The sequence below is a fragment of the Scomber japonicus genome, chromosome 13 (genome assembly GCF_027409825.1).
Source record: "Scomber japonicus isolate fScoJap1 chromosome 13, fScoJap1.pri, whole genome shotgun sequence".
Classification (NCBI taxonomy): Eukaryota; Metazoa; Chordata; class Actinopteri; order Scombriformes; family Scombridae; genus Scomber; species Scomber japonicus.
Window position 1 is genome coordinate 14,713,796 of NC_070590.1, and position 105,416 is coordinate 14,819,211.

At 40.9% G+C, this 105,416-nt stretch overlaps 4 protein-coding genes across 5 annotated transcripts; 2 read left to right on the plus strand and 2 right to left on the minus strand.

The window, feature by feature from the left end:
- Window positions 1-480: 480 nt before the first annotated feature.
- On the plus strand, window positions 481-17,243 carry LOC128371089 (lissencephaly-1 homolog B). 2 transcript variants are annotated; one of them, XM_053331287.1, is made up of 11 exons: window positions 481-657; window positions 9,456-9,768; window positions 11,005-11,089; window positions 11,178-11,252; window positions 11,449-11,655; window positions 13,045-13,213; window positions 13,535-13,637; window positions 14,518-14,746; window positions 15,336-15,437; window positions 15,528-15,684; window positions 15,886-17,243. In XM_053331287.1, exons 2-11 carry the CDS (start codon window positions 9,737-9,739, stop codon window positions 15,957-15,959), a joined length of 1,233 nt encoding a protein of 410 aa, XP_053187262.1. In that variant the 5' UTR covers window positions 481-657; window positions 9,456-9,736; the 3' UTR covers window positions 15,960-17,243. The 2 variants fall into 2 exon arrangements, with proteins under 2 accessions (XP_053187262.1, XP_053187263.1); XM_053331288.1 differs by lacking the exon at window positions 481-657 and adding an exon at window positions 8,088-8,188.
- A 5,765-nt stretch (window positions 17,244-23,008) lies between these two features.
- Window positions 23,009-34,971, plus strand: mntb (MAX network transcriptional repressor b). Its single transcript, XM_053331309.1, has 6 exons — window positions 23,009-23,405; window positions 26,763-27,390; window positions 27,484-27,525; window positions 27,868-27,979; window positions 33,253-33,445; window positions 33,655-34,971. Exons 1-6 carry the CDS (start codon window positions 23,333-23,335, stop codon window positions 34,470-34,472), a joined length of 1,866 nt encoding a protein of 621 aa, XP_053187284.1. The 5' UTR covers window positions 23,009-23,332; the 3' UTR covers window positions 34,473-34,971.
- Window positions 34,972-38,120: 3,149 nt separating this feature from the next.
- On the minus strand, window positions 38,121-44,320 carry septin4a (septin 4a). The gene is made up of 12 exons (XM_053331310.1): window positions 44,214-44,320; window positions 42,731-43,099; window positions 42,281-42,377; window positions 41,372-41,458; window positions 41,120-41,243; window positions 40,888-41,022; window positions 40,668-40,785; window positions 40,384-40,485; window positions 40,189-40,285; window positions 39,705-39,867; window positions 38,640-38,742; window positions 38,121-38,556 (listed from the first exon to the last, which is right to left on the minus strand). Exons 2-12 carry the CDS (start codon window positions 43,067-43,069, stop codon window positions 38,485-38,487), a joined length of 1,437 nt encoding a protein of 478 aa, XP_053187285.1. The 5' UTR covers window positions 43,070-43,099; window positions 44,214-44,320; the 3' UTR covers window positions 38,121-38,484.
- A 7,397-nt stretch (window positions 44,321-51,717) lies between these two features.
- LOC128371103 (LIM domain kinase 1-like) lies at window positions 51,718-61,954 on the minus strand. Its single transcript, XM_053331308.1, has 15 exons — window positions 61,753-61,954; window positions 58,726-58,864; window positions 57,817-57,926; window positions 57,449-57,622; window positions 57,205-57,310; window positions 56,853-57,124; window positions 56,582-56,771; window positions 55,637-55,723; window positions 55,252-55,383; window positions 55,111-55,170; window positions 54,944-55,009; window positions 54,179-54,365; window positions 53,945-54,000; window positions 53,588-53,745; window positions 51,718-53,115 (listed from the first exon to the last, which is right to left on the minus strand). The coding sequence occupies exons 1-15, from the start codon at window positions 61,794-61,796 to the stop codon at window positions 52,518-52,520; spliced, it is 2,379 nt and encodes a 792-aa protein (XP_053187283.1). The 5' UTR covers window positions 61,797-61,954; the 3' UTR covers window positions 51,718-52,517.
- Window positions 61,955-105,416: the final 43,462 nt, after the last annotated feature.

Genomic DNA, 105,416 nt, shown 5'->3' on the forward strand with positions numbered 1-105,416 from the left:
AAATATGTGAATATTTTATTTTAACATTGCTATTTTATTTTAAAAAAACACAAAGGAGGTCTGAGTATTGACAGCTATGCATTATAGAGTCATATTTGGTGTTGTTCGAAAGACTGAGGGCGGAACTTAAGTTAGTTGTTGCCATGGTTTATTTTTCCTTGCTATGAAGCCGGCTAATTTATTTTTCCTATTTTTCCATAACGGTTATAACAGTTTTCCGTTATTAGTATATTGTGTCTAGTAAGCGTTAATGTGACCGCAGATGCGTTTAACCGTAAAAATTACTTTGAAAGAGTATCATGTTGTGTCTGGTAAGCGTTAACTTGACTGCAGATCGATGTGGGTGACGTCAAATGTAAAGGTTTGATTCCGCCCACATTGAGGTCTGCGCTCTGCAGTCAGAAGTACTTCTCCCTTTAATTTCAAAGAACGTGAGATGTGCCCAATGCGCGCCGCCGCTCACCTCAACGTGCGCGCTGCCGATATCCAGTAGCGACCGTTAGCTGCGGCCGGGTGAACGCGCTCGGTGGTACCAAAGAGGAGAAATCTGACCGCCTGCCGGTGATGTGAAAAGTCACAACACCACACCAAACTAAGAGTTTCCCATCGCATGCTTCGACCAGCCGAAGGGATATGAGAATTGGCATTTGTCAGAGGGTGAGTTAACGGTATTTAAACGCGTCTGTATGTTTGTTTTGTCACTTAGAAAGACTTGTTATTTCTGACGACGATTCGCCTGCAGTGTCTACGCTCTCCCGTCCCGATCTCAAAATGGCGGAGAGGCCGAGAGCTAAGCTACGCTAAGGTGGCAAAGTTGGCTTTCATAAAAGCACCGATGTAGAGACTGAACGTCAAAATACACACACTATTACATTATTCCAACTATATTGAGTGCGCTTGTCATCTTAAAAACCATTTTGTAGCTACTCGGCCAACGTGTGACTCGTATCCAGACACTTGTTGTGAAGCCTTGCTGAACATTTTGCTAACGTTAGCTTAGCATTACGTTTATTTATGGAAGTGCTGTATAGGGACGAGCTAGCCGGCTAAGCTAACCTAGGTGCTGTCAGCAGGCTGCCATATTTTCCCTTCAGCCGGTGCACATTATTTTGACGTTGCTAGAAAGACGCATTAATCAAACGCACATAAATTCGACTTGGTGACCCCTTTTATATGTTGTGGAAACTACTTAATTCGTGCAGCTAAATTAAATAATGCTGTGTTTTTCTTACAGTGGGGAATAACAGCTAATGGCCCTATAATCAAATTTAACATGCATATACCAACTTGAATTTTATGTGCATTTAAAGGGGGGTTTTTCATAATAAGAACCCATGTCGTTTAGCTGTTATGTGGCTTAGACCAACGCCCTGTGTGTGTGTGTGTTATGGTGTTATAAATCCGGTCTGCTCACACTGACAGCTCCGGTTAACGTCTCCGGTAGCTAGGCTAACAGTAGCTGGAAAGGGCGTTGCTGAGCCATTGCTGCAACTTTGCCCTTGTGGCCATCGCTGCTCGGAAAGACGTCACTCGGGACTGATTTTGAACTCATACCTGCTCTCCATGACATAAAAAAAAATATTAAAACCCTACCCTGCTACTCAGCAGGGTGTTTTTTTTTCCATTCTTAGTTTAAGCTCTCCCCCTCTGAGGAATCTCAATCAGGGTGGAGACTTATAAAAGGGATGACTACGAAATACCGATAATATTTCATTTGAGGGGTACAGATCTGTCCGTTTAAGCCTATTTTTACTAGTTTATTGTTTACGTAGGTACTGTCCATTTGCTGCTATTGCAAAGCGTTTAATGCAAAGGCCTGTGTATATAAGATGTGAACCTTTCAGGCTATGAAAGATGCACAAAAATAGTTTTTTCTATTATATGTTGTCAAATACAATGAGGTGCTATTGTTGATGGTGCAGTCCAGCTTTAAATCTGCTACTTTTCTACCTGCATCCACTAACACCCCCCACACTTCTTTTTTATACTGTATGAGAGGAACTGCACATATTAAAGTACAATTCTTGAAAGAAAATATATATATATTATATAGGTAGTGTATTGGTGTTGTGTAATTTCAAAGCAACAACTTTCATATTTAGTCACCGTCTTGTCATGTTTGAATCTTGACAGTTTGGCTAATAACACCTGCAGTATGTTTCAGATAAAGTGAGTATAACTTTTGAACTGAGTGTGTTTATTGTGGGGCAATAAACTGATTCATTGCAGTAAATCCTGTCATGGAGAGATATCTTTGATTAAGTAAAGCTGGTTAAGAGCTGAAGGCTGCTGAGTTAAATGAGATAAATTATGTTTTATTTGTAATCAACCATTGCCTTTGTGGTTTGTGCCAGCATGGACTTGTTTGGCCTGAAGGTCATCCATAAGGAGGGGCAATGCTTGGCAGCTTGAAACGAGCACGGTGTGATGACTGACAGCTTGATGTGAAGTTTTAATTAGTGCCTGTGGCTTGTTTGATTTCCGTTTTGCTTTTGGGTAGATTTCAGTTGGTTGAAATCTACCCAAAAACCGGTTGGTTGGGAAAAAAATAAACCTTGCAAATTGCAAACAAACAGTTAAGCACACTAGAAATGTAATTTGACATTTGGTTTTCACTCAATGAGGCCGTTTTTTTACTCGGGACATGATCCATTCATAAAAGTCAGGGCACGTCTACCTTCTGGCTCATGCTGGCAATTCAGTTATTGAACGACAATGATGACTGTCTTCTGTTTCAGCTCCTCAGATGTGAGTGCTGGCTGCCTCTTTCTGTTTTGGATGATATCACACATTAAATAGCTTTAATCTTTATGCTGTTTAATTGTATTCGGACAAAACGAACCACTTGAAGAGATGTGAAGCTGTCACCTTGAGCTTTTGGGAAACAGATGGAGCTTTTAGGAAACTAATGGAGACTTAAAAAAAAATATTTTCTGACATTTTATTGATTTATTGATTTAATTTAAACATGAATTGATGCATAAATTGAGAATTATATTTTAAGTACTTGCAGACTTAGTGTCTTACCCCAAATCATATTACACTAAATGTTTATTTTATTTTACCGATCGTCAACAACATGAAGGTGTTCAGTTTAAAACTTTTTTGTATTGTGTGTGTTCTTTTCATGGACCCTGTGTCTGGAATAAAGTATAATAGTGTTCAAAAATCCTGAGGAGAGCCCTGTAGGTTTAATAAAACTGTCTTCAGGTCCAGTTTTGGGTTCAAAGTTTCTTTTTAGTACAAAAAACAACATCATTACATTCATAAGTGCTTTTTAAAAAATAGTTTTAGCTGCATTCACACCAGGATTTATTTATTTATGTTCATTTTGGGGAAGAAAGGCAGAGGAGTCTCCGTCACCTCACAGCTGTTCATGCTGTTTGTCTCCAGAAGAAATTGCATCTCTCCGAGAAAGAAAGACGTCACAGTCTGATATTGAGGCTCAGTCCAGTCATCTGTTCACCTTTTTACATTTCACGGTTAAAACCCAGAGGAGCCGGCCGCTGTGCTAAATATTTTATTGTTCTTGAGAAGAGGGAGAGGAGGAGGAGGCACTTGTTACTTAGTCTGTAAGTAGTTGTTGTTTTTTCCTTTTTTTTTAATGATACGAAAGTTTATTAAACCCTGAATAATAAATGAAGTGTCTTCTCTTAAGAGTGCTGTAATAATGATAATAATAAAAATAATAAAGTTGTTACTGATAAAAACCATTGGGCTCGTAGTTCAGATCGTAAATCTGTGGCAGTCTTCAAACAATAATAATTTGTTCTCATTTGGTCACGTTGGTGCAGGTAAGGTAACTGTCGGGAAGATCTCAAGTAGCTAATCCTTTCTGTCACTGTGGTGATCTGAGATGAATCTGTGGCTCCCTTGAAGCAGAAAGTAACTCTTTAGTCTTTAACCCGTACATACCGTTTGGGTCAAATATAACAACTGTAAAAACACTCCAAATGTTATTTTCGCCTGAAATTAGTGGCTCAAAATGCACAAAAATGAAACTATTTTAGGATGTTAAACTTTTATAAAGGTGCTACCAATGTTTGTCCATTGAGGAAAATTTGACCTGTATCTACTAACATGGCTTTTTGTTAAATTACATTTTAGCAATTATGCATTTTATTTTGTCTCATTAGGAAAAGTCCAGGTAAAAGAAATGTGTATAGGGTGTTTTTGTACGGGTCAAATAATTATTGCTTGTTATATTTTCACGTCTCAGGTAAAATAAGACATGGAAAAAATCCCAAAACAGTTGGTGTAAAACCAAAAAAATACATTCTCTCTGCTCTCTGAAACATTAATCAAGGTTTAATCCCACTTTCAATGATTAACCAGAAACAAATCTGTGGTTCTGTGGTTTGGGATGGACCTTTTTTATGAGGGGGTTCTTAGACTGGGTCAAAACTGACCCAGAATAGTACTGTGGGGGTGCAGAATATGACCCGTATGTGAGGGTTAAGGTGGATGTTTGAGTGGTCATTTAGTCCTGGTCTTATTACGATGTTTCAGGTGGTTTTATCATTATTGATGACGTCAAACATCTGAGTCTGGTTTTAATCAGTCGTTTCGTTTTTATGACCCATTTTTGTTTATCTACAGTGTTTTTTTTTCCTTCTTTGTTTCTTTGTTTCTTTCACTGCGTTTTCACCAAGCTGCATCTCATTGACGTCCTGCCCACTTCTCACGAGGACCAGCTCTCAGTCTTTATCTGTTGACGCAGGTTAAGGAGGAAAATGAGGTGCATTTGTTTTGATGCAATGGACCTCCATGCGATAATACAAACACGGCAGAACGGCTGGTACATGAAAATGAGATCGCACAAATACTTTAATCCACACATCGATTGTTTTTTGATTAACATGCAGCTCATAATTTGGCCTGAGATCATTCATTTGAAAAACAATATTTTTTAAAGATGTTGAATCGCTTTTAGTCGGCTGAGACACCGAAACTCACTTTTTTTTTTAGTTCATAAATGTTCACAACCTGAAAATTAGACAAGCAGCGTAAGATATGAAGTGTTAAGTAAACGTATCAGACTCATTCAGTCAACAGATGAGAGCTTCAAGAGTGACTTGAAGGTCCCGATCCAGATTAAAAAGTTGTTCTGGATCAGTTTAAGTCCTGGTTTCTGTCGGTCCCTGTCGAACTACAAAAACCTGCACTACCAGAGAGCAGCTGAACTTTTCACGTAATCGAAACTCATCTGTAGTAACGCAGTACAACAGTCCTACCAACTGATCAACCTGCAGGAGTCATAGGTTATGACGCTTTTCCACTATACAGTTCTAGCACTACTCGGCTCGACTTGACTCGTTTTTTTTGCGTTTCCACTAGGGATAGTACCTGGTACCTGGTACTTTTTTAGTACCTGTTCTGCTGAGGTTCCAAGCGAGCCGAGCTGATACTAAATGTGACGTCAACAGACTGCCGGCCACTGATTGGTCAGAGAGTCGTCACTGGATGAGTCCTGAGTGGCCCCACATAAGAATCAAACCCGGCCTTTTTAAATACCGGCAACAGCGTAACAGGCATACGGCTCAATTTTGTTGCTTTGTGTGTGACAGAAAGCCTCATACAGCAGCAGGTACACCATCGCCTCCATGTCCTCCATTGTTTATGTGTTTGTGTCACGTATAAAACAAAGTCACAGCAGTTTCGCGCAGCCGTGCTATTAGCCTTGGTTTAGTTTAGTTTGATTTGGTTTGGTTTGGTTTAGCCTTGGTTTAGTTTAGTTTGATTTATTTTGGTTTGGTTTAGCCTTGGTTTAGTTTAGTTTGGGTTTATTTTGGTTTGGTTTGGTTTAGCCTTGGTTTAGTTTAGTTTGATTTGGTTTGGTTTAGCCTTGGTTTAGTTTAGTTTGGGTTTATTTTGGTTTGGTTTGGTTTAGCTTGGTTTAGTTTAGTTTGATTTGGTTTATTTTGGTTTGGTTTGGTTTAGCTTTGGTTTAGTTTAGTTTCATTTATTTTGGTTTGGTTTGGTTTAGCCTTGGTTTAGTTTAGTTTGATTTATTTTGGTTTGGTTTGATTTGGTTTGGTTTGATTTAGCCTTGGTTTAGTTTAGGTTGATTTATTTTGGTTTGGGTTGGTTTAGCCTTGGTTTAGTTTAGTTTGATTTATTTTGGTTTGGTTTAGCCTTGGTTTAGCCTTGGTTTAGTTTAGTTTGATTTATTTTGGTTTGGTTTAGCCTTGGTTTAGCCTTGGTTTAGCCTTGGTTTAGTTTAGTTTGATTTATTTTGGTTTGGTTTAGCCTTGGTTTAGTTTAGTTTGATTTATTTTGGTTTGGTTTGGTTTGGTTTGGTTTGGTTTAGCCTTGGTTTAGATTAGGTTGATTTATTTTGGTTTGGTTTGGTTTAGCCTTGGTTTAGTTTAGTTTGATTTGGTTTGGTTTGGTTTAGCCTTGGTTTAGTTTAGTTTGGTTTGCTTTAGTTTAGTTTAGTTTGGTTTGCTTTAGTTTGGTTTGGTTTGGTTTGGTTTAGTTTTGTTTAGTTTATTTTGGTTTATTTTTGTTTGGTTGGTTTAGTTTAATTTGGTTTGGTTGGTTTAGCTTGGTTTAATTTAGTTTAATTTGGTTTAGCCTTGGTTTAGTTTAGTTTGCACAAACCAAACATTAAACAGTTAATTAAAAAGAACAGACATACGTTACAGTGAGAGGCAGAAAACCTGAATGGATTTTTTCGAAAACTCCACTCCGTGGACGTTCGGTCTAAGCGTGTCCTGGACTGGGTGCTGAATAGATACGAGAGCGATGACTTCGTTTCAACAGGTTGTGCCTCACAGTCCCATAAATTTAACTCCGTCACACTTCACACAGATGTTCATATAGATGTTCTTTAGTTACACAGTCACCCTTAAGAGCCGGACGGGGTCGGATTATTATCTCGCTCACTGACACTTCATCTTATCTCATGAACGCAGTAGAGATCAGCGTCAGGCCGTTTTCAGCTCTGGTTTCACTCTCACTGCCACCGAGTCTCAATCTTACGGCCCGATCAGGTCTTTGTGATCAGGTCTTTACCCCATAGCAGGTTTTTAGAAAGCCATGGTTTCAATAAAGTGAGGGAAGAGTCTCACTAAAGTTGACTCAGCGTGTTTTAAACTGAATTTATTTGTTGCTTGGTGTGATCGAACTGCAGAGCTTCTTAAACTTTGAAAATACTTTATCATGTTTTGTTCTATGTGTGTGTGTATATATCTCACTGTGAACGGACCGCAGCTGGTTTACACACATGAACGGTAGTAATGATAGTAAGAAAGAATGAGCAACAAGATAAAGAAAATGAATAAAAAACGACGAGGGATCAAAAATAAGGATGATGATGATGATGATGATGATGATGATGATGAAACATGTTTAGAAAATTTAAACAAAGTAAAATAAATAGGAGAAAACTAAAAACAAGAGAAAAGGTTTATTTAAGATTTAAAAAACTAGGTTAAAATGAATTAAAGACAACAGAAGTAAAAATGAAATAAAAGAGATGAAGTTTAATGAAAGTTAGATATAATTGATATATGCCATAACACTGCAGACTGATGCGTGCAAAAATAAAAATGATACAAATGTTAAGAAAAAGAAGTAAAGTAAATAAGAGAAAATAAAGATAAATACATAATATATATAAAAAATCAGAGGAAAAGTTTATTAAAAGTTAAAGTAAAACTAGGTTAAAATATTTTTAAAAAGACAAAACAAAAGTAAAAGTGATATAAAAGCTGTTTACAATAAATCATATATTTTGTCATAACACTGCAGACTGACTTTCACCAATTTCCTGTGGATGTTAACAAATTAAAATAAAATATAAATACATAAATCATTATGTAACCGTTACATCTTTGGACAAATGGATTGAGGGGTCAGACGGTCGCAGGTTTGTGCATCGTTTTCCTTTGATAAGAGCAACATGGAGACGAGACTTTGTACCCTTCACCTGGATTTATGATTCACAGTCACTCACAGCCTTGATAAGTATTTATGTGCAGTAAATGGAGGATTCACGCAGCACTCTTAAATACTTTTTAACTCACTGAAATCGGGCTTCAGACAGTCACTTGTTCATTTTGTGTGATTTGTGACGTTTCCTGTTTTTCTCATTTCTGTCAGACACAGTCAGCGGGTGAAGCTCGGGACTCTCAGGCAGGTACAGACGCTGCAGAGACCGTCTCGGTTACGTAACTGTTTGGAGGTTGATCTGTTTGGTCAAACAGCTATTTTTGAACAATGCTGAGAGTGAAGTTAAAATCAGGGCCTCTGTGCTCTCAGCTCGAAGCACTTATCATGTTTGCAAGGCAGGAAAGATTGTGAAGTTCCTTCCAGGACACTTTCAGGACGGCCCAGCTGAAAGGAAAGGCTCATCTGTTAAAAATAAACATTTGTAGATGAGAAAATTTAAGACACTTTTGACCCGAACATCATTTCAAATCTTAATTTTTCCTGAAGCCAGTTTGTTTAGAAGCAGCAGTGGCAGACGGTGAAACAGACACAGAGCGACAGCAGCAGACAATGAGGTAGACGAGAGTGGCACGCTGTTAAGGTTCTTGCTCCATGTCAGCGGTTAATCCTGTTAGCGACCATCCAGTCCCTTCTTAACATTGCACTGTGTCAGCTGTATGGAGAACCTGTGGTCTCTATCACTTGGAAACACACACACGCACACACAGAGAGACTCGAGGTTGTCTGGTCCGACCGTTAAGCAGCTTAGTGCTATTGTGGCCCCAGGTGCCGGCAGTGTTGAAGCTCAGAAAGTGAATAAACTCCTATTAGCCTCACAATCACTGAACGCTGGGTTTGATTTTTCCAGTGTCGTCTGCTGATCTGCGCTCTTCTGTCAGGACGGTCACGTTGTCCCGAAATCCAGATCAAAACAATAAACCCCAGAATCCAAGTTAGCTCAGTTAATGAAGTTCAAAAAATGATGCGGCCTGATGAGATAGTTGAGGACAAAGTTGTGTGTAAAATCAGCAGAATTTGCAGTTAACCTGAAAATGAACTTTCGCTTATGCAGCATCCAAAAAAATGCAGATCAAACGGGCAGAAGGTCGAGAGCTGCTTGTTCAGTCCGAGTTGCACAGTTAATATTTGTTTGTAATAAGTAAATTAAATCAAATCTGTGGCTGCAGATGCATGAATGAAGAGGACGATAAAATTGAGACCTTAGGAGGGCTTTTCTTTCACCTACTTACCTGCAAACTGTGTTGCACTTTCTTTTCCGTCAGCTTCATTCACTCAAACCGTATTTAATGGTACTTTAAGGATGATTTTTGTATCAATTAAGCATGCAGACTTAGAAGAGAAGATGTGAAAACTCTAGAGTAGCGGTAGATAACTTGAACATAGTTTTGTTAATACAGGTGTTGGTCAACTGATTGCACAAATGTTTTTTTCACTCCTTCATTTATTTTGTCTATTTATTTTGTTCCTGTTTCTCACCCACTGTTCTCTCTCTTCAGCAGGTGATGGACACGACTGATCAGTGAGAGAGATTTGGGCCATTGTGATTTACTGCGGAGCTTTTGTCCTGCCAGTTGATTGACAGCAGTATCTCCATCCCACCTCGCTCTGCGTGGCACTCTTCTCGCCACCACCCCCCCTTCCCCCGACCTCGAGTATCTCTGAAGGAAAACTGCCGCCGAGGGATCGTACAGCTCCCTGCCACACACGTCCCAGCCAGACTCCCCCCTTCAGATCATCACCTCACCCTCAACTCCCCGAGAGGGAGACAACAGCAGCCACCATGGTGCTGTCACAGAGACAAAGAGATGAACTGTGAGTGCCTGGATGTAAATATGTGGGTGTGAAGGCTCGTTACACATGCAAAACAAGCACTGACATGTTGAGGAATACGCATGCTCTGCTCATGCAAATGGTTTACTTGCATTAAAGTGCATGGCTTTTTAGCAATGCCTAGAAGTTCGTCTACGAGCGCAGACATACGTCATACGTTTGATAAAAAGCTGTTGGGGCTCAGTCATCCGGACAACGTTAATGCAGATCTTGTGAGGAAGTGCATTCCTTAACATGTGCTTGTAATCATCATAAATGTGAAAAGATACGAGCTTTAAGGTGCATCACTCGATCGCTGGTCAGTGAATATTTCATAACCCACATGACGGGCAAAGAAGTGAGGGGGATGGGGAAGGAGGAACTTGACAAAATGATTACTGGTTAATGTGAGTGGCTCAGTACAGGGGTATCTGCCTGGCCGATCACACGGTATGCACGCCCACTTCAATACATACCAGACCAGGCGGCGTAAAACAGCAAGCATTTTCTCTCATTATTGTGATGTGAATCTTTCCAGTCAAGAAAATTGAGTTTAAAAAAAAATATATAATATTTGATTGGGATATTACGTGGAAATCCCTCTTCCAGCGGTGGTTAAATGATCAAAGTCCACAACAGACTGTGGTATCAGGGTTACAATTATCAGCCGTTGAAAAGGGGCCTGAAGCCGCATCCTAATTTTAGCACCGTTACTCATGAAATATTCACCCTTCATCTCGTAAAGGAGCTGTTCCACTCATTTATATAACCCGTGTCTGCGTACATCTGTGTTTGTGCGCAAAGTCTATAATGTGTGTTTAAGACTGTTTCCATGTGCTTGTGGTTAGCCCGTCCCCGCTCAGTGTTTCTTCTGTGGCGAGTCTCCGGTTTCCATAGCAGCACAAAAACACAGTTTCCCAGTGATTTGGTCCTCGTGTTTTGTTTTCTTCACTGAAGCATGATAATTTCTTTTGGTACTTATTCAGATTTGCTTACATTTAAAGTGGAAAGGAGAAACTTGAGTCCTAGTGCTCCCATCTGCACCCAGGGTGTGGTCTCCTCTCATTTTTTTTAAGGAGGAACCAGCTTTTCTGTTAAGGTGGAGCTAATATTTAATAAATTGCAGTCTCACTTGGACATACTCAAATGAAAATGCACTGTTGCGTCTGTGTGGTGAATTGGTTACTATTTGACACCCAAAACCTTTCAAAACTCTATTTTATTCTACTTTTTCCTCAGAAACCGGGCTATAGCCGATTATCTCCGTTCCAATGGATACGAGGAGGCCTATTCCACCTTCAAGAAAGAGGCAGAGTTAGATATGGTAAGGAGACAAAAAACTGTACATTTAACTTTTAACTAGAGAAATGTGGATTATTTTTCTGAAGTTCTCCTTTTTTCTCCTTCCTTAGAATGAAGAGGTAGATAAAAAGTATGCTGGGCTTTTGGAAAAGAAATGGACCTCAGTCATCAGATTACAGAAGAAGGTGAGGGGTGTCTGATGTATTGTATTATTGCCTGAAATGTTAGATATATGCATTAGTGCATTGTATGTGAGTAAGGCATTGTTTTCACATATACACATATAAACAGCATTATAATATAAAATAGTTACTCAACTTTCTTGTTGGGATAAACATTTGCTGATCAGCTGGTCTTTAAACTGTACTCGCCTCTCTGCAGGTGATGGAGTTGGAGTCAAAGTTGAATGAAGCAAAGGAGGAGATGACACATGGAGGACCTGTGGGTCAGAAGAGAGACCCCAAAGAATGGATCCCCCGCCCTCCAGAGAGATATGCCCTGAGCGGGCACCGTGCTCCAGTCACACGCGTCATATTCCACCCCGTCTTCTCTGTCATGGTCACAGCCTCCGAGGATGCTACCATTAAGGTGTGTGTTAATGAATAGGTTTATACACCCAATTCCCAGTTTTAAAAATACATCTGATGTAGATACTGCAACACAGTAGTCATGTGCATAAATCCTAATTTCATGAATCTTATCATGAAGTTTTTATTGAGACTGTTGAACCTCCTTATGTCCGTGGGAGTTGACTTAATATAAGAGACACAATTCAAAATAATGCAATACAACTGACATCATACTACTGCAGAATATCTGCAGAGATAAATCAGTTCTTTTCTGACAGTTTCAACAAACATTGGACTTTATTGGCGGGCTGTTGCATTAGATTGTTATATTTAGTGCATCTACTGGTTTACCTACAGAATAACTGGCATCTCTATACAAATGTACCACAGTACACTGGGAGAAATTGTATTGATATCATGTATATGCAATCACAAAATTGGATTAAGTGGATAATATTGGTGAAAAAATGTTTTCCAAAGTTAAAGAAAATCTAATTGAGCTACTGTAATACTGGATTAAAATCCTATTTTTTAAATTATTGACCTTATGAATGTCTTTTTTAAAGTGAGCCCTCCTTTGAAAATGTGTGTCTAGCAGGAATATTAAAGCACAGCATTGGCTGCATGCAGCAGCATTTAGAAGTGAAATCAGTGAGTGTTGCTGTACACCACAACATAGCCTCTGCAGCTCTGACCCTCCAGATCAAAGCTGTACTGCAGATCTGAGGCTGTTCTCTCTTTTTATTCTCCGTTCTTCTGCTTCAACACACTTTCCCCCCTCTGCCTCCTCCCTTAATCATCCTCCTCCCTCCCTCCCTCGCTCTCTGCTTCCCTTCCTTCCCCACTCAGTCTCTTTTTTTCTGCTTTGTCACTGCTCATCTACGTGGAGATCAGCTGATGCTCTTGTTGTCAGAGGCAACACTCCCAGAACACTGCACCTCCGGAAATATGCAGATCTGTTTCTCTTCTAACCATCCCTCTTATACTTCTTAGCCTTTTTATTCATTAACAAGTAAACAATGTCAGCAGATTGTTTATTTGTTTTACTTTGAACAACAAATGAAACAGCTTTGTTTGTTTAAACAGGTTAACCTGCATGTCTGTGTGCACAGTTTCTGAAAATTAATGTTAGAATAATGTGAAAACACTTAATGTAACCTGAAGCTCGTTCTGCTTTCTGAATGTTACACATATTTGTGTTGATATTAGAGCGACTAAAACTCGACCCATCCCTGGCCTCACGTACCTTGACATCATGTCATATAACATTTTTTCCTCTCAGACCAAGACACATAATTTGACTAATTTTGTTATTGTTATTTGAGTTATATGTAAGGATAGAGCTGTGTTGGATTAGTAGTTACAGATTGAGGTGACTCGTTGACAGCAGCTGTCTGTCTGATTTTAGGTGTGGGACTATGAGGCAGGGGACTTTGAGCGAACCCTAAAGGGCCACACAGACTCTGTGCAGGACATCTCCTTTGACCAGACGGGGAAGCTTCTGGCTTCATGTTCAGCTGACATGAGCATCAAACTTTGGGACTTTCAGGGGTTTGAGTGCATCCGAACAATGCATGGTAAGAGATTAACACAGGAGCAACAGTGTGTTGTAGTTAATACAGTAACACAGGACACTTATCATATACAATCTGATTTAGAAATAGGATTTCTTAACTGCTTCACTAAAATGTTTGATTTGGTGTTGTGTTTGATATAAAAGTATGTATGAAGGTTTATATTCCGTTTATTCAAGAAACTGAATATAAAACTTTTTTGTAATGAAGGGTTCGAGTTATTTTATGAGCCCTAACGTTTTTGGAAACATCTGTCTTTGTGGTTTAAGTATTAAGATGAATTCACACCAATAACACAACTAAACTCTCAACTGTATCGTCCAGGCCACGATCACAATGTGTCATCTGTAGCCATCATGCCAAATGGTGACCACATAGTGTCTGCCTCCAGAGACAAGACCATCAAGATGTGGGAGGTGGCCACTGGGTAAGTGAAGGGGAACCTTGTTTTGACTCTCAGTATGATGATCTCTCATAGGTACAGCACCCCTGACAGGTGATGGTGGGAATTTGTTTTTTATTAACTACTTTTGCGTTATCTTGCAGTTTTGCATTCTCTCTGGTTCATGCATTGGGCCAGTTCTTGAGTTATAGCACAGTGAGACATTACAGGAAGGATGATGTCACTCCTAAAACTGGGCCTTTATGGCTCTTTGATCTTCATGAAAAGGCTGACGTCTGACAGTAGGCTCTGCAGCCGCTGGTAACCACAGCTGCTCTGTCTGGCTGAACTATGGTTGAAGCCATAGATCTTTTTAATGCTGGGGCTGCAGCTGCACTTGTGGTTATTTCTATGGTGTCATAGATGTGGCTGCAGCTACTCTTTACTGCTTCTGTTAACAGTAGCTTTGAAAGCATCATGAAGCTCAGGATTTGAATCGGATGCTTCTGTTGAATATGACAGATGACAGCCTCGGTTATCATAACAATTACAGCCACAATTTCAGCAACAGTCAAAGCATGGCTGCCGCAGCAGTTGGTCTAAACACACTGTAGAGAAAAAGGTTAACTATCCTCCACTAGTTATCTCTCATAAGTCAGTGATACAGATTTAAAGCTGAGGAGTCGCCCAATACACAAAAGTAATGCAAGGGAATGTAGTGCTGAGAAAGGGGGAAAAAATAAATCCTAACATGACCTTTCGGGGGCTCTGTACAGGGATTTAGATGTAAGACGTTAGATGTAATTCTTCCTTCACATGGCTTTAATTTTATCTGCAGTAACATTGTATCACTTTACATTACAGTGAATTTATGTTAAAAGCTTCACATCAATAGTTTAACTTTGTACAATATTTCCATGTGTAGGTACTGTGTGAAAACCTTTGCAGGCCACAGGGAGTGGGTAAGGATGGTGCGTCCCAACCAGGATGGCTCGTTGATCGCTAGTTGCTCCAATGACCAGACAGTGCGTGTCTGGGTGGTTTCTTCAAAGGAATGCAAAGCTGAGTTGCGGGAGCATGAACATGTGGTAGAATGTATCGCCTGGGCCCCTGACAGTGCCCATCCCACCATCCTGGAGGCCACAGGCTCAGAGGTACGTACACCTGCTGCAGGATCTGACGTTTACCTATAGAGGATGTTAGTGTGTGTTTGGTTCAGCTGCATGGTTTCCCACAGTTGTTTATAGTAAAGGCAGACTACGTGCACCATATGAGTGAATGTCTAAATATTATAAACACACTAAATAATCTTAGGAGGAAACAAGAAATGTTTCAGGGATCTAAGTGAAGCTTTTGTTCCGACAGGCACTGTGCTTGTACTTCTATTTATCACAAAAGATTAGGTGTGTGTGTGTGTGTGTGTGTGTGTGTGTGTGTGTGTGTGTGTGTAATAACCCACCTCACTTTAATTCAATGTCATTTACATATCTGCATCTTCTTTTATATCCTCCCCAATCCAATCAGAGGGACTTGAATGTTCAGTGTCTGTCAGTCAGTAGTGATTTGAGAGTGCGATGGCACTGAAGTTGCAACATTGAAACAACACATATTTTTTATTATTTATTTTAAACAAATTAAATATGAACTGCTACCTCACACCACTAGGATGCCTTTTGATAGCAAACTGCATTGTTGTCTTCAAAACATTCAGTGTACATGTCTCCTGTATCTCTTGTTCTGCAGAGCAAGAAGAGTGGAAAGCCTGGCCCTTTCCTTCTGTCTGGATCCAGAGATAAAACAATTAAGATGTGGGATGTCAGCATTGGCATCTGCCTTATGACTCTGGTGCGTAGTGGAAAAAATGAAGATTTCTGTGATGGCCTGTATTGCTGCTTACAAGTGAGGGGCCGGTGAATAATCATCTTGTTTCTTCAGGTGGGACACGACAATTGGGTGCGTGGTGTATTGGTGCATCCTGGAGGAAGATTCATAGTGAGCTGTGCTGATGATAAAACCATTAGGATCTGGGACTACAAGAACAAGCGCTGCATGAAGACCCTGTGTGCCCATGAACACTTTGTTACCTCTCTTGGTAAGAATTTTTAACATTAAATTAATTTATCATCTTCTGCTCCTCCAACATTTAACAGTAGCTTCTACTGAACCTAAATTCGGCGCTGAAATGCCCCCCTTCAGATTCAGAGTTCTGTTATTTCACATCATTGTGAATTTTTTTAAATCATCGAGCTTATCATCAATGCAAGACCTAAACAAGTGTTTATCTCTCTTGCAGATTTCCACAAGACTGCTCCCTACGTGGTGACAGGCAGTGTCGATCAGACAGTCAAAGTCTGGGAGTGCCGCTGAGGCCACCTCCCGTCTCTCGCCCTGTCCTGCTTCCCTCCCAACTCCTAAAGCAGCCCTATATCCCCAACTTACCCCAGCCCTCCCCCCTCTGTCCCAACACTAAGCCCAGCCCCTCAACTCTCGCACTCCAAACCATAGTTGACCATGGCGCTTTACCTTCTCCCCTTGTCCTTGCCCCTCCCCTCCGCCTCCCCTCTTTTCTCCCCACCTCCCCTACATCGGTCCAGCCCTATTAAGATGACTATTGTCCTTTTATGTAAATTATTCTGGATGTAGGGTACGCTTAATAAATGTCACGCAATCTCTGACACATAAACACACTCAAAAGATAAGAAGTATTCCTTGCATGGTGAATCAAACAAAAAAAATTGTATACTGTTAAATTTGCCGAATTTGCATACTGTTGTTATGACTTCCTGTTGGGTCAAAGGGTAAATATTCCTGTGTCCTGCCGCAGGTGGATTCCGGTTAACTGACAGTGCACGAAAACCAATGGCGCCCCTTGTTGAAGGGGTTTAGGTTTTGTTTAGTTTTGTTTTACTCCATGCCTTCATTGTTGTGGTCTGTCACTGCGAGGATGGTGATAGCGAGGGTGTGAGAAATGTAAGTGTAAAAGAAAGAGAACAAGTGGAAAGTGTTCAGGAGAAGATGATAACAAGTCTAAGAAGGAAAAAAAGCAAAACAAAAAACAAAGCAGGATGCAGCTCCTGAGTTGAATCACACAAGGTTCTGTGGGTGAGTGCGCGTGTACATGTGTGTGTGTGTGTATACATCGTGTGTGTGTGTGTGTGTGTGTGTGTCTGTATATTACGACAGGAGAATCTCTCTCCACCGTCTCTGCTCTGGTCAGAGGAGAGAGGAGGAGGCAAAGCTTCTCACCCACTGTGTTCATTCATACTACTTCATCTCTTTTAACAAACTTGCTTTCTAGTAGACACTCACAGGACCTTAATGATCCCTAAGCTGCTGAGAGCACAGGCACACGCCCCCCATAGCAAAGGTGTGTTTTACAGAGGAAAAAGTCTGCTCACCTATTAATGAGGTTTGTGTGTGTATGTCACCCCAGAGAATCGCCCAGTGCCCTCTTTGCTCGCTATCTCTGCCTTGTTAACCCATTGAGGGCTCCCTCACACGGGATTTTCATTCTGCTTTCTGTGGTCTCACTGCTCTCTTTACACACACATACACATACACTCACAAATGCACATACACGCACAGTAAAAAGTTGTGTATCAATATATCTGGATGTCATTGTTTGCAACATAATTAAATAAAATTCTGTAAATATAAGTCATCTGTTTCTGTGCTTTCTTTTGAGGACAGGAGATGAGATGAGGGGAAAACTTGTGATAGACAGGATTTACTACTGCAAATTTTGGAGTTAGCGAGGTTTGATCCTGCAGAACACCTTCCAGACTGTCCCACATCTAATAATATATTAATATAATAAATATATGTATGTTGGCAAAGGCAGCTGCAATTACAGTGGCATAACTAATAAATTGTTTTGAGACAGAATTAGTGCAGCATTTTATTGACAAAACAGGAGGAATTTGAGAATGCTGAGCAGCATTACATTAACTGTTGTAATACTGTAAAAAAACAACCTGTGGGACAGTTAATAATACTAAATTTAGGCTTTAGGAAAGTACAATTTGGTTAAAAAAGCTAAAGCAAATAAATATAATTTTGGGACATAGTGACCTTATACCACCGATTTTGTCGGCATGGCTTCTGATCTCATAAGAAGCTCCAACTGCAACCCTCAAAAATAAGTGTTTATTTGCGTCTTATCACTTTAAAACATCAGAGTAATACATTTAGAAAGAAATGGGTCACCAGACAAAATTTGGGAAACTGCTGCTCTAGACAGGAAATATTATTTATGTATAACTGTGATGCTCAGCAGCACAGATGTAGGTTTGGTGCTACACTGAAGCACGCTAGTATCCTTTGGCAACTTCCAACTGAGGAGGGGTCAGAGGCTGAGTCATTGCTGCTGTTGATGCAGGTAGAGGAAAAACAGATCAATCCATGCGTAGTTGCTTTTTTAAATGAAAGATCAGGTGAGAGAGGGTGTGGTAATAAATATAAAATATGTTAAGTGTGATGTGGAGAGGGTAGTTTAATAACTCTTGACATTTATTCCTCAGGTACAGTCCAATTACTTACACTGTGAGCTTAGAGTGGAGAGGCGAACCCATGAGGAGGCAGCAGGGACAGTTCAGGCCCCCTTATCAATTATGTACGGTGCCCCAGCCTTCTTCTGCACTCGCGCACACACCTGCTCGCTCACCCACACAGCAATTACTCTTTTTCTATGTGCACTGCGGTATCCTGGCAACAGTTGCCTGGATGGCAAAGTGTGTGCAAGCGCCACACCTTGCTCTGTCCTGCAGGTCTTTTGAGTAGGGTGGGGAAACCGGGGGTGGGGGTGGGGGGGTGGTAAAGGGCAAGGATGAATGCAGAAGTTAGAAAGGAAAGCGGTTGCAGCACAAGGGTCATGGTAACGCTGGGAACAGTGAATAAGATGAGGGCGGAAGTGAAACTGCTGAACTGGATGTAAGTGAGAAGTGGCTCCATGTGACTTAATGAAAGGATAATAAACCTGTCTCAGTCATACTCCTGTTTCTCAACAGAGGCACTGGAGTAGAAACATTGGCCTACATCTGCCAGCCAGCCACCCCCCCAAAGCATGCTAAAGACATCAAAACAGGGAAGAAGAGCCTCACTTTCTCATTTATATTGCTTCTAGGTCACTCACTTCTCTCTCACCCTGACAAAACTGTTCATACAAATTTATGACCGAGAGAGAGAGAAAGTGAAAGGAGCTGCAGAGAAGCAGGAGCCAGCATTGATTCAGATAAGCTGGCATGAGAAGTGTTGAGAGGTTTCAAGGTCAATGTATGCAGGCTTACCCTTGTCAGATGCAGCAGTATTGATTCTCTCAGACAGGATTGATACATTTCATACAGCAGGCCGGCTTTTCTTTATAAACATGTGCCGACACATACTAGTAGTTTTAAGTGCAGATGAGGCACAGACAGCCGCAGGGTCTGTTTTAATATATAGGTTTGTGTGTCATCCCACTATAGCTTACGTGATTCCCAGTATAGTTTACGTGACCAGCGTTCTAATCCCTGCAAAAACCTGAGGAGGAAGAGGTGGAGGATGCTGGGGATGTGTGGAGCAGCTTTGGAGGAAGGTTTGTCACAGGATGTGGCGCTCTCTAGTGGTAGGATGTGTTGAGAGGTCCATGTCCCTATAAGGAGGCAAACCTTGCACTGTGAACAAGTGTCTTTGAGTGGTCGCATGGATGTAATGAAAAAGATAATAAACCTGAACACCACACTTTTGTCTCAAGAGGAGGAAGCTGAGAGGAAATGTGAATGTGAATTTGTTTTTGTTTTTATCCTTCACAAAGGTCGCAAGATAAAGAAAACAGGAGTAGATGGTAACAGGTTGTAACAGGAATACTGGGCTATTCTGTCTTACTTAATGTTCAGAATTGAAGTTTACTGATGTCTAAGATCTGATAATGTCTAAATATCCAAGGCTGTTTTCATTCTCTGCACACACTTAAAGAAAAAGGCCAGTAGTGATAATTTACTGCATTTAATTCCCAGCATGTTGTCAGTCCTTTAAATGTCTGAATTTTTCTCATATTCAGATTAAATATGGATGTTTAGGAGGTTTTATCCAATCGTTAGGTTTGGGTTGTAATTAAGTTTGGGGTTATGGAAATAGGTTTTAAGTGTAAAATACATGTTTGATCCTCCATATTTCTTGTGAAAGAAATATTAGAATGAACACGTGTTTTATTAGGAGGCAGTCCTTTTTCATCACATACATGAAGCATGTGTTTCTTAATTCAGGCAACAAGTCCTGAAGTTGAATCAAAGCTAAACAATGAAGCCATCTTTGTTTCCTCCTCATGTCTGTGATTGCAAACACTCTGCTCCATACATTTATTCATTTAAACACTTTCTCTGTTTTAAGTCTCCCGTATCCCATCGCTTCCTCTTTGTCACTGCTCTGTAGATCCATGAGTGATGCAGCACTTCTAACTGGGTCAGGCCGTCCCTGCCTTACATCCCTCCCACCCTCTCTGTCTTTCCAAGCCACCCCCTCTTCTTCTTCCTCCTCCTCTCTTTCCTCTGTATATGCATCCTTATAGTTTTTTCATGCTGCTCATGTGCTTAACATGTGCAGCAGCTCTCTCCTCCCAGTTCCCTTCCTCCTCCCCTTCTGCCCGATTCATTTTCTCTCATACATGCTGTCATGTTGCTTCAGCCCAGCCTGTTGCAAAATGACTCTTACCCCGTCACGCACACACACTTACACCCTCACTCGTGTGCATTCCTTATCATCTTGGGTTGTTTTGGACAAACCTGGAAAACCAATTCGAGGCTTTACAGTCTAGATAGTAATGATGTTAGTAGGTTTCTATGTGCTGGCAGGGTGCATGGTGTAGCTAAGGCAGCTCTTATGTACCTCTGAGCTGCTGTTTTGATTGGCTGAGACACTTTGACCCAATGATGGGGTTGAGGATATACGACTGAGAAGTATCCAATCAAAGACTGTTACCATGCTGCCACACGCACACTACATACATGCATCTGTGTGCAGTATATAGGAAAATGCACATCTGTAACATAAACCATGAATCATAACATGAAAGTAAGATTTTTTGCCCCCTGAGGGAGATATAGGCTATTGCATAAAACCCCACTGATGTTACACATCCAGCATAGTCACAGCTTACATCCAACATCTGAAGTAGACCACAGAAAGATGAGGAAAGAGCTGCAGGTAACTGGTCTGGTACAAATGAAAAAGAAAGAAGAGAAATGAATTTAAAATAAAGGGATGGGAATTCAAGCAGTTCAAGTCCAATGAATAGCTTGAAATAGTACAAAGGTAAGTGATGAACTGCCAGAGGTTAATAAAAAGGTAAGGTTACCCAAAACTGAAAATTATACAAAAACACTTAAAAATGTAGGTCTTTGCTACAGAGACATTGCGAAGAAAGTGAGTACAATTGGGGTGTTCTAAAACTTTTTTTTACCATCTTGCAGACATTCAAACAACAATTTCAATACATATCCACTCAGAAATATACAATATCCTTTTATGTCCCAATCATTTTTTTGGAGAAGTCAGACACAGGTCAACAAAAAGTTTAATTTGAGATCTTTTACTTCTTTCATTGCCTCAGGACATCTTTATTTTCTCATCTTTAAATAACCTGTTTTAAATGTTGATTTATGATTTAGGTCATTGTATCCAGTTGTATCCAGTATTTGAGGTGTGTGTTTGTAATGTAATGCTGTTTTGTTTTTTTATAATGATGTATTTCTGTCTATAGGACCCCCAAGCCCCTTGAGAGACTACAGAGGCAAGGGGGTCCTATAGTCCTATACTTTCATCCCAACATCAGATTTTTAAATAAATAAATAAATGAGCCATATTCTTAAAACTTGTTGGCTGTCGCTTAATAGTATAAATATTCTTTGATTAGCAAATAAAATGTGATAAATTAATTTATCTTTTTGCTGGTTTATTTCTATTATACAGAAATCAAGTCAAGCTTTATTAAAAAAACATTTAGGATCTGCACATCTTAAATGACGGAATCCTATATCACATAGTTATTATAGTAGTAGTAATAGTAGATAGTTATCTCAATATGTGCTACCAAAACACTTTTTTTTTCTGCATAATTTAATAAAGAAAATTGTAATGATTCTGTGCCTGCAGTATCGGGGAGTAACTAGTTACATGTAACGGTGTTACATAATTTAGTTAGAAAATAAATGTGGCTGTAATCGGTTACATTTACTGAGAAAAATGTGTAATTAAATTACAGTTACTTATGAATATGTTGATTACAAAGGGGATTACACCTGAAGTCAAACCTTTAAGATTTTGCTCAGGAGGAGGGTTTTTTCATCATTTCAAAAAATATTTAATACATATATTGCTGTTTTTAATTCTTTGAAATCTATATTTTTTATATTTTGTAAATAAAACATGTGGGCTTATTTGGACACACACACATGGGCTTAAATAGTGTCACAGTAGCCCATGCCAAACTTTTGACTTTTCTCATACAATATCTTTATTTTATACTCCAAAATGTACATGAATTAATTAATACATTTGAGAGTTAAATCTAGCTTTATAAATGAAATGATCTCCCTCATAAATCATGTCAGTATCCATGAAAAACACCTGAGGTTTTAGTGAAGTTAATGGGTACACTTACCCCAACAGTTGAAAACATTCGTTAGAAAATTAGAATAGTAATCAAAAAGTAAATAATGTAATAAGTTACATTACTTTGATGAAGTAAGTGAAACAGTTACATTACTTACATTTTAAATAGGGTTATAGGTTATAATCTGTAAACTATTGCATTTCCAGAGTAACTTTCCCAACCCTGAAATAAAATAAAATAATTAAAATGTATAGTTTAGTATGAATGGTTACTGTGCCTTAATCTCAGCCTGCTGAACAACAACAACAACAATAATATTAAATACTAACCCTGATACTAATAATAATGATACTGCACATTTCAGCTGCCTCTTCTCATCCACATGCAGCAGTAAAGCCCGCCCCTCGCCGTGTGATTGACAGTTGTGATCCGGAGACAGCAGGGTGGCCAGTCACGCTCTCGCCATGCTAATGAGGCTGGCTCGGGCCGGGCGGGTGCCCATGTGGACCAGCACCATGCCTTGTTGTTCTGAGCGCTGATTGGCTCACCGGGCGCCAGATCGGTGTTCATGCGCTGCGGGAAGGAAAACACGGAGGACGGCACGCGCGGACGGAACTCCGCCGTGTCGACTCGCACGGAGATAACGCGGGTACTCCGGCAGCTCGTGTTGCTCCAGGAGTTTATAAACTCATGTGATGATGATAACGATATATATAACGTCAAAGAAAGTTAAATGTTGCGCTGCCCGGGGTGACAGCGCGGAGTAGCATGCTGTGATGCGGTCTCCGGTGCTTGTGAGAGGCCGTAGTAACAGGGCGGGGCAGGACTCCGGGGGGGCGGACCTTAATGAGAACACGACTCGCCTTGTTGTGTGTGTATTCCCGTGCTCTCATCGCCATCTTGTTGCAATCCTATTTTTTTTATTTTTTTTAATTTTTTTTACGTATGCGAGGATCTACTTTCCGATCGCTCGGATTAAAAATCACCCCTCTTCTTACAGGAGAAACGCAAGGGGAAGAAAAGCTCTGGCGTGCGGGTGTGAACCTTGCACACGGCGCGCTGCCTACCGGGACTCTACCTACCCCCAGCTCGGTCTTTTTTTCCTCCTTCCGTCCCGGGCCACCGGGTCGCCTGCCGTGAGGGTTTCCACGCAATGAGCATCGATACACTTTTGGAGGCGGCCAGATATCTGGAATGGCAAGCCCAGCAACAACAGATCACACGTGGTGAGTTCAACATCGGACCGCTGCAGCCTGATCCGGACCACGGCTCTTCTTTTATTGAACCGTATCCCGTCACTATCTTACTTGGCTTGGCTTGCGTTTACAACCGACCCGCCTATAGTGGACGGAAGCATGTGTAGTCTTCACGTTTGTCATACTGGAGTGATGCCAAAAAAACAGATTAAACTCTGCAAACCATCCACTGAACCCGAGTGGCTGATTAGTGCTCACATTTGTCTTCTCTTTAATGCGGAAACAGGCAAAGTTGAACTACTTTGCGCGCTCTCGGTGTTTGTGTGTGTGTGACAATTTCAACACTCAAGTGACTCACCGTAGGCGCGCGTGCATGTATGTGTGTGCGTGCGTGTTTCTGAATGTGTGTGTGTGTGTGTGTGTGTGTCAAAGAGATAGCAGAGGCGCTCCTCTCCATTTATGCTCTGTCTTTTGTCATGAGGTCGAGAGTTCACTGTGTGATATTGCAGCAGATGCATCTAAAAGCTCAAATGCATGTTTTTAAAACTCTTACTTTTATAATGTTATTTTACTCAGGGTTATAAAAGGCCTTCCTCCCCCATCCTCCTCCTCCTCCTCCTCCTCCAGGATCGATTTGCCCCAGTTTTTAACCGTCGAGCACCGGCAGGGCGGTGGCGAGCAGCGGCTGCTCTTTACATAATACCCTGACATCGCTCAGCTATCTCATGACACACACCGGGGCGGGACCTCACGCGCTCGCCTCGTTCTCGGTGTGTATACCAGCACGCGCGACATTATAAAATATCCTATTTATTTGGAAACCTATGAGTTGTCAATCAAACGTAATGATCACTAAACAATATGAAAGACAATTGGAGGGGGGGGGGGTGCTTTTTGTGTTTTTCCCCTCTGATGACGTGTCAGACAAATCAACCCCCTCACCCCCCCTCTTCCTCCCCCGCATACTCGCCCTACCGCGTGCCAGGATCCGCCCACAACGACCACGTGCACACCCTGGCTCTCCCTCTCTCTCTCTCACACACACACACATGCACACACACACCCCGCCCCTCCCCTTCAGCCTACTGACAGTGGCGGGTCAGAGAGGGAGAAAGGAGGGAATGGAGGGGGGAAGTAGGGCACCTCGCCTTGCTCGTCCCCACCCCACAAATTCAGACTCAATGCAAAAGTTATGTAATTTACGTTTGCGTGCAGTTGGCAATCTGGAGCATGGTGAGTGTTTGTAGTCCCAAAGCTGGAAAACCAGTCAGGGATGCACCAGAGTGCCAAAAATACTCTCAGCGGATGCCAGTTTTTATCGTCTCTATTTGTCACATATTTATTTTCACTCTTGTTATTAGTCTGAAATCTTCCTTTTAAAAAAGAAAGGGAAACAGAAAAAGAAGAAATTCCTGACTAAAGTGGCTTGTCGTGCAACTAAAAAACATTGTAATGCTTTTTAAAAGGACACTTTTGGACACCCAGATACATTGGTATGATATGTGCCAATATTTTTAAATTTTTGTTTAAAAATATCTATATCTGACCCCCTCCCCCACACCCTAACCCTAACCCCCCATATAAAATTCGTTATCGGTCAGGCCTCAATGGTAATTCATGGACATGGATCCATAGGACATCTTAAGCAACAAGCTGTGTTTCACGAACCTCGTTAACAGGAGAATTAACTGCTTATATTGTAAAAAGGAAATGTTATAGTTTGGTTTTTGATTACAACATAGCACTATGAAAAGATCTTGATCATCCAGGTCAATTTAAAGGTTTAATTCACAATTATTCTGTCTTAAAACAGCGGTCAGGTGTCCATATGAGCACTGAAAGATGATTTCCTCACTGTAATTATTCCTCCTGTTCATACTGGCTGTTCAGATGTGCTTTCAGTGTAAATGATGTTGGCCAAAATCCACAGCGTGTCCACACAGTCATTTATAAGTTTATCTGAAGCTTATTTGAGGCTTTAGCAATTAATTACATTGTAATTGCATTATGAAGGAATTGTCTGATAGCCAGTATGAGTGGGAGGTGCTATTATGTCACAACAAACCTGTTTGGTGTTAATTTGGATACTTGACTCTTGTTTTAAGTCAGACTTGAAAAATGGTGAACCTGTCCTTTAACACCAAGCACAATGCGCTTGTCTGTCTTACACTGCAGAGTGGGACTTAAAAGAGATGTGAGTGCATCAATAATGGAGCAATAACATCGTAACTCCAATGCAGCACAACTAACAGTGTCTTAATTAGTCTGTTGTCAGATCTCAGACACAAACAGTAGTTTCATATGTGTATGTCACCATGATGAAAGTATATAACCATGCTAACCTTCTCAAAGGTGAACTATTGCCCTAGCTGAAAGGAAATTGCGTCACCAGGCCGGTGCTGTCTCATCTGGAGAGGAGACCAAAGTGTTACTTAACACGTAGCCAGTCGTGTTGGCAAGTAGTGTTTCTGTTTTGTTCTATAATGGTCATGATGGCTGGGGTGTGTGTTGGCGCCGTGCAGGTTTGAGGAATCCCTGGGATCTTCTGTTTCTAATGTTGCTGTTTCCATGGTAACGGAGGGCTTTCCGCATTGCTTTAAGTCTGCCTGTGCAGTAACTACTCACTTGTATCATGTGTATGTAAGTGTGTGTATGTGTGTGTGTGTGTGTGTGAGAGCCTCTGCATACTCATCACAAGCACAGCGTGGGAACGCTCCTCTTACAGTGTGAATTTAAAAAAAAAAAAGAAATGTATTTTTACATTTAGTTTTCATTTGCAGTGTAGCAACACTTAATTTATATGTTGTCATGGCGCGAGCTCTGGTTCATCCAGTGTGAGTAGCTCCTTGACAATCGGCAGCTCCTGTTGGTCAGACGGTGCTGACAGCCCAGGGGTAGAAGCATGCTCAGTGCTGGAATGGTCCAATCACAATGCAGACAGAGGGGTGGGGGGTGTCTCTCCAGTCAGGAAGCACATACAGACACAATTTCTGTGGTTATTTCCCCCTCCCTACTGTCCGATTCCCTGATGACATCATTCCTTGTGTGTGTTGTGTGCATGTCATGTTCAGACATATAAACTACACAAAGTGACAAAAGATGAACAAAAGCTGCATAATGTTTTGGATGTTGGATTATAAATTATAAGCAATTAATGTTTTATAAACTGTATGGGCATTCTGAAAGTAAGCCTTCATAGTCATGTATTAGTGTTGCCATATCATGCATTTAAGGACATGAATAGCAAATGTAACCACTGGAAATACTCAATCATGACGTTTTCTTACATGTGAACTGAGGTTCACTGTTTAATCATCACACCTACAGGTTACATCCACCCTTATCTTCTGTACTTCTAACTTCTTTTGTGCATCTTGTTTTCTGCAGAGGAAGAGCAGCGCAAAGAGAAGGAGCTCATCAACAGGGAGGCAGAGTCCAGACGTGTGGAGCTTGTTACCTCTTCGTCCCTGACAGTCAGAGCCAACCATGTCACTTGGTGTGATGATGCTCACCGTCAACAGCCGCACCACCCTCCTGCCCCTCTACTGCCTTCTCTCCCGCCCCCTCAGGTCCCCATTGCTGTCATTCCAATGGTCCCAGTTGTTACTGCCACACCCTCGGTCCCAGCCCTTCCACTCCCAACGCCGATTGCAGCTGCAGCGACAACACTCTGTGGCTCCCCGCCAGTCAAGAATGCCTCCTCCCCTCCGCAGCAACAGAAACAGCAACAGCCTCAGCCTCAGCAGCAGCAGCAGCAGCAGCAACCAGCCTCGTGCCACCTGTTGTGCGCCCCCCAGATGAAGTTAGAGACAACTCCACAGCTGGTTGGTGTAAATCCCAACCAACCACAACCACAGCCTCAGGTTCAGATTCAGTACCCAACCTCCATCAGCACTAATGGCTCTGGCTCTCAACATGCACTGATTTCTCAAGCTCCACCCACATCTCAGCAGCGGCCTAATGGAGTGATGATGGAGGACCTCAGGGGGATGGAGGGGAAGAGAAGACCTGGAGGGTGAGTTTATGTTTATGTGTGTGTGTTAAATTTGATTTTAGAGTTCAGATGTGTTCATTCTTTGTGTTTATCATTAATGTTGTGTGTTTGCAGAGCGGGGACCAGAGAGGTGCATAACAAACTGGAGAAGAACAGGTCAGTCATTATCATATAAACTTCTCAATGTTTGCAGTTGGTGCTAACCGGCAGGAATGAAAGAAAACAGGCTTGTTTTTTCTTTAGCTTGACCAACCATACACACATTTTTGTGTTTTTATGAAAGAATTTTATAAGCCCAAAGGTCATGGCATTTCCTCAGCCTATAGAGAACCATGAAATCCTTCACAAGCGTGCAAAATCATAGTTATGAGGTCTCTTTAAATGACAACAGCATGGTTTACTTCTTCCACTTACTAATAAATGAGGAATGTTTTCCAAGGCGGTTAGCTAATGACAACCATACAACAAAGTGTGACTTTCTCGTTTCTGACTCTTCAGGCGAGCGCACCTCAAAGAGTGTTTTGAGACGCTGAAGAAGAACGTTCCAAATGTTGACGAGAAGAAAACCTCCAACCTCAGCGTTCTCCGCAGCGCCTTGCGTTACATACAGGTAGAGTTGCAATACAGTTCCTCAGCTTTCCCACCACAGTGACACTGCCAGTCTGTAGATATCTGTGAGGTCTAACTCAACATTTTAGGGACGACTGGCTGCTTCTTGTTTTTCATCTTATTGTTGTTTCTCTGGTTTTGAACTGATTGGTTCTGCTCTGGGAACAGTGCAGGCTTTGGCCCGGTGTAATAGAGGCACAATGCTGGTTTTGTTTGGCATTAAACTGTTTTGTGTTGGATGTGTCTTGTGACAATGATACAGTATTCACCAAATCAGCTCATAACAAAGTGGTGAGTGGCAAGAGGCTACTTTTCTTCAATGCTAGTTTATATTTGAAGCATTTCAGATTCTTATCCTGTGGAAGTGATGTTGTGTAACACCGTCCTCTAGTCATGTAATGTCATGCAGTATGAAAAGGAAAAATAACTGGTTGTCCCAAGAACTAAGCAGATTGAACGGATAAAGGCAAATCACTTTAGTTTAGGAAGACTTGTAGCATATTAAAGCAGAGTAGGAAACTGACATTGCATATGGAACCATGGAGCTGATGGTTGTGGGGGAGGGGACAGTATAGCCTGAAGTTTTCAGTCTACAGAAGTAGGCGAGGGAAGATTTCTGCACTGTGGCAGAGATGAAATACAGCCTGGAGTTAGATTCACTAGTTCCTTTTTTTTTTTGCAGAGTAGCCACTCCATGAGTTTAATTCAGTGAAATAAGCAATTGGGAGATAAATTAGGCTGTGAGATAGGAGAACTTGTTCAAAACAAGACTTGCTGCAAGGTCTCAGGCCATTCTTCAGGGAGCGCAGCACAGAGGGATTTGAGGCCTTTGAGGTCTTTGACAGGAGATGGTAGTTGTAATATGAGGCTGAGCCAAGCTGCTTTTGAGGAAATGCAGACCACACAGCCCTACTTTTTATGCTTTAAAAGTAATGTACTGGACTGATAGATCACTTATTAATCAAAAATGTCAAATGTTCGTGTTGTATATGATTTTAAATTGAATATTTTGGGGATTTTGGACTCTCAATTACAGGCATTTTCACTATTTTTCTCATCTTCTAAGACAAAACAAATGCCGCCCCGGTCGTCACACAGCCTGCAGTACACACTTGGTCCTCATTAGGTCTGTTCCCCACTCAGGATTGTCACAGTCAGCACTTCAGATTGATGCATTGACTCGGAAAGGATGGGGGGTGACTTGTATTCTCATATTCTCATCTATATTCCTCTCCATTTATGTAGCTACATATGTAATTCATTCTTATAGGCTTACACACTAAACATTAATTTGTGTTTCTTTCCTTGATAAAGCCTCCTATGAGCAATATAATGGTCTCCCCCCAGTTACTGCAGTTACAGTATAATCAAGCTCTGTCCCACCATAAACAGATACAACAGCTACATGAGTCTCATGTTTTACCTCTAAGACTCATGTTTTAATGCTGTTGTACATCATCTGTGATGTCAAAACATTAATCATTGTTATAAAATCCAAATTCTTCGGTGAGCATCTTTCCTGCTGTCAACTGAAGAGTCGATCACATTGGACAGTAGAGAAAGACATAATGGTACACATCTTTTTAGGCAAGTTCAGCCGACATTGCTACATTTAACACCAGAGCTGAGAGCTCGGAGCAGGAAACACTGTCGCTCTGCTTCACATTGTCCTCTGCTACCATTGCAGTTATTTATTTAGACCATTTAGAAAAAATGATCTGTGTGTTATCCTGTGAGACCCAACAGTCCCCAACAGTCCCCCATCAGCGAGCAGAGCAGCGAGGAAAAACGTTCCTTTTAACGGGAAGACCAGAACTGGGCTCCAAGTGGGTCCATCTGTCTTGACTGATTGGGTTGAGAGAGAAGAGGGAGAGAGAGAGGCACACAGATGCACAGCAACATCAATAATAATAGAAATATGACTTATAATAATTATAGTAGTAACAGTGGGTATCAAGCAGGACGAGGCAGGCAGCAGGTGGTCCACAGTCTCAGCTCCACAGACACCTGTGACACAAGAAAGCACAACACTAAGAGGAAGAAGCCAAGGAACATACCTTTATGGTACAGATGGGAAGGTAGAGGAGGAGAGAGGAGCTCAGTGCATCATGGGAAGTCCTCAGCACTCTCGGCCTAGAGCAGCACAACTAGGAGCTGGTCCAAGGCAAGCCTGGGCCGACTCTAACTAAAAACTTTGTCAAAAAGGAAAGTTTTACCCCTATTCTTAAAAACACAGAGAGGGTGTCTGACCCCCCGGACCCAAACTGTAAGATGGTTCCGCAGGCTGAGTCTCATAGCTGAAAGCTCTACCTCCTGTTCTAGTTTTGGAGACTCTGGGAACCACAAGTAACCCTTTGTTCTGGCAGTGCAGTGTTCTAGAGGGGTAATACTATGAGCAGCTGTATTCTGGTCCGGCTGCAGCAGAGAGAGAGAGAGAGCACATTCTCCTCTAATCTATAATAAAATCGTAGGTTTTATTATAGACGAGAGAGTGTCTCACCCCGCCCCCCCCCCCCTCGCCACCTCTCCTCGTGTAAACCTGCCTCTCTCCCGCTCTCTCTCTCTGAGCCATGTGAGATTTGAGCACATGGCTAGCGCAAGCCTGGTGACGTCACCGCTGCTCGTCCGCTCTGCACATCTAGGTTGCAGAGAGACAGTGACAGGTACAGGGTGCACTAACGGAGCGTGCTCTCTGAGCATGTGCAGCAGCGTTATAACAGACACATATGTGCAGATCTGCAACAGCTGTATCTCAGATTTTCTTTGTCTTATAACCTCTGTCTCCCTCAATCTTTTCTTCTCTTCATCTCTGTCTGTCTCGCCCTGTGTCGCCCCGCTGTCTAAAGTCTTTAGAACACTTGGTAACCATGGCAACAGGCAGCAGGTGGTCAGGGCGCTGTAGCCAGTCCATCGTCCATGTCATTCTTTGTGTGTGTGTGTGTGTGCGCGCATGTGTGTGATGTAAACTAATTAAATTCAGCCTGTATTGGTCTATCTGTCAATGGTTGTGAATGATGGAGCAGTGATGTGACTTCAGGCGCTCCCATTTGCTCCTGTTGAATTTTTTTTTGGCCTTGTCTTTGTATCAACTATCTTAAGACCACACAGACACGTCTGTGATTAAAGTAAAGACACCTGTTCAGCCAAATATCATCACTTGAATCATTTTCACCTTTTTTTTAATTTGGGAGAACGTGTTGAAAGAGGAAGGATAAAACTGAGACAAGGGGGTGTAAACGGGGAGAAGGGTGTTAAGGGAGTGATGGATGGGGGGGGGGGTGCAAGTGTGGAGGAGGGGGCTGTGACTGAGCTAAAGCACCTGACTGGAAAACGTCCAGTCACATCACTCCTTATATGTAATTGCCCCAACACTTCACCCAATTAGAGAGCTCCTTATGCTCTTTTACAAACTGCTGCTCAAGCAGCCAAATCCTGGCGGATGAGGTTGCCTGGGAAACGGCTATGGGTGGCAGCTGTTTCCTTGGTGATTTGCTGCAGGACTAATGGTGTCTGGGTTTGTATGGGAGGACCTTGAAATGATGTTCGTGGATGCACATGTGCACATATAGAAGCTGTCGTTGTCCCTCTGCAAAATGTAAAAGTCTTTAGTGTGTCAGAAGTGTTTTGTCTGTTAACACAAAACCACCATTATACTTTCACTCTGTTGTCAAATGTTCAGACCATTAAGACCTCCTTTTTGGAAAGTCAACTATTCAACAAGTCAGCTGTTTAGTTTATAGTAATTTTATGACATTAACTAGCTGCACAGAGCAAAAGCTGACTGTTTTCTGCTTCTTACCAGTACAATCCCTTTGCTCGCTCCTCCCCCGCCTCTCCAGCCTCTGTTCTTTAACTAACACATTTTCCCCTTTGCTCCCCCTCCGTCCACCTCTCCTATTCCTCCCTTAGTAATCTGTGTTAATGTCCTTAGCCTGTCGTACTGTTTGGTTTTCATGCGTCAGCTGACCCACACAGAAACTGGGTCACAGAGACGGAGTGGTGGGGCCGGGAAAGCTTTGCTCTGTCTTTCTAAATCTTTCATTCAAGTGTTATTTCATTTTGTGTCTCCTGCTGTTTTTTATTTCCTCCATTTCATTTGTAAATCTGCACACAGTGGCATGACAGCGCTGCCATGGGCCTTAATACTTCCATTCAGTCAGACCTGACTGTCATGTTCAGTCTGTGGTAATTCAGTGACGTCAGAGTTGTTTGGATGATGTTGAACTCATGTGATTGGTGGAAACAGGAGACGGCAGGACATTTACTCCCGCTCTGACCTCGTTCTTTTTGAAAAACAAGCGTGATACTAAGGAAAAAGGAGGAGCCTAAGTAGATAATGCAGAGCAAAGCACTTGAACATGCTTTCATTGGCATGCATGCATCCATGCTGGAGTATGAATCTGGGATAGTGTGGAGAATTTCCAAGATTATGCAACCCGGGAGAATTGTGGCCAAAACTGCACAGAGGAAGTAGTTGATCACATTTCCTTTTTCTTTTGCCATGCCAGTTCTTAAAACTGTAGAAAACTATAAAGATAATTCTAGCTGGTCAGTGTGTATTATAAACTCTAATGTGGAGTCTTTATTCACCAGACAGAGCATGGCCTTTACGTCCGTTTCCTCTGTTTTTATAAGTTTCTGTGTTTTTATGATCTGACCCTGTTTGCCATGTTAATTAGCTGTCACTGCTCTTGACACCAACTCACTACACTTCCTCCATCTGTTTTATATCAAAACATTTCCAGGATTTCAGGAGGCGCCACCTCTTCACCTCTCTCAAAGGCTTTTACTGAAAACTGCTGCAGGAAGTGTTGAGCTTATTTAACGGCAGCTTAACAAATCTAATCAGCCAGAATTAATCAAGTGGCTGTTTTTGTGTTCAAAAGAGAAACTCAGAGCAACACAGTGGTTATGTATGACATGGCTGTTGTTGTACTGATGAAAATGATAGTGTTGAAACTCACTTATATTGTATTTGTATGTTAACCTCCAACTGTTCTTAATTGTGTTAGTAAAAATATCAGAAGAAGTGAAAAATGGCCTTCACATTTTCCCAAAACCTAACTTAACATAATGAAGAATGTTTTTTTATTCAACCTCATGTCCAAAAGCTCCAAAATATTCAGTTAATTATCATATATGACACACAAAAGCATCAAATGGTTAAGTTTGAGAAGCTGAAATCAGTGAAAAAGTCATTAGACAATCGACTAATCAATGAATTGTGTCAGCTCTAAATTATACCGTGATTGTTGTGTGTGTGTCACCCTAAAGACTCTAAAGCGTAAGGAGAAGGAGTTTGAGCACGAGATGGAGCGTTTGGCTCGAGAGAAGATTGCCACGCAGCAGCGGCTTGCCGAGCTGAAGAACGAGCTCAGCCAGTGTATGGACGTCATGGAGATCGACAGAGTCCTCCGACAGACCATCCAGCCAGAGGATGACCAGGCCTCCACGTCAACTGCCTCAGGTACACAGCACTTTACCTCTTACTTGCATACTTAACTAATTATAAGAAAACAACAGCAGCTTTTTCTTGCAAGTGGGGCAGAAAATAGTGGTTGTGATAGTCAAGAAGTTAAAATGAATCAAACACACACACACACACAAACACAGTACATACAGATGGTATTGTTTCTTGGATCTTATCATGATGACTGTTTCCTGTTTGACCTACAGAGGGTGAAGAGAACTTTGAGCAGGACATTGATGAGGACGTCCCCGCTCCTCCTGCTCCCACGTCCCTCCCCAAACCAGCAACCACCATCTTACAAACCCAGCAGCTAATCACCTCTCCTCTGTCGATACAACACGCCACCATGCCTCTCGCTGGAGTCCTGGCCACGCCTTCCCCCTCTGCTCCCCCTCTCCCTCAACCCATCGCCCCTGCACTAGCCCCAGGTCCACCCCTGGGGTCGCCAGCTCATGCCATTCAGACCCCGACTGTGCAGGTGCAGCCCACCGTCATTGCTCATGCCACTGTCTCCCACCCTTCAGTCATCCAAGCTGTCAACCACGCCCTGCCAGCAGCCAACCACAAGCACCTAACACACATTGCCCCGTCACCGGGCCCCATCTCCTCCACCCCTCAACCAATCGCGGCGGCTCCAGCTGTCACCGCCACTCACCAGCCGATTGCTGCCCAGCCCATCGGACACATAACCGTCCACCCGGTGGCTCACCTGGCAACACCCCTGCCATCCCACCTCCCCCTCTACCCCCAGGGCGTGTCTGTCTCAGTCTCCCAGCCGGCCATGATGGGCCACATCACCCACACCTTCCCCCACCACCCCCACGTCCAAGCCAATCCTCAAGCTAACACTAATGGAGCCCAGGTGAACGGCGCAGGCATGGTGAGCCAGGGGAGCTCTTCGCTAGGGAAGCCCACAGCAGTCCTGGCCCCCCATCCCCAACTGGTTGGGCAGGCTGCCGTCCTTAACCCCGTCACCATGGTTACAGTCCCAACCTTTCCCGTCAGCACACTCAAACTGGCCTGAAAGAATGAAAAACAGAAACGTAGGTGGGATGGACTGACAAATGGCAGACAGGAGAAGAAGAAAAATATCCAGCGCCCACCCAGGAAAACGTCTGGATCAGTTTTCACACTCCTATCAATAATCAATAGCTCTGAAAGATGCATGTGATCAATATCACCACAGATATCTAGGTCGCAGCTCTGTTCGTTAACCTGTTTCTGAACAATAACATTTTAGCAGAGTCAGAGGATCAGGCCATTGTTTGTGAAAATAAGACTGTGACATTCGTCCCCCGCTGCAAAAACAGGAACTTTGTTTTTCCTTCCTCTCTTCCTTCCTTCCTTCCTTCCTCTCCTGTTTCCTTCTTTCCTTCCTGTACCCATACAACCAGAAGCACTAACATAATAAGCTCAGTTCACACTCAGGCATCAAGGATTTACCTTAACTATTCACTCACTCATTGAGGGAATGCGCACGAGAGAGAGGGAGAGAGTATTGTTTGTCATTAGGCTGTTGCCGTGGTGATAACAGTATGTGCCCGTTTTGTATTCATATAATCGTGATGGAATAATGTCACTGATGCGATTTAGTCTCTCAAATCAGTTACGCTTTGATGAGATGTGAAGTAGATGACATCATAGTCAGAAAAATACCATCATGGTTTACCAACACAGTTCTGTACTTCTTGTTGTCAGGAACATTTTAAGATCCACAAAACTGCTTTTCCCATTTTCCCACGTTGCTCCATTAAAGGACCAGTGTGTACGATTTTGAAGGATCTATTGATAGAAATGGAAAATGATATTCAAGTATGTTTTCATTAGTGTAAAGTAAGCTAAGAATCGTTGTGTTTTCGCCATGTTGCACTGCCATGTTTCTGCAGTAGCCCAGAATGGACTAACCAAACTAGAGAGGGCTTTTCATGTTTTTTGTGGCCACTGTAGGTTCCCCAACACGCTTGTAAGTGAAGTGAAGGGATAGGGGAGGGGTATTCAGTAGATTGTACTGAACTCTACACACTGGTCCTTTTAAGTGACTGTTTAGCCCTCTTTCCATCTTCCTACAAACATTTACTCACCACTGCACTCACCAAGAGCTACCCAGAACACCTTGCAAGTAGATTAAGAAAAAGAATGAACAGTAGATGGCAGCACAAGATTAAAACAGCATCCGATCTACAGTTAAACGAGACCAAATTATAGAAACAGACACGTCTTTATGTGTTGTCAGCTCTTGATGATGTGTGCAAGTCTCAGGTGTCCCGTTCAATACTGGAGTTACTGGAGTTATTTATCCTCTGCCTCTTGTGGTTTTCTGTTTCTGTTTCAAACACAGAGCGACTCTGGAAATGAAGGGGAGGAGGGGTTTAAGGGGAAGAATTGGGACAAAACCTACTTGCAGCCTTAAACATGTAATCACTTTGGTGGTTTAATGATTACTTGGTTTTCTGAACATACTGCAGCATCTGATGTCACATCTACAGACAACTTGGACTTTGCCTGTCGGTCATTTGACACACATTGGATTTCCTCGTATGGAAGCTCAGACTATTGATTTAAGAGAAGAGCAACAAGTTCAAGTACAGCAGTCAGAAAAGCCTGAAAACAGTTCCATAAAAGTTAAGGGTTGGACTCCAGTTTTGAAATTATAATGTGTCCCACAGTGCAAATGTTGGCTCAGCAGTAGTGTCAGCGCTCTCCTGAAGAAGCAGTGATGTTTAATGCTCTTGGACACTTCTTTTACTGTCTACAATTTGATTCTTGCTCTGCACTCACAGCACTGAGTTATGGGCAAGATCTGACAAGCTGGCTTCACTGTGAAAACTCCTAAGTTATTCATACACCTACAGATTTGTCATTTGACTTCAGCGATTCCTCAGATGACCTCGCGGCTAATTGTTGAGTCATTCCAAACTGCTGTTTTCTTGTGCATTTAATTGGCTTTTATAACCATCAGTAAGTTCTCTCAAAACATTCAGTGGCAGGTTTCCTTTATGTGTGATGTTACTTTTAACTCACCGTAGGGACAATACAAGTTTTTATCCTCTTCACTCTAATGCAACAGCTCCCTCTGCTGCCTCATCCCAGACCTCATACTGATGTTACTCACACAACACTTGGGGGCACAACACAAACTTCCTGTGCTTTTAACATTCAGAAATTTATTGTAAAAGTTCATTCTTGACTTGATTTTGAAATAGTAGTTTGACAAAAAAAAGTCCTAAATTAAGAAATATGGAACTTCAGTGATTTGAGAAACTAGCCTCTGAAGAATGTCATGTGTGTTTGAAAACTCTATTTAAAAGCCAGCAAGTTGACCTTGACTTAAGATTTGTATTTGTCAAACTAGTGTTTTCTCACTTAAAGATTTAAAAAAAAGTTTGGATCTAGCACAAAAATGGTTTAAAAGCCTGGTCAGTCATTTGCTTAAACCTATCATCTCTTAGCATTTGATTGTTGATTTTGTGAAGAAGAATTAATGTTCGTTGTGACAATGAAGCAAAAATCCTCTTTTCCAGACCACAAAATGAATTTATATTTAAATTTCAAAATGGAAAATGTGTTGTGACACCCACTTCTCTTTGTGTGTGTGTGTGTGCGTCTTTTTTTCTCTGTATGTGTGTATGTTATTGTGTGTTTATCATGGCTCCACAGCCTTCTTGCCAGCCTATACATGTCACACTATAAAGTCTGTCGACTCCCATCAGTGTATGTACTCAGCGTTGTGTGAATCTGCTCCCCGCCTCCTCTGCTGTTTCTGTATGTCATGTCTGTATATGTGACTGTATTCAATATGTTTTATATTCTGTACTATAGTTAATCCTACTGTACCTGTAGCATGGCTCCGTTTTTTGGTTATGCAGATTGCCCTGTGCATGATCGAGTGTGTGCGCGCGTGTGTGTATGCAAGCTACTTTTTTACACAGAGGTGATTTATGGTATGAGTCTGTTTGGGTGCTATCGTGTGTGCCTACACTCAGTTTTCCTGAACACTGTGACAACTTTGGCAGAACACGTACGCATGGAGCGAATGGAAGAGACAAAAGATTTACTGTCATTGTTTGTTTCTTTTTCTTTTTCTTATGTTAAGTTTTTCCATTTTCCCAGTTGGACTGAGATGCAGTGGAAAAAGTGGGAAAAAAAAACAAGAAAAAAAAGATGTTGCTCTTTTCTCAATAACATAATAATGTCTAATATTCAAATTGAGTTTTGTAATATTTGTATGTATGTATGAAAGTTTTGTAAATCTGTGATCGTATGCACGTTTTGGCATATGAGTGTATGTATCTTCAAATTTTAAATGCTTGTTTCTGTTTGGTTGTTTTGCATGTAGATTGCTGTTTAGGTTCTTTTGTTTCAAGGTTTTTGTTTTTATGTTTCTTTTTGGGACCATGTACAATACTGTATAACGTGGGCAGGCTCTTGGACCTCATGCTACATTGATATTATATATGAATATATAAAACATGTTTTCCCTATGGAGAAAGTTTTAAGTTATATATCGCCTGTACACTTTGGGCTGCCTTTTAGATCTAACTGTCCACTGTTTAAGATAACTGATAATAGATAAAAATATTAATGAAGAATTATGCTGATGAAATAATAAATCTTATTACATTTACAACACATCTTACTCCTCCTGTGTTTAATGGATTGACGTATGTTTGCATGCAGTTTGAAAGCTTTTTTATTGATGTTTTTAGACTTTATCATTCATACAAAACAACAAATTAATGTCAGAACAAAAGATGAAAAATACAAAAAAAAGGACAAAAACACAAAACTTGACTCACAAGTAATGAAAAATGTAGTTTACAGATTTAAAACCCAACGGTCGACGTCACTACTACTGCCTCTAGATGGCAAACACCATTAAACATGGATTCTCACCTAGGATCCCTCCTGCAGCACAATAATCAATCAAACTGTTAAGTGGTTGTGGTTCATTTTTCAGAGACAGTCAGCGATTCTCCATCTCCTCTGAGCATCAGGTGTTCCTGTTTTATCTCCTCTCCCAGGGAATTATGGGAGAATCAGCAGCCTTCTCTCTGGCTGTTCTGCATCTGCTCCTGAATCCTCTCCAGCACCTCCTGCATCCTCTTCAGCTGCAGAGAGGAATAAATAAAGTAAAGCAAATACCTCTGTAACCGATTGAATGAATGGATGACTCGGAGAAGCAGAGACGCACCTGTTCGTCTTTCTCAAAAATGAGTCGTTCCTTCTCAGTGTCGACGACGGCCAGCGGTAAAGGAATATCAGTCTCACTCTCCTCGCGATGCTTCTCACGCAAACTAAAACCCAGAATCATAAATACAAGCACATAAACAAGAAAACAAACTGAACATTTGGCATCAGTATGTACATGCTGCAACTGTGCTAACAAATAAGGAACTAAATGACAAAATAGTACCTTATGTACCTACTAGAACACTGCGCTCCCAGCATGCAGGTCTACTTGTGGTTCCTAGTATCTCTAAAAGTAGAATGGGAGGCAGAGCCTTCAGCTATCAGGCTCCTCTCCTGTGGAACCATCTTCCAGATTCGGTCCGGGGGGCAGACACCCTCTCTACATTTAAGAGTAGGCTTAAAACTTTCCTTTTTGATAAAGCTTATAGTTAGGGCTCTTGGAGCTCTTAGCTTATGCTGCTGTAGGCTTAGACTGCCGGGGGACTCCCATGATACACTGAGCTCCTCTCACCTCCTCTCTCTCTCTCTCTCTCTCTCTCCTTCTCCCTCTCTCTCTCTCTATCCATCCATCTATATCCATTAACATTCATGTACTATTAATGTATTCAATAACCTAAACTTCTTCCCTGGAGTTGTCTGTGCTTTCTCATCTCACAGGTAATCTGGGCCTGTAGACGTCCAGATGACAGATTCCAGTCCCGGACCTTCTAGCTTCATTGTTGATTTTCATTGTGTTTCTCTCCTCTATCCTTCCTTTCTCTCCTCTCTACCCCAACCGGTCGAGGCAGATGTTTTCCCACTTTGAGCCTGGTTCTGCCTGAGGTTTCTTCCTGTTAAAAGGGAGTTTTTTCTTGCCACTGTTGCCAAGTGCTTGCTCATGTGGAAATGGGTCTCTTTAAAATTAAAACCTGGAGAGTTCGGTTTAGAACCTGCTCTATGTGTAAAGTGCCTTGAGATGACTTTGTTTTGATTTGGCGCTACACAAATAAAGATTGATTGATTGACAAAAAGAATGACTTCAACCAAATAATCAATCATTCCTTGTTTGCATCCTGACTCTGCCCACCTGCGTTTCCGCTCCTGCACCACCATGCGTGTCATGTTCTGGATGCACTGGGCTCTGTAGTTTTCATAGTGTGTCTCCCGCGTCACGTCCTTCAGATCCTGCATGTGGGTCCTCACCAGCATGTTCCTCAGCAGCAGGAAGTCGGAGTGAGTGGGGTTCTCCACTGGCCATGTAATGACAACAAGCTACTGGGTCAGGCATGGATCTTTTTGTTTTTGGTTGTTATGGAAAAGAGCAACAGCGATATGTGAAACTGAGACAAAATGTATAGAGTATAGTCGTTAACTGGAACATAAAGAAACACTCAGTGATAAAGTAAAAGTAACATAAATATCCACATGATTTGAAGATGTGATTTGGAGTATTTATAAATAAATGTACCACAAATATCTGCCAAAATTGCTGAATTCAAAGTACAAGCTACCTAAAACTTGAATTAAAATAAAACTGGACATTGGACTGAGAGTGTGTTTGTGTGTAATACCTTCTACCACACCCCAGGGGTAGACACGACCCCTGACCTTGCGACCTTTACTCTCCACCTGAACGTTACTCCCAATTACTGCGAACGGTATGCTGTCCTGCAGAGAAAAGCAACAACAATAAACTGTCAGTCCTAAATTGGATGAGATGACACATTTTAACCATGACAGATGAACTGGGGAGTCAACTGAAGAACCTTTAGTATTTGGTCCTGTTTCTTATAGTCTTCGTCCTCATCGGAATCGCAATCAGGAAACTGGTAGATGTTGATCCCGAACTCCTTGATGTCCTCTCGGATCTGAAGAACATGCATGAAGATATTGACACAATAATATGTTTGAGAGAAAGACACAAAGAGAAATTAAGTGAAAACATGAAACTTTCTTTACAGAAGATCCATAGGTCCTTGAACTATCTCTATAGAATCCATAGCTGGAGAGTCTGAGGTGCTATTAAAACTTCAAAACTATCATCTCATACCTTCATCTTCTTTCTGCAGACCTCTGCATGTGTCAGACTGTCAGCTTTTGCCAAAACAGGAACTATGTTGACTTTTTCATGCAAGGACTTCATACACTCCACATCCAGAGGTCGAAGACTGACGGGAGAAAAACACACATGCATGTACATACATATGATACTTGAAACACTTTTGGTTTGACCATTACCACACTGTTTTATTAGTTTAGCTTCAGCGTACCCGTGGCCGTATGGAGAGATGAAGTACAGGCAGCAGTGGACTCTGTTATCCTGAATGTTTCTTCTGTTCAACCCACTCTCATCTCTGAAGTACTGTTCAAACTGCTGGTCGATGTAGTCTTCTATTGGCTTCCAGCTGATGCATACACATAAAAACACATCAGTATGATCATGATGCTGTGAACATGTGTGTGGAGTAAAACTACACTGCAGTCGCATGTCGATGCCCTCACCTTTCTGTGTTGTTGACAGCGTCTCCGAACCCTGGTGTGTCTATGATGGTGAGCCTCAATTTGACTCCTTTCTCCTCAATGCTAATGCCGTGTTTGATTATGTCTATTGTCTGATTGATCCGTTCTGCAGACACATACAAATGAACAGTGTGAATAGATACGTACATGAACACACATTCACACACATTAAGGTCAGAAAGTAGCAGCGGCATCGAGGATGGTTCAAGCTACATGGAACAGAAGTGATCTCACCTTCTGCATTAGGAACCTTTCGGTCTTTATAGAGGTCTGTGAGAAACAGACTGTTGATCAGTGTGGATTTACCAAGGCCAGACTCTCCTGCACAGAGAAATAGAGATGCTTTAACCCTGATACCTGAAACAGCATGGGTCAAATATCCCATTCAATCCTATTCAGTCATAGAGCAGTAATGGCATTAATCTGCACAGATGACGACATTTCTGTGTCAGTTTATTGACATCCACTCTGATGTTATTGGTTGAAACTTTCTTTTTTTATTTATTTTCATCTGTGTGATTTTCATGCTCACAACCAAAAGTACTTTATTGAAATATTCATCTGGAGCCATGGGTTTGTCCAGGGTTTTGTCCAGGTATAATGTGACAAAAGAGCTATCAACTTCCATTCTAAAATGTTCCTTATTTATTTAGTAATGTGTTGTCAATATGAATGAATTAAAGGGCAAGCCCAAAATATATGAAAATGGTATTCCATTTATTGAACCACACTGCCTCCTACAATAATCCTTATATAAATCCTGCTGTATAAATGAGTCACACAATACTCTTCAGCAGAACTGTCGATAGGATCTTGAGTTGGTTGTTCGAGCCTGGCTGTCCCACATATCGTTCCAGTCATCCTCAGATATATCCAGGCCCAACTCACTCTCCTATTTCTGGTTGACTTGAACAGTGGAGAACACCTTGTGATACAAGGTGTATGTTGTCTTTAGTCTTATAGGCATCGATTAATATATTGACCAAATTAGGTTAGCTGAAACTTTCTCAATGTTTGTATATGACGTGATTGTTGTGTACCATCTTCCTTTTAGGAGAGAAGTTTTTATCTATCCAACCATTATGACAGCTTCATTCAAGCCTGAGAAGAAATTACAGTTAGTACACATAAGGAACAACTCACCTGCCACCATAAGTGTAAATGTGAAACCTTTCTTCACTGTTTTTCTGTGAACCTGATTGGGTAATGTAGCAAAACCCACATACTCCTTGTCCTGATCCTGCAGAAAGAAAGCACAACATTTAAGTATGCTAGCATGTTGTTTATGAGTAAGGGTGCTACTCATAACACAAAGTTGAGAATCAAATTATTTGTTTTAATATCAGTAAATACTGGGAGATTTCAATACAAAGCTATGAAATAATATTATTGTGACTGATCAGTTGATTTACACCGGTCATTCAATTAAGCTCATGGATATCTTATTTAATTGTTTTCCTTCTTGAAATTATATTTTCATTCTCCTTATAGAATATATGCCGTCTTTTCAATCTCAAAACACTCTTAATGAACTACATTACAAAACAGACAATAACACATAGATGTACACACACAGGTGGCAAAAAAACACACCTCTGGGGAGTCGTAGGGATCAAAGCGTCCCCATGGGCTGTGTGAACGGGAGACTGGGCTGAGCGGACAGTCCACAGAGCTCTGAGACATAAGCTGCCTCCTCACAGGCAGTGGCTGAAACACTGAGTCCGATCCCTTGCGAAATGGTCCTGGGGGAGCTGTCATAGAGCCTGTGGGGTTGCAGGGTATGGGACGGGGCAGACTGGGAGTCCCAGGAAGGCTGGGGAGTCTCCCGTTGGTTGCTGACCCAGTCCGCTCTGCCTCACCATAGACCGGCACCTGGTGGCCTGTTGTGTGTTGATGTTCGCCAGGCTGTGAGGTGGGAGGCAGGTCTCTCATGGCATAGGGAAACTGTATGTCCTCGTCATCCTGAATGGACAGAGTGGACAACTGGAACAGGAGGCAGTAGAGATATACATGGCTTTATATGGACTATTAATACACACTGAAGTGCTTGTTGTTTGTATTTTTAACTTTGAAGCTCATGTACACAAAGCTAATACATGAAAATATATACCAGGGTTTTATGAGTCTTTCTTTTGTCCCCTTCTACCTTGGTCACCTCACAGACAGATTTCAAGATTAACTTTTTTGAATGTTCAGATTTTACCAGCCAATAGATTACCATTGTTTTTTGGGCTAGTGAGTGAAGCATATCTACAAGCCACTTGGATATTTTACCAGCATTTGGCTAGTGCTACTTTTGAGTAATTTCCCCCTGAAGTGACACTACTGGCTACAGCCTGAGCAGCTAGGACACACAAGCCTCAACATGTCTCTAACAGTAGATGCACATTTCTCTGGTTTCACACTGTGCTCACATCCTCCTGGTGACCTGGTCAAAAGACAGCAGAAGAAAACACAACCCACACTGTGGCTGGCCTGATCAAGGTTCATCTGGCGTCCCTCTACCTGTCAGCTCTCATTACCCACAGAGCTTTGCAGCGGGCTTAACCCAGCTTCTAATGCTCTGACAGAGTGGGGGTTAGAGATTTAACTCTTACACACACACACACACACACACACACACATTAACACACAAGCTAGAAACACAATCATTTAAGACTATTCTACAAACTTGTCCTACCTCCTTTTCTGACAAAGTTGCAGCTTTTTTGGGCAGAGATGATAGCATATAGTAGAATTAGTTTTTAAAAAATGGATAAAATGCAACACTATAAATTTCTTTGGGAAAAAGGCTACTGTGTACTACCACAGTGTTAAATAAACTTCAACATGTATAGGTCACACACAACCCACACACTAAAATGGGTGTAACAGTAGTGAGGTGATAGAAAATACAGTAAAATATGCCAAAGAGGATATAATTCAAATTCACAAATATTAACATGTGTAGGAATATTATAACCTGTTATGGTAGTTGCTCCAATTCCTGAGCAGTCTATGCTATAGAGACTATCTAAAATATCAATAAATCAGTAAAGTAACAGAGTTGTGCAGGTTTCTCAGTGTGTAAACATACCTTTTCTATTGCCGTGGAACCTGACCGGAGAGGACATGTGCTCCATGAAGCGGCAGCAGGCTTCTTAAACCCCAGATCAGAGGCAGAAAAAGGATTAACTACAATGTTAGTGATGCAGAAACACCAAACTATATGAGAACTAATAAAACGTGATGAGGCATACAGTGTATTTGCGTGCGCATGTATGTATGTGTGTGTATGTGTGTGTGTATGTGTATGTGTACGTATGTGTGTGTGTGTGTGTGTGTGTGGATCAGTGCATTAGACTGAGCTCTGGATGCACTGAACTCAGACTTGCTGCTCTGACGTGGAAGAGAGAGGAGGAGAGTGTTGCCAGTTTATTGGTCCATATTTGTTGATATTTGTTTGGAAAGGGTTTAGTTATTGCTGCATAAGTTTTTTTATTTTGACAAACAAGGTCAAAGAGATATCCTTTAAAATGCTTCAGTTTTTAACTAATTATTATATGTAGAAACTCCAGAAAGATGTAAGTTATACCTTTTGTAGCTTAAAGTAACGCTGGTACATTCATTTTGCTTTTGCACATATACAAACAACAGTGAAATAAATGATCACGATTTATTGCTGATCATATCTAACCTCACTTTAGAAAAATGCATTGTTTATATTCACTAAATATGACATGAATCTCTGCTCATAATTTAAATTAAATTATTTGCTAATAAGTTTGTATTAAATGTACAAAATGTATTTATATTTGCAATTAAAAAAATCCTAAGCAAAAATGAAACATTCAAATTATTTAATGAAAAACTCTATAAATCAGATCTATCTGCCAACAAAAGTATACAAAACAGTTTTCTCGATAGGCTTGAGTTCCCCACTCTTTCTCCTGAGGACCAAGAAATGCTAGACAGGCCAGTGGAGCTTTCAGAGTTACAGGAGGCCCTCGCGTGCATGAAGCTATGACAATCAGATCCCACCCCCTAATTGCTGGAGTAACAATTTGAAACTACGAACACTGTATTGGCCTTCATGCAGATGATATTGTACTTTTCTTTAAAAATCTGGCACAGTCCTTACCAACACTTACTAAATTATTGGAGTCTTTAGGGAGTTTTTCTGGTTACAAAGTAAATAACACAAAGTCTAAGACACTGTTTCTTGGGAAGAATGAAAGAGGCTGCCCTCCAGTGTCGAATACATTTCAAAATTCACTTTGTGGCTTTACCTATCTGGGAATAAAAAGAGAACTATAATTCTATTTTACATCTGTATCGGAATCCTTTAAAAGATGGTCAGATCTTCCCATATCTTTAATTCGACATGTCAACATTGTTAAAATGAATATCTTGCCCAAATTTTTATATCTTTTCCATTAAATCTATTTAATGAACTGAAAGAGTTAACAACTAACTTCATTTGGAATAATAAACGCCCGAGACTCAGACTCACACAACTTTACTTGCCGTATGAAAGAGGAGGACTCCAAATCCCAAACTTTCTCTGGTACTATCGGCCAGCCCAGATTAGAGCAGCCATGTATTGGTTCGTGGACGGTGCTTCTGTGGATTACAACACCCACACACTTCTCTATTTCATCCAGAAGCAAGACTCTACAAAGGCAGCATGTAGGCTAAAGGTATGAAAACTTGCTGCACTTAAAGCATGTTGGATATTGTTCCCCTGATTTAGTACTTCACATACTGTATATTCTCTGTTGATTTAGACTACTGATGAGCACAAAGCTGTTACTGGTTTCTCGCCCCAAAACCACAGAGGGAGCCCCAGGTTCAGCACCCTGGATGACCTCATGGTGGTAAGTGTTCCTCACTTTACTGTGAAATTGAATTAAGAGCAAAGGTAAAGAATCGGATTAATCTGAACGACCATTGACTTTGGCCAAAAATATGAAGGAAAAGACAGCATTAGTTGATCCGCTGAAGCAGATGATGTGTGTGCATTCTGAAAAGACAAAAGAGAACAGCACCAAGTCACCACTTCATAAACATGAGCCAAGGGGCTGACGATGATGACACCAGCTCTGAGTGAGTGACCATGTGGTAGAGTTAATACAGTTTGTAGATTAAATGTGATATCAGATACAAACTTTACTAGATGATTGATTGTTAATTTGGTTGAAGGATCCATTCACTCATTTCTTCGTTGTCATGCTTCTTCCACTGAAACAACTCCACCTGCTCTGATGAGTTGTCAAGAGCCAAGGTCCATTCCCCACATCTGCAGCTGATGAGGTTTCAAGTACACTTCACTACACAGATGACTGTGATGCTGCAGCTGGTGCAGATGATGAAGCAGCAGCCACATCTGCCTCCTCTGAGGAAACATCCACTTCACCTCTAGTGACAGATCTGAATGATGCGGTTTCAGTTGACCAAGGTCCAGTCACAACATCAGACAGATGAATCCAATGCTGCTGCAGTTGATGACGCTCCAGCCTGCTCTGACTTTAATGATGCAGCATCCACAGTACCTCCTGAGACTGACCCGTATGAAGCTGATTCACCTGATGAAGGTCCAGTTGCTGTATCCTCAAACGACGGAGTCTCAGATACTCCCACAGAGACCGACATACATGAAGCTGGTCCTGATGAAAGCACAGTCATGGACTCTGATGCAGACTCAGCTACCAGCTCTAGAATAAGTCAGAGGAAGCCAGTGAAAAGTATGAAGAGGTTCTTTGGCAGGCTGTTTAGGGCCATGTGCTGCTTTTGCTCTGCAGCTGCTGCTGAATAATTCCATGCTTTTATTCTATGTGGAATGTGTAAATTCATAAAAATAGCAACTGAATTGAATCTGTGAGCTGTCGGTAAGCAACTACAAAATCCGTCATAGTAGCCACAGAAGTGGTCTTAATGGCTTAGTAGCTAGAAGTAACAGTAGTATAGTTTTATTATTAATGATAGTGTACCAACAATATAACATATATAATATATATAAATCTTGCTAAAATTGTAAAAAGTGGATAAAATGGTCCAAGGCTGGATGTTGCAGTAGCATATTAGATAAATCTTAAGTAGAATCATAGTTGAAGAAAAAGACTATAAAGTACTAAGCAATGATTGTTCTCTGTTTGCAATAGCCTGGTGACTGCTCTCGTTGCAAACAACACACAATTAATTGTGAATCAAAATGTATCAAAATGCCCGAGAGCAAATATTCTAGAGCGCTATACACTCTAAAATCTTTGCATCTGGCTACGCAATTTAAATGGGTGAAATACAGATAAAATGACATGTAAGCTATGCCTGCACGAATGAGAGGCTACAAATATAAGCATAAATTAATTCTGCAACGTAGATATAACCAGCTTCATTTTGGTCTCTCAAAATTCTGTGGGAAACACTGCAAGCTGTTATATTACTTGCCTTTACACACTTAGTCATCCCTCATATCCCTGACACAATATCGACATTGAGGTATTTGGTCAAAAATATTGTGATATGTAAGCTATATGTCACATGACATTTAATGGGAGATTGTTAGAAACATTTAAATATACCCATTTACCAGCAGCAGGTTTCATCTTCAAAATGTCTGTCAGTGTCTAGACAAACATTTAAGGACAGACTCTGCTCTAAAGTTACTGTTTTTCTCTGCTGCAGGTTGTTGACATATTGGAATCTAATGTTGGTGTTCCCAAAATTCAAGTACTTAATTGTTCCTGTAGACAGAAACTAATCACCTGTTACTGTCCCGAAAAAACTGTTGAAGATACAGCCCTCTTCTTCCACCGAGTTGGGGAGTAAGTGTGGGCAGGTGCTGAAGTCTCCAAAGGCCAGCTATGTACGTGTTACGCCTCCAAGAAGTCCAGCACTGACTACAGCTGTCAGTCAACATAGAGGTCGATCCTTCCCAGACTCCCTGGTTGTGGTCTAAATAATAATAATTGTACTTTTATACCACAAATTATGTAAGCACAACAGTCATTGTGACACTTCACACGGTTCAAAGTCAAAATCTGGACTGCAGGTATTTGGTGATGTTTGTGTCTAACAAAAGACCTACCGCCTTGTGATTCTAGAACGAACACGCTAGAATCACTGTTTGTTCTCGAATCTAGAACGACCACGCTAGAATCACTGTTTGTTCTAGAATCTAGAACGACCACGCTAGAATCACTGTTTGTTCTAGAATCTAGAACGAACAAGCTAAATTATGATTCTAGAACGAACAAGCTAAATTATGATTGTAGAATGTGCACAGTTACTGGGTTGCTCAGTCAGCGTTGGAACTATGAGAACAAAATACAAATATTTAGTTAAATACCAAGCTCAAACTAAAGTAAAAATGTCCTGAGCATTTGTTGTGACAGTGTGTGACCCACCTTAACTCAGCTACCTGGTGTCTGAGCATCAACGACAAGCTAGTGTCAGCAGCGCTCCTGTGTATGTGTTGGACAGGACATCTCTAACAGCAGGACAAAGTCTAATGTTATTCTTTCTGTTATAACTTTTTGATCCATGGAGGTGTTGTGCGTAAAATGCTGCTCGAACCAGGAAAACCAAGTTAAAAATCTGTGACGCCATCACAATGTAAAGTATGTGGGCCGACCGGGAAGTCGCGGCCTGGGCCAGCAGGGAAAACACTCTTTAACACTATTGCATATTCAGTTGGTGCTATACACTGTTTTTTGGAGTCTTATATCACTGAATGTGCGTCATATTTTGTCAGGTACCCCGGCTCTCTTGTGCATGCTTTATGTGAGTAGCTGCCTGGGTGTAAGGTAGCGAAGTTTAATTGGGGCCACTCTCAATAAGCAAGCAGGGTGGATCTGATTGTGAAGCATTGGTAAAGCGCTCTGAAAACACTGCACTCTGAATTAATCACTTATATCATTAAAAATATGTGTCGTTTAAGTGCTATAGTAGCCTATTTGATTCAGTGACGATTTTAGATCATTTTAAGGGTGCCCAAGCACCCCTAAAATTTGATCTCAGCACCCCTAAAAATAAATAAATAATGATTGTATTTGTTTTCCTAAAAAAAAAGATATATATATATATATATTATTTAAATATATAAATATATATTATACAGCTTTATTTATTTTGTGAGCCTATCTGTTAGAAATGGGACAAACGATTATGCTACAGGTTCAAATGGTTTTATTTTAACAGGTTTAATGTACCTACTTTGGATAGTCATTAATATTGTCTTTCCGTTCATTAACTATCTCAGGCTCCTCTCTGTAGAAATCTATGATTGTTTATTCTGAACCAATTTTATTATACACTATAGTAGACCACTCAACTTTCTTGTTGCAATTTCCGTGATCCAGTCAAATGAGTAATTTAGCAGGGGGTTTGGAGCAGGCCCGTCGCAACAGGACAGGCAAACCAAGCAATTGACTTGGGCCCCGAGCTGGCTGGGGGCCCCCAGACAACGACTGGTTATGAATTGAATGCAACGACAAACTGTGTGCGCGTCCCTTTAAATGCTGTGATACGGTGGCCGAGCCCCGCCATAGCTGCAAATAAAAGTAACGCTGCAAACAAAAAGAAACGCTGCTGCAAATAAAAAGAAACGCTGCTGCATATAAAAGAAACGCTGCAAATAAAAAGACACACCGCAGCAAACAAAAAAAACGCTGCAAATAAAAACAAACGCCGCTGCAAATAAAAGAAACACCGCAGCAAACAAAAAAAAACAAAACACCGCAGCATATAATAAAAAAAAACGATGCAAATAAAAAAAGCCACAACAGAAGTGGATTACCGGGGACTGTTTTTGCCGAAACACCGGAAGAAGAAACAACAACAACAGGACTACGAATTGGAAAACGAACTAGAAAGTAAGTGAAAATGGTAGTGTTTAATGTCGCTACATGTACTTTTTAATGTGTTATTTGGTCAGGCGATGTAGCCCCAGGTTTGAAGTCGAACTGGAGAATGCCGGTGTATTGTTAGCTTCGGCTAACACGGGGAGACCACTAACGAGAGTGGAAACAACTGACGGCTACATAGTTCCGGGCCGGCAGCTTATTACTGTCGTTGTTCCGCCTACGGGACGGGTCGGAGGTTGGGAGGTAGCCACAAGTCCTTCTGAATGTTTTAAACACTAACCCTTAAACATGTATATTCATGCCATACATTGTTAGAAAGCATAGGTTGCCCTGATTCATTCAAGACCACTCACGAATTATATTGGTTGCTCACAGCTGTAATAGTATTAGCGATTGGCTCGGCTAGCCACTCAGCTAAAGTAAAAACAGCTATAATCTCTACATACCTTCACAGTCTTCCCTTTATCCACACCGATCATCTTATGACTCAGGACTTTCTGTACAGCTCGCCAAGTATCCGTTCTTGTGAAATATGAAATCCGTTTCCATAACATCGAAATACTTTCCTCAATATGTCCATGTATTTAGTCCAACACGTAACATAATAACACAAATAACAAACCATATACGGTCCCTTTTACGTCTTTTCCTGACCTACACGTACAAGCAACAACAACACAAGCAACATCGCCTGACCAAATAACACATTAAAAAGTACATGTAGCGACTCTTTCTAGTTCGTTTTCCAATTCGTAGTCCTGTTGTTGTTGTTTCTTCTTCCGGTGTTTCGGCAAAAACAGTCCCCGGTAATCCACTTCCGTTGTGGCTTTTTTTATTTGCATCGTTTTTTTTTATTATATGCTGCGGTGTTTTTTTTTTGTTTGTTTGCTGCGGTGTTTCTTTTATTTGCAGCGGCGTTTGTTTTTATTTGCAGCGTTTTTTTTGTTTGCTGCGGTGTGTCTTTTTATTTGCAGCGTTTCTTTTATTTGCAGCAGCGTTTCTTTTTATTTGCAGCAGCGTTTCTTTTTGTTTGCAGCGTTACTTTTATTTGCAGCTATGGCGGGTCTCGGCCACCGTAATGTGATGGTCAATGCAGGAAAGTGCAGCGACACTGTTATCGGAATCCCCCTCAAGGCCCCCCCCCCCCCACACAGTTGCTAGCTCGGCGGCTAACTCGGTTGCTAACTCGGCGGCTAGCTCGGTTGCTAACTCGACGACTAGCTCGGCGGCTAACTCGGCTGCTAACTCGGCTGCTAACTCGGCGGCTAACTCGACGGCTAACTGAGCTAACAGGCTAACTGTAGAAGGGATCATCTATGTCCCCCGGTCACATACAAAGCGGGGAACATAGGGATGATCCCTGTTTTGATCCCCTCCAAGTCCATTTTGCTTGGGGCCCCCACATTCCTTGAAACGGCCCTGGTTTGGAGACTTGCAGGGCATTGTATGTGAAATTCTCATTAGGAGCTGAGCCCCCCTAAAGGTCTGATCCTAGAATCGTCCCTGATTTGATTAATAGTAAAGTACAGATGTAGTGCTGATTTGCGACTTTTTTCTGCTCCAAGCACCCATAGTGTCTTTACCGTAACAACAGGAAAACATTTCTAAGCGGCGGCTGCCTTGACCGGGATCACCTGATCACAGTAGCCTACAGCAGGTGAGTGTTCAGTATCTGGTTCATAGTTTCTGTGATTACTCAGGCAAATAGTGAGTCATGTGTTGTTAAATGCATTCAAATGAAATTATGTTTTTCTTTATTAAGTTAACTACAGTTGTTTTATATTCACAGCTCAGTCTGTTGGATATGAACCTGAAAATGTTTAACAGAAAATGCATTTCACATTTTGATAAATAATTGACCCATACAATGTAGCTTAAAGTAGACCTATTAAGTGCTATATTGCGTTTCACAGCTTCTGGGGTAAGTTAAAACTAGAACCCAACCTGTACATTGGCCAGCCAATTTTAACTTATCGTAGCTATACCAATATCCACACACATTAGCTGATAATTTAAGAAAAAACTGAAGTAATTTAAAACAAAATGTTTGGGGTTATTGAGAAACAGTGCTGTAATTACATAGTCCGTCCACCAGAGAGAGCACAGAGGAGTTTTGAAGAATTTAAGAAATCCTCATCAAAAATGTTTTTTAAGTGCTTTTGTAAAATAAATGCTGACCAATATACCATTACTGCATCTTTAAACTCTCAAGTATTGATGCATAAAAAATTCAGTATTGGTTGGGTTCTAGTTTAAAACATAAATAGTCTACTGGCTGGCAGAGCAATGTGAGGCAAATGTCATATGCTAGGCGATGTGATTAAGCTGCATACAAATCATGTAATGTTTCTCATGTAAATTATCCCATTTAAATTTCTTTTGGTAGGTTTATGATTCTGCAGGTTTTCCATGCATTAATCCTCTACATAGACTACATCTTCATGATTTTTCCAGCTTTCCCCCATATGTTTGAAAAGGCATATCCCTCAAAACTGGACATTGTAGACTTTTCTGGTGTTGGCCATTAGATTAATCAGTCAGAGAAAGGAGCTGTCCTCTGTAGAGTTTTCCCACAGAACTGTCTTTCTGGGTGTGTTACACCAGTCTAGCAGTGAGTTGTTGACCTGCAGTGGTTGTGAGGGCTCATGCTGAGGGGTTGGCTGCCCTGAGAGGTTGTGTTCATATGTTTCAGACCTTTCCTTGCCCAAGTTTCTGCTTGTAGACCTGTAGCACCTCTGGCGCTCTTTTTGTGAGTGGTCCTTACAGTCTTTGCTCAAGCAGGAGTTACCATTCTCAGTCCTCGTGTCATGATGGTCATGCATGTGTTGCTCTCCGTCATAATGACTGCTAGGTGTGCTATTTTGGTCTTCGCTCTGAGTAAGCTGATTAGGCTCTTTGTGGTTATTTCCATTGTCTGAAGATTGTGTGGCGTCCGGGCTCTCTCTGTGTAGCTTTGAAGAGTGGGTTTGTTGATGAGAGTTAAGGGTCTCGTCCTGATTGTGAAAGTGGCTTTGGTGGTTGTGGTTCTGCCAGAAATCCCTGTGGAGCTGCTCTAACTCGGAGAGCATAGGTAGGCCGATGTCAAGGTGCATCAGCAGGTTCTCCAGCCACTCCTCAAGCTTTGAAAAGGATGGACTGTAAGAGTTAAAGACAAAGAGTAGTGATTAGATGTTTGTAGACTCTGCATGCTGAAATGCAGTGTTGTAAAACAATATATTTAGTTGTTTATTCTGCACTATATAGTTTCAGTTTGTTTTGCTTAGTACACTATTGACTGTTTTGGGAGGATACAGAGAGTATCAAGAGTGCTGAAAGAGTGTGTGGGCTCATACTAGCATTTCCTTTATTACAACATTATTATTGTGCCACATTGCTTTGTCATCATTGGGTGGAGCTGACCACACTGGAGTCACGATGGACTAACTTGCCCCAAATTATACACACCACTGACCCTTTCCCATTAATGAAACGTATTTTATTAAGTAGTGGTGGGCTTTTGTTTGAAACATATTGAAAACAGAAGGACCTAAGCAATATTTACATATATCTCATATTTTGCCTTATAGAAATTTTAATTTACAATTATCTTGGATTTATGCATTCATACCGTTTTTCAGAGTCCATGTCACAGCAGCGCACAGCCAGCGGCAGGAAGGCCTGAGGGCACTGTGGAGGGTGGTACTGCTGCAGGAACTCAGGTACATTTAGACCAAAGTCATTTGTCCGGGGGAGGTAGTCAGGGTCGGCACTCACTTTACCTATGATCTGAAGAGATTGATGCATTCAGCTTTAAAATTGAAAAGATGTTTCATAAATGACAAAAATATGAATGATATACGTAATTTCTTTGAGATTTAACATTTTCGCTTAGACTGTTCAGTCATCGTTTCATCTTGTGAATTCTTTTGAAATCAACTGCTTATTATTTTTTTAGGAGTACTTTGCTCTTCCAAGATGTTCTTACCTCACATATCATGATACCAAAGGAAAATATGTCCACCCGTTCATCATAGCTTTTCCCTGAGAAGTGTACAGGAAAAATTAGTAGATTAAACAACACAGATAATGTGTTGTGTGTAGTCATACAAGGTTTCCTGTTAGGCCTAAGAGTCACAGCAGTTCTTTTACACAAGTGAGTATATTAGGATTAGTTACTCTAATTTCTAATAACTAATAGCCTGGACCCTTGGGCACTAACCATGGATCATCTCAGGGGCCATCCAGTAGGGGTTTCCTACGACGGTGTACCGCTTCCTCCGGTCAGGCCTCCGGAGCTCTGACAGTGTCCCCTTTGCTGGCCGTTCCAAAGAGGTTGTTTTGCTCTGATTCCTCTCCTCCACCACTAACCGGGCAAGACCAAAATCTGCCACAACCACAGACTGGTTCTAAACAAAGTGAGAGAGAGAGAGACAAAGATATACTAAAAATGTCAAATAAGGAGTAACACTGCTCTATTTTTTAGTAGTTGATATGAGAACTAACACACCGTGAGGTTTTATATGTGCTCTGTGTTGCATTTGTTTTTCTCAAAACTACACATCACATTTCCCATAAACCTAATCAATTGAAATAGATTATGTATTCAATAAGGTAAAGCTAACATTAAGTTGAAATTATACTGTTTGAACAGTGGATATGATTGAATTTTTAGTCTAGATAACTGGCTTAATGTGTTCTACATGGGTCGTTGCAAGTTAAAAGGAAAAAAGAAATAGATAAAAGGTTTGTGAAGAGATTAGATTTATCATCAAGGACTTTCATTCAAATAGAGCCGGTGATCAGAATTCAACTTTGGTCCACACATCTTTAAATTAAATGAAGTAACAACATATCAATGAGCACTGCAACACACCCTACTGTAGAAACTAAGATATTTAAAACTTAACATTGTCATTTTTATAATTTTTGATGTGCCATGAAGAGATCTAATGTTTCCTGACTTGTGTATGAACCACTTGCTTACCTCTTTGACCAGGCAGTTGTATGAGTTTAAATCTCGGTGGATAACATTCATGGAGTGCAGATATGCCTTAGAACAAGAGATGTTATGTACATTAGGTAAAGTTGGTTCCAGATTAAGTATTGTGGACGTTATCTTTTATTTTTATAATATTGATAGGGAAGACTCACCATTCCAGCCGCAATGTCTTTGGCATAACTCACTCTTATGCTCCAGGGGAAATCCTCGTCCTGCAACAACAAGATTGTGACCAACATGCTGTGTCTCAGTATTTAGACAGTACCAGCAGTAATAGTATAAACCTATCTTACCATTTTCACGATGGTCTCTCGGAGAGTTCCCCCCTGGATGTATTCAGAGACGAAGTTTATTCGTTTGTCTTTATAAAATAGCCCAATGAACTTGAGAACATTGGGATGATCCAGACAGCGCATCACCTTTACCTGTGTAAAGTTAGTGGAAATGTGGTTATAATCACATCATAAAGTTCCCCCTTCTTTTTTCAGTGTATAACCTAAAATGGGTTTTAATAGTGAAGAAAACCCATCTGCTTTAAATGGGAACTCCATCAATTTTACACTAGCAGAGTTGGTAAATATGGGTATCTTGTGTCAAGCTGACTTGTTGACCTTCCTGGCCATCAAAGATGTGAGTTTCTTCAATCATGTGGCTTTTTGTGCTCTGATGACCACTTACCTCCTTTAAGAAAGTCTGCTGTGTCTCTTCATCAAAACTTATCAACTCCTTCATCACCATCACCTCCCCAGTCTCCTGATGTGTTACCTTGACAGCAACAGGATGATCACAATGCTGGTTAAAATCAACCTTACAAATACTGACAAATATTGACCAAAACCCCTTTAGTGTGAGCCAGACTAAAGGAGTTTCGGTCCAGTTTATTCCCGATTCACCTTTCCTGACAATCAGAAGAGAGATCTGGTCTGGGACCTTGGTTCGTACCGATGTTCAGCACAGATAATCTGGTAATTTCAGAGGTTTACAAATACAATCTTCAACTTCCAGAGCTTCTCGCAGATTCATCAGGGCCACACCAATATGTGATATTTAGGATTTAGAGTCTGGATAGTTACGTCAATACTTTCTGAATGTGACCACAACATCCAATGAGAGATAAAAGTCTACATGGATACGAACTTTTGTAATGACTACCGAGAACAAACAACAACAGGCATACTACGGGTGCATTGGACAGCTAAGATGGAGGATAGATGGCCAGAACAAGAATATATAACATGTCTTCCATGATGTACTATAACCATACGGACAAAAAGAAGAGCTTTACTAAAGTAAATTGTTTTGCACCATGTCTCCATTTTCTTTACATCTGCTTCGCCCCGAGATCACAAGAGGTGGTGCATTACTCAATCTGGCATGATAATCTTAATAATATTCTGTAGCGTGTGATGAGCCATTATTTTTAGATCTTGTGTAAATGTTCGAGATTAGAGAGAAGAACATCTGTGAAGTTTCTTTTTGGGTGCATGATGCAACCCTGTTTAATAATCAGATTTAAAATTTTTAATCTGAGCCTGACTTAAGTTTAGATTCATTTCAAATGCTTTCAGGAAATTACCCTGGGACAAACTGATAGAAAACTAACTGTGTAAGTAACTGTGGTACCTTGACAGCCTGTCCAAAGCAGCCCCTGCCAAGCACTTCTCCATGGATAAGGTCTGAAGGTCTGAAGATGCGATGGGTCCGTTCTCCAGGGTCCACACGTAGAGACTCTGAGCGAATCATGTCTCTCTTCTGAGATAAAACTGACAGTGCTCGGGGGGATAAGGGACACTTATCTATACTACAGCTGCGCCTAAGACAAAAGAAAAGAAAGACTTAGACAGAGAGAGACTGCGGAGTAATATATCAAAGTAAGCCAAGAGTCTGCACTTACAGGATGTTTCTGGATCGCATTCCCATGCCTCCTTGGTTACGAGATGGTGAGATACTCATCCTGATTGGTTCATCTGTCTCCTCTCCCAGACTTGGCTCCTCCTTCAGACTTGGCAGTTTGTGTGTTGAAGTAAGTTTGTCACGGACACAGGGGTCAGGACAGGTGATGTCGTCCTGGACACTGGCAGATTGAGGATGATTGTCAGAAGAAAGTGGGATGTGTTCAATTGTCAGGTGTAGTGGTCTGTTTGTGTCCTTGATCACACGGTTTATCTAGAAAAAAGGATGTTAAATAATTTTTTGTCATTCAGTTATGATATTGTTGTTGAATCAGTGGTGGGGTTGAGGTCTACCTCGTCTGGGGAAATGTTGCGGACTGGGATGCCGTTGACCTCCAGTATGTGGTCCCCAATGTGGACATAGGACAGCAGGTCAGGGCTGAGGACCGCTGAGTCTAACCTGAAGGAGAGTGACAATCAATGAATAGGTGGGGGAAAGGTGGGGTAAGACAGGAAAGGAGGGAGGGGAAACTGCTTTTGTTTTTAGTTGAAGTTCAGCAACTAATTAAATGGAAGATTTACAGTTAGTTGAACTCACTCTGTCACAGTGACGAGAGAGCCTTTCTCTTGGCTCAAGTCGGTGGCTACAGTCAGGCCTCGTTGGCTGCCTTCTAGGGGAGGGAGAGACACCAGCGCCACCATGTGGGGTCTCTTAGTCAGCCGAGTAGTCGACCTCACAGCTGATACTACACCCTTAGGGAAACAGGAACCACTGCAGGAAAAACAAAATCCAAAGACACAAGCATCAGACACAGAACACACATCAAAATCAAAATGTGTATAGACCAACAATAACTTTCTGTTTTCTGTGGGGGTTGTTCAGCTTCTATCTTAGATAATCTCATTTGCAGTTCTGTGTGTGTGGATGTGTTTCATTTGTTCCTCTGCTGTCAGCATTAAACTCACCAGTACAGTTCGGAGCGTTCGATGAGCATGTAGGTGTCTCCATCTCCAATGAGCCTTTTACACTGCATACAACTGAAGCATTCAGGGTGGTACCTCTGCTCTCCAGCAACCTGTTTATACAGGGAGACAATGTGATATAACACAATGCAGAGGCTGCAGGAATAATATTGTTTTTTATAAGATGACATTTGGTGGGGTTTGACTTGAGGGGACAAAAGCAGCTGTGAATTTTGGGCTGTGAGTTTTTTTGGTTCATTCCTGCACCAAGATCCTGTAGTGTCAGGATGCTTTCAGAGGATTTCCTCTGGTTTGAAAGCTGAAAGGAAAAAAAGTGTTTACTTTCATATTAGGGGAAAGCAAGAGACAGGAAGGCTTTGAATGTATGAATAGTTGGTGAGAGTTGGTATTTCTTGTCACAGTGTTTGATCCCGTAGAGATTATGGCTGCACTATATAATGTACATATTTGATATTTGTATGGGAACTTTGTATAGGGTTTGTGAAATTTTTCAATAAGCTGTTTTTGCACTAACCCACCTACTATGAATCCATTTGTTACTGGTTTTGGAGTGAGTGAGCAGAAATACTGAAAAGAGGATTATCTACTGAGCTCAGGACTGTTTGTTGTCTGCTCCTGTGACTAATCAAAAATAATATTAGTCAACATTACAAAATAAGACCAGGGAAGATCAGGAAATTAGACTTTTCATCTTATGTAGCCTGTGTGTACAGCGCATCTGCAGCATGCACAGATAGTGAAGAACAGTTTAATTGTTTTATTAAGTTGCAGTATTTCCTAGAGGAGGCAGAAATGACGCACGATGAATCTCTTTCATTGCTAGTCATAATCTTTAGGTATAAACCAAGATTAGAGTATAGTAAGTCTTATTTTTAGTGATTATTGTGTTACCATTATAAGTCCATTTATGATGGTCTCCTTGCAGCCGTGGCACTGCTCTCCATACCGAGCCCAGTAGTGCTTCTTACAGTAGAACTGTTCCTCTTTTTCATAGTACCAGTGAGTAAGGGTGCAGCTACATTCACAACACCTAAAGACAAGGGGGGAGCAGAGGACAGTGAGATGTAGGACGTTGAAACAATGAGACAACTCAAGAAACAAGAGAAAATGCAGATTCAGCTGTGCGACAGTAGATACTTCAGATGCGTGTTTGAGCAGCAAGTAACATGAGCCTCATCAGTGATGGAACATATGAGACTTTAGTGGAAAGTTGACCTGCTAGATCGCCACACACAGGATCAGGTAGTACACGTCCAAGTCAGTGGGACCATAAATTATTGTCTTCAGTTTAGCCTATTTTTAAACATTCAGTGTCAGTGATAACCAGCTCCTTTCCTCTCTTGATCCGTTGGCGTTAAATGATGACAATTCGATGCTTTCATTAGCCACACGAATCGAGGCTTCTGGTGTTTTCTCCAGCACACAGCTGGAGGAAACTTAGTTGTCGTCATAGCCGCTGTTGAGATGATTTATTAGATCCTGAATTACTGATGTCACTGTGGAAGAGCGCACATTGTCCTCACTGTCCATGCTACACACAGTCTTTGTCAGCCGGGGGACAAATTAGTATTGCCTCTTACAAAAGGACTACTCATGGAGGGTCACTGGTCAGTCATATGTCCTCCTGAAAACACTCTAACTTAATGTTTTTTTTGCACAGTCACACCCAGTCCAAGATTGCAAAACAGATCTAAAAGTGCAAATATTTCGACAGTTTCCACTTAAAAAAACCAAACCAAACCTTGTTCCTTAAATGCAGTGCATGTTCACTTTCAGTCCTGCAAACAGAAACTTTCAGTGCCATCAATGCTTAAACTGGATATAAAAAAAGAATACCTCTGTACAGTAAAAACCTGCTTCCTTATCTCCCCCAACACTACAATTGGAGTGGGAGGTCACTTCCTGGACAGAGTACAGCTCCATGTTTCCTCCCAGCCTGAGTTGTAAATGCCACACTGCTCTTACAATAGAGAATGAAAAGAGTCATTATTGAGAATGAAGTCATTTAAGGGAAAAGGAGACTTAAGACCCAACCTTCCACGTAATGTCAGCTAGTAATTCACTGTGATATGAATCATTTTTTTATTAAGTTATTCTTGATCATTATTGCATTCTTTGTAGTTTTGATCATGTTTAACATGATAAGCAAGATCCTTGTTTTTTATGTTCTCACTAAGTGGTCATGTGGTGCTGTGGTTGTTTGTGTTGAGTTTGCCAAAGATTGGTTCAGTGTCTGGTGTACACAACTGTTCCTCTCTTTCTTCTTTTAATTTCGCAGAAACTGTTGTTGCTGCCATTCGTAATGAATAACACATAATTTCCTGCGGGGTTTTTTAATGGGGAAGAGATACCTAATATTTGGTTGAGAATGCGAATACTTTTATGAAATGGGAATAGGATCACTTTTCTCTCCACTTTTTAAATATTTTGAAAGAAGAGCAATGTGATCATATACAGCTATGAAATAGATTATTACTTAACCCTCCTGTTGTCTTCCCATCGACTGTGCAACTTTTGTCCTCCCAGGTCAGAATTGACCCAGTCTGGTTTGACTGTTTATAAAGCGTATACATTTTATCACTCAATTTTGCATTAGACCATTTTAGCCAACTTCATTCCAAATTATTACCACAGATTTTACACATATTTTGGAAATTATGGTCAGTAGGCCTAATTTAAATTAAATTACACCTCATTTTTGAGTTAATGCCTGTTGTCCTGAGGTCAAAATTGAATACAATTGTCAAAATTGAGGGCTAACAGATACAGATACAGATAGTTGTGATAATGAACTTCAAATTCAATGCAGCTCATATTCAGTAGGATTTGAATGAAGTAAATAAAATCACAAACAGTCCTAACAGATACTGCTGGGGTCTGCTGGGGATGTAGTGTAGTCCCCAGTGCACTGTAACAAATCTAATAGAGCTGCTTCTCATTCATTGCTGAGGAAATAATAAAGGAATAAAACCGTCAGACAGCTGCAGGTTTATTTCTGACCTCCTCTCTTTGTTATTGTGCTGCTGGCGACGGATGTGGAACCTTTGAGCTTCACAGCTGCGATCCCCATTAAACATCTGGTGAAATAACCCTGGAATCAGCCCCAGACCTTGCCTACATCCAGACAATTTATCCTCTCTACTTTTCATTTTCTTTCTATTTCTCCACCTGAAAGTATCCACCTCATCTGACTTAAGCTGCATCTTATCTTGAGTCATTCATAAACCTCTCTGTCTGAAGATCTGTTCTCTCGAGGAGAGAACAGACAGACACACTATCACCTGGTGTACATTAAACAAACACGTTATGACGTCAGGACATCCTTTAGGTCAAATGTGAAGAATCTGATGTTGTATTATGTTGCTACGGTTTCCTCCTTGTTGTGTCTGTGTCTCCTTGCTGGACTTCCTTTAAAAACAGTGACAATTGTTTCTGATGTAACTGTGTCATTGTGTCGGAGTAAAAGAGTTAGTTTAGTAAGAGATTAGTTTCCTAATGGTGTGATATATGTTGTTTAAGCCTGTAGTTTATTCTGTATGTGTGTTTTAATGAAGACCTGAGGATGGATTCAGACAAATGTCATTTAAATAAAACAAAAAAATAGTAATGATTGTACTGTAGACGGATAACTGGCCAGGCCATTACTTTGTTATTATTGTTGTTTCAATAACTACTCATACATGAATAGATGATGTGAAAGTAGAGAGACTATTCAAGCATGACTTCGCAATTCTGTTTGTCGTGGCAGATGAGGAAGTATTGCAAATGCTGTGCTACGGTGTTTAAATTCTGTTTCTCTCACTTTCCAATCACTCTTTCATACATCTGTCCCTCCTTTCCCTCTTTTCTCTCATTTCCCTCACTCTCACTTGCACCCACACACCCCAGCAATCAAACATGAAACACAGTAGCTCTTACCTTCCTTTCATTCCTCTCCGAAACCTCTGGTCCCGTCGTGACATTTTTCTCTGTCAGTTCACTGATAGACAACTATCAATCCAATCTGAAACAATCCACCCAGTTAAGAAAGGAGCCGACTGGCCTTGTGTGTACATGAGTGGGTCATTCACGTATTCAGCAGTGACTGGTAACAGAAGTTGTATTTTCTTCTCTCCCTCTCTTTCTCTCTATGCGCCCAGACGCTTCCTGTGCAGATGAGTTCCTTTTCTGTAGTGTGCAGAGTGGCTGTGTGAGAAAAAACAGTGACCCAATGACACCAGCTGGCAAGTCCCTCTGCTGGCTGCTGAGAAACAGACCTATCCCAGTATAGAAGTTCTGCTCCACCCTCCCGCTCCTGTTACTTCTAGTATGTAGACCTCTAGAAGATACAGTTACACTTCTCTGCACCACCAAGACCTGAGAGGGTGACACCCAACACCACAAAATCAGGATGTGGGTTTGTTTGGGGTGTTATCCATACGTTAAGACATCTGTGTTGTTGTTTTTATTCTCAGAGAGAGAGTATTAGAGAGCGAATCAACGAGTCTGAGTGTTTTGAAATAAGCTCTGTTCTCATCAGCACCGTCATAATCTCTTTATGAATGCCCCAATTACCGCACTGTCCTGATCCTGCAGTAAAGCGCTCTATTCATCACACACAACAAACAGAGAGAGATTGAGTGGGAAACATCTCAGCATTAGAAAGAAGAAAGCCTTTGATACTGTTTAGTATGAAGTTTAGATGCACTCAGATTATCCATACCATAGTGTGGCTCTGTTTCTGTTTGTTTAAGACACCATAGCAGCTGATACCATTGTAGATTTCTGTAAATGTATATGTTATTTTTTCTGTCAAGGTACATTTTCTATGACTAGTCCACCAACTATTCCACCAGCGTCAAGCTATAATTTATAGTACCGGTATGCCGTGTCAGCAGATGCATTTTTAGATTGTGCAGTGCAGGTCGTACAAACTGAGAGACAGAAACAGGTGCGTCTGTATCACCAAATGGACAAATTATAAAACGAAATAATTTGTCTGTTGTGTATCGCAGTGAAGATCATGTTTTTTACTTGTTATATATCTTTGGTTTAGTTTACTTCTTTTTGTTTTTATGTTTATTTGTTATTGAGTCTATAGTATATTGTTGAGTATTAAATGTGCGATGTACTTTATTGGTATGTTTTTAGTTTGAATATGAGTCATCTTGAGCATTACATTTGACTGCTGCACTTATTTAGTCTCCCCAGGCAGTAGTTTGCGGTTTCCTTTTTGAAGCATGAAGCTGAGCTTGTGGTTGAAAACCAACATGTAAACTTCACACATTTGCCTCCAAATATGTAGCGTCCCCCATTTAAGCTCATCAAGTTTTACATTTTGTGCTTGTACAATAGTGTAACTGCTTAAAAATAACATTAATTGTGCCAGAAAGATGTATCACTGATCATTTCTTTTATTAGAAAGTATTGTCAGAAAGTGTACAAAAGTGCATCATTTTCTCCATAGGCCACATACAAAACACAGATGTTAAAAACACGATGAGCTACATGATAGGACACAGATGCAAGCTCAAATGCAAGATGAGATTCAGTTACACTTTTTTATCCAAATAATATCACATACTACATTGTGATTCAACACAAATTCAAGGACAATGTAGAAAACAAAGCACTTATATTTATCATAGTAGTACAGAAGTTTAAGAACTGGTAAAACACGCACACAAATGTACTCAAATATTTCATACTGTATTAACGCACTTGCATTCATAAAATGAGACTAAATAGATAACACACTTTGCTTTTTCTGCCTTTTGTCAGCATAATTTAAAAAGACTAGTAAACGTGAACAATTTTCCAACAGTGTTAAAGGAGGTACATCAAAAAACAGAAACACAGTAATCAAGGCTCCTCAGATGTCGTTTGTATGCACTATAATCATCACCAGTAGTGTGAATGTGTTCCTCAGCAGATAATTAAAAGCCAAATCTAAACCCCAGTATATTATCATAAGAAATACATTACTCTAATAATAAGAAATATGTATTTTAACCAACATTTTACACTGACACTAATTAGTGTTATGAAATTATAAATTGGTGCGTTTAATATTGAAAGGAACTTAAGTGTTGACAGCTGAGAAGCTTCAGCCTCCACAGATATGAGTACAGTTAAAATGAACACAGACTGCTTTTAAGGGATCAGATAATGATGAGTAAATACACCACACCATAAAAAAACAACCTTTAGAGTCCCTTTTTTCACAGTTCCCCAAAATATCAGTTGTCTGTTTCTTTGTCTGTACACATTGCTGGACAAATTATCCAAGCATTTGCTCTTTTGAAGTTAAAGCTAAAAACAGTGAATTAATAAAACAACCTGGTGCAAATATTACACTCTGTAGACCAATGAAAAATCCAGTCTACCCGGATAAATGCGTAGCCTCTGAGAACTTTTTTTTGTTTTTTGTTTTTTGTTTTTAAAACAATGTGTCAGCATGCAGACAGGTCTGAAGGAGCTGCCCTGAGGGAGTCCTTGGTATTAGTCTTCACCCAGAGGATTTGTGGTGATACACGCACAGGAACATAAATTATGTTTTACCACAACAACAAACAACAAACAAAAACTGTATTTTAGTACTGCTTGGCCTCACGATTTAAAAATAATCTCAATCCTTCATTTCAGTGGTCCTCAGTCTGATAGTCAGGATCCTCATGAGAAAAACAATTACTATTGTAACAAATATGTCCCCTGACATTATTACATTTGCTTGTGAAATTGTGAACAGGTTTCATTCTTTGGTCCACATATAACAGCTAGATTAATCAAATAAACATCATAAGGACAAACTTCACTGCTCGGCTAGCATCAAAGGTGCTACTTTGTTTTAAGGAATCATGACCTAATAGATTGAGAACCATCAGAATTTTTGATAGAGACCCTTACACAAAATGTAATCAAATGAAAGTGAAACATGAGGGATGTGTTGAAGTTTTAGCTTCTATGGCAGGGAAGACATTTAGGACATGTACAATCTGGGATCATGCGATAGCACCACTGTTGTTTTAATGAGGTCACTTCCTGTCAGTCGTCTTTCACTTCCTCCTGCGGCCGCAGTATTTACCCTGACAGCCAGCACCTAAATACAACAAAAGATTAAATTAGTCTTCACTTGACGTATACCATACATTTGTGTGGGTAAAAAATGCATAAAACCTGTTTAATAGTTCAACTCTAAAACATATGGTTCCTCACTGCCGTTGAAAATGAACTGAAGGGACTGTTGAGTTGGAGTAAAGTTCATTGAGTTTGCAAACTTAAGACATCAAACTGAGTCAAAAACTGTTAAGCATTACTTAACACTTCTAGCAAATTATAGGCAGTTTTGCTTTCCTGGAAACATTATCTCAGATTTTCATTTGCCACATAGTTCTTGTATTGTGGCTTTTAAAACTATGTGCGTATACCAGTTCTGTGGAAACCTTTTTTTTTCAACAGAATTCTGTGAAGTTTTATAATCATCATGCAGTCCAAAATGGGAAGTGTAATGTGCTAACTGGGTGTCTTAATTTAAGTCAACACTTCGTTTCTTGCAACTCTTTCAACAGTCAAATGATTATTAATGATTTTTTTTTTACCAGACAATATATCCCTAGATTTCAGTATGATGTTTTATAGAGTATACACACACAGTAGATATGACTTAGTTTAAAGTAACATTGTGTGTATGTGTATGATTTTACCTCTGTAGCCTCCAGCTCCCAGTAAGGCCTGCATGGCTGCATATTTGGCTGCCTTCTGTGCCTTAGCTGTAGGACAAGAAATTATTGTTATTCTACAGATATGTTCAAGGTCTACAATAATACCCAGAACCAGAGATTAAAATACATACAGTTTATGTCTTTGATTTTTAAAAACACATTTTTAAAAAAGTCATACTCTTACATTTTGTTTTTTATTTAATTGACACGATTATTACAGGATGTATTTAAGGTTATTTAAAAGTTGTATTTACTTTCAAAGAAACAAAGAGAGAATTGTGATCTTCACCCAGATCATTATATGTCAGCATGTACTGTGTATATATAGCAAATCTGTGTAAATGCTGGACATGTATATCCCAGAGGGCACAGTGAGTTTTCTTACTTTTTTGCCCAGCTCCAGCGTAGCCTACAGAACAATAACAGGAAAGACAAAGTCATAATAAACATTGGTAATCTTTACAATGGTCTTATGTACCCTTGGTGTTATCTCAGCAGCAATGAATGAATGAAAATAAAACAAATATTCACCACCCAAGGCCTAACAAAAAGGAACAGTTTCCCTCTTTTGTGCATGTGTTCATCCCTTTTAGGGAGTCCAAAAGGTTTGTCTTTTTTTTCAATATATCTCATTATTACAAAGAGCATGCTGAATGTCAGAAACAGAGCTAATTTAGTGTGACAGTTTACCTGGATATCCTCCTCCAGCTACACCACCATACCCAGGGCCAGCACCCCCTGCTGGAACAATGGACACATTCCAACACATTACAATATAATGCACCTCTGAGACTGGTCTCAATTAATTATTAATTAATTAATTAATTAGTGTAACTTCACAGTGCATAACTTCTGTGTTCTGTATACTCTTTTCAGCAATCAAGTTAAACTGACCTGGTAAGCCTCCAAGTCCTCCTCCTACTCCCTGGCCTGTTCCTGCAGGACCTCCTGCCCCTCCTGCTCCTCCTGCTGCACTACCTGAACAGGTATGTGTTTAGAAATGATTTAAGAAATTTAGAAACCACAGAAAATAACCATCACATCTATTATACAGTCAAACATATGTTGCTAGTTCAGCTGTGATCAAGTTAAAATCTCATTACACTAATTTGATGTTTCTTCATATTTTTATGTATGTGTATTAATATTTTTTGTAGTTACTATTACAAATAACTCACCTTGGCCACCTCCAATTACTCCTCTTGTTCCTGCACCAGAAAGCCCTCCTGCTCCACCACCTGATGGATATACAATAGGTGGGGTTTAGGTATATTAGATATACTATACAGATAGACTATACATTAAGAAATAGACTTTATTGTTCTCAAAGGGACAATTTGTTTCCACAGGGTGTGTATTATGCATCCACCCATATAAAACATCCAAGAACAGCCACATTAGTAACGTAATAGTATGTTAATAATATTAGTGCAGAGTAAACAGAAAAACAAACAACATTGGACTGGTCTACAGTCAAAATAGGAAATGTCAAATCCTTCGAGAGGCCAACAGAATTCCCGGGATAGTTAATGACTTGTTGCCCTCTGCTGGCTAAATTATAACATTATCTACAAAACATACCATTCTTAGTAACTATTCCACACTGTTAATTTTTTTAATAGATTAAATTCAGTGTATAAAGAGAGATTTATCTGCATATACATGCAGTTTTTGACTTGCAGCAGCAACAAAGCTCTCAACTACACAAAGACTTGCTGTCATGGGCCAAAACTTTACTTTCCAAACCTTGTGACTCACTTCTTGTTCCTTTGAAGTGTAGCCTGCTGCTGTGAGTGATGTAATCTATCATGGATCTAGTCAGCAACTCGGACATTTAGTGTTGCCCATTTTAAAACTAATAGACATTTGTTGCATGCCATACCCATATTTCCCCATTGTTTCCTGTCCATCTCTTCACTGTCTAATAAAGGCAAAAATGCCACAAAAAATAGATGATGGTGTACTAGATTTTTTTTTTCTCTCAATATCACCCCACAATTATACACACTAAATTGGTGATCTACTATGCAAGCAGTAGCACATTGACAGCCACACTTTCTTAAAAATTCTTCTGTACGGGTAGTATCCAGTGAAAATATTAACCTGTATCAATAATTATCAGAACCTTTAATTGAAATATTACATCATAGACTTTTACCTGGGCCATAGCCAGTTCCACCCAGCGAAGAGCCATAACCAGATTTAGGAGGTTTCCTTGCTTGACCACCAGGTCCATATCCACCAGCCCCACCTGGTCTAAATCCCCCTGGTCCAGTTCCAGCACCTCCTGGGCCATAACCACCGGGTCCAGCACCTCCTGGGCCATAACCACCAGTTCCAGCACCACCTGGGCCATAACCAGGTCCAGCACCTCCTGGGCCATAACCACCAGGTCCAGCACCTCCTGGGCCATAACCACCAGGTCCAGCACCTCCTGGGCCATAACCACCAGGTCCAGCACCTCCTGGACCAAAACCACCAGGTCCAGCACCTCCTGGACCAAAACTACCAGGACCAGCTCCTGCACCTCCTCCTAATCTCCCTGCTGGAAAACAAATTTAAATATTTAACCACAGCTATACATCACATAAATGTAGAAACACTGTCCATCAACAGTCCCAACTGTAACCTCACCTGATCCGTATCCAGTGCCTCCATAACCTGGGAAGAAGATACACAGGTAAGATCACAAATGTTCATATATCACAAAATGTAATGAAATCAAACTGGTGTCTCCATCATGTCACCTGATTTTGTATAACACATTATCATTACTTACCAGATTTAGGTTTTCTTTTTCCTAATCCTTGGCCCCCTGGTCCAAAACTGCCTGTTCCTGTCCCAGCACCACCTGGTCCGAACCCGCCTATTCCTGTGCCGGCACCACCTGGTCCAAAGCCTCCTGTACCTGTCCTGGGGCCACCTGGTCCGAAGCCTCCTGTTCCTGTTCCAGTACCACCTGGTCCGAAGCCTCCTGTACCTGTTCCAGCACCACCTGGTCCAAAGCCTCCTGTTCCAGTGCCGACACCACCTGGTCCGAAGCCTCCTGTTCCTGTTCCAGTACCACCTGGTCCGAAGCCTCCTGTACCCGTCCCAGCCCCACCTGGTCCAAAGCCTCCGGTTCCTGTACCAGCACCACCAGGCCCATATCTGCCAGGTCCAGTACCTGTTCCACCAGGCCCAACACCTGCACCTGGAAAACAGCCACGCTTTTAGCTTTGCCTGGTTGTCCTCTACCTGGGTATTTTAAAAGCTTTTAGGATGTTGTGCTTCACTTCTTGTTCTTCCGTGTATTTCAAACATCAGAACTTCTACAAAGCACCAACATGAAGTACTTGATATGTTATGTTATTATGTACAATGACATAGAGGAAAAAAAACTAAACAATCTCTACATTTTAAAGATGGTAAAGTAAAGAACAAAGAAGTTTCTCACCTTGTCCATAACCAGTTCCACCCAGTGAGGATGAGCCGTAGCCTGTCAGAGGGAGTTAACAGCCTGAATATTTTAAACCATAACACATCATTAATTGTAAAAAGTGTAAAAACACAACATCATTGTACCAGATTTGGGTGGCTTTCTTGTTCCTAATCCTTGACCTCCTGGAGTATAGACACCAGGAACAGTCCCTGCTCCACCAGGCCCATAGCCGCCTGGTCCTGTGCCAACACCACCTGGTCCAAAACCACCGGGTCCTGTGCCAACACCACCTGGTCCTGTGCCAACACCACCTGGTCCAAAACCACCGGGTCCAGTTCCAACACCACCCAGTCCTGTCCCGGCAGTGCTGGGCCTGTATCCACCTGGTCCAGTTCCAGCAGGTCCATAACTACCAGCCCCAGGACCACCAGGCCCAAAGCCACTTGGTCCAAAACCTCCTGGACCAGTACCAACTCCACCTGGTCCAGTCCCATAGCCACCAGGTCCAACACCAGTACCACCACCTGCTGCCCCATAACCTAAAAATAGATCATGGTTCAGTTTCAGCTCTCTGCATAAATACTTGAATCCTTACTTTTACTTTCACTTCTTATCATACTTTTTGGTGGTTTGCCAATGCTGGTACCCAGTCCTGTGCCATATCTTGAACCTGGATAACAGAACAAAGAAGAAGCAATTAACCAAGATTTCTATTACTTTTACACTTTTCTATTATTATTATTATTATTATTATGAAATGCAATGTGTCCTTTTTTCATCAAAATTAAACTTAATTACTAAAATTGAGTCAGAGGATTTTCATAGAGGTCAACTTACCACCAGGCCCCACGCCACCACCATATCCTCCTAGTCCACCACCGACTCCACCAGGACCGGCTCTGACTCCTCCTCCCACACCTACACCTAAACCTCCAGGACCGGTTCCAACCCCTCCAACTCCAAGGGACCCAGCACCCCCAGGACCACCACCAATGCCTCCACCTCCTCTTCCTGTCTTGCCTCCATAGCCTCCAGGTCCAGCTCCATATCCTCCGGGCCCAGCACCGTAGCCACCTGGGCCAGTCCCGTAACCTCCGGGTCCTACACCATAACCTCCTGGACCAGTTCCATAACCACCAGGCCCAACCCCTCCTTGGCCTCTTGCTCCAAGAGTTCCATATGCTTGTAGAAATACAAAAATATTATACATATTATAATAAAGTGTTTTTAATTGCTGGAGACAAAATAAGTCCTTAATAAAAAGAGGAGCAAATAGTAAGAGGGTTTATTTTAGAACCTTTGCCTGGTTTTCCTCCTTGTCCTACTCCAGCTCCAGTTGGGTAGCGTACACCTAAGAGGGAAAAGTAGGGGGAAGATGTATTGTATTTTAGGTATGTTTCAGGTACATATTTGTTATAATGTACGTAGCAAAGACAGTGCACATTGGCATACCTCCTCCTGGTAAAACTCCAGCTCCTCCAGCACCATAACCTATGATGGGTAATGTGTGGAAAATAAATATTTGTGTCATTGTATTATAGTGTAGGTATGTATGTTGGTTGAATACACAAACATTTCAGAGACCAAAACATCACAACAGCTCACTTTTTCTAGGTTTTGTGGCTCCTGTTCCAACTCCACCAGGCCCACCAATACCAGGTACCAAGCCTGTTCCTCCAGAACCCCCCCCAACTCCTCCTGGACCTCGTCCAACTCCTCCAGGACCCCCTCCAACACCTCCTGGACCTCCTCCAACACCTCCTGGGCCTCCTCCAACTCCCCCTAGACCCCCTCCAACTCCTCCAGGACCTCCTCCTGCTCCTCCAGCCACTCCACCGACTCCACCAGGTCCACCACTTACGCCTCCTGCTATAGTCCCGTCAGGTCCGTATGCTAATTAAAACAATTAAACAGATATAATAATCTTAGCAAGAATAGATTTTTGATCCCTTATGACCAGTTTTTGTCAGTGATATTGGATATAATGGTAGTTGTAATACAGTCATAATCGAGTGTATATTCAGATGGCAAAAATGGCACCTTTGGGAGGTTTTGGTGTTCCTCCCACTCCACCACCTGTGCCCCCTGGTCCAATTCCAGTTCCTGTCGCAGGGCTGTCTCCTCTCCCCGTTCCTGTTACACCACCTAAAACTCCTCCTGCTCCACCTGCACTGGTAGGACCCCCTTCTACTCCTACTCCTTGCAGTCTTCCACCTGTCCCGCCTGTTCCACCTCTTTCTCCATCAGGGCCTCCTTCTCCATCTCCTTCACCAGGTGTGTCACCTCTGGGGACTCCTTTAGAGAGATGACAGCAGAACACCAGACTTTTATTTCAGCTTAGACTGCAATCAAGAATAAAGTCAGAAGATATCAGAACTGTTTGGCTATCACATTTAAATGGGGAAAAGGCAACATTTAATGCTGTTCTGAATTATGAGATTATTATAAATGGCCGTTAGAGGTTATACAGTTTATACAGTTTTATTTCACCTGGGGGTTTGATAGGTTTGGCTCCAGGTAGTGCCCCGCTTGAGAGATCACCACCAGCACCTGCATAAATTATGCAGTGAAATTGAAGAAAAGTCGGGGAATACTTTAAATTGAGAAGGCAAATAACAATCTAAAATCATAATTGAAATGAAGCATGAGGCAAAGAAGCACTCTGCACTGTCTGTTTAGTGGGAAGTCTCACCTCCAGAGGGAAGTCCTGCACCACCTGAATTTTTAGAGAGAAAGAAAACCAAGAGAGATACCAGAGTGACTGTCTATGTGAATCCATTTAACACTACAGAAAGTGTTGGCATTACTAATATATAATTTAGAAGTATGTGAAGAAGAGCTATGTAGGCCTACTTACCAATGCCTGTCCCAGCTGTTTGAAACAAGAGAAGAAATACTAGTAAGAGCAATTTTGAACACAATATGTGTACTTAACTGAACAATTTATAATAGTTTACATACCGCTTGGTTGTACAACTCCGCCACCAACTGTAAAGACAGAAAAACAGCTATCAGTCAGAAACACTTAAAGCACATTTAAATTGAGTCTAGTATGCAGCCATGCAGTGTTTAGTGGTGACACTTTTGTGATGGGAAGTGCAATAAGAACACTCACTCTCAGGTACAGGTAAACCAGTGACAGCTGTGAAAGCATTTAAGTGGGGAAATATTGAGATTTGAATCAAAATAAAAAGCACTTGTGATACTGTGATATGCCATTGTACCTCAAGTAGGCCGATTTTTTTTTAAATTACGCCCATGCTATTAAAACTTCCTTTTGTACAGAATAAGCTCTTTAAAGTAACATCTCAGTGATGAAATGTATTACTTACCAGGAGACGCTCCTGTGGAACCTGTAAGATATTAGAATAACACAGTGAGACATTTTAGTAAAGATTGAGTGATATAAAACAGCAGACAATTTGTCGCTGCAGAAATGTTTAATTTGAACAATTCATGAATGCTTGAAGGAAGGACCTATAAATTAAGAATAAATAAGAGCTTTAGAGAAAGGCCACATGGTGGCACTGTTAACACCAAAACCTAATAAACATTTTTCTTTTGCTGTTCACCATTTTTTTTGCATATGTTGAGTAGATTTTGAGACAGGTAAGCAAATAAAGGAAGTTACATAACCTTTTGGCCTATTTCATAACAGTGACACAGCATCTGATACACTCTGACAGAAATGGATGAACATGCAGTGCTCGCAGACAATCATGCAGAAGAACATCTGGCTGTGAAAAAAACACTGACCTGGAACTGCGGTTCCACTGACTCCTGTTTTATAAAGATAATGTTAAAAACATGAAACTGTGACGTAAACTTGAAACAAGACTCAATCAAGAGATTTAAGACAGTAAAATTTCTTTGACATCTTCACTAATACGACTTCCAAAACAGTCCAAGTGGCAAGTGACCAAAATACCTGGTTTTGCTCCAATAATGGGGATTCCTGTTCCACCCAGGATACCGTCATCACTTCCTCTGCCCACTGGTCTGCCAGCAATGCCAGTACCTGTTTTAATGGTGATGTATTAATGTGTACACTTTTATTTAACAGGATATACAGTCTAATATTGGAGAAAAAAAAACTATAATAGGAAACAACTATTATTTTAAAAAATATTGTAGGCAAAATATTTTTTGTGTTTTTGTCCCTTCATTTTTGTGTTTGCTGTAGAGTCTATCATCAGATTTTTGGATCCTCAGACCTGAGATGTAATATTCTATTTTAAGGTACAAACTAAATCCAAAAAGAATCCAGCAGGTTTAAACACACCTTCTCCTGCAGGACTGCCCGACCCCTCTATCACACTGCCAGCACCACTCTCACCTGGAATAAAGGCAAAAATATTGAAAGGTCTTAGATTTTGAAAATATTCCTGCATGTAAAGGGGGAAACTGTGTGTCATGTCAATAATCAGATAAGATAATAATCACATTGGAAGCTGAAAAACACAATTAGTAAATGTGTTGTCATAGTAATGTGACTGAGATGTGTTTTTGTCATAGCTTTGTGCTAACACTGAACAGATAACATACCTTCAGATGCTGGAGCTGGTGTGCCTCCTGCAGCTCCAAGTCCTCCTCCTGATCCAGCAGTAAACATTTATATTATTGACTATAAATATGCAAAATATTTATTCATTATTCTTTTCTCAGCATTTGCCCAAACAGAAGCTTACCACTGGGTCTAGGTGTTGCCCCGGCCCCACTGCCCGTACCGGTGCCATTCACCGAAACACCAGTGCCGGTCCCTGTACCAGCTCCTGGAGTGCCGGTCCCTGTGCCAGTTCCTGTAGTGCCGGTCCCTGTGCCAGTTCCTGTAGTGCCGGTCCCTGCACCAGTTCCTATTGTGCCAGTCCTTCCTGCTGTTCCAGGTGCAACTCCACCAGGTAGCCCTACAGTTTATGAAAGAAATAGTTAACTTATTTCAAAATCAGCTCTGTCCCTCAGTTGAAACCACTATATCGTTGACATATATTGTTCTACTTTACAAACTACACCAATCCTTACCGTACTTTGCAGCTTTAGATCCAGCTGTACCATAGCCTGTGGATCACAAGCAATAAGACACTATTCAGATGATAAAAACACTAGTTTAAAAATAAATGTTCACAGAATTTGTTACTAGTGCTAATGAGTGAGATTTCTGGCTATGTAAATTCTCCTTCCAGCATTGACTCTGTTTTTCAAACAAGAAAATACAGGATTAACTTGTAACATGGCAGTTTTAACATTTAATCATGCTGCAATATAGTGATGAGATGTAAGATGGTAGCTCCTCCCATGTATCTACTCATATTTGCATATCTCCTAAAAACTCTGAAGCTACTGTAAAAAACACTAAAAACAAATGACAGAGCAGTATCATTATCAGAATCATTCAAGACCTGTGGCTGTAATTCCTATTAACCACCAAAAGAGGTCACTGAAGGAATAGCTAAATGTGATTTAGTCCTTGACTATGTTTTGGATTGTCTCCAAATTATACATCTAAATACAGACAGAACGACACACATTACTACATATACACTCTGCTGAAAACTGACCTGGACCTCCAATGCCAGTTCCAAAGCCTCCTGGTCCATAACCAGCTATAAAATCACACAAGATAAATAGTTTGAGCTACTACTACACGTATAAGAAATTCTATCAAGAGGGTTTGGAAAGTGTATCATTGAAAAAACAGAAGCTAGCCAGAGAAAAAGAAAACAGAAAAAAAGAGTCAGCACTGAAAATAAAAAGTTGCTCTCAGTTTGCAATAATGAATACCATCATAAATAAACAACTTATCACCTCGTCCTGCTCCACCTCCAAGTACCCCACCAGCACCTATTCCGCCTTGACCTACACCAAGATCACATCAGACAAATTTTACTTTTACTGCAATTTGGATGATATTTCTATCTTCGTTTTTTAATTAAATGAAAGAGAAACATTTTAATACCATATTTAGCAGGTTTTGATCCAGCTCCATAACCTGTGAATAAAAGGAGTAATTTACTTTAGGGGCTCCAGCAAAGTAACAGTTTAGTTTAGTTCGTGTTTGGAAAACTCTGTTGTCTTCAATAAAATAACTACCTCCTGAACCTGGTCCTACACCATAGCCTCCACCTGGTCCGTAACCCGTCCCAGGCCCATATCCACCAGGTCCATATCCTGTTCTTCCAGTTCCTAGTGCCCCTCCAGCCCCTGGACCATAGCCACCTGCTGCCGGGCCACCAAATCGTCCATCAAGACCAGATCCAGGAGCTCCTCCGCCACCAGGAAGCCCTACACAGAAGAGTGTAGGGCTTAGCTCTTTAAAGTTTAGCTCTTAAAATGCTTGAAATACAATCAAAATGTTGTTGTTTGAGAAAAAACACCTTACATGAGAGTATTGCATGAGGAGTTGTCATTGCTTACAAAAAGATATACTTTGATTTTAACTTGCTAAACAATTGAACTACCTCATATGTGACATTTGAAACATCACATTATTGCTTTAACATAATCTGTTAAATTATCACACTTTGTATCCTTCTTTTGGCCCATTGCATACTGCAGTTTCTCATACAAACATAAATCACGTTCCAGAAATAATGTATAAATCGCACCATATTGGCCAGACTTGGCTCCCCCAGGATATCCTGTGAGAGAAACACAGGAGCATTAAAATAAATGCACATCACAAAAAAAAGCTCCATCATATCTTAAAGAGCTTATAGTTCCTTATGTACCTACTAGAACACTGCACTCCCAGCATGCAGGCCTACTTGTGGTTCCTAGTATCTCTAAAAGTAGAGCAGGAGGCAGAGCCTTCAGCTATCAGGCTCCTCTCCTGTGGAACCATCTTCCCAATTCGGTCCGGGGGGTAGACACCCTCTCTACGTTTAAGAGTAGGCTTAAAACTTTCCTTTTTGATTTGAGCTTATAGTTAGGGCTCTTGGAGCTCTTAGCTTATGCTGCTATAGACTTCCGGGGGACTCCCATGATGCACTGAGCTCCTCTCTCCTCCTCTCTCTCTTTTTCTTGCCACTGTTGCCAAGTGCTTGCTCATGTGGGAATGTTGGGCCTCTTTAAAATTAAAACCTGAAGAGTTTGGTTAGAACCTGCTCTATGTGCAAAGTGCCTTGAGATAACTTTGTTGTGATTTGGCGCCTTACAAATAAAGATTGATTGATTGATTGATTGATTGATTGATTGATTGATTGATTGATTGATTGAGTCCTGTAATCATCACAAGGCTGCTATAGCTGCAGTAGCCATGTGTTTAATTAATTAGTTGTTTTAGATATTGTAATTTAGTCATTTATTCAAGCACATGGGCATTTATGTTTCTGTTTGTTTCATACCGTTTATAACTAAAAGACTGTCGTTCTACTGTACCTCCAGCACCACCTGGTCCAAAGCCACCAGGTCCACCTCCCGTTCCAATACCAGAACCAGGTATTCCACCTGTCCCTAGTCCTGTGCCTGGCCCACCACCAGTTGTTTGTATAACACCTCGTCCTGGGACCCCTCCTCCTGCTCCAAGTCCAGTACTAGGCCCAGCTCCACCACCAAGTCCTCCGGTACCAAGGGCACCTCCAGCACCTCCAGGAAGCCCTTGAGAGAGCAACATTTAATTAGAAAATATTAACCAACTGTATTATAATTACAAACAAACAACAGGTTGATTGATGATAGGCAGATAAACCTGCATCAAGTAAATATATTTTAAAAAGTTGTTTCCTCTTACCATATTTGCGAGCTTTGGCACCGGCATAACCTGCAAAATTCAGACACATCAAAATCAAGAGTTTTTCAAGTAAGAAACCCCTCCTTATTTCAATATGTCCTAATCTTTCATCCTACCTCCAGGTCCATACCCAGCACCACCAGGTCCAACTCCTGCACCTGGTCCAAATCCTGTTCCAGCACCACCAGGTCCATAGCCGGTACCAGCACCACCAGGTCCAACTCCTCCACCTGGTCCAAAGCTTGTACCAGCACCACCAGGTCCATAGCCGGTACCAGCACCACCAGGTCCAACTCCTCCACCTGGTCCAAAGCCTGTACCAGCACCACCAGGTCCAAAGCCTGTACCAGCACCACCAGGTCCATAGCCGGTACCAGCACCACCAGGTCCGACTCCTCTACCTGGTCCAAATCCTGTTCCAGCACCACCAGGTCCATAGCCGGTACCAGCACCACCAGGTCCAATTCCTCCAGCAGGTCCAAAGCCTGTACCAGCACCACCCGGTCCATAGCCTGTACCAGCACCACCAGGTCCAACTCCTCCACCAGGTCCAAAACCTGTACCAGCACCACCAGGTCCATAACCGGTACCAGCACCACCAGGTCCAACTCCTCCACCTGGTCCATAGCCTGTACCAACACCTCCAGGCCCAACTCCTCCAGTTGTTCCTGGACCTCCAAGTGCTCCACTTAACATGCCTGTGAAAGGAATATTCATGTTTTATTTGTTCTGATATTATATATATATTTCTTGATTTATTGAAATAAATACAGTTGTGTAAATGTTTTGAATTATATGAAATATTTGGACGGGGTGTGAACTGTTCTTACCGTATTTACGAGCTTTAGCGCTGGCATCATAGCCTGAAATACAAATATTCCATTAATTTATCTTTTCTAATGTAATACAGACCGTGAAATTACTCTTTGCTGTATCTTTAGCTATTTCTGTTTCCAAACTATTAATCCACTGATTCATAATTACCTCCAGTTCCGGTTCCAGCTCCACCTGGTCCATATCCAGTTCTACCTGGCCCATAACCTGCTCCTCCAGGGCCAGTGCCTGCACCACCAGGACCAAAACCAAGACCACCTAATCCAGTGCCAGCACCACCTTGACCAACACCAACACCAGGGCCATGTCCCACTCCCGTGCCAAGGCCAACACCGGCTCCTCCTCCTGGTCCTCCTCCTCCAAGGCCTCCAGTTGCACCAGTGCCAGCACCACCTGGACCAAAACCGATACCAGGGCCACGTCCCAATCCCGTGCCAAGGCCAACACCAGCTCCTCCTCCTGGTCCTCCTCCTCCAAGGCCTCCAGTTGCACCAGTGCCAGCACCACCTGGACCAAAACCGATACCAGGGCCACGTCCCAATCCCGTGCCAAGGCCAACACCAGCTCCTCCTCCTGGTCCTCCTCCTCCAAGGCCTCCAGCTGCACCAGTGCCAGCACCACCTAGCTGACCTGGAGAAATTAAAGGCAATCAAAGCGTGTCTCAGTGATAAAGAGGTTATTAAATCCACACACTACATATTCATTGTTATTTTTACAAAATGTGCAAATATGTCTCACCGTATTTGCGTGCTTTTGCTGAGCCAGGACCATAACCTATTAAACAAACCAATGTACAAATAAACAGTTACTGAAACACAGAATCCCACATATGACCACTTTAACTTTGTATAATCAAAGGATTCTGATTGATGACATATTTCAGGAGTAGTGCAGCCTGTCATATGAAAAGATTAAATGAAACACTTTAAAAGACCTGAAAAATTTACCTAAGCCAGGTATGCCGCTGCCTACTCCAAGCCCACCTCCTGTTCCAACTCCGCCTCCAAATCCAGGAACAGCTCCAGGTCCACCTCCTGTTCCAATTCTGCCTCCAAATCCAGGAACAGCTCCAGGTCCACCTCCTGTTCCAACTCCTCCTCCAAATCCAGGAACAGCTCCAGGTCCACCTCCTGTTCCAACTCCACCTGCTAGTCCAGGTGCAACTCCTGCCCCTCCTCCAGGGAGTCTTCCAGCTCCACCCCCCAAAATACCACCTTGACCAAGTGCTCCTCCTCCTGCCCCAGCGCCACCTTGAGAGGACCAAACAGGTGAGCTCACAAGTATCAGTACATTTGATAACTTTGATGATGCTAATGTTTTTTGTTGTTTTTTGCTACACATTGAATTATTATTTAACATATATGATATGAACTAATGTGTCTTTACCATATTTAGCTGCAGCTTTGGCTGGGTTCTTTGATTTGCCTGACCCTGGAATTGAAAGAATAAATATTTTCTCCCTGTACATTTATCATTGACTTTATACAGCTCTGCACTGCTGGTCACTGTTTACCTGTTTTTGGCGATATGAGAGGGTAACCACGAAAAACTCCAGGCAGCTGCTGTCCACGACCATCTAAGGTGAGAAATATACTTCAGACATGCTCACTGTGAAGTATTACATTGGGGATGGACATTTAATATTTCTAAATGACTCTTTTGAAATGAATGAGTAGGTGATATATTAAAATGATCATCTTATAAGATAATCACTTCAAAACCTTATGACACTTACTGCCTGCTCCTGGCCCAGCACCACCCTGACCGAGTACTCCGGCTCCTGTGAGGTAAAAGGCAACAGCTTTTAATTTCAGGTATATGTGTTTTGCCAAGACATGATGATCTAAGTTTGTTAAAATGAACCACATCAACACACCAGTCTGAGGCCCAACTCCAGATCCTGTGGCTACACCAGGGAGAACACCACGGCCTCCAAAACCTGCAGAGACAGGGGAGATTTGAAGATAGAAAATGAATACAACTGGTAGAACTCCTTCTGCAAACACACTGAATCCCTCACAATAATAAGACATACTATTGTATTGTTTATTATATGTTTTTAAATGTTTCTTGTGTTACAGCATACCTTGGCCTGGGACATAGCCACCTTGATAGAGTCCAGGTACCCCAACTCCTGTGTGACAGCACATCAAATTGAGACCTTGACAACAATGTCCAGAAAATTCTGCATTTCTGGTTAATCATAAACTCTGAACCGAACTGATCAAAATTAACAGATGGGTTGTCTTTTTTTTTAGATTACCTGGAACTTGTTTTGATGCTTTACTGCTCTTCCCTCCAGGTCCTCCTCCAGTAGCACCAGTCTGAGGCAGCATTGGAACTGGAACAGGAATGTAAGTAAAAAGTCATTATAATAAACAAAACATAACTTTTACCCAGAGCTGAAATAATAAAACAACATATTTTATCTACCAAGTGGATCTTTTTAAAACTTAATAGACTTTGAAACATTAACAGCCTACAGCACTTTAGTGAACACTTAATAATGCATTTTGATACTTAAAAATGTTTTCCTTATATCTATGTGTACAGTATGATTTAAATGTTAATATTGACCTCCTCCTGGTACTGCAGCTCCACCAGGACCGACTCCTGCACCACCAGGCCCAACTCCTGCACCACCAGGCCCAAATCCTGCGCCTCCAGGCCCAAATCCCGCTCCACCAGGTCCAATGCCTGCACCACCAGGTCCAACCCCTGCACCACCAGGTCCAACCCCTGCACCACCAGGCCCAAATGCTGTTCCACCAGGTCCAACCCCTGCACCACCAGGCCCAAATCCTGTTCCACCAGGTCCAACCCCTGCACTGCCAGGCCCAAATCCTGTTCCACCAGGTCGAACTCCCGCGCCACCAGGCCCAAATCCCGCTCCACCAGGCCCAACTCCAGCCCCACCAGGCCCAAATCCAGCCCCACCAGGCCCAAATCCAGCACCACCAGGCCCATACCCTGTTCCTCCAAGTGATGTTCCAACTCCACCTATGGTCAGAAAATACAAAATTCAGTCACAGTTCAATGACTAAAAACTGTAATGTTCATTACTGAACATCAGTTACCTGTTTTAGGAGGTTTGGGGCCAGTTCCACCTGGGTACTGACCAGCACCACCTGGTCCATAACCACCATAACCACCTGGGTCAGAACAAAGCTCAGCTTAATGTCCATACAGTATATCTTTCAAGGTAAGATAGGTGACCAATTAACATATTGCTTATAGTAGTAGTGAGTAATTTCTGGGCATTACGGAGCTAAATTAATTCATGCACTTGTCACTTATAAGAAGAAAAAATAAAATGCATTTTTTATTAATGTTAAAAGACAGATGTAAACAAATAGAATCCAATCACCTCCAGGTACAAAGCCTGTTCCAGCACCTTGACCACCAGGCCCCACCCCTCCAGCTCCCTGACCGCTGCCAGTCCCGAGGCCTCCTGCTCCAAGTGCACCTCCGCCAAAACCTCCTGCCCCTAGTCCTCCGTATCCTAATGAGCAGATAGAAGAGAAACATCACTTTTTGGTTCTTCCTACACTACTTTTAGTGACACAGGTGACCACAATACACTACATCATACATTAATGAATTCAGTGTGTCCCTTTGCGACTTCATCCTTTTGTAATATTATACATCAATGATGGCTGCCTGAGAGAAACCTCACAAGGATTAACTTGTTCTCCGGAAAGGTTTTGAAAATTAATTTGAATAGGTGGTAGGGTCTGGCTGTCGATGGGTCAGTATCAATTACAAGGCTGCATAGAGGGAAATTAAGCCTGTGTAGGGAGATGATGGAGGAAAAAAACTGAGAGACAAGGCAACTCTTTGTTTCTCATAAAAACTGTTGCCACATCAATCTATGAATGTAGTTTCTCACTCTCTGTTAAAACAGCTGGTACACATGATGCTTGCTATTGAAATATGACCAGGCCAGTCTTTATTCTCGCTCTGCAAATCGGTGCATCTGGTTAAATAAATAGATTTTGTTTCTATTGTTCTCCTAATATTTATTCTATTTGTAAGAAGCTCCAGGTCACTGTGCTCATGAAATAATTTGCACAGCTTGGCTTATTGGTTTTGTGTCTTTTTGGTTTAAATTACAGCGCAGTGTTTATAAATGCATGCCTCCCATTGCTTGTTCAGGTGAACTAGGATGTTTGTGTCTTATTCGTCAGGGTGGAGCTGGGCAAGACAAATATTTTTGGGTATTATTATGTGGTGTGGATTAAAAAATGTGTTTACTTTTAGTAAACTGGAAAGTGTGACATAGGAGTCTGTTTCCTGAGCTCTCACTGACCCATTTTCTACCCACCTGCATAATGGGTGGAATTCAAAAGGCTCCACAAAGCCGAGGCTTAACCTCTAAGAATCGTTTGGATATTATCACCAACATTCCTCATCCTACATAGGCAACTCTCAAGCTTAGGAGATGAAAAACAGAAAGGTCTGAAATTCCAGGGCAAATCAGTCTTTCTGACTGACGTGATGACTTCCTTTCTTTATCAGGAACCTGCCATGCCTAATGCATTAGCCTTTATCACTGTATGTGTGCATGTGTGTGTGCATAAGGATGGGTGGCCCCTCCACAATAGCTCATAACCTTGAGGTAATGAGGAAATGAAATAATGGTAAATGTATGCAATACTTATCCTGTTCATTGAATTGACCAGAGGAACAATATTTACAGTGCAGGGGGTGACCACTGGTAACTTCCTCTTATTGTGAAGGTCACATGACGCAAGATAACATAGCAAGCAATCTGTTCATAGGTAATGAGTTTATTAGATACTTTATCTAGACTTTAATATAACAGTACCTTCAATTGATGGTTGTGAACATCTGGTGGTATGTTTTCCTTTGTTACCTTGCTCATGAGTGATTGTGTGTGATGTGTGTGCTTTATAAGACACAGATGTTTCATATCTCATCATATCTTTCATATTTCAAATATTTGATGAACTTCACTTTCCAAGTTTTGCACACATGCAAGAGAAAATCCTTAGTTAATCCTTCCACAAATGAGAAGTGATATATTTATCATTTATGTTTATAAGCCAAAAAGGGTTCTTGCCTGTGCCTTGACCACCAGGACCAGTGCGTCCTGGTCCAAAACCACCAGGACCAACTCCGCCTGGCCCAGTCCCATAGCCTCCAGGACCAACACCACCTGGTCCAAAACCACCTGGTCCCAGGCCTCCTCCTACGCCTCCAGCTCCCTGTCCTGGTCCAAACCCTCCACGACCACCATAGCCAAGTCCTAGAGACGAACAAAATACCAACTTTTAAATGATTTGAACCCATCCTGATTCTATCTGATTGGATTTCCTCTGATATCTCAAGGATGATGGGACTGTTTATTTAGAAAATAACCAATTTCAGATTACTTTTTATGACATTTGACCATAAAACTGCCTTCATAATTTGGGAATCATCTTTTTGTCCTCATCAAAGACAGAAAGAAATGTACTGATTGAGAACTCAACAAAACGACATCTTGAATCAGCAGCTGCTTACCTGTTTTAGGGGCCTTCCCACCTGCAGGAAAAAAGTTTAAAAAAAGGAAATTATATTACTATAAAACAGTTAAATTAACAGTTTCACAATGGAAACCTTGTACAGAGGATGAATGAATAATCAAGCATCAGTCATCAGTCATATTTGTCTTACCAGCCCCAACTCCTCCAGGTCCTACACCTCCAGGTCTGATTCCTCCTGGTCCGACACCTCCAGGTCCAACTCCTCCTGGTCCTACGCCACCTGGTCCGACACCGCCAGGTCCGACTCCTCCTGGTCCTACGCCACCTGGTCCGAAACCTCCAGGTCCGACTCCTCCTGGTCCTACGCCACCTGGTCCAAAACCTCCAGGTCTGACTCCTCCTGGTCCTACGCCACCTGGTCCTACTCCTCCAGGTCCGACTCCTCCTGGTCCTACTCCACCTGGTCCGACCCCTCCAGGTCCGACTCCTCCTGGTACTACACCACCTGGTCCGAAACCTCCAGGTCCGACTCCTCCTGGTCCTACGCCACCTGGTCCAAAACCTCCAGGTCTGACTCCTCCTGGTCCTACTCCTCCAGGTCCGACTCCTCCTGGTCCTACTCCACCTGGTCCGACTCCTCCAGGTCCAACTCCTCCTGGTACTACACCACCTGGTCCGACTCCTCCAGGTCCAACTCCTCCAGGTCCTACACCACCTGGTCCTTGACCACCGTATCCACCTGAGGAGTACAGACATCAGAACAGTGTGGACATGAAAGCTGAGAACACACACGCACAAACACACATTTACACCCAGATTTGTTTCTTGTGATTGAATTAAACATCTGGAATTCATTATCTGTGAGACATAAAAAAACACTTGCTTGGCTCGTAACCAGGAACTTCTCCAGTAACTGATGTAATTAAAACAACAAAAATGAAGTATGGCTATTATAGTAGTGGTGACACAATCCTAAATGTTAAAGTATTCCTTTTCATGAATGCAAGTCATAAACAGTTTTTATAAAAAATGAACAGAAAACACGAGTGAAATCCACCTCCACCAGCTCCTGGTCCAAAACCTCCAAGACCAGCACCAGCTCCTCCACCAGGCTGAAATCCAGTCCCAGCTCCTCCAGGGCCAAATCCTGTTCCAGCTCCACCTGGCCCAAATCCAGTTCCAGGACCTACACCGGCTCCAATGCCGGCTCCAGCTCCTCCTGCTCCACCAGCAGGTATGTATATACCTGAAACACAGAACCAGATCATGATTAAATATAAATTAGTGTGCAACACAAAATGAAAATGTGATTCTTTAATTTTCTTAAATCATGTGTAGTTTTTCTGCAGCTGTGTTCAAGTAAAAAAAAAAAAGTAACACGTTTTAGCTATACCATGAATCAAAATTACTTAAAATTAACAGGTCCCAGAAAATTATATTTTTTACTTTTTTCCTCAGGTGCCACTATGAGGTTGATGTTTGTGGTCAAAAGGTCTTGATGAATATTGGTTGTATTAATATGAAATTTGGCACAGACTTTTATATTCCCCTCAGGATAAATTGTAATCACTTCTCTTAACTTTTCCTTCCATTTCAGCTTTTCCAATTTTTCCTAACAAACTGTGTTTTGATACATTTTATTTGATGTCATCATCCAGAAAAAGACCTTTTGCATCAGTTGTACAGTACACACACCAGTCTAATGATGAACAATATTTTGATTGTTCTGGACGCCTAACAGATGACAGAATTTGTGGGCTCAATCAGTAATCTGTCAGAACTAATGAGGCACAATCTTCTCCTCTTTGCCAGCTCTTGATGCACCAATTGATTTGTCTAAAAAACAAGAATTACATGTAGGGTTGCTGCAGATCCTTAAATAGTAAATTAGACTTTCAGAATTGATTTAATTAAATATCTTAAACAGTCTAATTTTTTATCATGGTCTTAATTTTTGAGTTGATGCCTAGTTGCATGAGAACTATAGTTCCCCACAGGATTCACTTATTTAATTATGGTTTGGTCTTCAGTCACAACTCTCCGCATGCTGCCACCTGCTCTCATGAAGGGTTACCTAATGTAAAGTGTAACATTGGGACACAGTTCATTGCATGCAGTTCATTCAATGTGATTTTACATATAATTATTATATGAAGAAACAAAATATACCTGTTAATATTGTGAAATTGATTTAAAACATGAAGCACGGCTCTAATGCGCATTCATTCTGCATCAGCAAAGGTATTCATTTTCTCTGTGGAAGTATTAAAAGGTCTTAAAAAAACATTTAATTAGATTTAAATGTGTTTATCAGATGCCACACAAGCAGAAAGAAAACGAGTTCCTTATGTTCAGAGTGAATATATGTGTTTGTGTTTAATGGTTATCAACGCTGCACTCTCTGTCTGAGTCTCTCTGTAGCTGATAACAAACACCCCTTCATCCAAAAGGCATGCTTCTTTGGTCATAATTCTCACACTTTTCTGCACCTATGTTCTGTTGCACCAATCACGATAGCCAGAAATAGAAACAGAGAGTGAACTACTATAAAAGGAAAGGCTTTTTAAGATCCCACAGTCCAGATGTGAAAAGAAGAGGTCTGTAGGGATTCCTAAAGAATGGGAATTACTGATCTCACAGTAATGCCATGTACAGCACATTAACAACACGCAGTAAATAATTTAACTGTTCAGTCATTCAACTCTGCCTATTGGATTCAGCAGCACAGAAACTCCTCCCCTAAAATATTTTGTAGATTTGGAGGGCATATTTATTGAAATGAAACATAGCACAGAAAACTACGGGCTCATGTTCACCACAGATATGTTACACTAGAGTATGAAATAAAACAGCAGTCAGGCTTGGCAGTGGATTAAAAAAAGATTTGATTTTTAATGTTCATTGTCCAGACTTTACTGTTCGGAAATTATTGTTTTTCTAACTGTGACATTCATTTCTCATTATGAATTAATGTTTCCCTTATTGTATTATTCTGCTCATGATATCAAACTGTAGGAGATATGACAATATTAGCTCACTTTGTTCCAGACGGAAATATTTAAACTGTTTTGGAAGGACTGTGTGAAATTTTGTACGGACATGATCCAAGAATGAAACCTAATAAGAATATAAAATACCGTACATTAATCCACCATCCAGCACACATAACACACATATAATACAATTAATAGTTAAATAGTAAAATAGATGTTTATTTATATACATGGAGTAATTATTAATGTAATATATAATCAAATGAGAGTAATCAAATAGATAACAAATGGTCATTATCCATTGTGTAATGATTATATACATAGTGTATAATGAAGTATGTGACTTTGGTGATCCCATTACTTGTTCTCTAAAGCCACCAGCAGTTAAAAATTAGTTTAAAAGTTAAAAATGCCTCAAAATTTAAAACTTTAGGTACAAACTTTCATGGTTTCCAAGGCATGAATCTGAAAGACTTTGGTGATACTCTGACTCCCTCTAGCGCCTTTAGCAGGTTGACATTTGTGAAATTTTATATTGAATTGTCTCAACAACTGTTGGATATCTCACCGTGTAATTTGCCAACATTTATGGTTTTTGTGATGTTTGAAGTACCCTTGGCTCTTCTGTTGGCTCTTAATCTTGTTCAGCTACAACTATTGTTTGGTTCAGCTCGTGTTATGTTTCAGCTAATGTTGGGTATTGTTTAAAAAATGACCACACCGGTACATTAAATACCTTTTTTTGTCTGCTCATTTGAGTGGAAACATTCAGTTGTGAAAAATGCCACCATTAGCCCTGTTCCAAATGATTTTACACACATACATTTTTGAAAGTGTTAAAATTGTTAAGATATTTTTTTTTGTGACTTCTTGGCACGTTGAACTGCCAACTTCATCAAACAACTACAGACTGTTTGGGTTGTAGCTGCTGTGTGGTGGATCAATTACACGTCACATTAAATTGAACAGCGCTTGCGGTGATTGGCTGCAAGCAAAACCAGGATTGATTGCAGGTATCGTTTGACTGGAGAAATTTCAATACTACTTGGTACTGGGTTTGTTAAAGGTATCGATTACCAATACCAAGCCCTGGTTTCAGCTGCATGTTGATTTCAAAATATGTTTAAAGCAAGTGAATATAATGAAGAAAAAGCCACATTAATGTCCCTTTGGCTAAGGCTTTAATGTACGAACCATGACCAATGACTCCTGTGTGAGTCTGGCTGGAAATCTTTGCTCATGTAACAAAAAACCACATAACGATAAACATTTAACTGACTGATTACTGATATGATGTCAAAGTATGCCTCTGTTCATCTACGGCTAAAAGCACAGTGATGCACTGGCATGAATTCAGACTGCATTGTTGAGCTCTGCATCTAAAACGTAATGATCTTTGTAACACCTGGACCAGTGTTGGTATCGTAATTCTGTGCTGAGTGGTTTTCAGCTTACTTATGGCTCAAGGTGAATATTCAAAAATATAATGACTCAAGTACAAAATAGTCATCCAGTCCACTTCAAGTAAAATCATAACTCAGAATCCAAACAGCTAGTGATATTTATCCTGGCTCCATGCTGTGTGTGTTTCAATCTGACCGTGTATGAATTCAGATTACACAATAGCCTGGAACAGCTTTTTAAACCACCCATGCTCTCCTTGAACAAGTCACGGGAGAGTATGAGGGGAATCTCCTCACATCGGCCAACTCAAGGCTCGAACAGATAAGACAATGAGATGAGATCTTGAGGGATGAGATCATTAGCACATGCTTACAGGCTAGTTAAAGCTTTTAATAAGGTGCTGCACCTTATTAGAAGCTTAATTACATCCCTGTGGTCCAGACCTCATGCCTCCAGAAGAGGATGAGTTGAGATGAAAAACACACCTGGGCTTTGTGAAGTCTCACAAAAAGCAAGCAGTGTTATTTACTGTTTAACATGTTACAAACAGACAAACACCTGGATGTGTTTTGTTTATGACCAAGAATAAAATCACTTAACACTGAGAGAAGTTGGCTGTTTTTTTGTTTCTGTACACAGGAAAGGACATTTCTAACACAAGCTCAGTCCAATATTCTCCATCCTCCACTGTCAGATTCCTACTCTGACAGCAAGACTGAAAATGAGCTTGACCTGTGGTTCAGAGCGTGTAGATGGGAAGGCATTAAATCAGCTCATTTTTAGTCTTTACCTCACAATTTCCTCAGAGACTTGAAGACAAAATTAAAATTGAACTGCAGGAATCAGCAATAACCACTTAAATGTCACAAAAATGTTGTCAATTTTCTTGAGAGTTTTCTCAAAAGAAGTGAAACCACAAACATCATAATTTTTCTAAAGTCCTAAACAACCTGCTCATCACAGTTTCTGCAGTTCACAAAACCTCCCATATTACACATTTTACAAAAAATACACTGAACTATCAGTAAGAAAACAGGAACTAAATTCATATGTCCCTCTTCCTCTACATAAACTTAATGTGACACCTGATCCACAGGTGCTGCATTACTGAACACCACACATGCAGTAAAGGGGACCCACCTCCTTGCAGTGAAGGTTTCCACAGAGCCAGGAGAAGGACTCCCTGCAGGTATGTGGCCACCGTCCCTCTCGCCATCTTGCTCCCAAATGTCCCTCTCCTCTCCCAACCTCCAGGTTTTATCCCCAGCAAGCCTATCAGGGCTCAACAAGGCCTTTAGAAAGAAGGAGGGAAAAAATTAGTGAGAGCAGAAAAAAAGGGACAGGATGCAAGACAGGACACTGTGTAATTGGCTAAGAGACACACAGAGAAAGTTAGGCAGGGGGAGGGGGAGAGGGAGAGAAAACACACTGGATCACCTCATTAAACCAAATGGGTTGTTCTAACCCCCCAATGATTGTTGGGCTGCATTTATTTGGTTCTTTGCTGCTAAAAAAAGAGGGAGTATGGAGGCTGGGTGGGGGGCTGAGAGAGAGAGAGAAAGAGAGAGAGAGAGAGATTATTTTTGAGAGAGGAGAGTCCGTGAATTGTAACAGCAACAAAAAAAAAATTGGGGGTCCTTGCTTTTCTATTCTTTAAGATGCCTCAAAAAGAAAAGGGGAACTGTGCCAAAAGTTGGATTTTAAAACATGTTTAACTCAAGATAAAACAGTAACTGTACTGATCCAATAAAGCAGACATATATTATGAGATTTTAGAATCCATTTATGAAATATATGTTTACATAAATGCCCCTAAGCATGGCACCAAAAATGAAATCATAATGCTAACATAAAGACTGTGAGACTGATGTAACTATATATGAAAGACGGACAGAGACACAAGTATTATTGTTATAGCTTATTGTCTGAAATGTGTGTGTATGTGTGTGTGTGTGTGCATAAAGGGAGGCTGAGGTAGTTTGGCAAGTGTCCACGTATCTGCGCTTATTGACGAAAGATAGAATGACAAAAAAAGTTACATCAATGGAAAGAGAGCCTTAAATGTAAACCTGGACTAGACACACACGCCAAAGTTAAGGTGACCTCAAACAAGCAAATCCCTGTGACTTTGAAATCAGATTGTAGCATCTTCTGCAAGACAGAGACACATGTTTGAGAAAGGAGACAACATTGAAGAATTACTAGAAAAGTGTAGGAAATCATCATCATCACACAGGGTCTTGTTATGTGATGATTATGGCTTAATAAGATAGAAATCATCATCAGAGGTTTTTTTAATCTACAAAGTCATGTGGTTGTTGCTCACCCCATGTCCCAGTTCATCTTATCCCAGCTGCCATAGAGACGCACAAGCAGAATACCTGAAAACAATCAGTGTTTTTATTTCGAACAGTGGTATCATGGGGTTTTTCTCCATGTTTGGGCTGGCTGGTCCTATCCCAACTCCTGAGGGCCGATGTCTGGCAGGATTGCTTTGTCTGGAGGTAATGGGCCTGGAGTCAGATGAAGAAAGTGAGCTATTTGCACCTTAACACATTGAGAGTGAGAATGGGAGAAAGACTTGAATAATGTTTCAGGGAGTCCTTCTCATCCTTTGGTAGGAAAATTTGGCTTCACAATTGATGAGTGAACGTTAGATTCTTTGCTTCTCAGTTCTTTAGTTAATTCAACTGTTAGATAAATCATGTTCACCTGAAGCACTGTGACCCAAGGCTAATGGTCACCTGGGTATGCCAAACTGGGCTCCAGGTTTTAGTCTTGTGCACTGAATGATGTCTTAGCCATGATGTGTTAGCATGAACTGATACATAGTTTATCACAAACCTGCCGCAGAGGCTCATGTGAGTTACACCAGTCTGGAATGTGGCAAATGTTTCTAAGATGTGATCATTTAAAACCTTTGGCTCTGAGCACCTTCCAAAACGGTTCAATTAGTAAAAGGAGTGTATTGTATGTTTATATTTCTGCATCAGTGTGTCTTTGCTCTGCTTAGCTGTGAATGTACATTTGTTTGTATGAGTGTGTGAGAGAGAAAAGAGAGGGGCAGTGCTACCTGAGCACCCATAATTGGTCTGAAAGTGTAGTTTTATTGCTCAGTTTTCAGACCTGGTATGCCTTGTTTTCAGCTTTGATGAAACTGCATAGTTATGCAGTGAGATAATACTCTGGTAAGAGGATAGAAGAAAGAAGGCAAACATGAAAACTATATGCTTGGAGCGGTATGCATTTTTTGCTGAACTGAACAGCAGGGTCAACCCTATCTCTATCAATCACTGACTGAGTGATAAAGTTTACACCATTGGTTAGTCAAAGCTAGCCCAACCGTCAGCGATGGTAGAGATTAAGCTGTTGTAATTTTTGCATTACATTTGTGTTAATATGTTACTTTATTAAGTTTTAATATCTTTCATTCCCAATATGTGATCAGTTTATCCAAATGACGCATATTTGAGAAAAGAGGATCTCTGCACTGAACTTTCTGTCAATTATTGCATTACACTCGTTACACTCATCTACTGTCCATCCAACATAAAGTACTTCCATGTTTATGGTAAATAAAAAAACAACAACATAACAAATACATTTATGAATGCAAACTTAAACACATGAAACATGCTTACACTTAACATTAATGATTAACTTGATAGTTCCTGCATTTAAACTACTTAGTGGGTTGTGAGCAAGTGAAATAATAAAACAGCTTCACTCAACCCTTCTTACAACAGCACCATGTGGTCTGCAAGCAAAATCTGGTGCAATGTATTGTAAAGTATTTTTAATATTTTTTGCATGTGCACCTTGAGTGACAACTGCTGTACTGTATGAAAAGTACTCTACAAATAAATAAACTTAAACTTACATGAAAACAAACACATTAAGAATACTGCAATGTCCATGTCTGATGGTAACCAACAAATTAAAAACCCTCTAGCATTTCACACGGCCATATTCTCGGTTTGGACCTCGTCTTGTGGTTATTAATGCTGGTGTGAAATTAAGACTTAAATAATCTTATTATGAAACATATGGATAAAAAGGGTATTTGGAGAAATGTGATTTTCAGTTATTTCAAATTAGTATTGTCCATAACGTATGGTAGTAGGCACAGATGGCCCATATGTCACTGTTACATAGGACATTTTGTGTTTTGTGTTTCCATAAATTGAACATGAAATTCCCTCCAGAATGTATCCAATAACAGTTTCAAAGAAGAAAAAAGTAAAAGAAAAATGAAATATTTATTTCCTTGCAAGAGAAAGAAAAATTAAATCATTCCCTGAGTTTAATGTCTTTGTCTGACTGACTGTGGACTGAAAGCCTTTAACAGTGTGAGTAGTCAGATGAACCAGTGTGTTGTAGAGTATGTACAATGAGAAAAACAGACATGTTTATTCAGTCAGAGCACAGGTTTCCATTACAGTAACATCCTTCATGGTGACACATAGTGACTGCACGAGTAACCACAGAGAGAAACATGAACTCAGCATGCTCACTGTCGGGGTACAACAGTGGTGGGCTCACAGTAAGAAGACTGTGATGTGTTGTTTTTGTTTTGCATGTTATCCCAAAGTCTGTGTGGACCTCCACCCAAAATTTAAAGGCCTACAAGTCTGGTGAAATGAAGACTGCAAAACTGTAAATGTAAGCATTATATTCCTATAGTCTACATCCTTTTAAATGCATGCTGGGATACGCCTGAGCTCCTCCTGATGATCGTAAGAGGAGGATGGGAGCATGTCGTCACGTTTGAAAATTAAGTTAAGCGACCATCCATATTCTCAATGTTAAACTTGTCATACACAAAACAAAGCAATGACCAAGACAAAGTCATTACAGCCATAAAAGTCTTTTAAGATGAAGCACAATGTTGGAAACAATGACAAACCAAAAATATATTTCAGCTTTCAAATTTCTTGAACAGTTGGTTGCTGGAGGCTGTTTCGAAATGTTTCTGTACTTCAAAATAGCATCCCGTCCCCTTCTTTTGGTTTTGGACTCTGAATAGGAATAACTATTAAAATAAAGTGAATTACTGACCAATATGTTCCCCAAAAAGTAATCAGAATCGTCACACATACAGAGAATTTTTAGACGTAATGCATTCAGTTGTTGATGTTACACATGTAGGATACAGCATAAGTGATTTCATAGTAATAGTAGGATGGCAAAAAAAGTTCCCAGTTAAGAAAAGGGAGAGTCCAATATATTTCAGAGTAGAAAATAACAAAAATAATAAATGGACAACTTTTTTCTCTCTGGTTTATATTTGGTACAGTCTGGAAAGAAAAAAATGAGTGTAGAAATGCAGGTCTTGTTGCCATAGTTTTTGTTTGTTTTTCTAAAGTTCAGGTGTTATTCCTCAAATGAATGCAGCCACCGGTGTGCTAACATTTGTAAATAGTGTGATTCATACGCTCATAGTTTCATCCACCTGCTGTCCACTTCCCACATGCATCCACAAACCCTGCAGTGCTGTGAGTCCTCATCTCTGCCAGCTAGAGAAGTCTATCGGTGTTACGAATGAAGTAGCTGACTGAGTAGTGCCTGCTTCAGTTTACCTAATGTCTACCTTGCGTTTACCTAACGTCTGCTGCCTATATATGGGCGTGTGTGACTGGAGAACTACTCAACCCCCTACCCCTTCCCAAACTGGTAATTTACCCCTCTGGGTGACGACGGAGGGAGAGAAAGCTAGTGATAGAGAAAAAGGGAGGTAGAATCAGAGAGGGGGGGGGGGCATAAAAAAGCGTGACCCAGACAGACAGACACGCACACTCAGACATGCACTTGTTTGACCTGATAAACTGGCCGGACTGCTGGTGAATGTCAGGCTAAAGGTCTGGGTAGGATCGACTTTCATTACCGATCTATGCCAAAGAATTACATCTCTAAATGTAACGGCAAGCCCACCCATACACACACCCCTCAAATGTTTTCCACCTCATTCTCTGACACTTTGAGGTAAGGTCAGTCACTAGATGAGCAGAAACTGAAGTTTTCTCAGTTTAGCTGGTGTAGTCAATATAATCATTACATTTTAAAAAAGGCAGAACATTTTGGCACTGGAGCACTCATCTCCAATTCTGACATAACTACTCTGTCAGTTTTTATGAAACATGGTTGAGCAGCTCTAATGTAGTTTTTTGAGTTTGCATAATGAATATGCATACTTACAATATGTCTCATTTCAGATTCCTGCACTATCTGCTCCTAAATGGTTTTTGTACTCTTGTTTGCTGCAGCACCTGTTTTCTGGATGTGCATATTTTTCTTTTCCATTTCAGTCAGTAATATGTGAAAATGTTACTTTTGAATCAAATCATATGTTTGGAGATGGCATGTTTCAACTTGGGTGGTATTATGTCCTTTCATGGTTTTCAGAAAGTCTTTTCAGCACTTCAGGTCATCTTATAGAGATAATATTAGCCTGTAGCAGCAGCAGTGGTGTCTGAGGGTAGAGACTACCACGTGTATCAGTAAAGGAACATAGTAGTCTACACTTCCCCAGGTCGACATATAGGTCAGCAATGATCGGCACTGACAAAGGTGTGTTGGGACTAACTATACTAGAAGAAAACAGGGAAAACACAGAAAAAGAAATTGGGGGCATGCCCCAGTTATTATTGATCTCTCGTGTGCCAGGTCATTTAAATTGAAGACAGTAAGCTTTTGCTTTAAGTGGCTTCATTAAGTAATTAAGGCAGAATTAAATCATGATAACATGTGAACACTTAAAATCCCCATAAGTGTTTTCTCCTCTTACTTTCACACAGATAAATGCAGAAAAAGGACAATATATGTATAGTGCATATGTACGTTCACTTAAATGCTCAGAGGCACATAATCGCAGGAGCAGGGTCTATATTACAAATTGCAGCTGATGAGTGTGATATCAGATGAGTTATGCAGTACAATGTCGCCCGTTACTAGCAGGCCCCTTCCCATGACTCATAACGACCCACAGCACGGAGGGGAGAGGCTTCTCCTCCCAGGAGGGTTGAAACAACACCAGATCAAGAGCAGCGCCTAACATAAACACTGCTGTACTGTAACATACAGAGCAGACCATCTATCAATGTGCAGCCAGGAGAGAAGAAAGTCTGAAAGACATGAAGGGTACAGGAGGAATCTTATGACGGTTAGGGGGTCAGGCCTCAGTGGTCAGAGCACTATCTGAGTATGTGTTTGTGTGTGTAAGTGGGATTAACAGTGGGAGTCGTGTGTCAACTGTGAATACTTAAGCCCACCACAGTGACTGCCAAAGTCACACATACTATGCTGAAGTCTGTGAACTCAGCATAAATCAGAGGGTCATTTCTCTGTGATGTCAGAGATAGGATTACAGATATCAGGACATAAAAACCGAGACTTCCTGCCAAGTTTCTTCATTTTAGTGAACAATTGTGTGTGTTTTTGTGTGTGTGTGTTTCACTGTGTATCACCATCAGATGTTTTGCATTGCACTCTCTCTTTAGGCAGAGTAATGTAAGAGGAATGATGAGGTCAGTGTTTCACTTCATGCCAGGCAAAACACACACACACACACACACACACACACACACACACACACACACACGCACACACCACACACTGCATAATGTAAACCCTCATTTATCCATAGAATACATCACACTTAAGTAATGTGTTGTATATAAAGGCACTGGTTGAGTCATGATTTTATAAATACTAAATAGATTTGAGGACCATTTGCAGTACATTTAATGCATCTTCTAATATGATGTACAGTAAAGCTAAATTGACACCCAGTAAATCTCTAGTCCTTGGTTCTTAATAGGCAAAGTTCACCAAACAGATTACATTTAATTAATGAATTACAATATAAAAGATGGGAACATACATACAATCCTTGTCCTGTCAAAAATGCATTCTGAGGTTCAGCTGATGCTAATATGAGGCTTCAGCAGTGATGTGCCCATGTCGAGGGTAAGTTTCAGTCATTTTTAATTTGCCATTCTTGTTCTGTGTTTCCCTCTACTGCATTTCAATAGGGGAAAACTGATTGAAATTATGGTCGAAAAGTAGATGATACTGTTGCATTCATCCTCTCGTTTGAGTACCATATAATATAATATAATATACAATACAATGTAATGAGCAGCAGAGAAACGAGATTCATGAGTAGAGAGATGAACCAGAATCAAACCATGTTCAGGACCAGGCAAAACTCTGGACACACTTTTTCATTCAAGGGAATAGGTAGGTGTGTCTTTTACTGGTACTGTGTGTTGTGTGTTGTGGGTATGTGGTATGTCTTTTAATTAGAAGGTGACCGGGGCCCACCCCATCACCTAACTTTTAGTGTAGGCCACTGTACATTCATCATATAACCTATGCTGATTTAATATATAACTTGTCAACGCTGGACGAAGCTGTCCACATAAGAGATGGTTTTGCTTACAATCACCTGATACAAGGTAGAGTAACTAGGGGGGAAATTAAATATTGCTGCTGGTACAGCTTGATTGTGTGTCATAAAAAACACCTAAATCAGTTTTGGAGTAACCTTATAGAAAATCAAAAACAGCCCACTACATACTGTCTTACTTTTACCTCCCTCCCTTCTTCCCTTTTTACCATATTCAGTGGCAGCCGTTTATTTAGCAGAGAAACAGCTAGTGCCAGGACTGTAATCCATCCGGAGTCATGTTTGGGTCAGGCCTGTAGCAGGCATGTACTCCCAACTGATTGAAATGTAACACTCCAAAGTACACAATAGGAACCCCCATCATGCAATCTGAGGTCATACAGCTCCCTCGTTTAGCGAAGGATCGCCCAGCCGAGAACCCAGATGATGAGCCTACCTCTGTCATCACCACATCAGGACTGAGGCAACCAGATGGAGATAATTTGGGCGCAGAAATCATCTCATTCTCCTACTGACCTCATCAGAAGAGGCCAATTAGACAGTCAACTCATCTATCTTCTTGCCCAATCACAGTATTTTACACTTCTGAATGTGCACACTGAAACCCCGATCCAACCTCTGGTGGTGCAGTTCACATCTATTACTTGTCTTCCAGGGTTTTCTGCAGGTTCTCTGTTGCTCTGTGACTGGTCACAGTCTGAGGGATGATGATGAGTTTGTTGATGTGATGAGGAGTAGGAGTGGAGCTCCTTGGCTTTGTTTATGTAATTACAGTATTCAGTCAGCAAGTGTGTGTTGTGTGAGCGTGCACCGTGCATGTCTAAGGCCATTTTTAAACCAAGTGGGTTTTGAGTGGTTTATATTAGTTTCTCCCTTGGCTCTCTTCATTTGGTCAGGTGCTAAAAATGCCAATCAATCCGTATCCACACCACCTGTAAACGTAGCTTTTGGTCCTCTTCCAAGTGAACTGTAGTGCAGTTCATGAAGAGTGAGAACATAATTGTACCAACTACAGGAAATTGCGCTCAAATGCACCGTTTTACAGGCTGAAGGAGTCAGACCCTGACATCTGATAGCCAGCAATTACTCATGCTGGAAAGTCTAATGTAAAAATGATTCATAATCTCTTTCTTTTTGCAACATGTTCTTACAGAACACCAAGGAAGGTAAAATATCAGGCAGAGGTCAGAGAGGTCCGGCATGCTGCAGGACAGCAGGTTAACAACACACTGTCCAGCAAATGAGCAACACGTGAGTCCAGTTTTGATTGCAATACCTGTTTGACTTATAATTATAAGAAAAATTTAAAAAGCACATGTTCATGCATTGAGACAAAATAAAACAAAGTGTAAGTGCTCTCTAGGAACAAGGGAATATGAGAGTTAAAGCACATAATGACAAGGACATTTATTTAGAATTTAGGCACAGATATTTTGGAAAATATTTTTTGAGGTTCTAGCAGGAAAAGATTAATGCAGTTCTTTTAGCAGAGAGACACAGATTGAGGCTGGCCAGTCTGATGAAGAGCTCACTGGGAGCTCTTACTGCTCCCACACTGAATGTTGACTCAGCAGCGTGACAAAACATTGACATTGACACATTAACACATGTGTAAGCACACATTCACACTCAGTGACAGAATGAATCAATATTGTTTCACACATCTGGAATAATGGGTTATATATAATAGGACAGGTGATATATCAAAAGTCATATTAAAACGGGAATGACAAAATAGAAAGTAGGATTATTGATAATATTCTGTTTAATTGCTTAACTTTAATGAAGTATTATTCATTAAGTGTTAACTTTAGCTATAGAGAAGGGTAGAGGTGAACTGATGAACATCCACTACATCCTGGTTAACATGCTTATTTCAGCAAGTATTGTTTTATTGCACCACAGTGAATACATGTCACCAAACTTTCACAGCATTGAGGTAAGAAGAATAACAATCACTGGATCATAAATTAGACCTTGGGTATGCTATCAATCAATACGCTATCATGATACATAGTACATATTGGAATGGCTTTGTGTAACGACACAACTTTATGATGACTGAAACGTACAATAAAACTGTTCATACACACAGGCCTGATCCCAGAATAGATACTGCACTTTGTAAAGATCAGAAATGAGTAGAATCAATCAGACCTTTATTTGGCATACACAGTAAATACCATTTGTTACAACATTTGTATGTAATTGAAAAAGGGAGCTGAGATATTGTATAAAGGGACAGTGCAAACAGATCAAAGACTGTATATATTGTATGTATCATTCTACAAATGGAGGTTAGGGGTGGCAACCTCAGCTCTTTGCCTGCATGTACAGTATGTGGCTCTTTAGTTTGAAACACTGCTGAGTATTTACAACAAACTTAATATATAGATCATTGCCCAAATAATTAAATGACACACCACACAGAGGACCAATCACATATCCAGACCTAACCGAACAAGTTGGTTGAAATGTTTTTTTTTTCATACTGGAATCACACAACATCATGGCATGGACAGCCTGACTTTTATTTCTTTGTTCAAGCACTACTGCCTGACAGTTCAATGTTTCCAGTCTCTGCGGCCTCTTCAGTTTAGTTCTTTAGCTCTTAGTGACTGATTGACTACAGTTGTACTATATATTCAACTCTCAGTGATACTGAAGCACCTCCTTGTCCTCACGCAAACTTTAAACATAACTTAACCAAATGCTTAATTGTTCACACGGTCCAAAGTCTGTGTTACAAATGTTAATTTCCTGTATATGATATGATATAGTGGGCCAGAGACCAGCCTCAGTCTGACTACTGACACCATGATGTTGTACACTAACCAAGTGGCCTGCAAGTGTCAGCGTCTTATCGCCATGATTGATGTCATCTAAATGCCACTGCTGCAGCCGACAGGTGGCAGGCCCTCTGAGTCCACCACACATGATGTTACACAGCCACGCAGGCTCTCACCGTATCACATCCAGTCTGCCAAGACTGAACACATTGCTCACATACAGCACATGCATCATACTGTATATGCACAACAGCACACTGGGAGACATTTTAGTTGGCACTGAAAACTGTTTCGATTGCTTTTTTATTGTTGTCTCAACTACTGTGAGAACGATATAAGACTTTACTTTTGATAGGATTTGTTGTTTAGCTTGGAAGTGACTGATAGAGTCTAAAAATAAAAAAATAAAATAAAAGGGTAAAAATTGTTTGTTGTATGTTGTTTTTTTTCTCTCCTATAATTTCTATTTTGCCATAAACCACTGCCTATTTGTTTTGTTTCGCTATTTTAACATGTTCGAAATAAACGTAACTAACGTAGCTAATATGGAGCAGGACCACCGCAGTTTGTGCCCTGCTTGCAATCTTGGCAGACAGGAGGCAGCTGTCATGTGTTTGTATAAAAGGAATGCCTGCATCACTTTTTTTTTCAGCAAGAAAATTGCTGTGGGAATATATGTATTGAACCTCCAGGCATGTTTTACACCAGTGGTTCCCAAAGTAGGTGCTGCAGAACTGGGGTGCAGCAAAATATTTCATGTCATTTCACATTTACTCTGGTTTTTTGATAAAGTTTCACCACGGAATCAACGTTTATTTTAACATTAATTATGTTTTATTTTACAATATGTTTTCAGTTATATTAAAACAGAAGAAGTGAAATATATGTATTAAAAATGTTTCGTAGGCGTGTAGGTGGTCGAGTGGTTAAAGCGCATGCCATGTACGCAGCTGATCCCGGTTTGAATGCCGGCTGGAGGTCATTTGCATGTCACACCCCTCTCTCTCTTCCTGTCTGTCTACTGCTAAATAAAGGTGTGTATGCCAGAAAGAATCTCAAAAAAATAAATAAATAAAAAATTGTATGCAGGTACACCTCAGCTAGTGCCAACTCATGGTTGCCAGTTGTTATGGTAACACAACATCCTTTGTGGCTTGTGAGGTGCTCACCTTTGAGGAGAGTTTCCATGAGAAAAAAAACATAGTATTGGACAAATTAAAACTTTAACCTGATGAGGAAAAGTCAGGTCATTAATCACATGTCACCACTCAAGCTTGTTTACCGGTAATTACTTTATCATGGGGGGTAAATATCCTATAGTTTCCTGTAGACATTGTAAAGGTTGTGGAAGGTCTGGATTTATCTTCATCCTGATGCCTGTGAAATTCAGCCGTATATGTTGAACCCGCCATATTGTTGAAGCTCATTACATATTGTGACTATTCTGTTTTGCACCAAGAAGTACGGTGGCCGTCAAGGGCCAAACGCACTGCAAAGGCCTAATGCATCTCAGTTAAGGAAAACAGCTTCAAGTACAGAAACGATTCAAATGAACAAACTCAAACACAAGTCTAAACGAGGTACAAAAAGAGGAACATGGTGCAAATGAAAAAAGACAAATGCAGCATCATCAAACGCGCTGCAAATAGAGAAACAATGCAAAGCACAAAACGATACAAACTAAGAAACCATCTTCAAAAGAAAAACGCTTCATAACCGGTCACTACTACTACACGGGATGGAGAGAGACAGAACAGCTGACTGAACCACCTTTGTTTTTTGCAGCACGTTTTTTCATTTGCACCACGTTCCTCTTTTTGTACCTCATTTAGACTTGTGTTTGAGTTTGTTAATTTGAATCGTTTCTGTACTTGAAGCTGTTTTCCTTAACTGAGACACATTAGGCCGTTGCAGTGCGTTTGGCCCTTGTCGGCCACCATAAAGAAGCAAGCGTTCTCTGTCTGCCCACTGAAAACCTCCTATTCCTCTAAAATCTGCCTTTTTAAAATGTTTGTCCATGTTTGACATGTGTTGTCATATCTAGCAAGACTGTGCCCCTGGCCAAATGACATAGGTTTTTGCAGGGTTTTTACATTTGCATGCTCAATTCAGGCTGTAATATAAGTGGATTATAACTGAATGAAGCAAGTAAGTGCAACTTTACATAAAGGGATACCAGACTAACTAAATTACAGTAAAAATGACTTAAATGGGAATGTTCTTTAAAAGCGCCCCTCTGATTGCTTGCCTAACTTTCTTCTTTTTCTTCTTTCTTTTTTGGGATGCCCCTCTCACAGGCCTCATAACATCAGCATTCATGTGTTTGACTGTTACAGTGAGTGTGTATGAACACCACTGACCTGTGTGATGACTACACCTCTGCAAACACAGCACTTAGTGACGATGTGTAAACCAAATTTACCTAAGGGTACAATAAAATGATCTGAATCTGAATGTGAATGTGTGAGCAGTACAGAGTACAATGCAAGGTTTTCTGCCACATCTGTCAAACAAGTCAGAGGAAACTGTGAAGTAGAGAGTTCCAAAAATATGAAAGAAACAATTACACAATGTAGTGATCATGGCTTGATAAAAGTGACAAGAAACATTACAGTTTTAATCTGCTGTAAAATCTTCTCTCGGTTATCTCTATTAGTGTTAAGTCGCCAACAATTAAACCAATAAACGTTACTCAGTGAAAAGGTAAATCTTAATATGTAATAAATCTGCCTCAGGTGATTAGGTGACCAATACAAAAAGAAGATTGGCCTATTTGGTGAGTTAAGAACTAAGTTTATCTTTTGGCCAGAGGGCTTATGGACAAAGGCAGTCATGTAACTAATGACGCAATCAAAAAACGGGTTCAATTTGTGCTTACCAGACGAGATTCATGGCTTGTCAGATGACTTAATGCAGCAATTACAATTATCTCTCCCCAGTCTGATAGTCTAAGCCCTGGACTACAAGAGATTGAGAGCATAAACATAAACCTCACTTGTCTTCTGCTCATGGATGTCTGTGCAATGCTGTTCTGAGTGAAGCGTGTACGTTGCCAGCACATGCCATAGCTATGACTGTAAAGTGTCTGATCTTTGAATCACGTCCAAAATGGAATGGGAGAGTTTAATCACTATGCAGAGAGAGAGAGAGAGAGAGGGGGAGAGAGAGAGAGAGAGAGAGAGAGAGAGGGAGAGAGAGAAGGAAAGCAAGAGAGATTGAAAGAGAAAAGAAAGAAAGACAATTAGACTGAGCTGCCACTCAAACCTTTGGCAGCAGAATTTAAGAGCTCTGCTTGTGGCGCATACCTGCAATACGTCTTCTCCTGACCATACATAGAATCAGGCACAATCAGGCAGCCATGACATAAATATTGAGTTTAGACATTTTGGCAGCTGAAACTGTGACCTAAATGCTAAAACTATGAACAGCGCTGATGGCTGTTTCTTAGAAGCAAGAGAGAAAATAAATCGAATTAAGTTACTGTAATCTTTTTATAGACTATCTGAGCAGTCTGGTCTGCTGTGCCATTAATCATAGATGGTGACAGAAGGCCTTTACTGGCTGCAAACTGGTTTGATGTACAGTATTACACGTATGTCCCGGCTGTTTTGGGGGTACATTTAATGGGTAACAGTGGCCAATGGTTCACTATTATTTATTTTTATTGTTTTGTTTCCTGGAGACACTTCAATAGTTTAATAGTCAGATTTTGGAGGGCTCAGCTGTAAACGTGTGGTTGAGAAAAAACACAATTATAAACAGCAACAGTCACATTTCAAACATACTAGAGCAGGACTGCATACTTTATACTAAACTGTAATCCTGCTCTGAACATGTTGAGTATTGTTGTTTGTTTATACTGAAAAAATACATGCAGTTTCCATTTTATTGGGCACACGCTGTAAAAGTCAATATTGTTGTTATATTGTGAACAACACAACGAAATTAAAAGTGCATCTAACAATTCAGTCTAACACTAAAGCCACGTAAGTCTTAAATTCATGAGGCTAATGTATTTCAGATTCTATTCAGATAAAATGCTTTAGAGGTGTTGATTCAACTTTTCGTCATTTTGGAGATTGTAGTAAGTGGTGTTATTGAATTATTTTTGCCAGATACTGACAGGTCTTCCTAATATTTGGTCAACCCTAAACCATGCTTGAATGTTTTTTTTCTCCTTTGGAGCCTGTTAAAATTTATAGGAGCTCAATTGATGTTGACATAAATCTAAAATTGTGGTTTCCTTTAGTACAAAATAGCATGAAATGTTTATTTCCGGTGTGCAGCGTTCCAAAGTGCAGCACTGTTCAGATTAGTTACCTTGGATTAGAGTATCAGTGTATTTAGTAGAGAACTGAGACATACTGAGCTTCTAGCCTGACTTGCACCACAGTTTTTAAGCCATACTGTAGATCCAGATACAAATCCATAAAGCTGTCAATCTTTACTTTAAATACATAAAACACTCAATTATAATCAATAACAAACTCTTTGCTTTTCATTATTGGAAGCATATTTAGACTTTTTTTTGTTGTAAACAGGAGAACAGTGTTTTTTTAGCAGGAGGAGACATGTTCATTAGTAATAATGCAAAATGTGGCTAAAAATGTGTTTAACCCAATGTTACTAACCCTTACCGTCCTCTTCCGCTTAGTAAAAATAATAAAACAATCAACAAATATAAAAAAAGAGTTTATCATAAGGGTAGAAAATCTGATATTTCCCTGTCACCACATGACTGGATTGTTACCACAAATAGAAAACCACATAAAGAAACATGGATCTTTTATCATGGATAATTGCCAAAAACCAGAGTTTTATTCTATGCAACAATGCATTATTATTGACGAAAATTTCTCACACAAAAATTCAGTTTAACCTGGCCAGAGTTTTCTGGATTTAATATATTTAACCATACTGAATAGAAATATCTGAACCTGTTTGATATGGTCTGGCTGTTGGATCTTGATTTGAACATTTCAACTTTTTTTTAGAAGTTTCTTTAACGATTTCATTGGGTCAAACAGGCTGCCTCTTAAAAATTTACTCCACTAGAGTATTTTTTTTTCAACTGACGTTTGTAGAGACAAGTCAGTGGAGACTTGAAGTTGTCTTTTCATCATGTATTCAGAGATAGAGCTCTATTATCTGTGGAGGTCCCAGCAGATTTGAAGCCAAAAGCATGACCTCACTGCACTGTGGGAAATGTCTGTGACGTCCTACCTCCATCGTTGTTTAATTGAATCATGTTTTTCTCTGTCTGTGTAATGATAGAGATAAACAAGAATGTGGATGGGATTCCTAGCTAATCAAAGTGAGGACTCACTGCTGTAATGAAATAACAGCAATTAAAATGTGTTTTAATTGTGATTAGTAAAAAAAAAAGAAGCATCATAATGTTAAGACCCCTCCCTTTCTGCTCGCCATCATGCAGTCAGGGAGGGTTGTTAGGGCAAGGTGCTGACACCTGGCTAGGCCTCTACCAAGGTGATAATTGCCAGCCTGGTCTCATGCTCTCTCTCTCTCTCTCTCTCTCTCTCTCTCTCTCTCTCTCTCTCTCTCTCTCTCTCTCTCTCTCTCTCCTAGACTCCATGCCGCTACAGGTTCTGGGTTCATTTTGGCATTTTCCTTTTACACTCAACAGCTGCACACAAATGTCTCACTCATCCACACACTACATTCACCACTGATGCCACTACTCTCCACACCTCATGCTTTTGTTATATATGTTGTTTTAGTTACAATAAAACATTTTCTTTTGGCACTTCAAACCCTTGTCACATATGTTGAGCCAGTTTGTGACAATGTTCATAAACAATTCACATGGCACTCATACAGCCTAACCCTACCTGTCCACTGTTGATCTATATAATTATAGAAAATGAAATTGAAAAAAGGTCAAAGCTAGCCAAACAAATTAAGGAAGTTGACAAAATATTTCAATAATAATAATGCAATACTGGTGGTAAATACAACCTCTGTGAAGTGTCGCAAAGAGCTTGATTCAAGTGTGTGGTCAGTCTTGAGCTCTTTGTTTGTCTTTTATTGTAATTTTGTTCCCCAGCTGTTGGTTTACTGAATGAGTAGACCAAATGTTAGTTTCTCCACCACCAGAACTGTTAGACCTCACTGTGTTGTGCAATTGATTTCTGGGGACATAGACCTAAAAAATCCAATCAAATCATTCAAACATGAGTTATGAATTGTAAATATGAACCTTATTGCCGGCAGGACTTCTTATAGCAGGGGGATTTATGATAATCTGCCTGCTTCACATGCTCTACCATCCACAAGAGTATGACACACAATTTAAACAGGAATATTTCCTGTTTCTACCACGGATATTGAAAAGAATATCACCTACGTCAAACCCCAGAATCCCATTATGAACCCTGCAGAGGGCTGACTGTTAGATGCTCCATTTAGAGGGAGTATTCACTTACGACACACATTGTACAAGGTCATGGGGCTGGCAGTGGAGACAGGAAGAGATGATGTCACTGCCCGGGGAATATCTCTGAATCCCTCCCAACTTGGATGTTTAATTTACAGCACATTAACCAAAGTGATACCATATTGTTAACTATGACCTTCTTTAATGGGTCATGTGTGTTAGTGGTAGAACATATGGCAGCGAACATGACTCTGGTGTCGTTACATGCAGGGTAACATAACTCCGCTGTCACACCTTCCACTCGGCCCCAATTTGTCAGCATTGCCAGCGTACTGTATATGAAACATGCTCTGTGCATATTTCACTCTTTTCATGCTTTTAGCCAGAGACATAGTTTGTCACTGCAGATGAAGTTGACTGCACCT

Excerpts from the sequence above, each read along its gene's own strand:
- LOC128371089 (XM_053331287.1), top strand. The coding sequence starts at position 9,737 with ATGGTGCTGTCACAGAGACAAAGAGATGAACT. Across the intron at positions 13,638-14,517 it reads ATGTGGGAGGTGGCCACTGG|GTACTGTGTGAAAACCTTTG; the intron begins GTAAGTGAAGGG and ends TTCCATGTGTAG. Across the intron at positions 15,438-15,527 it reads GCATCTGCCTTATGACTCTG|GTGGGACACGACAATTGGGT; the intron begins GTGCGTAGTGGA and ends TTGTTTCTTCAG.
- mntb (XM_053331309.1), top strand. The coding sequence starts at position 23,333 with ATGAGCATCGATACACTTTTGGAGGCGGCCAGATATCTGGAATGGCAA. Across the intron at positions 27,391-27,483 it reads GGGAAGAGAAGACCTGGAGG|AGCGGGGACCAGAGAGGTGC; the intron begins GTGAGTTTATGT and ends GTGTGTTTGCAG. Across the intron at positions 27,980-33,252 it reads GCGCCTTGCGTTACATACAG|ACTCTAAAGCGTAAGGAGAA; the intron begins GTAGAGTTGCAA and ends GTCACCCTAAAG.
- septin4a (XM_053331310.1), bottom strand. The coding sequence starts at position 43,069 with ATGAGAGACCTGCCTCCCACCTCACAGCCTGGCGAACATCAACACACA. Across the intron at positions 41,244-41,371 it reads AAAGGTTCCTAATGCAGAAG|AACGGATCAATCAGACAATA; the intron begins GTGAGATCACTT and ends ATGTGTCTGCAG. Across the intron at positions 38,557-38,639 it reads TTTTTGAGAAAGACGAACAG|CTGAAGAGGATGCAGGAGGT; the intron begins GTGCGTCTCTGC and ends TCCTCTCTGCAG.
- LOC128371103 (XM_053331308.1), bottom strand. The coding sequence starts at position 61,796 with ATGTCACGACGGGACCAGAGGTTTCGGAGAGGAATGAAAGGAAG. Across the intron at positions 58,865-61,752 it reads CGGAGAGGAATGAAAGGAAG|GTGTTGTGAATGTAGCTGCA; the intron begins GTAAGAGCTACT and ends CCTTGTCTTTAG. Across the intron at positions 53,116-53,587 it reads GACATGGACTCTGAAAAACG|TCCATCCTTTTCAAAGCTTG; the intron begins GTATGAATGCAT and ends TAACTCTTACAG.